The 139,674-nt window shown below is 52.8% G+C and overlaps 3 protein-coding genes and 2 long non-coding RNA genes across 16 annotated transcripts; 3 read left to right on the top strand and 2 right to left on the bottom strand.

Annotated features, from left to right (window-relative positions):
* Nucleotides 1-3,816: 3,816 nt before the first annotated feature.
* On the top strand, nt 3,817-10,460 carry IL1RN (interleukin 1 receptor antagonist). 4 transcript variants are annotated; one of them, XM_032653456.1, is made up of 5 exons: nt 3,817-3,912; nt 4,052-4,103; nt 6,561-6,649; nt 7,779-7,891; nt 9,107-10,460. In XM_032653456.1, exons 2-5 carry the CDS (start codon nt 4,090-4,092, stop codon nt 9,320-9,322), a joined length of 432 nt encoding a protein of 143 aa, XP_032509347.1. In that variant the 5' UTR covers nt 3,817-3,912; nt 4,052-4,089; the 3' UTR covers nt 9,323-10,460. The 4 variants fall into 4 exon arrangements, with proteins under 4 accessions (XP_032509347.1, XP_032509346.1, XP_032509345.1 ...); XM_032653455.1 differs by lacking the exon at nt 3,817-3,912 and having other exon boundaries at nt 3,919-4,103; XM_032653454.1 differs by lacking the exons at nt 3,817-3,912; nt 4,052-4,103 and adding an exon at nt 4,552-5,087.
* Nucleotides 10,461-25,342: 14,882 nt separating this feature from the next.
* On the top strand, nt 25,343-62,521 carry PSD4 (pleckstrin and Sec7 domain containing 4). Of its 3 annotated transcripts, none has more exons than XM_032652583.1 (17): nt 25,343-25,494; nt 45,854-46,939; nt 48,059-48,184; nt 48,484-48,562; nt 49,052-49,433; nt 53,265-53,441; nt 53,878-53,958; nt 54,094-54,206; nt 54,416-54,474; nt 54,632-54,721; nt 55,761-55,804; nt 56,140-56,300; nt 57,326-57,396; nt 57,488-57,651; nt 58,176-58,320; nt 58,609-58,752; nt 60,271-60,528. In XM_032652583.1, the coding sequence occupies exons 2-17, from the start codon at nt 45,968-45,970 to the stop codon at nt 60,526-60,528; spliced, it is 3,066 nt and encodes a 1,021-aa protein (XP_032508474.1). In that variant the 5' UTR covers nt 25,343-25,494; nt 45,854-45,967. The 3 variants fall into 3 exon arrangements, with proteins under 3 accessions (XP_032508474.1, XP_032508476.1, XP_032508475.1); XM_032652584.1 differs by lacking the exon at nt 25,343-25,494 and adding an exon at nt 38,094-38,313 and having other exon boundaries at nt 60,271-62,521; XM_032652585.1 differs by lacking the exons at nt 25,343-25,494; nt 58,176-58,320; nt 58,609-58,752; nt 60,271-60,528 and adding exons at nt 38,089-38,313; nt 57,978-58,152.
* LOC116764207 lies at nt 62,056-64,983 on the bottom strand. Its single transcript, XR_004352755.1, has 2 exons — nt 63,109-64,983; nt 62,056-62,788 (listed from the first exon to the last, which is right to left on the bottom strand). It is a non-coding gene; the product is annotated as an uncharacterized LOC116764207 (long non-coding RNA).
* A 4,347-nt stretch (nt 64,984-69,330) lies between these two features.
* On the bottom strand, nt 69,331-130,647 carry PAX8 (paired box 8). 7 transcript variants are annotated; one of them, XR_004352699.1, is made up of 12 exons: nt 130,537-130,647; nt 130,094-130,201; nt 99,986-100,151; nt 97,359-97,556; nt 95,701-95,789; nt 95,294-95,419; nt 94,881-95,056; nt 90,525-94,130; nt 89,863-90,069; nt 82,939-83,040; nt 76,205-76,291; nt 69,331-74,749 (listed from the first exon to the last, which is right to left on the bottom strand). XR_004352699.1 is itself a non-coding variant. In XM_032652193.1 (12 exons), the coding sequence occupies exons 1-12, from the start codon at nt 130,631-130,633 to the stop codon at nt 74,673-74,675; spliced, it is 1,557 nt and encodes a 518-aa protein (XP_032508084.1). In that variant the 5' UTR covers nt 130,634-130,647; the 3' UTR covers nt 69,331-74,672. The 7 variants fall into 7 exon arrangements, 6 of the variants coding, with proteins under 6 accessions (XP_032508084.1, XP_032508086.1, XP_032508085.1 ...); XM_032652193.1 differs by having other exon boundaries at nt 90,525-90,645; nt 97,359-97,559; XM_032652195.1 differs by having other exon boundaries at nt 89,863-89,990; nt 90,525-90,645; nt 97,359-97,559.
* LOC116763968 lies at nt 90,021-90,971 on the top strand. The gene is made up of 3 exons (XR_004352700.1): nt 90,021-90,146; nt 90,461-90,537; nt 90,832-90,971. It is a non-coding gene; the product is annotated as an uncharacterized LOC116763968 (long non-coding RNA).
* Nucleotides 130,648-139,674: the final 9,027 nt, after the last annotated feature.

Here is a 139,674-nt window from a genome sequence, read left to right as displayed (position 1 = left end):
TCTTTTAGATAAATTCCCTGCTCCTTGAAGTGGAACTAAAGGCCCCTCCTTCCCTGGTTCCTGCTCAACTTGTCAATCACGTCTTTGGGCAGACTCATGGGACTCGGGGGCGGGGGAAGATGCAGTTTATATTTTATCTCCCACTGAGTAGGAAGCCCCCCCCCCCACACCGACAACCCTGGTTTGGGCTGGGACCCTGGAGCGTGAAAAGTGAATGGAAATGAAGAAGTGAACAGAAATGGACTCTGGTGCATGAGAAGTGAACAGAAATGGATTTCCCGAAGCCCAGTTCTGACTCATCTCAAGCCCTGTTTGGGTGAAGTCACCTGGGGCTGCCGTGCTCCTGGCCCTCAGTGCCCAGAGAAAGCACAAGTGAATTGTCTCTGGGTACATACAACATCATCCAGGGCCTCAGATCATCCCTACAGTTTTTGCTACACAGTGTCCAGCAGTTAATAACAAGTAATCAGGCATACGCAAGACAACGTGTGTACCAGAGAAAACCAGACAGTCGAAGGAGACCCAGTGGGGATTCAAATAATGGAGTCAACAGGGGCAGCCTTTGTAAGAACCCTGAATGAATAATAGGATCAAGGGTGTAAAGGACAAGATTGCAACTTTTGGCAGAGAACTAGAAACTCTACAAAAAAGGAAGCAAATGGAAATCCTAGAACTGAAAGATGCCATTAACTGAAATTGAGAATGAACTCGCATGTATTGAACACTTCCTATGTGGGCAGAGTGCACTGAACACTTTACTGGCATCAACAATGAAGGTTCACCCACATGGTCTCCCTGGAGCCTGCCTCGTGTCACTCCTAGGACCCGGACTTAGCCTGGCTGTCCTGTTTCCCTTCAAGTGGGCCTTAGTCATTTCTGCTGTCACCGGTGTCTAGCAGGGCAGGGCTTGGCACGTAGCAGGTACCAGTATAGCTGTGATGCCTGGTGCCTGGGGAAAACACAGGGTGCTGATTGGGAAGCAGAGTTCACTCCATGGCATGGTCATTAAGCTTAATTCGGGAAGCAGAGTGACGAGTGAGTACTAGAAGGGAGAATACGTTTAGTGAGAGATGTCCCGTGGGTGGGCAGACATCTCAGGGACGCCGACTGATTTGTTGCAACAGAGCCAATAGTGGAATTGTGGCCAGATGCGTGAGGAAAGGGAGGAGATTCTCCTCCCCACTTACTTCCTCCCCTGCCCACTCCCGTTTCCCCCCCACCCCGCCACAGGAGTGAATCCCTCCCCTCTGGAGTCAAGCAGTCTTGTTGGGCATGTTGACGGGGATCAGGGCATTGTGACTGTCCCCTCCCACTCTACCTGGGGTGATGAATCAGACATCATACCTCCCTATTGTTTAAGTAGTTCCTACGTGCCAAGGACAGGGCTAAATACATCATGTACAAAATGTTTCCATCCTCAAAGCAACCCGTGACAAGTCTTCTTTCTATTATTAGCCCCATCTAATGGATAACGAAACTGAGACTTGGAGAGTTCTGGCATGTTGTCTGGGTGGCCCAGCTCGTAACTGACACAGGAGAATGCAGTCCGAAGTCGGCCTGGCCCCAGGGACTCCCGCCCCCATGTCCAGAAAGACTTGTCAGGCCACAGAAGGAAAAAGATACAGATCTAGGAGATGGGGTTGTGGGGGCGGGGGGAACCCAGGGCCTCTGCTCTCAGGGAGAAACCTGTCTCTTAGAATTTGGGCTGGGAACGGAGGAACATTTACCCAGGCACTGCAGTGTGGGCAGGACCTTGACCCCTTGGTCTCACCGTGGCAAGTCACTGCTTTTCTTCAGTATGTAAGGATCATTTTTTTTTTTTTTTTTTTGCCGTGCCGCATGGCATACGGGATCTTAGTTTCCTGACCAGGGATCGAACCCGTGCCCCCTGGAGTGGAAGCACAGAGCCCTAACCACTGGACTGACAAGGAATTCCCTTTAAGGACAATTTTTGAGTGATGTTGATTTAACAGTCGAGGAGTACTTCATAAGTAGCCTAAGAAAGACAAGTTGGAGAGAACTTATCCTGGGAGGTGGCAAGCTGCCTTGTTCCCTTACAGCAGGTGCGACGACCAAGGTATGCACCCGATGATTCATAAGTGTTCCAGAAATTATAAACCCCAATTCAGCAAATACTGGAAGTGACAAATAACCAAGCAGGTTCATACACATCACCTCCTTTAGCCAGCCCCCCCAAAACAAACAAAAACAATCAACCCCCCAACACAGCCCTCAAAGGTAGACATTATTTCTTACATGTGTTTCAAAGGCGAGTAGGAGCCCTCAAGGTCGCACAGCTCGTGAGAACAGAGCAGGAGATGTGCCTACGTGCCGTTTTGTCCTACTCAGGGAGGTGACAATTTTTGCAGAAATGTTTCACTGGCTCTGGAAGAGGAGCTCATTAACGATCTGAGAAATTCATTCGCAAACTTCCTCTTTAAAAAAAATTTTTATCGAGGTATAATTGACATATTACATTACGTGAGTTTCAGATGTACAACATAGCTATACAATTATATTTTTTGCTTGTGATGAGAACTTTTAAGATCCACTCTCTTAGTAACTTTCAAATATGCAGTGTACCCTACCTCTCTGACAGATTTTACCCTCATTTGGACACAGCCTCTGATTGGTTGGTTGAAAAAAAAGTCAGACTCCTCAAGATCTGCTGCTGTAATAGGAGACCCCTGGGTGGGAGTCAGGAGACCTGGATTTCTGGCTACACCTTTGCCATGGAAGAGCTGTGTGACCTTGGGCAGGTGCCCTCCCCTCTCTGGGTCTCCCTCAGAAAGAGCGCTGGGGTGAGGTAGAATGACGCTGAGTGCCCATCCAGTCCTCAAAGGCTACAGTCTGCGCTTCTGCACTAGCGTTACATTCTCCTACCATTTAGATCATGTAGGACCCGCTTCACCTCTTTTCTGTCCATTAATAGGAATACACTTTCTTTTTTCCTAACTGTCTAGAATGTAGTAAGAAAGGAAGTGAATGTTTCTTAGTGCCCATTATGAGCCAGAGCTTTTGCCTTCCAACCAACCTTCCTTCCTCCCTTCCTTCCGTCCTTCCGTCCTCGTACCTATGAGAATGACATAATCAACCTCATTCTGAGCGTGAGGAGAGAGAAGCAGAGACCCAGATAAGTGACTTGTTCCAGGTCACACAGGTGGCAAACGGCAAGTGCTAGAGGTAGATTTTTGGATTCATTTCCGTCCCACGCTGAGTTCACCCCATTTTCCCGAGACCATAACTTCAAAGACGTCGATAACAGGAATAGGGTTGGTTTCAAAGTCCCTCTCAGGAAGTTTACTCTAAAGCAGGAGGCAGCAAACTTCAGGCCAAATCCAGCCACCACCTGTTTTTTGTAAATAAAGTTGTATTGGAGCACAATTAAATTAGCTTGTTGGTTTACAGATCGTCCAAGGCTGCTTTTCAGCTACGACAGCCGAGTTCGGTAATAATGACGTACGGCCCCGCAAATTCTAAAATGTTTGCTATTTGGTCCTTAACAGAATGTTTGCCAGTGCCTGGTCCAGAGTCCAGCAAGGCTGTCCCGCCTTCAAAAAACACAAAGTGACCTGAGTCTGTCACGGGTGCTGGGAGCCCTGCCACTCGACTTCTTAGGAAAGGGGGATATTTCTACTCAAACCTGTTTTTGCAAAGTCTCAGGAGACCTGTCGGGCAGATGAAGGGCTTTGGTTTTCAGTGTGCCCTTATTCCCAGGAACTCCGTGAAGGGGAAATAAAAAATCTCAATTTTGGGGAAATTGCACAGAGGAAAAGGGGAGGGAATGGGTTACAACATCCCATTGCGACACTCAGCAGGGCTGAAAGTGACAACAGCAAGGTTTCTCGTTTTGAAAATGTGAGGGCGTTTCCGTTTCTCACAGTGGGACAGAGTGGCCGCAGCCTGGTCTTGGTGAGGGACGATCTTCTTTATAAGCAGCTCCTCTGGGTCTGAAATGGCAGTCTCCCATTGCCTTGTGGTCACAGGATGGAAGTCTGCAGGTGTCACCACGGTTACCTAATCTCTCTCCTCCTTTTCCTGTTCCATTCAGAGACAGCCTGCTACCCCCTGGGAAAGAGACCCTGCGAGATGCAAGCCTTCAGGTAAGGCTGACCCAGAGGAGGTGGGGCTGGACGGGTAGAAAATGGAGAAAGAACAGAGAGCCGTCTGTGTCTGCCAGGTTCCATGAGGTTTGGGCTGGAAAGGGATGCTTATTCAAGTAAGAGGCTGCCACATCCGTGGTCTTCTGGACTTGTATTTCAAAATATCCCAAATGTGCGAAGCTTGGCTGGGGGCCTGGCGGACTCTCCCAGAGACCCCGGCAACTTGGTGACAGACACGTGCCCGGGAGCCATGCCGGGGTTTGGGCCTGGTAGAGCATGCTAGGCAAAGAGGCAGAGAGGGGCGCTGTGGGCAGGGCACAGCCCAGAGTTCCAGACTAACTGTTAACAGTGCCTGTCTGTGTTGATATATCAGAGGGTCCCGCTCCCCCGGGACCTCAGTTTCCCCATCTGTGACATGGGGTTAATGCTAACCCTGCCTGCATTACAGGGTTGATGTGAAGGTCAAATGCACGGATAACAGCGTGACGATGTTCTGTGAGCAGTAAAGTGCCTGGCAACGATTACGATTATTAAAAATCAGGTCAGGGACTTTGTGAGATGTCATCATCCCTGGCTGTAAAAATAGCAGGCTGTGATGCTGATAGAAACAGAACACTGTCCGAGTGCGGCCTCTGGGCCATGATGTCCCAGGACACGTCGGGGTGATCTCACCCTCCAACTCTGAGTTTCTCTCGCCTGAGGCTACAGGCTGGGACTCTGCGTGCCTGTGTGTGTTCCAGAGAAGTCCCTCCCCCAGGGGTCTGCCTCTGTCTCCTCCCATAGGCTGGGAGCTCTAGGAGATGCTCCAGGGATGTTTAATCCCTTCAGATGGGATTCAGCTCATCCAGGAACTAAGAATAATCACAGAAGGTCAAATGCTCACTCGCGCCAGGAATTTTACAGTTTGCCTGACCCCCTCTCATTGGGCTCAGGGGCTCGTCACAGCCACCTGCTGAGGTGGGTGTTGCTAGCCCCCTTTCACAGGTGAGGAGATGAAGCACAGGTCCAAGGTCATGCTGGTGGGCGGCAGGGAGTAGAGGGTCCGCGTCGCGGCTGGGGCTCTGTTTACTGCATCTCACCGCTGCAAGCCCTGCTCTCAGCTGGAGGGGTCCTTCACCAAGAAGAAAAAACTGGAAGCCAGAAACAGGCCATGGGGTGAGCTGGAGGGGAAGCTGACTTGTCCCTGGGGACAGCGGCCCCTGCCAGACCCAGAACAGCCCACTGGCCAATAGAGGACAGGCTCTGGGGACAGACCTCCACGGTCTAAGGCTTGGAGGGAGTTAGCTGCAAGGGGCTCTGACCCTCGAAACTTCTAACCCTGTGCCGTGTGGGCCACTAGTCTTGGATGAATCTTAAAATTTACATTTAAATTCATAAAAAGAGAAGAAAATAAAAAATCCAGACCCTCGGTCGCACTACATTTCAAGAGCTCAATAGCTGCGTGTGGCTGGTGGCTGCCATATTGGATGGTGCGGACATAGAACATTTCTGCACCCACGAAGTTCTGTTGATGGTGTTACCCTAGAGCCTGCTTTGCTGAAGTGGAAGGTGGCTGCCCTGAGAACTTGAGCATAAGGAGCAAGGCAAAGAGAGAGGTAGGAGCTTCCCTGGTGGCGCAGTGGTTGGGAGTCCGCCTGCCGATGCAGGGGACGCAGCTTCGTGCCCCGGTCCGGGAAGATCCCACATGCCGCGGAGTGGCTGGGCCCACGGGCCATGGCCGCTGAGCCTGCGCGTCCGGAGCCTGTGCTCCGCAACGGGAGAGGCCACGACAGTAAGAGGCCCGCGTACCGCAAAAAAAAAAAAAAAAAAAAAAAATAGAGAGGGGTAGAATGCAGGCGCACAGTTCACCAGCTGTGGGGGTTGGCCTCTTTCAGTTTTTTTCATATTCAAAATGTATTTCTTATTTAAAATATTTTTAAGTTGTTACTTCTATTTTATTTTACTTTTTAAATTTTTATTGGCGTATAGTTGGTTTACAATGTTGTGTTAGTTTCAGGTGTACAGCAGAGCGATCAGTTATACATATATCCACTCTTTTTTTTTTTTTTTTTTTTTTTTTTTTTGCGGTACGCGGGCCTCTCACTGTTGTGGCCTCTCCTGTTGCGGAGCACAGGCTCCGGACTCGCAGGCTCAGCGGCCATGGCTCACGGGCCCAGCCGCCCCGCGGCATGGGGGATCTTCCCGGACCGGGGCACGAACCCATGTCCCCTGCATCGGCAGGCGGACCCTCAACCCCTGCATCGGCAGGCGGACCCTCAACCACTGCGCCACCAGGGAAGCCCTGTATCCACTCTTTTAACCAGCGTTGGGCTCAGTCTCCACATCCATGATATGGGTGTGCTAAATTCTACACCCCAGGCAGAAAGTTGGACGCAGATTCCACAAAGTCTGGGGAACACAGGAAGGGGCTGGGCACATAGAAACTGTCCACTACAGCTAGGTTCTTCTGCTTTTCAGAATCTGGGATGTCAACCAGAAGACCTTCTACCTGCGAAATAACCAGCTAGTTGCTGGATACTTGCAAGGACCAAATACTAAATTGGAAGGTGAGTAGTTGCAAGGAAGGCCAATGTGATGTGGGCCCTGGTCACATTGCCTGGAGTCTGCAGCCTTGTGGCCCAACCTTGGGAACTTTAGGTGTGATGTCCTAAATGCTGCTGGCTCTTTGTGGCCGAGTTTGAAGATGGAGAGGCCTGGCCACTGAAGGACACGGACAGGGACAGCCTCAAGAAGGCAGAGATGGGCGGAGTCTAGGTTGGGAGCCACCACCTACAGGCACCGTGGTCCCAGGGCCACACCTGGGGGGAGGTATGGCCCAGGAGGCAAGCTCAGCCCTTTCCTTCCTCTGGTGCCTAGAAAGCCCCCGTGTTCCTGTGTGACCAAACTCTCACTCCCACCCAAAAGTAATACACCATCAACAAGGCTGGGTTATGTCCCTTAATCAAGGACACCACATTTAGTCATGTTCCAGATCCATGTCAAACTGGATGGACTTGAACAAGTTTCACCCACTCTGTTCCTCAGTTTTCCTGTTAGTAAAAGAAGAGCAGTTGGATGATGGGACGTGGGATTCTTTCAGCACCAGCCCTCTAGGATGTTTTCAAGTCCCCATTGGCTGGCTTGGGGTCGTAGGATGGCATTATCCCCATCCCCTTGTTCTCTGTCCCCGTCTCACTCTTAAAGGGTGTGAGACCCACCTTTCCTGTCCTTTTGGTAATTCTCCCAATGAGGACTCTAAACACAGAGAGGCTGAGATGTTCACTCCCTCACGAGGGCATGGAGACCACCGAGGGGAAGAGGCGGGCTCAAAGTCACCCAGGCTTCTGTGGACCAAGCCCCGGCGCCCCACTCATGACCTCGTGTGCTGTTTTCCCTGCCCATGGGCAGCACACCTGTTGACCTAGAGCGCAGGGGTCCTGGGGAAGGGAGGGAAGGATAGAAATCACCTGGAGTAGATTCTAGGTGCCTTGGACCTTGAGGAGTAGCTAGCTAGTGTGCTTGGTTTGATCTTCTGTTTGGATGCAGACCAGGAAGGGGGGCCCTTGCTGTCCTTCTGACCTTGGGGTTTTACTTAAGGGGCTGGAAGAATCCCCAGGGAGAGTCCAGCCTGCTGTGTCTTCGTCATCTGTGCCTCCTCTTCTGTACAACCTGAACTTCCCCTTTGTTCTTCCCCAGAGAAGATAGATGTGGTGCCCATCGAGCCCCATGCTATGTTCCTGGGGATCCATGGGGGGAAGCTGTGCCTGGCCTGTGTCAAGTCTGGTGATGAGATCAAGCTCGGGTTGGAGGTAAGGACCGTCGCAGATTAACGAGCACCTCAAACTCGGTGGCTTAAAACAAGCACAGTGGGTTCTTTCTCATGATTCTGTGGGTTGACTAGGATCAGCTGGGCAGTTCTGTGCCACGTGGTATAGCTGGGGTCCGTCCTCCAGGCTCTCTTCCCACGGGGTCTCTCTGAGTTCAGCTGCCCTCTTGAACTTCCTTATGACATGAGTGCTGGCTTCCAAGAGGGATTACTCCAAAAAGACAAGCCTCAATGTGCAAACGCTTATTAAACTTTTGCTTGTATCATACCACTAATGTCCCATTAACCAAAGCCAGTCAGGTGGCTAAGCCTAGCCTCAACGAGGGAGGGGACTACCAGGGTGTGGACACCAGGAGGCATGGCTCCTTTAGGGACCTCAACCTCTGTATGCTGCTCTCTTGCCCAAGGGTCCCCAACCCACTTGGACTTGCCCTCTTTCGGTAAAGCCAACATTTGGGACCATCCTCTTCCAACCCTTATCTACTCAAACCCATGAGCTGGCATCCCATCCAAGACCCTGTACTCCCGTACAATATTTCTTATTTTTGCGGTGGGGTGGGGGGGTGAAGCATGCCGTGTAGCTTGCAGGATCTCAGTTCCTGGACCTGGGATTGAACCTGAGCCATGGCAGTGAAAGCCTGGAATCCTAACCATTAGGGCACCAGGGAAATCCCCTGTGCAATAGCAATGGGCTATTGGGAAAAGAGGGCTTTGTATCAGGGGATTGTTGGACAAAATCTTAACTCAGATTGTGAGTGGCCGTAACTATGGCACTGTCCCTTCTGTCCGCTAGTGGATAGGCACTTTATTGGAGCGGGGCTGCCTGCTCTGTGTGGCATTGGAGTGACCATGATAATGTGGTAACGTCTCGCATGGACTGCAATACCCTGCCCACCTTGTCCACAGCCCCCTCTCTTGGAGGTGCAGACACAACAGACCACCAGCCTCCCCAGGCCTTGGCCTCTACTGATGCCGCTGATGGTGCCATGTGTTTCCCAAACATATTGGCCGAGGGCTGGAGTGACCAGATTTCCCCAAATCAAGGTGTAACCGTGGGACAGCCTCCTTGTGTCACAAGACCCGGGACACTGGGTGTCCTGCCATGGTCTTTGGGCCGGCATTTCTCCGTGGGCAGTCACGGGGCCAGGTCCTGGGGGCTGGGGTGCAAGGACCTCTCTGCTCTTTCCTTGGCCCCCAGCCGGTAAACATCACTGACCTGAACAGCAGCAAGGAGGAGGACAAGCGCTTCGCCTTCATCCGCTCCGACAGCGGGCCCACCACCAGCTTCGAGTCGGCCGCCTGCCCCGGCTGGTTCCTCTGTACCGCGCTGGAGACCGACCAGCCCGTGGGCCTCACCAATACTCCTCAAGATGCTGTCCAGGTCACCAAGTTCTACTTCCAGCAGGACCAGTAGCGGTGCTGTTCAGCATCCCTTGCCTCCCACTCCCAGCACATCTGTGACTCCAGAGATGCCTCTCCCTCCCCCCCGGGGGCTCGCCATGGTTGCAGTGAGCGCTCAGTGGGGCGGCCTTGGCCGGGGGTGGGGGCGGCCCTCGGAAGGAGGTACAAGAGCCCTGAGAACAGCCTCCTCTACTTACCCAGCCTCCACGAGGCCTCCGCCAGGTCTTTCTAAAGTGCGCGTGGGATCACGGCCCCGATCAAAGCCCTCAGGGTCGCCTGTACCTTTAGGGTAAAGTCCAGGCACCCTGGCCAGCCCCAGCCCCTCCCTCACTTCCCTTCCAGGCCCCAGAGCCCGCAGGCCACTTGCTGACCTCCCCTCAAGGGGCTCCCATCCCGCTCTTTGCAAACTGGTGCTTTTCCAGGGGCAAGAGTTTTAGGCTCTGTGGCAAAATGAAAAACAAGCGTTTCCTGGTTTTTTGTTTTGTTTTTTTTCATTAAGCCAGCTTTGAGAGAGAGTCCTTTATTTGGAGATGATGTTCTTTCTGGAAGGGGGTAGAAGATTAAATATCCCCTTGTTTAGGAAATGATGGTGAAAGGAGGTGATAGCTTTTCCTCTTTGTCTTTCTTGTTTTTGTGATGCCCTGACCTGTAAAAATGAAAAGTTAGTGGACTAGGTTGGTCCCCTAGTGTTTTTCTTTCTGGAACATTCCTATAAGTCTAGACCGCCCCCCCCGGCCCAGGCCCTGAGCGCCCTGTCCACTGCAGACCTCCTGCAGCTGCCTGCAGTGCTGTCCCCTTCCCTGCCCTCCCGTCAGAATCCCCCAGCTCCCAAGACACAGCACAAATGTGGCTTCTCCAGACCTCCCAGGAGGAATGAATCGCTCCTTGACCATTTTAGCACTTCCGACACCCTGAGACTTGTTTGGAAGATGTTGTGCCTCTGTCTGTCTCCCCACCATCCTGTGAGCCCCTGAGAGCAGGGACCTTGACCCCCCCCCCCATGTCTTAGGTCTCTGCAGAGCCAAGCACATGGCCTGGCCCTCAGTAGGTGCCCTCAGTGAACGTGTGTTGTATGTGTTGAGTGGAAAGTTTCCTACTCCCTGTGACCTGAGCTTTGTTTTACAATAAAACCTTGAAAACTTGAAAACTCATCTACTTTGCTGGCTGTGTCCATGGCCTTGCTGGGCTTGGGGCAAAGAGAACTGGAAAACGGGGGCGGGGTGGAGTGTCCAGCGACAGGCCTTTCAAACCCTGGGGCCGGGCCTGGTGTCTCTCCTCTGAGTCCTTTCCTCCTTGGGCCTCGCTCTCCTCGAATAACAGGAGAGCAAATCTCTCTGCCAGGAAGGTGTGCAGAACCATCGTGCACAACAGCCTCCAACTGGAAACAACCCAACCCCCCAGCCCAGAAGAATGAACACGTAAACCGTGTACGTTCATACGTACAAGGTAACGCTCGACAGCAAAGAGAATGGATAAACCACAGTTGGCTGCAGCCACAAGACGGATGAATCTTGCAAACATCTTGTGGGCTTCAAGAATCCCCAAAGCATGCATAGAGCACGATTCCAGTTACATACAGTTTAAAACAGGCAAATGGAACAGTCGTGGGGAGGGATGCAGAGACACAGAGAACAGCAAGGGTGCGCCCTGCCTGAAAGCGGGGCGGTGGCGCGAGGGGCCAGGCAGCATTCTGTTTCTTGGCATGGGCGTGGTTAGGCGATTTTCTGTATGTATGTTATATTCACAGTTTTGAAATGTCTAAAAATAAAAAGCCTTGCCCCCTCCCCCCATCCTGGGATGTGAGGGAAGGGGGCACCTGGGAAATGGTGAAATTAACAGGTGGAATGTTGAATGTGGCCCCATGAGATGGGAATGCAGGACTGTAAGAATGACTGTTTATCAAACACCCCTCGGCTACGGCTAATAGAGTCAGGCCAGCAAGGGGCGCTGTCCCTTCCTGGGATTTTGCCGACTTCTAGGCTGGGTCCCAGGAGTCCTAGAGTCAGGCCCCGCTGGGCCCACAGCCTGCTGTGTGATTTTGGCCAAGTCACCTCCCTTTCCTAAGCCAGGTCCCTCCTTCTCCCAGGAAGAGTGTTGACTTAGATTGGGGTTTTCCAAACAGAGCTCCCTGGATGCCTCTCTGAGGTCCCTGGAAACAAAGCCCATAAAAGGGGAATGGAGAGGCGAGGCTCCCTCCCTAGAACTCAGCTCCCACCCAGCCCCTTGCTTCCCAAACTGGACTTCCCTGCAGGGCTTTATCTGAAGAGATGTCCTTGCTACAAACAAACAAAACTGAGCAGGTTAAAAGGCAACCGACTGGGAATTCCCTGGCAGTCCAGTGGTTAGGACTCCGTGCTCTCACTTCCGAGGGTCCAGGTTCGATCCCTGGTCAGGGGACCAAAATCCCATAAGCCATATGGCACGGCAAAAAAAAAAAAAGGGCAACCGACTGGAGAAAATCTTTAAGATCTCGCCTAGATCCCAGATCCTAAGACGACAATGAGGTCGCCCCACCACTCAGCTTTCTCTTCCTCGTGTGTAAAACGGAAGGAGTCACTTGCTCCACGGGGACAATACACGATGAAGTGAGATGATATGAGTGAAACGCTGTGTGTGATAAGAGTGTGAGTGTGGCTGATATATTTTCAATCTTGGTAAAAGGAGGACGTTCAAGGCAGAAAACCCTTCCAGGCTTCATGGTGACAATTGCAGCTAACGTTTGTGAGGCTCCATGGACATCCTCCCCTCATGACACAGGAGGTGAAGCCCAGGGCTCAGACACCACGCGATTTGGTTAAGCGGCCAACTGTAGGTTAGCAACAGGCGAGGCAGTCACATAGCCGCGCACGTATGTGAGCCCTGGAACTCTGGAGCCGCTTCCTGGCTCTCCTGTTTGCAACTGTGCTCATGGATGAGTTAGTTAAAGTGTTGGAGTCTCAGTTTTCCTACCTCTGATGCAGAAATCAGCCGATGCAAAGGGCTGAGTTATTTAATCTTTGCAACAACTTTCTGTGGTCGGTAGGAATGTTCTGATTACTAGTATTAGTCCTGCAGGAATCAGTGCTCAAAGGAATCTGTTTTAAAGCCCTGCTGCTCAAAAGGTGGTCCGTGGCAGAGCAGCAGCCTCACCTGGGAGTTAAAATGCAGAATCCCAGGCCTCACGCCAGACTTACTGACTTAGGGTCTTCCTCTCAACCAGATCTCCAGGTGATTGGAGGCACCTTAAAGTCAGGGCAGCTCTGCTTCGAAGGGAAGCACTCAAACCATGTACAAGCTCTGGCTTTTTTTTTTTTTTTTTTTTTTGTGGTACGCGGGCCTCTCACTGTTGTGGCCTCTCCTGTTGCGGAGCACAGGCTCCGGACGCGCAGGCTCAGCGGCCATGGCTCATGGGCCCAGCCGCTCCGTGGCATGTGGGATCTTCCTGGACCGGGGCACGAACCCGTGTCCCCTGCATCGGCAGGCGGACTCTCAACCACTGCGCCACCAGGGAAGCCCTAATGGGTTTTTTGGGGGGTTTTTTTGTTATTTTGGGTTTTATTTTGGCATTTTTGTTAAACTGACTCTTGTAATTACAAACCCAAACATCCTTGCTATCCCTCCCAGTAGCTCCCTGATGGTACCAAAAACTCCCCTCTTACCATCTCCTCACTTTGGCTTGAAATGTTCTTTAAGAGAGGAAAAGCTTTAAGCCGCCCTCATGTTGCTAGAACATCAGCTCCACACACGCAGAGCTTTCATCGGTTTTGTTCCATGGTGTATCCCAAGTACCCAGCTTGGAAGATACTGGGTGCTCCATAAATATTTGGTGAATAAATAAATTGGCCACTGACCTCTCAGTAGGGATTAACGTATTTCATTGGTCAGAAAATTTAAGGAGAGAGAGGACTCGGACCGGGGAAGTTTTAAAAGAAACCTAGAGAAAGGGAAAGGCCTCAGAATCTAGGAGGCTTGAGATATTTGGAGGCTGATGGAGGAAAAAGATCTGACCACCAGGTGGCAGCAGCACACACCAACTTTACTGGATGATGTTTTCGGGGAGGTACATCACACACAGCAAGGGTCCGTCCAGAGGCTACACAGTAGCAGGTCCCTGCCTAGAAGGAGAGGAGGGCAAGGGGACTTGGGGGAGGGGAGCTCCTGTGTGTAGGCGATGTCACTCAGTAGCACAGCAGGAATCTGTGGGTCAGAGAGCTCCAAAGGTCAGCAGAGGACATGCGGGGGGCCAGGGTGGGTCTGTTCTGGGAAGGCTCCATGGGCTCCTGCTTGGTTACAATCCCTCTTTTCTTTGACACTCCTCAATCCTGATGTGGGAGAGGTATGGGACAAGAAAGGGAATAATACAGTTTTGGATAGAGAGGTTAATCATAAACTCGGCAGAGGAACTCGGTTTTAGGGGGATTTGGTTTCAGTAGAAGAAGGTTTTCTATTTTCTTAGTCTTGTTAAGACACTTTGAGCTTAATTTGTGGGGGGGCACATAGATTGTGCTATAACTGAAGGTGTTAAAATCGGGGCAAAATCCTTGCAGATCTTGGGCAAACCAAATAATTTTGTCTTTTCTCTTCACATAACGATGAAATCCCTAAGGCATAATGGCAGATCTCAACATGCTTGATATTAAACCCAGCTCTCAGAAAAGTTTGGAGAGATAGTGAAATACCCTATTTCTGTTGGGGTTCTTAGCCTGAGAAAACTTAGAGAGATGTTCAACTTTCAAAAGAAAATTTTGCCTCTGGGTCTACTGCTGTTACCTGGATCTGGGGCGGGGGGGGGGGGGGCGGGTGTTAAAAACGCAGTTTTAAGAAATGTCCACCAGGGGTCAGCATTTTCTGGAAGATAGTTCGATTATTCTCTTGTTTTGGGAAAAATCTTGGGAAGACAAATAACTATTTCAGTTTATGCTCTCAGGGGTGAAGATTTAGTCTTTCAAAGATTCCCTAAGAAAAACCTGGTTTTTCACTCCAGGGAAAGTTTATTCTCATTCACCTGTCAGCTGAGCTGTAGTTTAGTCCTGATTTGGGCTATTTACACATAGGAGTCTGACCCCTGACAAGCACCCAGCAAATGTTGTCTTTTATCCATGTCTATTCTCCAAAGGGTGTGACCTGAGAGATTCTAAGGGTCTTCTTACACCTGCTTGAAAGCCAACATACTGTAGTCCTGTTTCCAGCTAAGGACCGCTTACCTGGATGATTGATTGACATGTGGAATTAACCCCACCCCCCACCCCCACCCGCACCTCCACCCAGGAAATAACACACACCCACCTTGCCGGAACGCAACACAGGAACCCCTGCGGCATGTCTGCAAGGGAGACGTACACTTTTTCATGTTGGAGGGTGGTGGCTGGAGCTCTCCATAACAGATAAACAGAAGAGCCAAGACCCTCATTACCATGAGGACTGGATCCATAGAGTGAACAGCGGTGCCTGCATCCTCTCCCCAGGGAAAGTCCACGCAGGGTCAGATGACTCGGAAAATTTGACTTGAAGTCAGAGTGGAGGAATGATCTTGGTGGCCAGTGAACTCAGACAGCTTCTCTTGTTACTCCACCTCCACTCTGCGGGTCTCCCTGCAAAGGGAGTGGAGTTCTATGTCCTGGAGTCAGGCACCCCCTTCCATGGGCCGTGATGGAGTCACTCTGCCACTTTCTTCTCTCTCCTTGGCAGCATTCCTTATGAGTCATGGATGTTTTCTTTCCTTGTGTCACAGGCCGTGTGGCCGGAACACGAGGACGGGGGAGAGGTAGGCAGGGGCTAGATCCTGCTGGGCTTGGCTAGTGATGGCTAGCATTATAGTCTGTCCTAAGGCAGGAACAGGCTTTGGAAACTCTGAATCCCTTACCCCTCTATCACCTTGTGCCCTAATTCGGAGTGTCCACTCTCTTTCTCTGCACCAACTAGTTTCTACTCAACTTTCAAATCCAGGCTCTTGGGCCACTTTTTCCATGAAGGCATTGAGGACCCTCCATGCCAGCCCACATTAAGCCCAATTTCTTGAAACTTCCACTAGGACCTGTGGTCCAGAACGCTGATTTGCATAATACTGATGAGGTCTTTCCAGGTGGGCATGTTTTAGCTGTCCCCTGAATAACCTAAGGTAGGGACTAAGTGTTTTGCATTTTGCAACCCCCCAGAGCACCTAGCCACTTACCTGAAACTGATTTTAGGTTTCTCCCCTGCCCGGAAGTAAAGCGTTCCTGTGAAACCTTTCATAAGCCTGAATGGCATAAAGTGAAGAAGAAATTAGCTTAGGACACATCTTGCTAACAGATGCACAAAATAAATCGAGATAAAGCACAGATGCTCACAGACACAGTTCAAAGCTATGGTGCCTTGATGCTGAGATGCTGAGTATAGCTCCCAGGGAAGGAGCTCAGGGGTGCTTAGGTGCTACTCCTGCTTCTGGAGTGTGTGCTGCCTCTGTAACGGTTGGCTGCAAAACAAACGCTGATGCTATTTTTGCTTTTCTCCTTTTTTTGTAAAAGCGAAAATCCTCTTCGGATTCCATTGGTGAAAACGGGTACTAAGTAAGTCTTTCGTAAAAGAGAAGCGGTGTAATGCAAACTTTCGAAAAGCGGGGGATACCTGTAAAGCTTATTGCGAATACCTTCTGAAGTATATTAATTTCATGTGCATTTCCCTTTTACTCTTCCCTCTTCATTTTCTTCACTGAGACATCTGCACAAATGGCACCTTATCCGAGAGGTCTTTTTTGACTATCCTGCCTAAAATAGCATTCTTTCACCCAAAGCCACCTGTGACTCTTTCATTCGCTCTCTCTGTGGCCTGTTTATTTTTCTTCCTAGCAATGATTACTTTCTGACATGTTATATATTTGCTTGTTTGCTTATTTGTCTATTCCCCTACTATATCTCAAGCTCCATTAGGGCAAGGACATTTCCCCACATCAGTGCCTGTTTATTAGTTCAACAACCTTCATGGAGCAAGGACTCCGCGTCAGTTCCAGGTGCTGGAGATGACACACAGAGCGCCCCCTAGCGAGCTTAGCCGGGAGTGGAAACCAGTTCAAATACCCACGCGTAATTGGTAGTATTTTCCCATAGTTAATTGGTATTTCCAGTTTTTGTCTTCTTTCTTGTGTGTTGTGGGGTGAATTGGGAAAATAACGGTTCCTTCTCCTGGGGTAGATATGGGGGTCTGCGGGGACAAATTGGGTGTCTCTGTGTCCCTGTTGTGAGAACCACAAAAATCTCGGTAGGGCTATTTAAGCTTCCTGAGGTTTATTTTATTCATTTAAAAAACCAAAATCATTATACTTCTCGGAGTCGTTTGGACGATTAAATAACATATGTGAAAGTACTCTGTATAAAAGCTCTCTATAAAAACCGTTTTAATAATGTTATAACCCAAGTGTCTCCAGATGTCTCCAGCCTGTGGAAGCAAAGCAGATCACACCACCTGCGTGTCGTGGTCCTGATCCAGCTCCCCCTTAAACCCCTCACCATCCTCTGATAGGAAGCCTCTCTCCACCCAGTATTTCTGGATGACCCAATGGGGGAGCCTCACTCATGTCTGTCACAACCTTCATCCCCAATCTCCCTCCACTTCCCTCCTCTCCTTATCCGTCCATGTCTGTGCCAAAGGCAATCTCTCCAGATAAGTCCGGAGTCTCCAGTTCTCCAGGTGTCCAAGAGGGTTCCAAGAAAGGAAAAGAACATCTCTTTTCTCAGCTTTTGTGCCACCAGTGTAGCACTTGTGTCCCCAAATAGCACTCGATGCTGCGCTTAGGTCCCCAGTGGAAAATCTGACCTGTCATCATTCGTTTCAATAATACACACATTCCCAAGAAGAAGCAACATTTTGTAGGCATAGTAAAGTCTGATCCCAGTTTAGAGAAGAAACACAGGAAGCTGTGTGCAGAGATGGGGCCCTTGGTCTCGTGTTCAGAGTGCTGCAATGAACATTGGGGTGCATGTATATATCTTTTCAAATTAGAGTTTTCATCTTTTCTGGACATATGCCCAGGAGTGGGATTGATGGATTATATGGTAGTTCTATTTTTAGTTTTTAATGGGAACACTCCATGCTGTTCCTTCTTTTTTTTTAATGGAGTATAATTGCTTTACAATGTTGTGTTAGTGTCTGCTGTACAACAAAGTGATTCAGCTATATGTATACATATATCCCCTCCCACTTGAGCCTCCCTCCCACGCCCACCCCCATCCCACCCCTCTCGGTCATCACAGAGCACCGAGCTCCCTGTGTATACAGCAGCTTCCCACTGGCTATCTACACATGGTAATGTATATACATCCATGCTGTTCTTGATAGTGGCTGTCCCAATTTACATTCCCACCAACAGTGTAGGAGGGTTCCTTTTTCTCCACGCCCTCTCCAGCATTTGTTATTAGTAGACTTTTTGATGATGGCCATTCTGACCAGTGTGAGGAGATACCTCGTTGTAGTTTTGATTTGCATTTCTCTAATAATTAGCGATGTGAGGATCTTTTCATGTTGGCCATTATTTTAATTGAGTTTTATTTTTTATTAATTGTAGAAGTTGAATATAATCTGAATATGACTCTTTTGTCAGATATATTTTTTGTAAATATTTTCTCCCAACCTGGGGTTTGTCTATTCATTTTCCTAACAGGTTATTTTGACTAACAGGATTAAAAATTTTTTTTGTAAAGTTCTGTTTATCAGGTCTTTTTATCCACTTGTAAGAAATCTTTGCCACCCACAAAGTTGCGAAGGTTTTCTCCTGTTTTCTTCCGGATATTTTGTTTTTTATATTTAGGTCTATAATCTATCTTGAGTTAATTTTTATGTGTGTTGTGAGATAAGGGACAAGATTGTTTTGGATTTTTTTTCTTTTCTAACAGTTTAATTGAGGGAATTCCCTGGTGGTCCAGTGGTTAGGACTCGGTGCTCTCACTGTCGGGGACCTGGGTTCAACCCCTGGTCGGGGAACTAAGATTCCCACAAGCCATGCGGCAAGGCCGAAAAAAAAAAAAGTTTAATTGAGATATCATCATTCATATGTCGTGCAGTTTAAAGTGTACATTCCAGTGGTTTTTAGTATTGTGATGGTCAATTTGATGTGTCAACTAAACTGAGCTAACGGATACTGTAAACCCAGACAGCTGTAAAACATTATTTTGGGGCATGACTGTGAGGGGTTTCTGGAAGAGATTAGCATTTGAATGGGTAGACTGAGTAAAGGAGATGGCCCTCACTATTGCCAGTGGAGATCATCCAATTTACTAAGGGTCTGAATAGAACAAAAAGGCATAGGAAGGACAAGTTTGCTCTCTTTTCTTGAGTTGAGAGATCCATCATCTCCTGCCCTCGGACATGGGCTCCCCTGGTTCTCAGGCCTTTGGACTCAGACTGGGACTTATACCAGTGGGTTCCTGGTCCTCCAGCTTGCAGATGCCAGATCAGGAGAGAATTCCTATAATGAATGAATGAATGAATAAGTAAATAAATAAACCCTCTTTCTATTTCTCTAGAATAGAAATAGTTCGATTTCTCTGGAGAACCCTGGCTAACACAAGTGTTTCTGTAGGGTTATGCAACCGCCACCACAATTTCATCATTTTTATCACCCTAAAAAGAAATCTCATATCTTTTAGCAATCACTCCCCACTTCCCCTTCCCCCCAGTCCTAGGCAACAATTAATCTACTTTCTGTCTCTATAGATTTGCCTATTCCAGACATTTTATATAAATGGAGTCATGCAATATGTGATCTTTTGTGCCCGAGTTCTTTAACTTAGCATAAAGTTTTGAAGTTAATCCATATTGTAGTATCATGGGCCAGTATGGCTGAATAATATTCCATTGTATGAATATATTACTTTTTTTTAAAAAAGGTGAGACATTTATTTTATTAAAAAATTTTTTTTTAGTTATTTATTTGGTCATGCCGGGTCTTAGTTGCAGCTTGAGGGCTCCTTAGTTGTGGCATGCAAACTCTTAGTTGCTGCATGCATGTGGGATCTAGTTCCCTGACCAGGGATCGAACCTGGGGCCCCTGCACTGAGAGCGTGGAGTCTTAACCACTGCACCACCAGTGAAGTCCCATTACATTGTTTTAATTCATTCATCAGTTGATGGACATTTGGGTTGTTTCCAGTTTGGACTATCATGAATAATGCTGCTATGAACATTCAAGTACAAATTTTTATGTGGACGTGTATTTTTATTTCTCTTGGGGATATAGCAGAAAATGGGATTCAGGTCATATGGTACTTCTATGTTTAACCTTGAGGACCTGCTAAACTGTTTTCCAAAGCTGCTAGATCATTTTATAAGCCCACCAGCAACATATGAGGATTCCTATTTCTCTATATCCTCACAAACACTTATTATTATCTTTTATTATATCCAGCCTACTGGACGTGACGTAGTATCTCATTGTCATTTTGATTTGTATTTCTCTGATGGCTAATGATGCCGAGCATCTTTTCATATGTTTATTGGTCATCTGTGTATCTTATTTAGGGAAATGTCTATTCAGATCCTTTGCCCATTTTTTATTGAGGTGAAAGTTTTCTTTATATATTCTAGATACAAGTCCCAAAGTTCATTTTCTTACCATACAGGTTTCTAGGTGTTCCAGAACCATTTGTAGAAAGACTTTCCTTTTTCCAATGAATTACCTTCATACCTTTGCCAAAAGATGCCAATTGACCATACATGTGTGAACCTATATTAGGACACTCTACTTCCATTACATTGATCTGTTTATCTATCTTTATGCCATTTCAGTTTGAAGTATTTCCTAATTTTCCCTGGGATTTCTTCTTTGACCCACGGGTTATTTAGAGGCATATTGCTTGATTTCCAAATTTTGGGGCATTTCCTAGATAAAGTGCTGTTGTTGATTTCTAGTTTAATTTCATTGTGATCAAGAAGACATGATCTATACAATTTCAACCCACTGAAATTTAGAGATTGTTTTATAGTCTGTATAGTTGGTCTTGGTTAATGTTCTATGTGCACTTGAAAAGAATATGTATCCTGCTGCTGATGTAATATTCTATAATGTCGATTTGGTAATGATGAATGATAAAGTTTACATCTTCTGTACCATTATTGACTTTGTCTGTACTTGTTTTATTTATTACTGAGAGAGGTGTTAAAATATTCAACTATGATTGTGAATTTTATATTTCTCTCTTTGGTTCTGTTAATTTCTGCTTGATATATTTGGAAGTTGTGTTGTTAGATTCATACATATTTAGGATTGTTATGTTTTCTTGACGAATTGATCCTTTTATCTTTATAAAATGACACTTTTTATTTCTGGGAATACTCTTTGTATTGAAGTCTGCTCTGTCCAAACTTACTATAACCACACCAAGCTCTCTCAGGCTTAATGTTTAAAAGTACATTTTATCCATTCATTTGCTTTCAACCTGTCTATATCTTAGAGTATATCTTTTATACTTAAAGTGTGTCTTTTCTGAACATAGGGTTGGGTATTTTCTTAGCCATTTTGACAAGTTCTGCCTTTTAACTGAAGTGTTTAATGTAGTTAATGATAACTTTTCAATCTTGTTATTTGTTTTATGTGTCCCCTCTTTTTTTTGTTTATTTTTTCCTTACTTTCCTGACTTCTTTTTTTCAGTAGTTATTTTTATATCCTATACTGATATTACTCTGAATTAACATTATAAAGCTTCACATATAGGAACCTTACAACAATATGGTTTTATTTACCTTCCCTTGTATGCTTTGTGCTTTTCTTGTCATATACCTTACTCTACGTGTGTTATAAATCCCCCAATATTATTGTTTTTTATCTAAATTGTCAGTTGACTTTTAAATCATTTAATACAAGAAAGAAAATTGTCTTTTATATTTACGCATAAATTTATCATTTCCAGTTCTCTTTGTTCTTTTCTGTAGATTCTAATTTTTATCTTATATCATTCCTATCTTCCTGAAGAATTTCTTCACTTTTTTTTTTGTAGTGTGAATCTGCTGGTGGCAAAAACTCTCAGGTTTTATTTAGTTGACAATATCTTTATTTGGCTTTCTATTTAGAACATGTTTTTAACTACTACAAATAGAACTACCATATGACCCAGCAATCCCACTACTGGGCACATACCCTGAGAAAACCATAATTCAAAAAGAGTCATGTACCAAAATGTTCATTGCAGCTCTATTTACAATAGCCAGGAGATGGAAACAACCTAAGTGTCCATCATCGGATGAATGGATAAAGAAGATGTGGCACATATATACAATGGAATATTACTCAGCCATAAAAAGAAACGAAATTGAGCTATTTGTAATGAGGTGGATGGACCTAGAGTCTGTCATACAGAGTGAAGTAAGTCAGAAAGAGAAAGACAAATACCGTATGCTAACACATATATATGGAATTTAAGAAAAAAAAATGTCATGAAGAACCTAGGGGTAAGACAGGAAAAAAGACACAGACCTACTAGAGAATGGACTTGAGGATATGGGGAGGGGGAAGGATAAGCTGTGACAAAGTGAGAGAGTGGCATGGACATATATACACTACCAAACGTAAAATAGATAGCTAGCGGGAAGCAGCCGCATAGCACAGGGAGATCAGCTCGGTGCTTTGTGACCAGCTAGAAGGGTGGGATAGGGAGGGTGGGAGGGAGGGAGATGCAAGAGGGAAGAGATATGGAAACATATGTATATGTATAACTGATTCACTTTGTTATAAAGCAGAAACTAACACACCATTGTAAAGCAATTGTACTCCAATAAAGACGTAAAAAAAAAAAAAAACCATGTTTTTAACTAGATACAGAGCTATAAGTTAATAGATTTTTTTTCTTTCAGCCCTTAAAATCAATGTCCCATTGTCTTTTGGCCTACATTGTTTCTGATGAGGAGTTAGCTGTTAGTCCTCTCATTGGGTCACCGTATGCAATGTGTGTTTTCTCCCCTGGTTCCTTATAAGATTTTTCTCTTTATCTCTGTTAAGTCAGGAACTGTGAAAAAATCCGAGATTTGATTTTACTCTGTTTGTAAGCCAGCAAGTTAGCGCGTCACAGTTTTCATAGACACTGGCAGAAGATAAGAGATAATTTATGACTCATAGCAATAGGAGAGGAACATTGTTGCTTAGGTCTCCCTACCCCAATTCCCACAGGGAGATACGATGAGGTTCAGATGTTGCCTGCACAGACAGTGGGCCATGCTATAGCAGAGGAAGCCCAATGTTGGGAGGCTCTGATCTTATGCAGAAAGTGACAAACTTGCCTATCTCCCCTCTGGCAGGGAAAAATTGAGGTATCTCTTCATTCCAGGTTAATACAGGTAGAGATGTTTCCCTCCCTGGAGGAGATATATTTATATTCTTTTTGGTTGTTTATTTTAAAAGTAATGGGGATCGTATTTCTGCTGAAATTCCCTCTCTCTTCACCCTTTATATCTACCTTTTGCTGTAGGTTCTCTAACATTTTTATCATAATTTTTATTTTTAATTCTTTATTTTTATTATTATCTAATTTTTTTTTTAATTTTTGATTCCAACATCTTATTTGTCTGTACGTGTGATATCGTGATATAATAAGAAATACATATTTGGTCTCTGACACAGAACTCCTAAAACCTCTTGTAATTTCCTGAGTGAGAAGGTGATAGGAGCATCTTTTGTTGTAATACTTGTTTTTTTTGTTTGTTTGTTTGTCTGTTTGTTTTGTACCCAGTTTTTGAAATAGCTCTGCAGCGACAAAGGTGAGAGTTTTTTGTTATTCATAACAGGCAGCTTTCGACACCACCTGAGTTTATGCTAATGAGGTGACTTTTGGAAAGGTCCTACAGATGGGGGCTGGTTGCCAGGGGAACCAGTCATGTGATTAGACGTTTGGAACTTTCAGTCCTACCCCTTGACCTCCAGGGAGTGGAGAAGCCTAGAGACTGAATTCAGTTACCAGTGGTCAATGATTTAATCAATCATATGCCTACGTAATGGAACCTCCATAAAAACCCTAAACAACTGGTTTTGAAGAGTTTCTGGGTTGGTGAATGCGTCCATGTGCCAGGAGGGTGGTGTGGCTGGAGATGGTATAGAAACTCTGCACTCTCTTTTTGTCCTATGTACTCATTGCATTTGGTTGCTCCTGAGTTATATCCTTTATAATAAGCTGGTAACAGTAAGTAATGTGATTCCTGAGTTCTGTGGGCCATTCTAGCAATTAACAAACCTGAGGAGGGGATCCTGGGAGTCCTCAATTTATAGCCAGTGGGTCAGAAGTACAGGTGACAACCTGGGACTTGCAATGGGGGGCAATCTTGTGAGACTGAGGCTTTAACCTGCGGGGTCTGCACTAACTCTGGGTAGTGTCATAATTAAATTGTAGGACACTCTGTTGGTCTGAAGAGTTGGAGAACTGATTAATGTGAGGGGAAAACCCACATATTTGATGTCAGAAGTACTGAGAGTATAGAGGAAAACAGTTTTCCTTTAGTGGGTATATTTTAATTGACTGGATTTTTTTTCCCCCTTTTGACCACAGTTCACATTTTCTGTTCACAATGTCTACTATTTTGTTGTTGTTGTTATTGTATGGTAGACATTGTGAATGATGCATTGTAGATGCCCTGGATTCTTTTATTTTCCTCTGAAGAGTGTCAAATTTTGTTCTAGCAGGAAGTTAAATCATTGGAAATGCACCTTGGTTTTGCGGGGGCTTGGTTTTAGATTTCTCTTGGCTTGTCCCTAATCCTGGGGTAGATCCCTTAATCCTGGAATGCAGTCTTTACTTCTTAAGTGTGGTCATTCTGAGGTGTCAATGGACAGTCCAAAGTGCTTGCCAAGCCCCTCTAAGGTAGCAGGACTTGACTCCAAATTCCCCAGCAGCAGGCAGCTAACTGCTCAAGTCTCTGCTCAGCTATACTTTTCCTTTGGGTCATGTGGATTCTTGCCTCATGCGTGTTCATTCAGGAGTCAGCCACGGATTTGAGGGAAGTTTGCAGGCAGATGTTGGAACTCTCCCCTTTGTGGTTCCCTCCTCTCCAGGATTCTTCCCCTCAGGGAGCGACCCCTCACCTCCCAGCCCCAGTCTAGATCACATCACTGCTTATCTCTCCTGCCAGGCTGCAAACTTTTGGAGTATTTGGTTCAGCTTTCTATCCCATAGTGCTAGTCAGTGTCTGACATACATACAATAGGTGCACAATAAATGTCTGTAGCGTTAACAAGTGAATTACTAATAAGTTGTAGGATCGCTGATCCTACAGGGATGACGGTCTATGTGGCCTTGGTCAGGTTGTTTCCCCTCTCTGTGCCTCAGTTTCCTCATTGTATGGAAAGCCGCCTACCTTGTACGGTGGTTGTGAGGATTAAGTATTAAGACAGGTAGAGAGCTAGTGCCTGACACATCAGTAACACTCGTAAATTAAGTATTAGCCGCTGTTGTTGCTTGAGGACCTTCAGCATCCCATAGAGACGGACTTCTCCACGTTGTCAATCTCTATGGAAGCTGAAATATCACTGGCTATACTGGAAAAATGGAATCAACTTCTATTTTCACATATGGTGTCTTATATAGTTACAGAAATGGAAACCAGAGAGTGGCATCAAGTGGGACATTAAAAAACAAGAGCTTCTTGCCAATATCACTACGTCTGAGGACATGTTTGCTAAAACAAATTGAAGTTTCAAGACACAACTATTTGCCTCCAAGCCACCGATCCCCAAACCAGCTAGCGAAAGTTCACCAGTTGTCTGTAAGTCAACAGTTACAGACAGCTGAAATTCTGAGCTGAAATGATGCAGTTTTTTCTGGCGCCCACGAAAGAACTGGCACAGAATGGGTTTGGAGGGACTCGGATTTTGACCCGGCTCGGGGCGTGCACCCGTCTGGGGCTGGTCTGGGCTTCCGGCTGGTTTCCGAGCTGGAGGAAGACTCCGGACAGAGGGCTCGGGGCGCCGGCGGCCCAACGGGGACAGCGCAGGTCGCGCAGGAGGCGCCCGCCCGCCGCCGTCAGACCAGTCGGACGGCTTCGCCCGCCCCGCCCCGCGCCGCCGGCCCGGCCACCGCCCTCCGTCTCCCCGCCGGAAACCCAGTGCCTCGCGCGAGCCGCGCGCCGGAGCTGGACCGGCCTGGTCCCCCGCGCAGCCGCCGCCCCGCGTTCCCCGCCGTCCCCGGCCCGCGCCTGGGCTCCGGGCCATGGGGCGCCCGGGGCCGGCGGCCGGAGCAGGAGCCCAGCGGGACACTGGTAAGGGCAGGTGGGGCCCACGCGCCGGCCTCGCTGCGGAGAGTGTGCCGCGCACTGGGGACGCCGCCGAGCGAGGGAGCATCTGCGCAGCCGGGGAGAGCGGGAAGAGGCTCCGAGGGGCGAGAGCGAGTGGGGCTGGTGGGGTCCTCAGCGTTCAACCTCATCAGGGGGCGGGGCCACCGACAGCAGGGGGACGCTCCCTGGGAGAGTCAAACTGCCCGGCCTGGGGTGCGGTAGCTCCATAGGCTCATCCAGCCGGGCGGGGTGCACCTGGTTGCAGGAGGAGCCCTTAAAACCGTCCAGCATCAGACCTGGGCGACACCGAGGGCCTAACTCCTTATCACCCGTTGACCTCAGTGGCCCCTAGGCCGGTGACCCGGCGGGGCCCTCCTCCCTGCTCCCTGCTTGCTGGGAGCCTGGCCAGTCTGGCAGGCTGCCCCTGCCAGGAGCGCACTGGGATGGAGGAGAGCCCAGCTCTTCCCCACTCCCTTGGATGCTGGCCGCTCTCCTTGGCCCTTCTCCTTGGCCCTTCTGGGTGTGTCTGGTCAGAAAACACCAGAGGTTCCTAAGAAGGTAAACAGTGTCTGCTCAGGGGACAAACTCACTTTCCCCTCTAGGGTTCTTTCTGGCTCTAGGATTGAGTTTAGCTTCTTTCAGTAAAACAGTGGAGCCAGGGCTGTGAGTTCCTTGCAGGCGTTTTTTTCCCACTTTGCTAAGTGTGCTGACCCAGGCCCTTGTGTCCATGGCCTGCATGTCTAGGTCAGGTGGGCAGCATCAACGTGAAGGCCAGGGCAGCTGGGGGCTCCACCCGCCCCTGACCTCATTAACCCAGTCCTTCCCCTGGCCCAGAGCTGATTGGATGTAATTAGCAACTAATTGGATGTCTCTGAGCCCCTCTACATAAGAAAAGTCAAGGTCAGGTTTAGACAGCAGATAGTACCCAGTGTTCATTTCTTTCTTCCTTTATGTGAGGGTTCTGAAGAAGGGTCATTCATCCATTCATCCATTCATTCAACATATATTTACTGAGTGCCAACCACTCATCAGGTATGAAGGCAGTGGGAATACGGCTGCTCTTGTTTACATGAATTGCGGGAGAGAGAAAATAAGTAAGGAGATGAATCACATTAGTCCAGAGAGGGATTAAATGCTGTAAAACAAAACAAAACAGGATGATGACGGGCATGACCGTGAAACAGATCAGAGAACTCGGCCCTGAGCTAGAAAAGGTAGCAAGCAGGCTTTCTAAATAAGGTAGGAAAATGGTACCATCTTCAGGCCCTCAGATTCTGGGGGCACAGGATAGGATGTCCTCTGTGACCACGAACAGGGACTTATGAGCTACCTACAAGGGATCAGTGTATAAAGGATGAGAGGTGAGTAGCCCCCCTGTGGAGTCCTGAGAGTGTCCTTGTTGGGAGGCTTAAATCTGAGGTGGAGATTTAAGCTTCCCCAGAAAACATATCCTGTTGACTCGATTATTTGTTCATTCATTCAACAAATACTGAGAGCCCGTATGTTAGGCACTATTCTGGGTGTTAAGGATACATCACTGAACAAGACAGTCTTTCCTCCCTAGAGCTTATTTTCTGGTGGAGAGAAATGGACGGTAACAATAACAGCAATTTTAATGTCATGTCAGATAAATGCTGTGAACAAAAGCAAAGCAGCTTAAGGGGTTAGAAGGTGAGGGGACCTCCTGGGTTCAATAGGGTGGTCAGGACAGGCTGTGCTGAGGAGCTGGATGTAGACAAGACACAGGCATGTGACTAGCTGGGAGAAGAACATTCCAGGCAGAGGGAACGGCAAGTGCAAAGGCCCTGAGACATGAAGGAGGCTGGAGCATGCTGGGCATTGCTGAACAGGAAGGAGGCCATGGTGGCTCTGAGAGGTGAGCAGGCATCTCTGAGGCTCTCATTAGAGGAGGCAGGGGCGGGGCTCAGCCTGCTGACCGGAGGCATGCAGGAAAGCAGGTGATGCTCTCAACTGCCGCGGCAGGAAGATTTACATGCTGCCAAGAAAACTCAGGGTCAGGCCTGGAGTTTTACACTAGCAGGGGAACAGGTGATCACCAGAGATGGAGAGCGTGTCTCTTGGCAGGAGAGGTATCACTTGCTTTCCTTATATGCAGCATCCATCCAACAACATGGGCTAAAGTGGGAGGTACACACTAAGTTTTCCAAATCAGTAAAGTCTTGATTTGGGGAGAACAACTGTTGCCTTCTAGGAAAATTCCAATAATCTTCTGTTTTTCAAAAGAACGATCTCATTAGTAGACTTAAAAGGAAAACAGGAGAGGATATCGGGCATGTACGATATGCCAGGTTCTCTTGAGCACTTCGTGTGCAAACACAAATTATTCTCACAGCACGTCTGTGATGTATGGACCACCCCGTTTCACAGATGAGAAAACTGAGGCCCAGTGAGAATAAGAAAGTTGCCCACTTTTACACAGCTAGTAAGTGGAGAATCAGGATTTATAATCAAGTGGTGCAGTTTTAGAGCCAAGTGCTCTGAGAGAGAGAGAGGTTTTGGCTGAAGGGATGTTTGTCTGCAGTAGAAAGGGTCTCCAGGGTGCCTCACAGCAGGGGCTGGTTAGAGAGAAGACAGCAGGACTTATGGGTGCATTCCACTTCTTTTCTGCTTTTTAAGATAATATTTGCATGGGTTAAAAGTTCTTTTAAAAATATTTTGAAAGGTACTACTTGCCTGTGTTAAAAATCTTTTTACAAGTGTTGGTTCAAACAGCCCTTAAGGAACACAGTGAGAAATCTCCTTCCTTCTCCTGTCCTGTGATTCCCTATCTTCTTTAGAGGCAATTGAGAATACTTGCAGACCTATGTTCCATTTGTAAATGAACATATACATATTATACTTTTTCTTTTCTTTCTTTTTTCTTTACACAAATAATAAGAATACGAATACTCAGGTCTGGGACTTCCCTGATGGTCCAGTGGTTAAGACTCCACGCTTCCATGGCAGGGGACGGGGGTTCGATCCCTGGTTGGGGAAGTTCCGCGTGCTGTGCAGGCGGCCAACTCATGTCTGTACCTTGAACCGCGTCCCCCTTCTTTTTTAACTTAATATACAAATTCAGGACATATAGATGTGCTTCATCCTTTTAAAATAAATGTGTAATATCTCACTGAATGGATTTAGCATATTTAGCCATTCCTTTATGGTTTTCTAAATTGTTTTCCCCATTTTCATTTGTTTGTTTGCTGTGATAGACAACTATGCATTAAGGATACTTGTACCTACATCTTTGCTCACTTCTGTGACTGTTTCAGCAGGCGAAGTCCATAAATGTGTAATGACTGATTGAAAGGCTCTGTGTATTTTAGATTTCAGTTGATGCCGGCTTGGTGTTATAAACTGTTCTTGCCAGTTTGGCAAAACCAAAAAAATGGCATCACGTGGTCGTTTTAATAGGTATTTATAGTGAGCGGCGCTGTGAGTCTCCTGTATGTTTTAAGCCCTTTGTCTTTCTGGGGACTGTTCATGTCCTTGGCCTGTGATTTAACTTGGATTTTTGTCTTGTTATTATTGAATTATAAGGGTTCTTATGATGATTTTCTCTTCATCCCTCAACTCCAGTCCCACTGACTGCCCTTCACCATCTTCCCTACCTTTGTACACAGCAGCTATTCTGATATATTTATGATATGTTTATCCTGGGATCTGGACTACTTTAGAGAAATATATGATGTTGATTTATATATGCATGTATTTTAAACTTACGTACGTTGTATTGTGCTACAAATCATGACCTTACTTTTAAACCTGGTGCTGTTTTTTGAGAAGATTTATCTAGCTGCTCCCTGGACACTCGGTTTGTTGCTTCTGACCGCTGCACTGCTTTCCGTGGTTGGAATTATGGAATTATCGTAATGGTTGATTCTTACCGGCTTGGTCTAGAAAGCTTGTTTGGAGAAATGGCATGATGGGGGTGAGCCCTGGAGGCTGAAGAGGATTGGATAGGTAGAAAGGAGGATGGGGAAGGGAACAGAGCTGACCAGGAGCACAGCATGAGGACACGCCAACCTGTGAAATTTCCAGGAACTATTCCGGGGAGCCCCGTAGACTGGGGGTGTGGTTCAGGGTGGGAGTGTGTGGTCCTAGGAGAGGCTGGGGGTCTCAAATGCCCGTGTTTGGTTCTCCCTAAAGGCAATGAGGAGAGGTAGTGGGGTGGGGGTCAGCCAGGAAGGATTTTCAAGGGCAGGAGTGATCTCCCGGAGGAGAATTGGGACAGACTGTGGACGTGCACCTGAGAGGCAGGAGGTCCCTGGGGTTCTCCAGATAGGTGACGAGCAGAGGGGCTGCCGGGGACGGAGAACCAGCAGGACTGGACGCTGGAGGCGTGAAGGGTGCCTGCTAACTTGGGAAATGGGGCACATGCGATGCTGCAGACAGGACCTGGAGTGCAGGGCTGGGCACGGGGTGGGGGGTGCGGGGAGGCATGCTCACGGGCGCGTGGACAGGTGACCGGGCACCTATCGATTCTGAAGTCCTGCTCACCTGGCTAAAGGATTTCCGTTGGCATTTAGGACTCCGGGCTGGGGAGGGTTCATGAACCTTCAGCGAGTGGGTAGGAGATGAACGTGTGGGAGTGGGTGAGGTCACTATGGGAGAGCATTAAGTGCAAAATAGGCCCCACTGGAACAAAGCCCCGGGTTGTGGATGAACAGGCTTGAGAAGTGGATGGACAGGCTGGCCCAGCAAGGAGGCACGGATGCACTTTCGAACTCTGCCCTTTGCTGGCTCCGCAATCTCAGGAAAGCATCCTCTCAGCCTGGGAACCTGGGCAGGGGTGGGGCGGGGGTCCTTGTAAACAAGGACGGCCAACGAGGGGTCCCTGCCTTCCTGGCATCTCTCAGTGTGCCCTTGGAGGATGAGTGGAAGGGCTGAGGCATACAGGAGAGAAGAGGCCTCCGGAAGCACAGGTGTGCGGGCTGTCTCCCTGGGGAGGAGCTTGGGGCCCCAGGGCCGTTCCTGCTGGAAGCTGCCAAGCCAGACTGCCCGCTCTGTCCCTGTGGGCAACTGTTGATAGACATGATCTGTTCCAGCTGGCACAGAGAGGGCACCGGGCAGCCTAGGGCTTTGTTGCTCTGGGCAGGCTTATGTGTGAGCACCCCCAGGGTAACACCAACCTTTTGGGGGTGGGGGGGCCCAGACAAAAGCCCCTCTGAGTCTTGTCTCCCTCCTTCGCGATGTCAGCATATACCTGTTCTCTCTTTTTTTTTATAAAGTTGTTTTTTTTAATTTTTATTTATTTTATTTTTGGCTGTGTTGGGTCTTCGTTGCCGCACGTGGGCTTTCTCTAGTTCCGGTGAGCGGGGGCTACTCTTCCTTGCGGTGCGGGGGCTTCTCATTGCGGTGGCTTCTCTTGTTGCGGAGCACGGGCTCTAGGCGCGCGGGCTTCAGTAGTTGTGGCGCACGGGCTTCGTTGCTCCGCGGCATGTGGGATCTTCCCGGACCAGGGCTTGAACCCGTGTCCCCTGCCTTGGCAGGCGGATTCTTAACCACTGCGCAACCAGGAGAGCCCACCTGTTGTCTTTTTTATGTAACACCAGAGCCTTGCTTTTCCTCTGGTTGTGCAACCTGAATTTCCTGTTGGTCAGTCAATGGCTGATGAAAGCTAATTAGCATAAGAAGGAAGACCCTCGACACGTCTTCCTCCAAAAGAGTAAGTGCTTGAAAGGTTGGATTCAGCCCACCCGTTTACATAGCTTGTCATGATTTTTGACAGAAGAGTTTTCCACCTATACTATTTTATTTCATATTTTTCCTCGAATACACACAATTTGAAAAACACAACATGAAGTAGGCATTATTTACTTTAGCGTGATACTTAGCAACACTATCTGTGAAATCGTGGGGTTTTTTAAAGCATATTCAAATACATGCTTAACTATTAAAAATGTTTATTATGTGTACCATATGCCTACTTAGGCAAACACAGATTTAGACTGGTGGATTCATGGAGGAGATCATCTTCGCTATGTGGGAGACGGGGGAAAAAAACCTTTTCCCCTACCCTCTAAGATTTTGTCACTGGGACCTGCGAATTAAACTGGCAAAAGATTAACAGTAGAAAAAGGTTCATTGGCCTGCACGTGGGAGCCAGTCAGAGAAGTAGCTGGCTTGTTAAAGGGTTAAAGGCTTATATACCTAAATTAGTAGGGGAGAGGGAGCGCAGAGAAAAAGCCTTCTCTGGGAAGAACAAATAGGTTTCTTTTCCAAAGACAAATGGGTTTTTAGAACAAATGAGAAATGACAAAGTAGTGATAATGTTGGTCTCTACAGGTGCGAGTGTTTTTGCATTCTCCTTGTGGGCCATAAATCTCTCCTAGAGAAGGGGTTCGGGGTAGATTTTATTGAGTTCTCCCTTCTGGGGGTAGATCTGCCCTGCAGAAGGAATTTATGGCTGCCTTATTTCTCAGAATTTGCTGCTTTTAGTCAGATAAGGAAAGCTCTGAGAAGGCTTCTTACTGTAACTGTCAAATCTCAAATGTCTTCATCTCAAACTTCATCCCAGCTCTGGGGCTCCGAGTAGGTCCCTACACCAACGTCAGAGAGGTCACCCTGCAGCCAGTTGAGCGGTGGTAGCAGTGAGGGGTCAGAAGCAACAAATACCCATGCAGACCCTCTTAGGCCCGCCCCCGTCTCACTCTGGTCGTCCACCGGCAACCTGGTGGGTAGGGGGTTGGCAAAGAACCTCCCGGTCTTTAAAGTGAGCAGGGAGATTCAATCATTATTTAATTCAACAAATTTAATTTATCTTTGCTGATGACAAACATCATACATATTTATTTGTTTGTTTTTTGCACATACGTATTTATTTTTAAACAGCAGGTACACACCAAAAACACATAAAGAACTTAACATCATGTCTACTGTTACCACACCCAGATAGCTGCTATCAACCAGTGTTTTGGTATTTCATTGCCTAAATGCACACATTTTATTTTTTGCGATACACGGGCCTCTCACTGTTGTGGCCTCTCCCGTTGCGGAGCGCAGGCTCCGGACGCGCAGGCTCAGCGGCCATGGCTCACGGGCCCAGCCGCTCCGCGGCATGTAGGATCTTCCCGGACCGGGGCACGAACCCGCATCCCCTGCATCGGCAGGCGGACTCTCACCCACTGCGCCACCAGGGAAGCCCAATATGCACATTAAAAAAAAAATTGAGACCATACTGAATATACAATCAAGTTTCTTACTTAATATGCGGTGAGAATCTTTCCACTTCATGAAATACTGTTCAAAAACAAGATAGTTAAAGGTTGCTGAGGTTTGCTCGATGGTTCTATCATAATTTATTTATCTGGTTCCTGGTGGATGTTGAGGTTGTGAGCATTTTTGCTTTTATAAGTATCTTAGCGCACATGTATTGCAACAGATGTTTGTAAGCATCTTCTGGGTGCCCAGGGGGCTCAAGGACAGATGTGAGTAACTGTAGAGCCCTACTCTCTGCTTACCTAAGAAGGACAGACCTGTGACAAGTGGCTGCAGGGAAAATGCTAATCTAAAAATACAGGGTGGCTTTGGGAGAGAGCAGCTGGGGCCGGACTTTGGTGCCAAGGAATAAGAAGGCCAGGGAGTGGTGGCCTGGGCACCTGTCCACAGGCTGGGTAGGGACGCCTCGCAAGGTTACTGTACCCACTGCGGGACTGGGCAGCCGAGTCCAAGAGATAGAAGCTGTCACTCACTTTCGTAATAATCACTTCTGGCCCTTGCCCAGGAAAATAAGGGCAGCCTTGGTGCCCGTGTGTGTAGGGCGGTTGGTGATGGTGCTCCCGCTGTCCCGTGATCCCTTTCCTCACTGCCCTGCCTCTGGGACACCTCTCCCTCCCAGTCTAAGACCACAGGTGTTAGGGAGGGGCACCAGTGGCCCCTGCCATGGGCTCAGTCCCTAGAAGCCCTCACCCTGGCCCTCCCTCCCAGCTGCTGGCCAGTGGGACTGTCACCATCTACTCTGACAGAGGAATATTTAGGAAGGCAAGTGTCCTCCTGTCTGTCCTCCCTGAGGGCCCAGGCTTGTGGAGGCCTGAGAGCTAAGAGGGAAAAGGGCATTTTCTGGAGGAAGGAGCAGGTAGCTGCCTTACTCCCAGGCCTCCCTAAAGGACAGCACCTCTACAGTGACAAATTCAGGGACATGGGGGCCCGTCGAGGTGCTTCTGGCCCCGGCTCTCCCTGGGCCTGGTAGCCGGTACCCCCGGAACGATGGTAGTGAGTTCCATCACCGTTGGAGTTTTCATAAGCTCTGCGTTGTAGAAATGAGCTCAGGCCGGGCCATGAGGAGCCCTGCTCCCTTGGAAAGAAATCCCAACTCCTTCGTATCAGCAGCGTGTAAATGGCAACAGGGTATAGCAGACAGTGCATTTGGTTTGGCAGTCCTGGGTTCAAGTCCAGCCTGAGAGGCTGCTCTGACCCTCGGTCTCCTTATCTGTTCTGTGGCCTGGGGATCGTAACACCCCACCCCCACCCCGGACTCTAGGGTTTGGAGACGCTGCTTGTAAAGGGCCTTGTGAGTGTCAGCCCCTAGGGGCCCTCTGTGTAAGGTAGTGAGAAGCCAGGTGCCCATTCCCTTCCTCTGCTGCCTCCCGCCTCTCACCCCTCTGCCTCTCAGGAGGGCAGGCTGTGTGCTGAAAGCCCCAGAGCTCCTCTCCCGGAAGGTGGGCTCCACTCCGCCATCCGCGCTCGGTGTGTGAGATGCCACCTCCCCACCTGTGCTGAGCAGCTTCCGCTGCGGGCAAACAGGAAGTCACTCACCTCAAGGGAGGCAGGAAGGCTGCCTGCCCCCGGGCTGTGGTTGGGTCCGGAGGCTGCGCGTCTGCTGGGCCCTGGGGAGGGGGACAGTGGGCGGGGACCCCCAGAAGTGGGAGGGGGCACCAAAGATCAAAGCTCCCCACCAACAGGGGCTCTGGGCGCCGGAGCTAGTTGCCCTGCGCCTGCCCACACTGAACCACACGCCCTGTGAGCTGGAGGCCCTCCTGGCCTGTGGCCCGCCCCTCCCCCCACCCATCCAGTTTTGCTCCTTGCATCTTGGGAAGGAGGTGAAAGTGCTAGGAGACGGAACAGAGCTGGCGGCTGCGGGAATCTGGGAGTCTCTTCGAGGAGTTTGCTGTAAGCAGGACCACCCCCCCCGGCCACACCCCAAATCCCCCCAAATGCACACACCGGTCACGTATAAGACCCGCTGCCTGGGAGGAGAGCGGAGAGGCCGACGCCGTTTGCCACAGGGCTGCTCGATGTGATTGAGGGTCAGAAGACGAGCAGCTTTGACTCATGCCTTCATCAGGAGGTTTGGGGGCAGTTATGAGCCAGGCCCTTTGCTGCACAACCCGGGTAGCGATAGAGGCGAGTGGACCAGTCCTCGCCCTTGAGAAGTTTACAGTCAGGGGAAGGGAGGAGACTCATAAGTACACGGAGGAAGCCGATCGCTGGTGCCCGGCCTGACCGGCAGCGTCTCAGCCCCAGGGAGCCCAGCCTGCCAAGGGTCCCTGGGATGGGCTCAGGGCTGGGAGTGGAGGGGGAAGACCCTTGTCCTCGGCTCCTAATCAGTCCTCACCTCATGGTCGCCTGGCTTCTGCCCGCATCGTGCCCCCAGCCCCCACCCCCAGCTTGTCTGTAACTTCCGTGTGGCCTCGTTCGATGGTCACTTCATTCCTCATCTTGCTCTGCTTTCCAGTAGCGTTTGACACAGCCGACCACTTCCTCCTTCTGAAGTTATCTTTCTCCTCTCTTGTCTTTCTTTGGTGACGACACACCCTCACGCTGTTTCTCTTACCTCCCGGACAGCCCCTGCTGTTCTCCTCTGCGGGCTTTTCCTGGGGAGGCTCCGCCAGCCCCTAGCGTGGACCACCTTCCTGCTGGTCACATAGGAGCTCCTTTCTTCAGCCCAGCCCCTCCTGTCAACTCCAGGTACCAGCTACTCCTGCTTGAGTATCTCACAGATATCTCAAACCTAATATTTATCTGATTTTGAAATTATATCTTTCTATTTTAACCTTCCAATATATTATTGTTACTGCTTTATACAGTTTTAATGTTTACTGCATCTTTACCACTCTTTGCTCATAATTTCTTCTTACATCTCAGACCCTCCATCTGGGAGAATTTTCTTTCCTCCTAAAGTGTATCCTGTAGAACTTTCTTTAGTTTGAGATCGCACTTTCTTAGATTTTGTGTATCAGAAAATGTCTTTGTCTCATCCTTGTTCTTAAAATATATTTTCATTATATATGAAATCCTGGGGTGGCAGTTATGTTTCTATCACCGCATTGAATATTTTATCCCACTGTCTTGTGGAGCCTCATCTCGCCATATCTTTCCCATTTCAGCAAATATCATTACTACCCATCCAAGTTGCTCAAGCCGGAGATCTAGAAGCTGACCTGGACTTCTCTCTCATCACGTACGGGGCAGATTCTACCAAGCATCCCCGATATAGATCCCACATCCTCTGTCTCACCTTCTCTGCCGTTTCTGCTGCCCTCCAAACCACTGTCCCACCTCCCCTGGACTGTCACAGAGCCCCTGCCTGGTCTCCCCGCTCTCACTGCGCCCTCCACTGTCTGTTCTCCATGTAGCAGCAGGTGATCTTAAAAATAAATACGCCTGTCACTCCCCTGCTTAGCCCTGGGGACCCCACGGGATCTGGCCCCATCCTCTTCGGCCACCCTCCCCTAGGCCAGCTGCACTGGCCACGCTGGCTGGCTTTCTGTTCCCTTCACTCCTGGAGACCTTTCCGGTCTCGGGTAAGAAATGAGACATGCAGTTTGATCTGCCGAAAATGCCCACCCTACCCTCTTTACGTGCTGGCTCCTCTTTACGGCGATAAGGTGCCCCCGGTCTCCCCTCGCAGTGAGCTTCCCCACTGCTCACTTTCCTTTCTCCCCGTCCCATCCCCCCGCCAGCATTTATCACAGTTTATAATCACACACTGATTACTTCGTCGCTTGTTTATTTTCTGTCTGTCACTTGATTGGAAGCTCCTGAGGACAGAGGTCCTGTGCTTTATTCCTGACGGTCAGCAGCTTCTCGCATTGGGATGGCATGGGGCGGGCGCTGACTGAGCCGTCACCACGTGCCGGACACCCTGTGAGGCTGGAGGCCTGAGGGAGGGTTTGCGTTTGGGCCGAGGCGACTTTAGGTTTCTGGTTTACCTGGCTGGGCAAAGTGTTGTAAAATCCTCCACACAGAAGGAGGAACAGCTTGGGGAAGGTTACGAGCCCGGTTTGTGTTGCGCTGACCTGGAGATAAACCTGCCGCTAACGTTTGCGAGCCCCAGAAAAGGGAACGGTGGAGCCCCCACCCCAAGACGTGTTCGGATGCGTCAGTGTTATAACACCGCACCTGACGAGCTGTTTTACAAAGTGTGTCCTCTTTTCCTGCCTGTCACTTTGATGATGACCTGGAGGTCCAGCTCTGAATGAGGATTCGCAGCCCCTGCTGAATGTGGCAGCAGAGGCCACCCCGAGCCTTTAGCTCCTTCCCTTTCTTTCCCCTGCCCTGGCTTGGTGCCGCACGTGCACGGAGGGCGTCGACCCGCCCCCGGGCCCAGGCCCTCTCCACCCCCTCGCTGCCTCTCCCCCTCGCCCCAGGTCTAGGGCCACACAGAGCAGTGATGTCCCCGGGGAGGGGCAGGAGTAGAGGTTCCACGGGTCCAGGAAGCAGAGAATCTCAGACTTCTGGCTGCCCAGAGAAAGGCCTGGTAGGCACGTCCCTGTGGACTCCTTGCCGTGTGCGTGTGCGTGTGTGTGTGTTGGGGGGTGCAGCTGAAGCAAGGCTCGAGCTGGAGCCACGCCCTGTGGGCTGTGGGCCAGGCCGGCCTGGGTCTGAGGCCCTTGGATTATGGGCCTTGCAAGTCGAGGAATCTTCTGGGCGGTTGGATTTATGGGGACTAGAGTTCAGGGAGTGGGCCGGGGTCTTTGGACCCTCAGCAGGGAAGTTGATGGTCACTGAGACTGGAGAATAGATTGTGCGGAGGGAGGAGAGAACGGTCCGATGAGCGTGGTTCCCCCAGCCTCGGACTCAGGCTCCTGGACCCCTGTGGCCTGTGGCCTGCAGACATACGTTGGGAATTCAGCCGTGGGAGATGGATGACAGTCGGTCCATGCGGTCAGATGCTCTGAGTTCTAACCACAGCTTCGTGATTTCCCAGCTGTGCCACCGTGGGCAGTGGCTTAACCTCTCTGAGCCTGCCTCCGGATCCATGTAATGGATATAGTAACAGTTCATAATGTAAGTGAGAGGGGGGACTCAGGGGCTATTGGGGAACCCTTTGTCACTGTAGGACAGTTACACCAGGTGCCATTATTACCTCCCCAAGACAGCCGTACCCAGATTGAGGGAAAAAGAAAAGTTACCAGCCCCAGGGCCCTCCCGAGTCCCACCGAGTGCCCTGCCAGGACCCGAGAGCTGGGCAGAGAGGAGAACCTGGTGACAGAACGTCGAGGGGGAGGGATGGGGTGTGTTCACAGTCCGGGGCGCTGCGCCTTCCTCTTTCTTTCCCCGGGCCCCTGATTCGGGGCTGCGTGGAGGGTGGGGGACCCCCGGAAGCCGGGGCAGGGGGCTGGGGCCAGAGGCGCCAGGCCTGGGAGCGGGTGCTCTTGTCTCGGGGCAGGAAGTGTGAGATGCAGTGCAGCTAGGGAGCCCCGGAGGCCTTGGGGCAGCAGGGGGGTGAGTGTGGTGAGGGGAACGGAAGTCGGAAGCTGCAGCCGCCACGTTCCCCATTCACAGGCCGGACGGACGGGGCAGCAGGACCGCTCCCGGGGAGCCGGGCCCACGCACCCCTTCCCGGGTCCTCTGGAGGTGAGCAGGGTGGGCCTGCTTCGGGTGGGGGGCTCGGAGGGCGCCGGGGGGCGGGGATGTGGAGAGTCACGTGTGGGCCCTGGCGGTGGCCGCCGGGGCAGGTGGGCAGGAAGAAGGGCTCCGTAGGCCCCTGCTTGTGCACCTGCTGTGCGCCCAACCTTGGGCTGCAGCCCCATCCTTCCCCTTGCTCCTCTCCGTCCACCGGCCCCTCCCGATCTGGCCCTTTCTGGGATTCCTGCTCTGGCTCCCACGTACCCCAGCCTTCCCGGAGCCCCTGGGGGTCTGCAGTCGTGAAGTGGCCAAGGACCCTCCCTCCTAAAGCTCCTGTGAGCCTCCCCAGGTCCCTGGTGGCTGCTGTGACTGGTACCCAGCAGGGGCTTATGTGGCCAGAGGCCCCAAGTGAGCCTTGACCCCTCGACCCTGGAGAGAAGGAAGCCATTCGGGCTGGGGCTTTGGAGGGGGGGCAGCTTTGGGTGCGGTCACCGTAGGAGCTCAGACTCGGGGCTCCCAGCCCCGTGTGGCCTTCAGGCTCCCGCAGGGAGGACAGGTGGAGGGGAGGGGCCCAGCTTGCTGGTTTGCCCGGGCAGTGCTGGTTTAGGCCCGTCGACCTGTTGGGCAACAGGGACCAGCTCACTCTCAAAGGCTTCCCTGTTTGGGACACCGTCAGGCCTTCAAGTTGTAGTTGTTCATCTCAGCCGCTGCCCCTCATTCTAGGGCCTGAGATCCTGTGGGTGGAGTCAGTCCTGTGCTAAAACGCTGGCAAGGGTGACCTGTCATCAGCTGATAATAAGTACCCCAGAGGACTGAGGGGCCTTAGCCAGGAGGCCTGTCTCCCAGGGCTTTAGGGCATCACAGGGCTCCCTCCTCTACAGATAAGGAACCAGCCTAGGGATTAGAATCCAGGCTCTAGGCTCTTTGTAGTGGGAGGGGGAGATCCAAGAAGGGGTGAGGGAGGCCCAGCCTGGCCCTGAGCCTTTGCTGTCCTTCACAGGCAGTAGCTTCTCTGGAGACCCTTTGGCCCTCTCCGCCCACCCTTCCGCCCATCCTCTCTGTCCCTACCCCGTCCTCTCTGCCCTCTCCATTCTCTGTCTCTGCCTGAGTCTCAGCTGACCCCACCTCAGGGTTCTCACCACCAACTCGTGTGTGTGTGTGTGTGTGTGTGTGTGTGTGTGTGTGTGTGTGTTTCTCTCTGCACATTTGCATGAAGACTCCTTCCTTGTGGGCAGGATGTGGGATGGCCCCTAGTCAAGTACCTTGGGTGCTCTGGCCCCAGGTTCAGGCAGGGGCGTCTGTCCTGCACCTTGAAACTGGAGACGCTCGGGGAGCTGTCCTCAGGGACAGCACCCTTAACCTGGCTTCCGCCCAGGGCTGCTGAGGGACAGGACAGGTCACCTCCTAAATCCCTGGATGGGCCAGGAGCCTTTGCTTTTTGCGTAGGAAGGAAACATTTCCAGGGCAAAAGGAAGCAGTTTTCTGAGTTGGAAGCTTAAAGGGAGAGAGAGAGAGATGCACACTCCGGATAGGACATCCTGGGCCGACTCCTGGGGGACTGAGGGAGCCCACTGGGCTGAGTCCGTGCTGTCAGGGAGGACAGGGAATCCGTGTTTGTTTGGCTGCAAGCCAAGTTAATCTGAGCATGACGTAGTGTTTCTGAGCACCTCCCAAGGGCTGGGCCCAGCATTAGCCCTCAGACCCCCTCCCATTGTATAGCAAACCTCTCAAGTAGCTTTATCCATCTTATTTCCTTCTTTCACAGGCAAGGAACCAGGTGAAGCTTTGGACCAGAGTCACATGGCTCGTCCATTGTAGCTAGGATTTGAGTCTAGTCTGTGAGCCTCCAGGTGTAGGGTGAGGGGGGGCCGAATGCAGGACATTCATGCTGTCATCTTTCGCACTCAGGCAGGCTCTCCCCCGGCCTCCCATGGCCTTCAGCACCTCAGGGCACAGGCTCTGTGCCCAAGCGGGGGGTGGAAAGCAAACCCACTCTCAAAACGATGATCCAGGTGCCATCTGGGCTTCTTCCTGCCCTAAGATCAAAAAGACATTGGTCTTGGTCTTCCCTGGTGGCGCAGTGGTTGGGAGTCCGCCTGCCGATGCGGGGGACACGGGTTCGTGCCCCGGTCCGGGAAGATCCCACATGCCGCGGAGCGGCTGGGCCCGTGAGCCATGGCCGCTGAGCCTGCGCGTCCGGAGCCTGCGCTCCGCAACGGGAGAGGCCGCAACAGTGAGAGGCCCTCGCAAAAAACAAACAAACAAACAAAAAGACCTTGCCTTGAAGCCCAGGGTGGGTGTCGGGTGGTGGTGGGAGGGACTTATGTCCCCCTGGTCCCCCAGCCGTGGATTTCTGTGTCCTTTACCTCCCATCAGCTAATGCAGGCTCAGCCCCTGCAGAGGTTACTCCGCTCAAGACAGGAGCCCTGGGGGCTGCCTAGTGCAGCATTGGCTCTCTCCGCCCCGCCCCATCCTCAGCTTCCTCCCTAATACTTCCTCTCACTGGCTTCTGGACTCAGAGCATGTTTTTGGATTCCAAAGAGCCATCACACTTCTTCCAGAGCTTTTCCTTAAAAGTTTTCTCTTCCTGAGCCATCACGATGCTTAGAAAAATGAAGGGCTACTCATTTCAGAGATAACAAAGCCTACCTAAGAAGCCTGTGGCAGACACTTTCTCCCTCCTTTGTTCGGGTTAAGATGGCTGAGGGATTTCAAAACCCATATCACTAAGCATCAAGGGTGAAAAAAAGGTAAACCAAGAAAATGCTAGACACATGAGAACTAGGCTCTGCTCCCCAGTTCCTCTGTGTGTGTGTGTGTGTGTGTGTGTGTGTGTGTGTGTGTGTGTGTGTGTGAGAGAGAGAGAGAGAGAGAGAGAGAGAGAGAGAGAGAGAGAGAGAGGGAAACTTCTTAAACTCGCATTTCTAGTGGAGAGCACAGGACAAGGTGGTTGAACCGGTCCTGATGTCTCCTTCTCTCTGTCCAGCTACTGCCTCAGAGCCAGAACCCAGATGAGCATTTTGGCTGCTGGGTTGGCCTGGCAGAGCCACCTCTGGAAAAGCTCTGCCCTAAGGGTTCTGGGCTTCCTGGAAGGAAGGTGTGATTGGCTCATGGCCAGACTGGCCCTCAGGGGGAAGTCTTCATGTCATAATGAGGCTAAATCTCTTTCTCCAAGCCTCAGTCTCCCCAGTCCTGTAGTAAGGTTGTTGAGGAGGGGGCTTTCTGCGGATCCATCCACCCATCCACCTACCCATCTATTCATCCACCCCCTCCATCCATCTATCCATCCAACTATCCCTCCATCCCTCCTTCCACGTTTCCATCCATCCCTCCTTCCATGCTTCCATCCATCCATCCACCCACCTACCCACCCACCCACCCATCCACCCATCCATCCATCCATCCATCCATCCATCCATCCATCCCTCCATCCATCCATCCCTCCTTCCATCCCTCCATCCATCCATCCATCCCTCCATCCCTCCATCCCTCCATCCCGCCTTCCCTCCTTCCCTCCTTCCACCCATCCACCCATCCATCCATCCATCCATCCCTCCATCCCTCCATCCCTCCTTCCCTCCTTCCCTCCTTCCACCCTTCCATCCATCCATCCATCCATCCATCCACCCATCCATCCCTCCATCTCTCCATCTTTCCTCTTATTTTCACAAACATTTCTGGAGTGCCACCTCTGAGTCAGGCAGGCCCTGCCCTGAACAGTGGGGGAAACAGGTGAATTAAAGTGACTCCACATCAGAAGAAATTCATGCTTCATTCAATCCATGAATTCCCAAAAGAATTGATTTATGGGTGGGAAGAGAGAGTGCTGCTTAAGGGAGCTACAGACCTGGGTTCAGATCCCAGCGTCTCCACCCACCAGCTGAGCTACCTGGGCACATTTCTGAAGCTCTCTGAACCTTGTTTCCTTACTAGTAGGAAGGCGATGTCACCACGTGTCTCACTCGTGGAACTGAGCTCACAAGACTGAGTCTGGGGCTGCAAAGCGTGAGCTGGATGAGTGGCACACCGCAGGGGCGGGGCGCCCTTGACATAGGTTGGGCACTCTTGACATAGGGTTGGGTTGTCAGGTACAAGACAGAACGCAGAGCTGAATTTGAATTTCAGATAAATAATGAGTCCGTTTTCAGTATAAATACGTCCCCAGGATTGAGCATCCTCTATTGTTTACTTGCTAAATGTGACAACTCTACTGAGAGGCGATGTGCACCTGTCTGCCTGCCTGGACCCAGGACACCCGCCACCAGCCTCTGTAACCCCAGGTGTCTCATGGGTGGTCCTGAGCTTCTCAAGTCAACACTAACCCTCAACTTTCTAACCACTGGAACTAGAGGCTAACGATATACCACCAGAACTTTGACGTTGGAGTGGGTATAACACAATTGGTCACTAAAACGATTGTCGGTCACCATTTTCACAGCGAGACAGCAGTAGCAAGAAGCACAAAGAACCTCCTTCTTGGTGGTTACATTTTGGGAATGGAAGGCAAGCTAGAACCACGTGGGTTAACACACTAGGGATTACACTGTGGAGTAAATGCTCTGAAATAAGAGAGAGAGGGATGGCGTGCAGACATACCTCTTTCCCCACCACGTGCTGGATCTGTCTGTCCCTGCTTCCCCCCCCAGGTCCCCACCTCACCTCCCTTGGGTCCTTCAGTTCCCCTCAGGCCCCAGACATCTGTTGTCTTCTCCTTTGGTCTCTGGAAAGCTGCTACAGCTTCTCTGATTTTTCTTTCCCTTTGAATCCATGGAGGAAGACCCCATTTCTTCTGGGAAGGCCAATTCAATCCTCGTTTGTGTCTAGCATGGTCATTAACATTTACCTGTATGGCCGCTTTGTTTCACATACATATTTATTTATAAGGACCTATTGGCAAAGAGGGACGTGTGGGACTCCTGTCTTGTTAAAAATTGCAGGGCACCCTTTCCACCAGCCGCTGCCCACCATTTCCCATTCCCATTATTGGCATTTGAGCTTTCCTGTCAAGTGATTCACTAATGAGAGGAGGGGAGTTGATGTCATTTGGGTGGAATGCTGTGGTGCTCCTAAGGCGGGCGCACATCGGATAGAATGTGTGGAGGAGGGAGGGCGGGGTGGGGTGTTTCCAGAGGGGAGCCAGCTAGGCACAAATAGACCAGGTCTTGGCAGGGAGGGAGGGTCAAGGGGTCTGGGAAGGGAGGTGGAGATGCCTCGTGTTCAGGTGCCTGTAAAGTAGGTGCTTCCCGGCACCTCTGCCTACCATCTCCTAAATGGAGCTGCCTTCCCAGAGTTTCCTGTACCCTAAGGGCTGGTTGCTTGAGAAGCCTGCGGTGGGGCGGGGGTGGCGGGATGGGTGTCTCACCTCCTTTCTCACACTTCATCATTCTCCAGGCACGCTGGGGAGGGCGGTTGGATCCAGAGGGCTTGCCCGAGTATAGACAATGGGTTCTGGGTGCACTCCCTCCCTCTCTCTCGGTGATAGGACTATAGCAGGGCTCTCCCCTGGGGTGGAGAGAAAGAGCCTCGAACGATGACTGAGGCTGAGCTAAAGGAGTTGGAGACCCATAGGAGGAGCAGAGTTCAAATCTATTGGCTTCAGAGCATCAAATACAAGATTAAAAGTAAGAAACGGCCCCACCTCTTGGGAAGTCCCAGTCTATTGGGGAGGCCAGCTGAGAACTCAGTGGTAGATGGGCCCTTCCTGGGGTCTAAAGCTTCCGAATCCTGAAGCCCCAGTTCAGCAATTACAGTTTCTTGCCGTGCTCACAGTGAAGAATATGAGGATTGGAACAGAGGGAGAAGTAAAAGCCCAGAAAGGGATTCTGGTTTTGAGAGACTTTTTTTTTTAACATCTTTATTGGAGTATAATTGCTTTACAATGGTGTGTTAGTTTCTGCTTTATAACAAAGTGAATCAGCTCTACATATACATATGTTCCCATATCTCTCCCCTCTTGCGTCTCCCTCCCACCCTCCCTATCCCACCCCTCTAGGTGGTCACAGAGCCCCGAGCTGATCTCCCTGTGCTATGTGGCTGCTTCCCACTAACTATCGATTTTATATTTGGTAGTGTATATATGTCCATGCCACTCTCACTTCGTCCCAGCTCACCCTTTGAGCGACTTTTGGGACGATGCTTTCAAGGGGAGTTAGAAACTCGTGCAGGTCCTTTCTCGTTTCTCTCGGGCGCCTCCTGAAAGAGGGAACAGTGCCCGGCCAAGCTTTCTTGGTGACCTTAAACAGAAGGACCCCACCCAGCCTTTGTTTCCCAGCTCTGAGTGTTCCCGTTGATTGAGTGTCTCGTGGTGGGCCATGAAGTAGGTGGGAGTGAGTATCAGGAAGTTACGCATGGTTACAAGTCAGGAGCAGGTGTGTGTGCGTGTGTGTGTGTGTGTTTACGTGTGTGTGTGCTTTTGTTCCCCCCAATATTTCAGAATGGCTTACACGTACACACAGTCCTCAAAATAGAGATATGTGAGTGAGGAAAGTGAGGCAAAGGGAAAATAAAAGCTGTGATATGGTCTGGGGTGCGCTTAATACGGGAAATGCGTGCATAGGGCCTGCGGACTTAACCTACGCTTCCTGAGGGCCAGTACCGAGGGAAAACAGGTCGAGTTATGAGTTTCACAGTGTCCACAAGCCAGTTGTTCTGAAGAAGCGGGGCCACCCCGAAAGCCCTGTAACCTGGGCACCACCTGCAGGGGATGGAGATGCACGCTTCTAGAAAATGCCCCATGAGACTCCTCGGCCGCATCCGATTAGGCCCGGTGCAGAGTGCCAATGTGGCCGAGGCACCGGGCAGCTCTGAGCAGGTGTGGGGCAGCCCCAGCTTCCCGCTCCCCAGAAGGGAGCAGGCTCCTCCCTGTGTGGCAGGGCTGCCCCGTGGGCTGAAACATCCTCCTGAGCCAGGCTGCATGGCTGCAACTGAGACCCGGCCAGTGAGCGTGGTAAGGATGCAGGCCCCCAAAGACAGGAGCCGTGGGAGGTGGAAACAAGACCAGCTGTGGCCCTTCATTCCCGGCTCCCTGCTTCTCCCTCGGGTCTGTCCCATTCCCCTCACCTCTAGTCCAGGTCTGTTTGGCTCCCACGTACATTGGTTTCCCCGTCCTTTTTTTGGTTTGCTGCTACTTTCCTGCTGTTTTTTTTCTTTTATTTTTACTTCCCCTCCCCCCTCGCCCTCCCCCCTTTCCCGCTATTTGGAGACATTTCCACCTTCTGCTCCTGCTACCAGCCATCTTAGCCTTGACATTCTCCAATCCAGGTTCCCCAAAGAAGGGTCTGGCTTGCCCAGTTCATCTCTTTCAGCTCAGCCACTCGGGCCACCCTCAGCCACCAGACGAGTGTCTTTGGGGCAGGTGCGAGCAGTTGCAGTTGTGGGTCAGACGGCGTGTATGGCACACTTCTCAGCCCCGCAGGGCTGCGGAGGGCGGCGGCCCTTGGCCTGGACTATGGATGTGGCAGGCGCTCGAAGCCATGTGTAACTCACTGGACGTGCGCTTCCAGGGGCTGAGAGCCCAGCGCTAACCTGCCTTTGCTTTGGGTACTTCCAGGGTAGATGTGGGGTCCCAGTCACCCCCCTGGCCGGCGATCCCTCTAATCAACACAATGGGCTTGTGAAGGCGGATGCTTCTGGGGACTCCTGTGCAGCCTGTACTCTGTGAAGGATGAGTGACGACGGACTCTGTGAACACCCCAAACCGATGGAATTTCTCGACATCTGTTTGGGAGACCACATGCAGCTCCACCCAGGAGCACACCTGAGGCAGACACGCGGCCTCGCTGGCCCTCTCGGACCCTGCGGGGAGCAGACCTGGGCCTCTGACCCTCCTGATTCCACGAGGCGAGATGTTCATCCCAGGGGCTCCAGCCCAGAGCCCGCGCACCCGGGGAGTGGCTCTTCCCAGGAGGGGGCAGGGCAGAAAGCAGCATCCCCCGGGTCACCCCGGGACAGCCATCCTCTGGGGAGCCCAAGGCAGAGCCAGAGCACGTCCACCCAGGTGGTGTTCTGGGCGGGCATCCTGCAAGCCCAGATGTGCGTCCTGGACCTTCAGGAGGAGCTAGAGAAGACAGAAGGGATCAGAGCTGAGCTGAGATGCTGCCTCCCCACGGCGTCTCCCAACCTCCCCGCTTTCCCCTCCAGCCTGGTGGGACCCCGGGACTCAGGCCTCCACCCCAGCCCACCCGTGGACGTGCACGGGGCCTCGGGGGAAGATAGCAACGGGCCTGAAGGGGAGAACCGGAAGCTGGCATGGCCGAGGGAGGGCGCGCCAGACTCGTCCCCGGAGTGGGGTCCCGAGGAGGAGAGCATATTCTTTGACAACCCCCTCTTCCTGGAGAGCCCGTCCTCGGCCCCCAGTGTGTCTGAAGCGCGCTTTACTTGGGGGTTCTCAGATCCCTGCGCAGATGTGAGGACTGGGCCCCAGAGCCCGCAGACCCTGGAGCCCTCATCCCCAGGAAGCAGTGTGCCATGGGAGCTGGGCAGGGAGCCGGATCTGGGGGACAGCGCAGTGGATCCCAGCGGGCACACCACACCGCCATTCCCTGTGTCCACCTGCAGGCTGCACTCCTCCTCCTGGGCTGTGATGGGCACCACCGAGGGGGCTCCCGCAGCACCTCCCGGCCAGGAGGAGAGCGAGGTGAGCAGAGCCCTGGGAACCAACCCCAGGCTGTGCATGGGGACACGGAAGGAAGGGCCTTCCTCTGTGGTCACCAGGCCCAGAACTCTCTTCCCAGGTGCTGGGGCCTTTGGGGATCCTGGAGCAATAGCGCAGAAAGGCAGGCCCAGTGTGGCCTTCAGCATCAGAGGGAATTTTACGGGCGCCATCCTGTCAACTGAACCTGATGGCAATTAACGTTAAGGCACAGATGTCTCCCATCTCGCCAGCTCCAAGGGGCTGCATGTGGACACATTTGGAGAACAAACAGCTCCTCCGGTTGCCGCGTGTTCCAGGCTAACCTCGGGCTTTACCCGTCCCACCTTGAAGACATTCCCGACTGTAACAGGGCAGCGGTCAGCCTGCTGGGGTGACCTCTGCCCCTGGTGGGGAGATGTCTGCTTTAAGAGTCCTCTCTTTTGGGGAGAGATTTCAGCGTTTTGTTACTTTTAGCTCACGTGAGTCAGTGCATCCAGTGTCACCCGATCAGGACCACGTGACGATGGCAGAGGTCTTGATATCAACTGGCACAAGTTGTAGGGACAAGTTATGTGAGCACATTTTTCCCAGGGAGGCCTCTGCTTAAGAGATAAGGAAACTCAACATGGCAGAGCAGGGCTGTAACTTTCTAATCTCTGTGGTCCCAGAGAGCAACGGGGAAGAGCTCATAACCAGAGCAGCTCTCGGCTGACCCCAAGATCAGAGGAGCTGCTGACACTGCCCAGGCCCCTCCACCCACAGGCTGGGGTCCCTGTGCAGGGCAGCTGTGCCTGTGTCCTGTGATGTGCATTCTGGGGCCTGGTTGCTCTAGGGCCCCTGGAGTCCTCAGAGGGAGGCCTGGGAGCCCTGTCCTGGGAGCCGGCCGTTTGCGCTCATCTGGGATGGCAGGGCCCAGCCCAGTGCCTGAGGGCTGTCCCCCTCTCTACAGCACAGCCCCTCCTTGGACAGATGCTGCATGAGACAGGGCCATCTGAGCAGACAGAGCAGAGAAGACTAGAAGTCAGTGAGCATGGATGAGGCCCCAAGGCTGGAAGGGTGTCGGGAAGGCCCTGGGAGCAGTTTCCCTTGGGCAAACCTCTCTCTTCTCCTTTGCTTCCCTAGACCCCTCTGGGAGACAGTCTTGCCCCTGCCCCGGCTGCAGCGTCCTGTGTGGACAAAGCATGGACCTGGGAAACAGAACGTGTGGGATCTGATGCCAGCCCTGCCACGTATCCTGTGCAACCTTGGGCAAGTCACTTCCCCTCTCTTGGCCTCAACTTTTCCATCTGTAAAGAAGGAACATGAAGCCAGTGATTTCCAGGGCCCAGCACCAGCACCCCTAGGATGTGGGTCCCATCTGGGGTGCCACTTCTGAACTGAGGCCCAGACCAGGGTGTGAGGTCTGGGTGGGAGGACAGCAGGGACGGGGGAGGGCTCTGTATACTCACGGTCCCTCTTCCCTCCCTCTCCTCCCCCATGCCTTCACTGCCCCCTTCACCTCTCAGTGCCTCCGGGGCTCACAGATGCGTCTGTGTCTCTCTCAACAGGCTCTGCCAAGTCACGAGGGCTGGCAGACCAAGGAGGTTCCTTCCTGGCCCCAGGGGCCTCTTCGCTCCCAGGACAGAGGTGAGATCCAATATGGGGTCTGGGAAATTGGGTGGTTGGAGGCTTTGGAATCTGGAGTGGGGACAGAGGGCCTTCCCCAGGGGTGTCATTAAGGAGTCCCCTTGTTTTGTGTTGGAGCCAGACAGACTTGGGCTTAAATCCTGCTTCTGCCTCTGGCTCCATCAGTACGATGGGTTTTAAAATACTCATCTCACAGAGTAAATGAAGAAATGGTCAAAAGTCCCAGCCGTTTGGATGGCTGGGTCTCAGTGGTTTAGCAAGCCCTGAAACCCCGGTTGCCTTGGGGCTGACGTTCTGGGAGTCGTCTGCCCGCTGTCCCTACGTGTGGTGTGTCACTGCCCGACAGGGGACAGAATGTGCCGCTCCAGGGAGGAGCCCTGGGACGGGGGAGCTGCTGGGGGTGGCAGCCCAGGCTGTTCCCTGGCTCTGCCCCTTGGCCCTCAGCCTACCCCTTGTCCGGTGCCAGCTTCGCTCTACACTCTTCCTCAGGTGACAGGCATGTAGAGTGTGCCCAGGAGTCTGCTCCCTGCACCGTGTCCCCCGGCCCCCGGGGGAGCCCAGCCTCTTCGTCGGAGCCGAGCAGCCCTGAGTCTGAGGCCAGAGGCCCCAGCCCCCGGCCCAGCCCCCTGTCCTCCCAGGAAGGCAGCCCGCAGCTCTGGAGCCACCACCCGGGCAGCGTTCTTCCCACGTGGATGCTAGATACTTCAAGCCCTTCATTCCTGGAGACGGATGGGGCAGAGCCGACTTCCCTGGAGAAGGAGAAGGCAGGAGAGGCCCCAAGCCCAGGGAAGGAAGTAAAGAGTGAAGACCCAGCCGGGACTGCCGAGGCTGGAGCCAGGCAGCCCGACGTTCTCTTGACCTCTACAGAAGGGTGAGTGTCGTTCTAACCACCCTCTGCCTCCTAATGATACAGGCATTTAAGAATACCCGGTATAATTCTCTTCCCATGTAGGTCCTTACAAAATACTGAGTATAGCTCCCTATGCTATACAGTAGGTCCTTGCTGGGTATCTATTTTATATATCGTAGCGTGTATCTGTTAATCCCAGCCTCCTAATTTATCCCTCCCCCCGCCTGTCCCCTTTGGTAACCATAGATTTGTTTTCTATGTCTGTGGGTCTATTTCTGTTTTGTAAATAAGTCCATTTGTATCCTTTTTTTTTTTTAAGATTCCACATATAAGTGATAGCATATGATATTTGTCTTTCTCTGTCTGGCTTACTTCACTTAGTACGATAATCTCTAGGTCCATCCGTATTGCTGTACATGGCATTATTTCATTCTTTTTTTATGGCTGAGTAATATTCCAGTGTGTGTGGGTGTGTGTGTGTGTGTGTGTGTGTGTGTGTGTGTGTGTATACACATACATACCACATCTTCTTTATCTACTCACGTGTTGATGGACATTTACGTTGTTTTCATGTCTTGGCTATTGTAAATAGTCCTGCTGTGAACATTGGGGCACATGTATCTTTTCAAATTATAGTTTTCTCTGGGTCTATGCCCAGGAGTGGTATTGCTGGATCATATGGTAACTCTAGTTTTTTAAGGACCCTCCATACTGTTCCCCATAGTGGCTGCACCAATTCACATTCCCACTACAGTGTGTAGGAGGGCTCCTTTTTCTCCACACCCTCTCCAGCATTTACTATATGCACACTTTTGGTTGATGGTCATTCTGACTGGAGTCAGGTGACGTGAGAAAAGCACATTGGGACTTAACATACTAATATCTGTTAAGCCAGGATTATATGACTGGAGGGTCTGGTAGCACAAGAAACCAAAGAGCAGACAGTCAAACACGTGGGGCAGGACTTGAATGTATCGAGGCAGAGCCAGGGAGACGTGTCCACGGCTGGACACCAGGAGAGGACCAGGGGTGTGTGCAGCGAACCTGACCTGACCAAGGCCATGTGCCCAGAAAAATGGGAGCCATGCTAGGCAGGTCTGGGGAGAGGGAATGTCAGAGCTTGTGATGTGGGGATTACATGCCGCTTTGAATTTGAGGATGTGTCTGGGAGGCCCAGGGCGCCGACTCGGATCTCAGGGGAAGCTGGAGCAGCAAGGAGAGGTTTGATTGGGACCAAAGGAATGGTGGATCTTGGGGTCCATAGCAGGACTAAGTAACCCTAGAACTGTGACCAGGGGTAGGAATAGTCCAACTGGAAACCATCCTAGACGTCCACCTGCCCCAAGGATGCTGCATGAAGGCTGTCAGCCCCTAGGATCTCTACATGGGGAAGGGGTTTCGTTGGCCAAATAGGGGTCATATGAAAGAGACCAGGGGAAACTAGTGATGGTTCAGGTCGTGGACCTAGTGTTGGACTAACTGGAAGATTAACTCCACTCCCACCTCGAAGTCATTGGGTGATGGTGAACCCCAGGCAGTGCCAGAAACCAAAGAAACCAAAGAAGACTCTTCTGCAGCTGGAAAGCTACACTGTCCCTGAAGAAGTTCCAGCTAATCAGAAGAGTCTCTAGGTGTCTAAAAAGAGAGGCTTCACGATACCCAAAATTAAAGTTAATTCAACCCCAAATAAAAGTAAATCCACCGAAAATGAGACCCATACTTTCATAGTAAATAATGAAAAAAGGTTTAATTGATGCTTTTCTTGGTAAATGGCACTAAATATTACATAAGTAAATTTATTTAATCTTATATTTAAACTATAGGATATTAATTCTCCTGGCCTAATTTGGTGGCCCAATGAGATGTCTTTCATTCATCCTTAACTTTCACAGTGAGGTCATAAGGGTCTATTTAATTTATCATTTTATTTTATTGTTTTATTGTTGGCCGCACTGAGGTGGCATGCGGAACTTCCCCAACCAGGGATCGAACCTATGCTACCTGCAGTGGAAGTGTGGAGTCTTAACCACTGGACCACCAGGGAAGTCCTATTTTATTTTATTTTTTTATATCAGCTTTATTAAGATATAATTCACACACTATACAATCCATCCATTTAAAGTATACAATTCCATACCAATTTATATTTGCCCTGTGGGGTTTTTTTCCTCAAAGTGCCTTCCCATCTAGGTATTATTTTAGTAACAACACTCCCTGACTAGGTCATTTTTTTTTTTTTTTTTTAGATGTTGGGGGTAGGAGTTTATTAATTTATTTCTTTCTTTTTGCTGTGTTGGGTCTTCGTTTCTGTGCGAGGGCTTTCTCCAGCTGTGGCAAGTGGGGGCCACTCTTCATCATGGCGCGCGGGCCTCTCACTATCGCGGCCTCTCTTGTTGCGGAGCACGGGCTCCAGACGCGCAGGCTCAGTAGTTGTGGCGCACTGGCTTAGTTGCTCCGCGGCATGTGGGATCCTCCCAGACCAGGGCTCGAACCTGTGTCCCCTGCATTAGCAGGCAGATTCTCAACCACTGCGCCACCAGGGAAGCCCTGACTAGGTCATTTTTGTAAAAGTATTTGAGGGCTTCGTCAGCTGGTAATCTAAGTAGCTCTCTTTAGATGTGACAAGCGTGTCATTGTTGTTATTTTCTCCTCTTCGGTTGTTCACTGGGCTCACTCTTCCCGTTCCTCACTTGTCAGTGGCTTCCCAGGTGATCCCTGGAATCTTCCAGCACCACTTTCACGGCCTTCACAAAATCCTTTCTGGCAAGATTTGTAATTTCACTTTTCAGTTGGTTTCCGTTATGTTTGCCCTGCCTTGTTGGATGTGGATGAGCCTCAGGAAGCAGTGAGAAGTTACCAGCAAAGACGCTGACCCAGTTGGGGGCAGAGACGTACATTTGTGTCAAGACGTACATCTTATAAGTGGGCAGTCTGTCGGTGAACATTTTCATACCGTGATAAGTTTTCTTATCTGTATGACTCCCTAACTGCAGTAACCTGGATGATGACTAGTCCACTAATGAGGAAACCCCAATACCTGGTTGCAATGTTGCAGGGAAAACGCAAGAGTCAGGTAGAGATGGGGCTGGGTGACTTCTGGGATTCTGAGTGTTCTCCAAGTCTACCGTGAGGCTTACTGGGGCCTGTGCAGCCTCTGCAGGGCACCATCCAAAGCCCCTGCTGGAAGGCCCCCTCCTGTACCACAGGGCTGCCGTTACAGGAAGGCAGGGGATGGAAACCACCTGTGGCAACCCCAGCTGTCACCGTCCCTTAAAGGTGGTCTCGCCTTCCGTTCTTGCTTCATCCTTGCACCTTCTTTGGCTCCAGATCTAGGGGTGGAGGCTGGAGGCTGGAGCTGGGGGAGGGGAAGGGCGGCAAGGAGGCATGATGGGGCGGACGGGACAGGTGAGGGACACAAGTGGCTGCTGACCTCTGGGGAGGTATTCCCACCCCTCCTTGGGATGGACTAAACACCACTGGGGTCTTCAAAGGGCTGCACCTGCCACCTGAGGTGAACTCGGCTCAGGACGTCCCTGTGGTTTACCTTAGGAAGTGCTGGTACCGAGCTCCGCTCCAGCCCTTGCTAGCTTCGTGTGAATACTGGCCTCTCTGGGCCCTCCGGGCGCCCAGGTCAGGCCAGGCAGCCTGTGACCCTGCCTCTTCCCTGGGGGAGGCCCTGGTCCGGCTCTTCCCCGGCCACACGAGGCCCTGGAGCTCCAGCTCCTGCCCTGAGCTCTGGGCGTGGACTCCTGAGCACACCTGCCCCTATGACTGACCTCAAGGATGCTTGACCCCGAGCCCCTCTGTGTCCATCCCAAGTGGGAGTCTGAGGTCACTGATGGACTTTCGCAGGCTTCCTGAGAGCCCCGTGCCCCACGCGCAGCCCCCAGAGGAAGGCCAAAGGCTGCCAGCTGGAGGCAAGGTGGAGAATGGCGTCAGGACCGACAAGGTGGCCTGGAACTTGGCCTCCCGCCTCTATCGCCTGGAGGGCTTCCGGAAGTCCGAAGTGGCCGCTTACCTGCAGAAGAAGTAAGGGGCTTTGAACCTGAGCAAGGCCGAGGTCGAGTCAGGAAGGGAAGCAGCCAGTGGGCTCCCTGCCCGCCCGTGTCCCCCCAGCCCGGCCGCTGACCTCTCAAGCCTTCATTCCTGTCCCGTCCACTGAACCCCTCACCCCTTTGCCCCCCAGACCCTTGCCATGCCTGCCTCTTCCTCTTAGTCACATTCGTGTCGCCCTCGACCCCTGCTTAGAGCCGCCGGACCCGGCGACCTGCCTCCCCCACCCCAAACCCATGTCCCTCCCACTCAGCGTCAGAGGGGTGCCGGTGCCCTCTTGGGAACTAGGGTCCAGCCTGGCTGTGCCTTTCCCTTGATTTCACGCCCCCCAGCCCCCATCAGGCCCCAGGATATGTGCAGGCCCCCAGTCCAGAACCCCAAAGCAGGCTTCATCCCCACTTTCCCTCCACAGCAACGACTTCAGCAGGACGGTGGCTGAGAAGTACCTGTCCTTCTTCCAGTTTGGAGGCCAGAGCCTGGACCGTGCGCTCCGGTAACAGCTGGGGGCCTTCTCTGGGGAGGAGGGAGGGATGGTGGAGGGCAGTGGCACCACCGGCAGGGCTGGAATCTGATTGGCCCTGAGCTCTGGGGCTGCTGGGCTCTGCCTGGACTCTGGCCCTCCTTCCAGGGGCTTCCTCCACGCCCTGGTGCTCAGTGGCGAGAGCCAGGAACGCGAGCGGATCCTCTACCAGTTCTCCAAGCGCTTCTATCACTGCAACCCTGGGCTCTTCTCCTCAGTAGGTAGGGAGACGCCGGCCCTTTGGGGGGACCGGGCAGAAGGATGGCAGGGAAGTGTCCCCAGTCTGCTTGGGGGTTCACTGGGTGGTGGCTGGTGGGAGTGTGTTTGGGGGGCTCTGGGGGCCCAGAAGCATTTGGGGGTCACCCTGCCCAGGGTGGGCAGAGGAAATGCAGGAGTCCCGGTTCCAACGAGCTTTCTCTCTGGGGGGCAGACTGCGTGCACACCTTGACCTGTGCCGTCATGCTGCTTAACACGGACCTGCACGGACAGGTGAGAGCCTGGGGTTCCTGGCAAAGGGGAGCCGACGCCTGGGGTGGGGTCAGGGAGGGCCCTGGGGACCTGGGGAAGGTTCGGAGTAGCCGGCCGGGGGTCTCTCTGTTGGGGTCGGGCATGTGTGCCAGCGACGCCCCTGTCCACGTGGCCACAGAACATCGGGAAGAGCATGAGCTGCCAGGAATTCATCACCAACTTGAACGGCCTGCGGGACGGCGGGAACTTCCCCAAGGAGCTGCTCAAGGTACGGCACGGGGGCCGCTCGGGGGCCCGGAGCCTTAGCTCTCTGTCCCAAGGGCAACGTGAGCTCACGCCTGGCTTTGCCGAAACATCCTGGAGAGGACAGGCCTTCCTTGCTGAAGGGAACGGAAAGTGTGGGTCCCGGGCCAGCCGTATCGGCGTCACCTTGGAACTTATTAGCTTGTGTGAATTCACAGGCCCCACCCGTCCCGCCCCCGCCCCCGGACCTACTGAATCAGAATCTCAGGCTGGGCCCCTACAATGTTCTGTCATGCTTCTGGGTGATCCTCAGGCCTGAGAAGGCCTGGGGTTTTGGTTCTCAGGGCAGAGCTTCAAGTAGTAAAAGTCTAGAGCTAGGATTCGGGGGCCAGAGGTTCCAGGCTTTGGATTCAGTTCACTCCTTGGCCAAGGCAAGTTCCTCCGGGGCGAGTGACCACGTTACAGGGTTGTTATCACAACCTGCCTAGGCCAGGGCCTGGCCCACAGTCTGCCTTCCTAAGCAGTTAGAGCATTTATTCTCGTCTAGTCGGTGAACATTAATCGAACACTTACTAGGTACCCGGCGCCCCACTGGGCGTGGCCAGGGCTACGGAAGCCAGCCAGCCACGCTGACGTGGGGACCCTCGGTCTTATCGTTTCAAAGTCACGGCACCTCGTTTATTCATTCACTCGCCGCACACTGACTGCCCCGGTCGTCAGCTGCTCCTGTTGTGTCAGATCCCTCTGGGCGGGATGGTATGTGGGTGACTCGTTTCCCCTTCAAGGGAACTGGCTCAGGCCTCGCTGAGCTCAAGCAAGGACGAGGATCGCTTTGATCGTCCTCGTGTCTCCAGCTCCCCGCACAGTGCTCGGCACGTGCCCCGTACGTTGCTGCATGTGTGCGTGGATGCGCAGATGCATGGGCTGCTTCCTGCTCGTGGCAGAAGGGCAGCTGCGTCGGGGTGGAGGCAGCAGGCTGCAGCATGCCTGTCCTACCTCTGCCGGACAGAATGTGCACCCCACGGCCCGAGGCTCCCGGGCCCACCTGTATGTTTCTGTTCCAGGCCCTCTACTGGTCTATCCGAAGCGAGAAGCTCGAGTGGGCCGTGTAAGTGAGACTCACCTTGCCTCCCCTCCCTCCACCCACCCACCCGAGTTGGAGAACTTGGGCCCCTGGACAGGGCTCCCCTCTATGTGGGTGGAGCCAGAGGCAGGGCAGTGGGCCAGGGAACACCTGAGGAGCCAGAGGTGGCGAGGGTATGGGGATGGTAGGGAGTGATGGGTTGCCTTTGGAGGAGGACTTCTCCGGTGGCGGGGGGTGGGGGGGGCCTGAGGTGTGGCTTCCCAGCAGGAGAGAGAGGATGGGGGTCCTGAGGTGGTGGTGGGCACCTCCTGATGGCCTCCGGCCAGTCAGCATCCCCAGCCTGATTCTCTGATGTCCAGGGATGAAGAAGACGCAGCCAGGCCCGAGAAGGCCCAGCCGTCTCCCCTGGCTGGCAAGATGAACAACCCCTTCCTCCAGCTGGTCCAGGACCCCACGGCGCCCACCTACAAGCAGGGCATCCTGGCTCGGAAGATGCATCAGGATGCGGACGGCAAGAAGAGTGAGTGTCTGCCTGCTGCCACGCGGGGGCATCTGTCTGCCCATGAACGGGCTGTATGTGCAAGTGCTGTGCTCAGGGACACCGTACAGAGAGACGGCACGGGCGGAGGACAGGCAGCCCATGCTCCTTCCACAGTGCTGACCGTGAACCGGGGTCTGTGTCATGTGCTGGGGGTGGGGGAGGGGTGCAGAGACAAGATAGACCTAGGGACCCCCCACCCCCGAACCCCTGTGCTATGGTGGGAATTAGACAAGCACACCAGTGTCTGGTATGAAAGGAAGAAAGAGCTGCGTGGTGTAGGGAGGCCTCCATCGAGTATGGCGTGCGCAGGAGGGCAAGCTTTCTGGTTTTGTTATGGGGTGGAACGTGGGGGACAGGATAGTTAAGGCTTCTGGTCTCTGAGCTGAACCTTGGAGGAAAAGAGGGTCTGATTCTTTGTAGTTGGGCAGAGGGATCCCCACCGAGAAGAGAGCACGGGGCGTGTGAAAGAGGATGGCGTGAGGTGCATTGGGCCTCATCCTGCAGACTGTTGACGGCTCTGGAGCCGGGCAGCCACGTGACCAGAGCAGGAATGGGATCCCAGATGGGCTGGGGTACGGTGACCCGCCAGGGAACTGGCACTTGGCTGTGAGAAGCCACGTGAGCAAGGGCAGGAAGTGCCCGTGAGGAGGCCGGCCTTCTGCCCTAGCATCTGAGCCCCTGGGCCTCTCTGGATGGGACCAGAATGATGTGTGAGAAGAGCTGTGCTTGTGGGCGGGGCGGGGGCGTGTGATGGTCTGTACGAGCGTCGGCTTTTGTGGTTGTTTGTAAATAGTTCTGTTTTGGTGTCTGCGAGTGATTGCCCACGTGTGAGACACGGTACTGCCCGTTTGTGTGATCGGTTGTGTTTTGTTGTGCTCGGGCCTGTCGCTCTACACCCTGGGGAGGGACTGGAGTTGGTGGAGGGGAAGCGGGGGGACAGTGTGTGTCTGAGGGTCCAGAGGGGCGGCCACCACACCCACCTTTGTGTTCTGCTCCTGGGGCAGCGTCGTGGGGCAAGCGCGGCTGGAAGATGCTCCACACGGTCTTGCGAGGGATGGTCCTCTACTTCCTGAAGGTAGGAAGGGAGTCTGCACCCGCGATGGGCAGCACGGGAGGATGAGCAACTGATGCAGACCTCTTTTCTGAGCCCGTGTGCCCTGTGGCAGGGAGAGGACCACGGCCTTGAGGGGGAGAGCTTGCTGGGGCAGATGGTGGACGAACCGGTAGGGGTGCACCACTCGCTGGCCACTCCCGCCACCCACTACACCAAGAAGCCGCACGTCTTCCAGCTGCGCACGGCCGACTGGCGCCTCTACCTCTTCCAGGCACCGTGAGTTTCGGGGGGGAACAGACAAGCGGCAAGGCCCCAGCTTTCCTCCCTGACCCCCTCTCATCCTCTCACGGCTACCGGCCCCACCCTGGGGGGGAGGTGCCATCCCGACCAGTCCACCTGAGATGGGCTGCTGGCCGGTGTCCGGCTACAGCTGGAAGCCGGGGCTTCCTGCTTCCGTCCCCTGCCCTCGGCCCACTTCGCCACTGCACCACCTCTTCCCCGAAAGTCCGACCGAGCCTCTCAGTTCCAAACAGAGGATTCCAGGAAGTCACGAACACTCGATCATTTTTTGGCATTTGATATAAACTCTATTGCCTTCCCAGATTTGCCTCTTTGTCTGCTGAGAAAAACCACAAGCGGGGGTCAACCACCTCGGCCAGTGGCAGGACTTCTCTGGCTTTTGTCGGCTCTGAGTCCTGAGCTGCCGGGCTGCTGTGCAAACCACGGGAGGCTGAGGGCGGGGATAGGTGATAGCACCGGCCTCTGTGGTCCTGGGGACAGACGGCCACCTCTCCCTGCAGCACTGCCCAGGAGATGACTTCCTGGATGGCACGCATCAACCTGGCCGCCGCCACGCACTCGGCGCCGCCCTTCCCCGCAGCGGTGGGCTCCCAGCGCAAATTCGTCCGGCCCATCCTGCCCGTGGGCCCCGCCCAGAGCTCCCTGGTACGGCCCGGGGGAGGGGCGGGATGCCGCGCGGGATGGGGGTGCGCCCCGGAGGACTAGGAAGGAGATGAGAGGCTGTGCAGCTGGCCTAGGAAAAGTGGGGGGGGGGGGGGGAGGGGGAGGGGGAGGGATGGGCTGAACACCTAGGCCCGGGATCGAGGTGTACACCTGAGCCCAGGAACGGAGGCGGGGGTAGGGGGTGTGAGGGGGATTCTTGGGCTGCCCACCTGGGCCTGGAACGGAGTGGGAGGGCTCGGAGCAGCTTCCCCCACTGTCTCCCGCTCCCAGGAGGAGCAGCATCGATCCCACGAGAGCTGCCTGGATGCTGCCGCCGACGACCTGCTGGATCTGCAGAGAAACTTACCGGAGCGGCGGGGCCGCAGCCGAGAGCTGGAGGACTACCGCTTGCGGAAGGAGTACCTGGAGTACGAGGTGAGGTGCCCGCGCCTCACCTTCCGCCTGGACCCTCTGCCGCCCTCTCGTGGCCGTGGCTGTCCCTGCAGCCTTGGCTCAGGGCAGGGGGAGGTGCTCCTGTGAGAACTCGGGGTGCTGTGTGCGCTGTCTGCACACGAGTGTGTGCACACGCGTGCGCAAATTGTGTGTGTCCGTGTGCACTCGGGCCGCTTCTCCTCTTGTCCTGGGGGCGCATAGCAGCTGCTTGTCTGGAAACGCTCTTAGGGAATGTTACTTTCATACATGTCTTTGCTCCCAAGAGTATATCTGGCTTTTCCTACACTGAAGGGAAATCTATATCTTAACAGAATTATTTCTCCTAATAGCTACCTAATAATAATAATAGGCAGTATTTCTGAAGCTCGCATTGCATGGATTATCTTATTATCTAACTACTCTGGGGGTAGGGGCGGTAATCCTCATTTTACAGATGAGGAAACTGAGGCACAGAGAGATTAAGCGACTTGTCCAAACCTGATACATTTTCAAGAGACTCCAGTTACATCCGTGCCTCGTGTATGGTCGTAACTAAGGAATGACCTTTATTAGCTCTGTGATCGATGCTGAAATATTTTTTCCCACCCGGCACGCACCCTGCACCCAAATTCAGGAGGAGGGTAGGCGAGGGGCAGTGTGGGAACAGAAGGGGTGAGAGGCCACCCAGGGGCAGAGAGGGGAGAAGGGAGCGTCAGTGTCACCTCCTGGCTGTGCCCACCGGCCCTCGCTCTGCCCTCTCCCTTTCTTTCTGGTTTATCCATTTGGCGCGCTGGCTGCATCCATCGCTGTGAGCACGCCACTTCCCAGAGGCCCCGGCGTGTGGCCGGTAGGACCCAGCTCTGCACGCGGCATTCCAGCCTCTCCCTACCACTTTCTGACCAGCTGGGACCTTTAGCAAGGCCCACCCCTCCCTGGGCCTCACTTCCCTCTTTACGAAGCAGAGCAGTGACTCCCACCCGACCTCCCAGGGCTGGGATGGGGATCCAGCGGGCTGGAGGGTGGGAAGCACTAGGTAAACTGGGAACTGTATCCGAAGGATGCTCGTTACAGGGGCCCAAGGAGTGTTAAACAGATGAGGGTAGTTAGCGTCATACTCTCCAGATGCCAGTTGTTAGAACGCCACGCAGACTCACTTAGGGTTGGGCACAGATGTGCACTGTTTATGTTTGTGCTGCACAGATCTCGGGCCTAGTGGGTTACGGATCTTTTAGTGTCTCAGCGATGTAACGTGCTCCAGAGATGCCAGTCACAGCACTGCACGCTGTTGGCTGTTAGACCAGGGCTGGACTTACGGGTGTAACCATAAAACACCCAGGGAACGGCAGGATCTGCAGATACGGTTGCTCAAGGAGATGCTAGCCTTTGGCCCGGCGCTCCTTCTGCAGGAGTCTTTATCGCCATAGCGTCATTCACATGTGAGCTGTCTGTCCCTCACGATCCCAGCCCCCTCCCGACCTGGAGCCGGGGTGGTGCTAAGGCGGCGGGGCCCGTGTGTTGCAGAAAACCCGTTACGAGACCTACCTGCAGCTGCTGGTGGCCCGTCTGCACTGCCCGTCGGATGACCTGGACCTGTGGGAGGAACAGCTGGGGAAGGAGGCTGCAGGCCCACAGGAGTCCAAGCCCAGCCTGAAGAAGTCCCACTCCAGCCCGTCCCTGCACGTGGATGAGGCCCCCACCACGGCCAAGGTCAAGCGCAACATCTCAGAGCGCAGAACCTACCGGAAGATCATCCCCAAGCGGAACCGCAATCCGCTGTGAATCGGGTGCCCCCTCACCGACTCTGCCCCACGGCCTGGGGTGGATGTGGGATGAAGCCCCGAGGAAGAGCCTTGTCTCAGCGGGCGCATGTGGTGATGAGGCCCTGCCCCTCCCCCGCTGAAGGATAGCCTTGCTCCCCTGTGGTCCCTCGTACACGGGAGTCTCCCCAATACTGCTGCCCCCGCCCCTGGCTGCTCCCGAGGGCGACAGGAGGTCAGGAATTTGGCTCCGCTCCCACAGCTCATCCCATGTCACCCTCCATCCCTTCAGAAGCCACAGCGGACACCTTTCCCAGGCCTGCGGGCAGCTCGGTGCTTATTTGAGAGTCACAGCACTCGGGGACCCCCGACCTCTGGGACAGAGGCCGGGGCAGCAGATCCCTCTGGGCAGACGAGCTAGGGGAGCCGCAGCCCTGAGGGTGGTCTTGTTCTGGGAATCAGGTGGCCTGCTGGGAGAGGTCCTGGGAGACCCCAGCCAGGCCCCGCCCACTGGGCGGACAGCCTTCTGGGTAGGGGCAGGGATGCGGCGAGTTCAGGGGCTCAGTGAGGCTGACCCTGGGGCCCCTGCCTTTGTCTCCTCTCCCACACATCACCCACTCGCAGTGGGCAAACGAGAGAGGCCCTGCCTTGCATGGCCAATTGCTGATCGTCAGAGCGGAGCCGATGGCGGTCAGTGAGGGCCGGAAGGGGTGGCGGCCTCCAGAGCTCGGTGGAGAGCCCTGGAACGAGGGGCCTTTGCCTCCCCAGAGCAGGGAAGGAGTTCTCTCCGGGTTCAGACCCTAGGGAGGCTGAGGGTAAGAGGTGGTGACGCGTCCGCATCCGCTGGGGGCTCTGGAGAGTTGGGGGGGCGGGGGCGGAGGCCTGGCTCCCTTCCCTGAAAGCTACATGCCCGAGGGGCTCCAGGACCCTCCCAGTCCCCTCCCCTGTACCAGCCTGCTCCCAGGGGCCCTTGCCACCCTGCCTGGGAAGTCCCCTTGTGCTCCATCGGGCTGGCTCCCAGCTGGGCTGTTCTCTGGGGGAGGTTCCGGGCACTCGCGGACCCGAGGCTCTGCCTGTGGGAAGGAGGCTGGGCTGCAGGGGCGGCCACCATTGTCTCTGTTCAGCCAAGTGTGCGAGCAGGCGACCCGCCAAGAGGGGCCTCTCCACTGCCCGCCTGCTGGCTGACGCACGGCCCCTCCGGCCTTCCTGCCGGCCCTGTCCTCCCCTTCATGCTTGCAAGCAGCCTGGAACTCCACCAGGTGGGGCTGGCACTTGGGGGCCACGACGGGTGTCTGGCCAGGGCCCAGGGCCGGGCCACACACCCAAAGCGTGCACAATAGATGCCAACAAAGAAGGAGGTGTGTTCGAGTGTAGGGGCAGGGGAGGGTCAGCCAGTTCCGGGCAGCTGGGGCCACCCGCAGGGTGGCAGGCCGCATCCCCCTTGCCGTGTGTGCGTGCATGTCTGTGTGCGTGTGCATGTCTGTGGGCGTGTATGTAGCACCCTGAGCAGGTGCAGGAGTCACATATGTAGGCTGTCACAGCTGGAGGGGACCTCAGAATCATTTAGTTATCCACTCATGTGTTCATTCTTTCATTTCACAAGTAATATTAACTACCTTTTATGGGCCAGTGCTATGGGATTCAGACACGGATTAAGCGCATCCCTGGCCTCCAGGAGATGACTGTCCTGCTCTCTGGTTTCCAGTTGGCAGTGTAGAGACACGCTGGAGACATTCCCATCCTACACCCAGGGATTCAGATACAGTAGATCTGGGTCAGGGACACCAATAGGTACTTTTAAGACTCCCTGGGCAACTCTGATGTGCAGTGGTAGTTAACAGCCACGGTGCAGTCCGGTCGTCTCATTGGATTGAGGCGGGAGCCTAGCGCCAGGTGGACGTGACTTGGCCCAGGAGTGATGCTTACAGGCTGAATGGCCGTGAGTGGGTTATTTGACCTCACTGACCCGTATGCTTATTTCTAAAGCCCGAATAAAAGGCAGAGCTTGGCTTGCAGGTGTGCGTGCGTGTCACATTTCCATGCTTCTTTGCTCTTGTAGAACTGGCATCTCCCTTTCCCCCCGGGCATGTGAGGCCTTCAGAGCCAGGTGACCGTGGCTGCCGGGTCCCCCTCTGGCCAGTGCTGTCCTGGCCCCCGTTGGCCTGGAGGCCTGGGGAAGTGGAGGTGGGTTGTTGGGCTGTGGTTATGACATGTGAGCACCAGGGGGCGGGCTTGCATCTTCCAAGCCTGGGCGGCCCAGTTGTCCAGCCACAGCTGTGCTCCTGGAAAAACAGGAAGTTAGGCCGCCCCCAGGCCTTCCCCCCTGCCCCGCCCTCTCACCAGAACCAGGCCCTTCCACTTCCCCAAACCCATAGTGGCCCAGCCAGGCGTCCCGCCATCTGGGGAGGTCTGATCCAAGCAAAGGGTTGGGACTTTGACATCTTCCTGCGGATGGAGAGGAAGACGTTTCTGGAACCTTATGGGGACAGCCTAGAACTTCCTACAGAACTGTCCCAAGGAACCTACAAAAATGGAAACCAAATGAGCACCGAGTCCCGGTCCTGGGTTTGGAACGGATCAAACCCCACGGGCCTAGACTCACCTAGAGTAGTGTAGTGTCCACCCTACTCTTCTTTCCTACTCAGCACTGGGTTGGTCCATATCTTTGCAGGAGAAGGGGATGGGCACAGGTTCTTGGTGAACAGCTCAGACTCCATAAGGCTGGCTGAAGTTTGCCCTCGGTTCCTCCTTTCCCACCTAGGGAGCTCAGCTAACCAGGAGATACCCCAGATGTAACCTCTTCCCGGTCTCTCAGCATCTCTGCTCCATCTGGCTTTCTGCTGAAGACATTCATTTGTTTGTTGTTTGCCAGGCACCAGGGAGGAGTTGAGATCACTAGGGCCCGAGGCCTCCTCGGTCCTTTCCTCTGGGGGCTCCGAGTCAGATGGAAACAAGTGGGGCGTGTCCTGCTCGGCAGGAGCTGGGCTGGAGGGTTGAGGTGGGATAGAGTGAGAGACACACGGTGGTCAGGGTGGGCCGAAGCTGGATCGTAAAGGACCTGGTGTGCAGCCTAGGAGGGTGGGTTTCGAGCAGAAGAGTGACGGGCTCATGGCTTGGGAGATAGTCTGGGAGTTTGGCTTTAAGAAGATGGAATGACTTGAGTAAGTGAGCCTAGAATAGGGTAGATTATGGCCTGGAGATGTTTTATACTATGCATGCAAATTTTCTGTAAGTCTAAAATAAAAAGGGGGTGGGGGGAAGAGAACGCCCTGGAACCTTGGGACAACCTGGCCATCCACATCTGGCCACATCCCTCTCCCTTCCGCCGACCCCCCAACTTGCTTGCTGCCCATACTTAGGGGGTGTCCTGAATGCCACACTCTGCGTAAGGGCCCCTTCCCACTGCCCCCTCTGCCAACACCTTTGCCTTCAGCTATCCTGCATCTAACTGGCCCCCATCTCTACCTGTTCCCTGCCTTCTGAGGAAGCGATGCTCCGTGCATTCCTGGAACTGACCCTCCCCCTCCCTCGTGCCCACACCCCTCCCCCTCCCCATGTCCTGCCTACCCTGACCTCGCCCTCAGGGGTCCCATCTGGGTTTTCGGCCTATGCTCTACCCCTTCGTTATCTTGCCTCGCAAACAACTTGAAGTATCGCCATCGTGAGGAAAAAGAAGAGCCTGCACTTGACCCGTCTGCTGCCTGTAGCCGAGATCCACGGATGTGTGGTCTTTGCCAGCCCTTTCCCTCCCTCCCCTGGTCCCGTTCACACCTGGCACGTTGGCCTCCAGCCACTGCTCCCCACTTACGACCCTCAGTCATCAAGCTTCCTCACCTCTCAGCGACCTTTGGCCCCACGTGCCCCCTGATCTGTGGAACCCGCACAAGGCCCAGTGTGACCTGGCCAGTTTGTTAACTTCCTGTGCTTCCATTTGCTTCTCTATAAAATGGGGATAATAGCACTACTTACCTCACAGAGTCCTTGTGAAGATTAAGTGAAATTATGCACGTAAACAGCTCGGAACAATGCCTGGCACAGAAGGAAAGCCTGTTAGCTATTAGCACCGGCCTCACTGGCCTTCCTCAGGCACCCTCCCGCCTCTGGACTCCGGTTCACATTCTGCCCTCAAACGTGGGGTCCTGCTCCGAGGCTGGGCCTCTGCACTCAGCTCTCCCTCTGCCTGGACTTTGCAAGTGACAGATGTAAACTCACATGGGCTTTAGCAGAATAGGACATTGTTCAGCTCCAGTAACTGGACAGTCTGTGTCCAGGTCGGGCTCCACACTGAGCCAGGAACCTGTTTCTCTCTTGTTCTTCTCCCAGGCCTAGGAGGACAGGGGCAACCCTCACGGTACCGAGGTGGCCCCAAGAGCTCAAGACTCCCTCTTCTTGGTACAAATCTAGCACGCAGAGAATATCTGCTCGTTGGAAATTTCAAACTCAAGTCCAGGGTAGGGTCTCGTCTTTTTTTTTTTTTTTTTTTGCGGTACGCGGGCCTCTCACCGTCGTGGCCTCTCCCGTTGCGGAGCACAGGCTTCGGACGCGCAGGCTCAGCACCATGGCTCACGGGTCCAGCCGCTCCACGCCACGTGGGATCCTCCCGGACCGGGGCACGAACCCACGTCCCCTGCATCGGCAGGCGGACTCTCAACCACGGTGCCACCAGGGAAGCCCCAGGGTAGGGTCTCTTTGAGCAACGTACATTGGGCCATGTGCCCACCTCTGAGCCAATCACTAGGGGCCTAAGGTAATCAGAGGCCTCCTTCCGAGATGGGGGTGGGGTGTGGAGGCAATGCCACCCAAAGGATGGAGGGGGGAACATCTGCTGAGAAATTCGGAGTGCTAGGACTGGGAAGAGGCAAAATCCCTTGCCGTCCACATGCCACCTCCCCCATGAAGCCTTCCTTGACTCTTTCTCCCCCCGTTATTCCCTATCACATCAAAGCCTAACTTTCTACACCCCTCCCCTGCCCTCCCCTCCTGTCTTTCCTGTCTCTTTGCTCCCAGTAGAACATAAACCTCCCAAGGGCGGGAACAGGGCTGGTTGTTTTCCATCGTATCCCAGGGCCTGACTCCTGGTGTTGAAAAAGGTAGATCTCAAAACTTTATCCTCCCTGGGCTTCCGGTACTCCACGTTCTCCTGGTTCGTCTTCTACTTTCTTGCATGTTCTTTTCTGTCTTTTCTCCGCTTGTAACCTCCCCGCGGCCCAGCCTGAACTCAGCCTTTTCGCAAGGGGGATTCTCAGAGATCTCACCTGGCTGACTACAGGGCTGTCGCTTTAGCTTCTGGGAAGAGCCTCCAAATCTAAGGTTTCAGTCCTGATCTTTGCTCTGAGTTTCAGACCCGTCTGCAGGACGTGGTCCCTCAACCAATCCTCCTGGAAATGGTAACTTTCTGTACAGATGTTACTCATTACACGGGAGAGTGAACTTAGGATCATCTCCCCTAAACCTGTCCCCGGCTGACTCCCCTTTTCTATGAATGATTCTGTGACAGGTCGTCCATTGCTTTGAAAGACAACGTACCAGGATGATGAGGAGATTTGAGCCAGGTGGGCCTCTGCTTCACCTTGGGTGTCAGGTAGAAGCTTCTGATTTTCTGGATCTCTTTGTCCCCATCTGACAGGGTGGGGAGGAAGTACATGCACAGAGAGGCGCTGACTCCCTCACTGAGCGAATGAGGCCTGGTAAGTGACCGTGACAACCCTTTCACCTGGCCGCCAAGAGACTCCAGGCCGATTTGCGGCTCGGGTGCAGCCACGCAGGACCCACTCTTCCACCCGTTCTGATGCTTTATTTCTTATTTGTATGTCACTAATTTATTGCATGCATTTCCTGTGAGCTGTCTCAAATCCTCTCTGGAACAAGGTGGGAATACATTAATATTTAAAATAAAATAAACAAAATGTCAGCTTGTGTGTGTGTCTTAGGCTGGAAATTCCTTAAGGGCAGGGACCGTGTCTGTTTATATAGCACCTGGCACGGTGTCAAATTGAGGCTTAACAAATGAATTTTGATGAAGACGAGAAAGAAGCTGCCGGCACGAAGATACAGAAGTTTGGATCTCACCCTCAGGCCAAACCTCATCCAAACCCCCTTTTCGCAAGGGGTAACCTTCCTCAGGCCCCAGCCAAATCCTCCCCCTGTTCCCACCCATCCAGGCTCCTTTCCGTCACCGCTGCCCATCCAGACTCCCCATAACCAACCCCGTCCTCACCCACACTCCGCTCTCACAGATGCTCCCCTTCTTCCCCAGTCACCCCTCACTCGAGCCTTCACCCCAAAACGCCCGGCCCACCCTTCTACCCATTCACCCCGTGCCCCAGCCCCGCAGGCCCAGGCTGGGCAGGAGCGCATGGTGCTAGGAGATGCCACCGGCTGAGTGTTTCAGGTGCCAAGGCACGCGGAGGGACCTCCAGCCAGGCGGGGACCTGGCAGAGGGAGGGGAGGGGATAAGGTGCTTCGAACCTCCAGATGCAGCAGTTAGAAAGAGGACAGAGGCAATGATCCTTCAAATTGCCACATCTGTATAATCTGCTTTTTATTTTCTGCTTCATGAAGTTTTATTTCCCATTATTTATTCACCTCCCCTTCCTCCCCTCCCCCACCCCCGCTCCTCCTTTAGCAGGCGACATGCTCAGATGGGCCCCGAGCCTTGGCCTGGGTCTCCGCCCACCCCCGCCCGGCTGGCTTCGGGGAGAAGGCACCTGGTCCCTTTCCGATGACGCCCTCTCCTCTTGCCATCGTTGTGTTTCAGCCCCCAAATGCCCCTCCCTCCATCCTCCAAGGAGAGCTTGGTGCAAATGTGCATGGGGGAAGGGGGTCACAGAGGTGAGGCGTGTCCCCAAGGCCCCGGTCCCCGTAACCACCCCGAGCCGGAGCTTATAGCCGGGAAGGACCCAGGAGATGGAGATGTCGACCTCACAGCCAGGTGGTGTCTCCCCGCCACGTGCCATCCACCCGCCTCCTCTCCCGGGCCTCTTCCCGACCCTCTCTACCCAGGACCTTCTTCATCCTCCCTTCCCTCCAGTTCTTGGACCTGTGGTCAGGGTGCAGGGGGTTACTGAGATGGGAAGGAGGGGGACCAGCCAGGACTGCAGGGAAGTGAGCTTTTAGAGGCCCTGAGCATCCCCTCACGCCCCACCCCCACCCCGACCCTGCTCCCACTGTAGCAACAAAGATGCAGCTCAGAGAAAGACCCGGGCCGTCAGGTTCTAGTTAGTCACGGGGTGCGGGGGGCAGGCAGGCCCACAGTGGCTGCAGTGGGGTGAGAGGGTGTTTGGGAAAGGGCGCTTACGTTGTGAGTCTCCTCGACGTCGAGCCTTCTTGCCTAGCGCCCTCCTCAGCCCTCGGTGGGACACAGAAGCTCAGGACGACAGCCCTTTTTCAGGCCCGAGGTTGAGGGTTTGCAGTCGCTGTTCTTAGAGGCTGCTTCTTGGAGGCGCTATGGATGCTCAAGAAAGGCCTGGGAGGGGCGTGAGGGATTTTGCAAATCTTACCTGAAACCGGACAGCACTTTATATCCCCTCTCTTCTGGCTTTTATCCCTTTCCCGTCTTGCCCTATACTGACTTTTATAAAAGTCTCATTTTGTAAATAAAAGCTCTGAAGTTTCTTGTTTTTATTTTGGGTGACGGTGGTGGTGGTATAATCCCGTCCAGTTCATCTTGTTTCCTTCTAGGTGCCTGTCACAGGGTGTGGCACAGAACAGGTGGTTTATGAACTATTTCTGAATGAACAGATGAATCAGTGAATGTGAGAACTAGGCCTTCTCAGGCCCCAAACTGTATTATTAACTGTGGCTAATTCACTTCGCTCAGGTTTCTGATTTCTGTCCCAGCCTGGAATCCTCTGGAAGCCTGGCTTTAGCCCAGCCAGCTGAGGCAGGACCCCAGGGCCCTGGGGTGGGTGGGCCACCAGAAGCCAACCACCCCCCCACCCCACCCCAAACAGAGACCGGATTCCGCATATGGAAATACGGTGTTTGCCTGATGGAAAATTACCAGGGGAATTTGGTAGAAAGAGGGCTTCATACCTGAACCAGTCAGATGAGTCCCGTAATGCCTTTCACCGCCCAGGTGACTACTGAATCACGGTGTGACGGCTGGACATCGTTCTGGCCCGAGCCACGCATTTTACGAAGCTGAGGATTTCCCTGGGGTTGCCAACCGGGGAGGCAGCCAGGGCGGGGACACAGCCCCACACCCAGGCCTGAGCTCTGGAGCAACGCTGTCCCCCAGGGGGGTAAACAGAGCCGTTACGATTGCCATAGCTAACAGCTCCAGTGACACCACAACCTCAGCCCCTAGAACGTCTGGCCAGCAGGTCCTTTCCCTGATCGCCATCATCAGCATAGAGGGCGGCTCTGGGGAGGGCGTGGCTGTACCTCCTACCAGTGAAACCTCAGTCCTCGCCGCGGCCAAGGGGCCTTGCCCCCGCTTCCTTCTTTCTTACCCTCTTCTCTTTCTCTTTCTTCTTCCCTTTGGTGGAGAAGTAAGTTTCCATTCGGACCGAGCTCACCCGTATTGATGAACAACGTCTTTGCCGCAGCAAGGTCCCCTGGGGAGGCGTGTGGGTGGGCTGGGGGATGCTCTCCTGGCCCGGCCCACGGGGGTGCGCTCCTCTCCCCAGGGGGTGTATGGGGGGAACCAACGTTGCCCACAGCCGGGGGCCTCCACTCAGGGCCCCCAGGAGGCACGAGCAGGACGTGAAAACCGGGGCCTGATGGCAGTGGAAGGGCGGGCTGGAGGGGAATGTGAGTTCCCAGGCCCGGGCTGCTAGTGCAGCTAACTAATGCCCTCCTCCCTGTAAAAAGCAAACACATCTAAAACAAACAAAAAGATTTATTTGTAAATGAAAGCGGGTCTCATTCAAGGCTGGCCCCGGGAGTTGGGGCGGCGGGCAGGCAGGGCTGCGTGTGCGATTGTGTGCAGGCACGCACGTGTGGGCTTGGGCTCCCGTTACACGGGGAGGATGCCTTGGCTGGAGAGGAGGGGGAGGGGAAGTGGGGCGTCTCAGAGGAGGGGGGACCCGGAGGCGCGGTGGGGGGAAGGGAGTTGGCTTCACGCTGGTACTAGTTTGATTTATCCCTAATGAGTTCTCAGCACATGGCTGCTCCGGGCTCACTCCGGGGGCCAGCGCGGCCTCCCGTGGGCCCCAGCCCGCCCCCGACTCCAGAACAGACGCCACTCGCTCAGAAAAGAGCCAATTTCCACTCTGCACAGTCTGCTTCGCTCAAGGGGAAATCACATTTCCCTGGGAGAGCCGGACGCAGCGCTTCACTCCCCAGCCTGGCCGGCTGCCACCGGGTACAGATGCAGAGGAGCTGGGCCCTGACCTCCCTTCTCCCCCAAAACAAAGCCCCCCTTCCCCCAGCCCTCGCCCCAAATCTCAGGGCAGCCTCTCAGCAGCTGGGGCTTAGCCTTTGCCGCTCGGCTCAGCGAGAGAAGGAGATAGGGGGACGTCCAGGGGAGGATGTTACCGGGGCGGGGACCGGCCTCGCTGGCTTCCTCCAGCTTTGTCCAGGAAACCAGGCACCGGGTTTGGTTTGAGGGGCTTAGAGATGTGGCGATGGGGTTGCCGGTGGTGTGTGTGGTTGCATGCGCTCGAACAGGGAGCAGTAGGGAATCGGGATCTGCCATCAGGAGATAAGGACCTCCAGCATCCGTGTCCCGAGAGCCCCCAAGAGCCAGAGGAGGAGAATAAAGTAATGAGAAGAGTTAAGAAAGCAAGCGGAAGGGGTGGAAGGAGGGAGAAATGCTTCCAGCCTCTCCTGAGCAGACACGGGGAAACTCTAAGCCCTCCCGACCATTCACTGCAGACACAAAGGTCTCTCAAAGGAATAACTGTTTCGGACTCAGCAGAAGAGGGTCTGCTGAGATTGAAAGAGGCGGGAAAAGGAAAGAGAAAGGTGCGAGGGAAAGAGAGGAGGCGGCCTTTGTGGGCCGGGATGCTTTCATCACAGTCACAGCGGCAGCTGCAGGTAGCAGGCTGGGTCACTCCCTGTCTGCGGGTGTCTCACAAACTGAGGCAGAAACAATCAGACCCCTACCTGCGGTGGAAACGCTTTATGACCCTAAAAGTTGGAGAAGGGGCGGCCTGGGGGGACATTAAGGGTCAAGGAGGCGGCCACATAACTCTGTCCCTCCCTACAAAGTGATGGGAGCCTGAGGTCTCCGCAGAAGCCTGGCCACATCCAGCTACTCAAGGACTTAGATTGGGATGCAGATTTGGCCTTAGATTAGGGGTCAGGCTGTGGCCCCAGCTCCTCTGAATGACCTTGAAAGATCCAGTCATCTCTTGCTCTCAGTTTCCCCAAGGGCAAAACGGGGCCGATGTTAAGAATTGGAGACACAAGTGGATGGGAATGAGTTTTGTAAAAACAGACAGAGACTAAGCCTATGGGGGAAGGGTTATTCTATCTTCTGAGGATGGGGGAGTTCAGGGAGGGCCAGGGAGGGAGCCCCAATTCCCCCTGAAGCTCAGGGCACTGACTCGGGACCCCGAGGTCTCCAGCCCCCTTGTCCTGTGCCCACCCCCAAAGGACGAGCCTTAGGAAGACTCTGGTGGGAAAAGTTGAGAGTATTTGGGGAGGGGGCCAGGAGGATGGTGAGGACAGCGGGAGAGGGGAAACCTTCGCAAGCCCCTCACCTTCTCTGGCCTCCTACTTCCCCATCTGTAGACTGTGGCCATGCTCTCCTCTCACCTGAGGTTGCTGTGAGGGTTGAGTGTGTGTCTGGCACACGACAGGCAGAAGGTACGTGTTTTTTAGTAACAACAAATGCCAAGAATACTGGCGAAGAGACAGGAGGGGCTGGCCTTGGGGCAGGACTCCTAACTGCCCCTGCCTCCCCCTGCCGCAGGCCGTGGGGTAGGGGCCAGAGGGTCACAGCAGCTCCAGTCCACCTTAGAAAGGTGTGTTCTGCCCTACATGGTGGGCCCAGGTAGGGTTCTAGCTGCTCTGTCTCCCAGCAGGAAACGCACCACCATGCAAGGGCTGCCTGGCCCACACAGACCGCTGAGCTCCAGGCACCCTGGGCTCTCCTGGCCAATGCCAGGAGGGCAGGGGCCACTGGAGGAGGAAGGGTAGGATGACAGACCGGGGAGTAGGGCCTGGAAAGCTGAGGAAGACTCTCCACACAGGCAGTGAGAGGGATGGTTCCCGGGGGCAATGGGGATGGGGCATGGGGCGGGCGGTGAGACAGGGCCCTCGCTGCCCTGGGAACACCTCGGGCCCAGGCTTCGTCCCCAGTTCTCCCACCGACACACGCACTGCTCCCATATACCTTCAGAAAACCCAGGGCCTCGACCCTGCTACAGAGTAAACTACCTCTCCGCCACTTCCCACGCAGCTACCCACGGATACTTCCCACGCTCCCCAGCAGGAAAGCCGCTTCCTGTTCATCTGTGCCTCCCAACACCTGTCCTCCCCGCCCTTCCCCTCATACTCTTTCTTCACCACGACCCCGTCATGTACCTCGCCAACTTGTCCCAACACCACCCCTGATGTCAGGGCACCTGAGATCATCTCTCCCCGCAAGCACACAGACGGCTGTATTTTCCAAGCCCCGAAGGGGGACCCGTGGCTTGACTGTGGACGGAGTGTCTGGAGCGCTACTGGCCAGGACCTGCCGCACACTCGCCGACACCTACTCTGAGCAGAGTGTCCCGGGGGGCCCAGCTCACCTCCGGAAGGAAGGGGAGTGCTGAGCCACGGTCAGCCCGCAAAAGCGCAGCCCAGGTCCCTTTGTCATTCAGGGCTTGGAGAGGCTGCCAGCGCACCAGGGTCCCCAGAAAGGATCTGGCTGGGAATAGGAAGGATCGCTCTGCAGGCTCTGGTGGGGCACCATCCACCTCAAGGTGATTCCTGGGTGGGGACTGTCTTAGGGCTCTCAGGAACCCAGATATAATGGGATGCAGTCCTGCCGCCATTGCTCGTGGCTGGAGGAAAACCCTGTTATTGAAAACTGAGCCTCATCTCAGATCCGCTCAGAAGTCATGGGGACTGGTCTTTGCGGGGGGCCCACTCTGTCTACGCCATCCGCAGCGAGCATTCCTCGCCTCTCCTTTGGGAGGACCAGGGAGGTCAGAGGCCTGTCTCTCAGCCGCTGCCCTCCCAGCCTGGGAGCCCCTGGTTGCGGTGCTAGTGGGGGGATGAGGAAGCCCCTCCTCCATCTGACTCAACCTCAGCTGTTATCTGCCTAGCTGTCGGCATTAATCTGGGCATCCTGCCCCCGGCTCCAGCTGGGTCCCTCACGGAGGGGGTCCACGCAGACACCAGGCGGCCGCTGGTGGGCCAGGCACCCTCTTGGGGGCAGACACCTGGCAGTCACCATTGTGACTTGTCCTCTAAAATTTCACAGAAGGGGGTTGTCCTAAGTCCTTAGAGTAGCTCCCTCACCCCCTCCTGGCCTCAGCTTCTTGATCGCACAGTCTTGCCAAATACTTAGGAAACAAACCCCCAAAAATTAAACTCTCGGTGGCAGTCTCAGAACCTCCCTTGGGTCTAGAACCCCCCTGGCATCCCCGATGAGAGCCCTGCGCTGTTGGGTGAAAGTGCTGGACTTAAGGTAAGAGGATTTGGTTGAATCTCCTACTTCCTGCCTTGGGCAAGTTATTTCATTGTTTTCTGAGCCTCAGTTTCTCCATATGTAAAATAGGGCAAATGGCGGCTTAATTTATGTGAGGCCCCATGCAGCAGAGACCAGAACTGTCTTCTCCCTTCCCTCCTCTCACACCTCAGGGACCCTAAGAGCTGTTTATGTGGGCTCCAGTGGAGAGCTGTTCCCGGATCTGCCTCCAACCTTCCCGGCGGGTTCTCTGGCTTCCTGTTATTAAGAACAGCAACTACCTGTGGGGGGGGGGGGGGGGGGGTCTGTGATTGGCCGGGCACCAGGCCACGCGCTTATTTTATGCTCGCATTTACTCAGAGTTGGCGCAATCGAAGCTTGGGATACGTGATTTGCCCGCTGCTGAACATGTCTCTGGGGGCAGAGGGCGAATGCTAAGTCAGGGGCTCTCTCCCTTGGGCATTCGTGGTCCTCTCAATGCCCGGCCCCAAAGTGAGTTCGCTGGCCACTGGGCTCTGAGGTTCTCTGGAGAAAAAAACCCAGTCCTGGGGTGCCTCCTTCCCCAGCCAACCCCAAAGCTGGAGACCAAGAGTAATGGTTTATTGAGTCTTGTGGCAGTGGTGGGTTGTCTTTAAAAAAAAAAAAGAAGCGTCACGGGGAGAAGCCCGACATGGCAGGGAGACAGTTCACTGAGAGGAAGAGGGCAGCTGGACTCAAGCAGAGCCTCATTTACAGTATTTACAGTCAGGCCTGGGGAGCGGAGGGCAGGAATGGTGGGAGCCAGAGAGGAAACCACCATGGCTGGCTTTGGGGGGTTGTCTTAGGGTCTCTCGGGTAGCTGTGGGCTTGGCAGGGCTGTTGGGAGGGGAGGCGGGTCCCCAGCCATTGTGCCTGGCTCCGCCCTGGGCAGGGCTGCACCCCACCCCCAGGAACCCCGGGGGCTTCGGAATGTCTGTCTCAAGCTGCAACAGGCTCACGGACGGAGCTCCTACACGCACCGCATGCAGGTAGAAGGAAGGCGGATGACCACCTTGACCACCGGGCGGAGCTCCTGGTTGGCTGGACCCAGTGTTCAGCCTGTGGGCCAAGAGGGAGAGGAGTGGAAAGCGCCGAGCAAGCTGCCCAGAGAAGGTGGTGCCTCTCCGGGCGGCGGTGCGGGAGAGCCCGCTGTGGCTCGTGGGCTGGACCGAAGCGCTTACAGCCCGCGGCTGCTAGAGCGTGTCGGTGATGGAGCCACAGAGGTGCCTCTGTGTGCCCCTGACCCCGTCGTGGGCCCCATGTGCCATCCCTCTCAAGCCTCTGGCTGTCCCCTCTTCTCTCCCCACTTCTCTTCCAATTTTGTCTCTTTGGAACGGGACGGTTCTGTCCCCCTGGGACTCCTGCCCCTCATTAAGGAGTCCTGGAGGACAGCGCGGCCTTCTCCAACGTCGTCCGGTCTCTCATGGTTCATTAAATCAACCACACAGGGAGGGAGCCGTGATGCTGGATTTGTGGTTATTTTTCATGTAATAAATAAAGATTCCTTTGTGTGACTCTCTGGGGCCCGTCCCAGGCCGAGTCCTTCTGTTGCTCAGTCGCTCCCACTGTCCCCATGGCAACTACAGATGGTCAAAGGCCGCGGCAGTGGTAGGTGGCGCGCTTGGCCTTGTTGCGGAGCTGTAATAATACGGGGAACCTGGACACGTTCGAAAAAAGAACAACACCACCTGCTGGTCAGAAGGGGAAACTGCACCGCAGCGTCTCCCTGCCTCTGCCGACCTTTAAGACAGCACAAGTTAATCATTGATCCCCCAGGCCTATCTGATCATCAAAGATTAACTCCTCTCTGGCCCTATTTCCTCCTTCTCTGGCCTCACCTTTGAGTTTCTGGCCAGAAGGAGAACAGTGGCTTCTTGCCCCTCCCGCCATGACTCCTTTGACCTTCAACGCCCTTGTATCAGGGGGAGGGCAAGAGAGAGCGGTTACATTTGGAACCCTGAAGAACCAAGTTCACGCGGGGAGATCACTGGGGCTTTCCCCAGCCTTGCCCAAAAGGTGCGAGCTCAGAGGATCTTCTTCTTGGGAAGTAGGGGGATTGGATCCTGACTGGTCGAGGGGGATGCACATTTGAGGGCCTGCACCAGGCAGCTCTGCACACCTGCAGGATGGGCAGCCCAGGAAAGTTCCACGGGTAGGGCATGTCTCAATGCCGTCAGCCTTTCCGGCTACATTGAACAGAAGGGTGGCTTGAACTTATCTGGCAAACAGAACCCAGCTCAGCCAGCCTCCTAGTCATTTCTGGAACATCAGGAGGTAACAGGAGGAGAGGAGGCGTCTTGGGAATGGACGGTCCTGCCAGGCCTGCGACGGCGCCCTTGCGGTTGGCCGTACTGCACTGCGGCTTCTGTCCGGTTCAGGTTTGCTCCGAGACCCTTAAGGCCATCCCTCACGGAGACTCCAGTGGGATCCCTCACGTTCCCCATTAAGGGGCCTGGTTTCCTGAAAAGCTTTTCTACCCAGCCCAGGCCCAGGGGGAGACAGGGGCTGAGGAGCAGCTCTACAGCTCACTCTCTGTTCCTCCTGAAGGCTGTCCATATCTCAAGCCAAACAACAGGAATGTGGCGGAACAGAGGATTTCTGTGTAAGGGCTCTGCTGCTGAATCGTGAGTATTTTTGAGTCGCTTAGATGGTTAATGTGGGCAACAGGATGGCACTGTTTGCAATCAGGGTGCTCCCCAGCAGAGGGGCAGCTGGCACTCCTGCAGGGCGCCCCTGTGACAGCGTCTGCAGCTGTGGGACTCCAAGTCCCTGAAGGCAGGCAGTCCCCCTCCAAGACTTTTCTGGAGTCCACCCACCACTGCCCTCCCAAAGCCTGAGCCCTGAATCTTACACAAAACAAAAGATTTAACAGACGTGGCCTCAGGATGGAGAAGAGAGACAGTGATGCACGCAAGTCTCTCTTCCTTCTGCCTCTTCTCCCAGGCAACCCGGTACCCTGCCTTCCCTCTATCTGCTCGGATTACGGAAAACACCTGTCTTCCCGGGCCCTCCATCTAACTGGGGCCTCCCAGGTCTCAGGCAACTTTTGGCTCAGCCTTGCACACCCCTCCCCGCAGAGCAGAGGGCCTGGGAGGCCCCAGAGGCAACTTACTCAGCAAGCTGGAGTTGGGGAAGCGCCAGGCCTCGCTGTAGGAGGAGTAGGGGGTGTGGCCATAGGCGTTGCCAGAGTATTCGCTTCCTGTGGGAAGAGGATGTGAGAGACCCATGAGGTGGAGGCACCAATGGAAGGCTGGGGATGGGGGACCAGGGTCTGCAGGGCAGGCATCGAGCAAGTCCTCCTCCATCAGTCCTTCGGGGGCCCCTCAGTCTGCATCGTGTGGGGCAGTGCCTTTTCCATCAGGGACTGGAGGTACTGCCCCATCAAGATCAGCCCTCACAGGAACCCCAGGACGCAGATGTTAGTATTGTGCCCATTTTCCAGATGAGGAAACAGAGGCTTGGGGATCTGCAGAAGCTCACACACATGGAGGGTTTGGTGGAATTTGGAAGCTGTGCTGTGACCAGGGCCCAGGTTCTAACCACTTCTGCGGCTGCCTGGACCTTCTGTAAAAAGGTCTTTCCCGGAAGGGCCAATGGGAGTGAGAGGGGTTAGGGGTCATGGAAGGACTCAGTAAGGATAAGCTTTGTAGCCTCCCTAAATATGGTTTGTTAGGGAGGGGCGTGTGTTTGGTGGTGGTGGGGTTGCTGAGGGTGAAGGGAAGGAGAGGGGAGGGCATCTGTGTCCTGGGACTGGCTCCATAGAGATGTTTGTCTCATTTCAAATCTGCCACTGCAAGCAAATTCAGTGCACGATTTACACAAAGCAAATCATATCACCTCTTTCTGTGAGTGGATTCTTGGCTTCACCAAAGGAATTACTTACCAAAAAAATTACTTAAGAATTCCTTTAAATAACAAAGCAGACCACCGCAATTACTGCTGGGGCTTGGGACGGGGCGTGAAGTTGGCAAAACACTCTCCCACACAGTAAGCCCCTTCATTCTCATAACCTTCCGACAAAGTGCTCATCAGTAGCGCCAATTTATAGAAGAGGCAATCGGAGTATAGCACGAGTGAGCAGGGGGCCTCAAATCACACAGTTAGGAAATGGCAGAGCAGAAGTTGACCTGAGGGCTCTTAACTTGAAATTCCAGATCATCCATTTATGTACTTAGGAGACAATTTCATCCACAAAGCCAGGTTCCCGCCAACCCTGAGCTCCGGTGAATCCACACCGCCTTCCAGAATCTGATCTGCTGTTGTGAGCCTCGTGCTTTCTGTGGTTCCTTCCTGATCTCCTTCCCAGAGTCTAGAAGAGAGGCTCGAAGCTGCCTGGCTCTGGAGCTGGCCTGTCTGGAGCCAAATCTCCATGCTCCACTTCCTAGCTGTGCAACCTTGGACAAGTCCCTGAACCCCTCTGAGCCTTAGTTTCCTCATCTGTAAAATGGGGCAGAGTATTGTCCCTATCTCGTGGGGTTTTGCTGAGGATTCAATCTGATAACACACGTCAAATGCTTATGAGCGCCATGCTTGGAATATAAGAAGCAGTCAAGAAACGCTAGCTTTTATGATTTTCCCATTAGGTAGGCGCTGAAATAGAGCTTCATACCAGTCATCCAACCAGTGTTAAAGCCTGAGCTGGGGTCAGTAGGGGCTTCTTCCCTGCCAGAGAAGAAGGCAATTGCACACCAGGAATGGAAGCAAGGAGGAAGAGCCGGAAGCAGAGGAAGGTTACTGGGTCCTCGTCCGGGGAGTCAGCATAGGCAGTAGTAACAGGAAGTTCCTTAGGGGCGGGGCCTAAGTCTAACACAGGTCAGGAGCCCAAGAAATACATGTATAAGAAGGGAGGGAGAAGAAAAGCAAAGGGATGAATATAGAAAGACAGGAACTAAGAAATGATCTCATCCAGGGATTTCCCTGGTGGTCCAGTGGTTAAGTCTTCGCCTCCCAATGCAGGGAGTGATGGGTTCGATCCCTGGTCGGGGAGCTAGCATCCCACGTGCCCCGTGGCAGAAAACCCAAAACATAAAACAGAAGCAATATTGTAACAAATTCAATAAAGACTTTAAAAAAGGTCCACATCGAAGAGAATTTTTTTAAATTAAATATAGTAAAAAGGAAAAGAAATGATGTCATCCAGCCATTCATTTCACAAATGAAGAAACTGCTCCCCAGGGAGGGACGTTTGCCCAAGGCCACACGATCCCTTAGGGCCTGCTAGGACCCTATAGACCCCAGTGCTTTCTCTTGCATTCACCACGCAGCCTGTCCCGCTTACTGCCGGGTTCAGCGCACCCTGGAAGAAGCCGGTTCTACATTGGTTGCCCAGCAACGCCCTCGGGCTTTGACCCCACCTCACCCAAAGCCAACCTCAGCGGCTCCAAAGGACAGGAAGAGAGGTGGAAAGTCCAATGTGTTTGCCCTCCCCCTGTGTTACTTCTTCGTGCGTTCACTCACTCGCTTGCTCACTTATTCACTCATCCGACACACACTTACAGAGTACCTATCTGCTTCGGTCACTTAGAAGTTGGAGTAGGGTACGAGACTCAGGAGGTGGTACACGCCCTGGGTGCAGCATCCTCCCACCACCAGATCTGTCAAGCCCCCTGCAGCCAAAGCAGATGAAATGTCCCTGCACCCATGAAAGGTCAACCCATCCTCTTTGCTCTGCATCCTGCCTTACTCCCCTTTCTGAGGATTTGGTCCCTACAGTTTATCCCTTCTCTTTACTCTTCATCAACGTCTCCCTTTCCAATTCATCACTGCCTTAGCCAGCATACATGCTCTGCCATTCTTCTCTTTTAAAAATCCTCTTCTTACCCCACATTCCTCTCCAGCTACCAGCCCTTCTCTGCTCCACGGTCTCTGCCCTCGCCTCCTCATTCCCCTCCAATCAGGCCAACGACGATCTCTTCAGATCTCCGCAACCTCTACCCTGATCACTCCAGTGGTCACTTCCGTGTCCGTCACCCCCCTCAACCTCTTAGCCGACCTTGATTCAGTTCATCACTCCCTCCATGCCTTTGGGTTTCACGAGGCCAGTTCTCCTGGTTGGCCTCCTAACCCGAGGGCCTTTCTGACTCACTGGCCCTGCTCGTTCCTTCTCTGCTATGTCTCTGAATGCTGAAGAATCCCAGGGCTGGGTTTGTGAGCCTCCTGTGATTTTCCATTCACATTCCCTTTCTAGTGATCTTGTGTAATCCCTTGGCATTAAATAACAGCTTTGTACAATGGCTGAAATTTATGCCCTAGTCAGGATCCTTTCCTGACTTCAGACACACACCACGTGCCTGCTGATGTATTAAACCGGTGATCTAGGTGGTGTCTCAATCCTAATATGGTCCAATAGAACGCTTGACTTCCACATGCCAAATACCCTACCTCTTCCTCTTCTAACTTCCCACATATATACTTGTCACCACCATCCATGCTGTTTCCCAAGCCCCAAACCAGGGACCCATCCTCGTTTCCCCTGTCATTGAATCCCTACAGCCAGTTCACTAGTAAGTGCTGTTGGCTCTACCACCAAAATCCATCCTCAGTGTCTCTGTTCTCCTCCTTCCCTGCTACCTCCATGGCCCAAACCACTGTTATGTCCTGTATGAACTACTGCAGTTGTCCTTCAATTGGTCAGTTGGTCTCTGTGCTTCCTCTTTTGACGGTCTGCAATTTGTTTTCCCAGTGGCCTGAGTAGTTTACAAATTCGACCCATCCACAAACAACATCTCCTCATTCTGCAGTGCTTTTGCCACTCACTCACTGTTCTCGGATATTTCACCCTCTTTCTTTGTGTGATCATGCTAAACTAGTTCCTGCCTTGGGGCCTTTGCACTTGCTGTTCTTTTGGGCTGGGGTCGGTCTGCCCCAGTTTATCACTTGGTTGACCATTTTGAACGCCTTCTCAGAGAGGCCTCTCTGGATCACCCGATCTAAAGTAACCTTCTCTCCCTGTGGCTCTGTATTACATCATCCCATTTTATTGTCTTCCAAGGGCTTATCACTATCTGAAATTATCTTGTCTATTCATTCACTGACTTTTTTACTACACTTTTTTCCTCCACTGTTAGGCTGTAAGCTCCATAAATAGAGGGACCTGTCTTGTTCACTGCTATATCCCCAGCATCCCATGCCATAGATCCTCAACCACTATTTGTTAAGTGAAAAGTGGCGAATGGATGGTAGGAGGCAAGGATGGTTGAGAGGGTGGATAATGGATAGATGAAAGAATGGATACGTGAAAAGATGTATGGAAGGATGGATAGAAGGACGGATGGATGAATGGAAAGGTGGACGGATGGATGGATGATGGAAGGATAGAAGAAGGGATGGATGGATAGAAGGATGGGTAGATGGATGGGTGGAAGGAAGGACGAATAGAAGGATGAATGATAGGAGGATGGAAGAATAGATGACAAGATACACGGATGTATGTAAAACTGTGTGTAAAGATGAATGGATGGAAAGATGGAGAGATGGACGGATGGATCCATCTATCGGAGCTCTCAGTACAGCTCCAGAACTGGTTAGAGGGTCATTAACTGTATCGATGAGACAGGAACAACGGCAACAACGATTAGAAGGCACAAGAGAAGATGAGTGGATAAGAGAAATCTGTGCCCTGGTCTGGTTCCTACGTCGCTCTCCTATAACGCATGTCATTATTTCCGGTATGGTGGGAAGCAGCGTGGTGTAGTGCGCTAGGTTTGAAAGAATGCTAGATTTGAAATCAAAAACGACCCAGCCACTTAGTATGGTTATGAACCCGAGCGCACTACTTCGCTTTTCTACGCTTGTTTCCTTATCTACATAAAACTAAGATCATACCAGCTTCCCAGTCTTACGGTGAGGATTAAATGAGAAATAAATGTATACCTATGAATGGCCAGGCACACAGAAAGTGCCTGACAAATGATCTCTTCCTTCCTTCCACAATTGATGGAAGAATGTCATTGGTATGCCTTGCTTTGAGCACTTTGTCTGTACCTAGCACACAGTAGGTGCTCAATGAAGGTTTGATTTTAATGGAAGGAATCTCGCTTCAGTCAACTTGGAGATTGTAACCACTGGTAAGAGATGGACACGAATACTTTTTCTATAAAACAATTCCTTAAGAATTCATTTGCACCATGGAGTTACTGGGAACCAGGGATGCATCTAAATAACATTGTACTTTCTGAAAACTGATTTGCATGTAACTTACTGGGAGCCCATCCACCTTGCCAAGCAAGCCCCCTCTTGGAATTCACTTTGCAGTCCAGGCTGTACTTGTGTTATTTATTTTTTTTCCACAACACCCACTCAGGGTGAGGTCTTTATGGAAACAACCTGGGGGCCTTTGATGAGAGGCCCAAGCCTTCCAGCTACCTCACAGGTCAGACTCTGGGCCCCAGGAACCACCCCTTGCCCTGGGCCTGCCCCCGGGAATGATCCATAATTAAGAGAAAAGCCCTGTGCTTTACATCTCCTCCTCCCCTTCTAAGCAGGCGGCAGGGAAAGGTGGAGAGGTTGGAAGGGGAATGGGGGGAGCCGACTGGAGCCTGGGATTTTGATTGAGAGGCCCCATTATCCACACTCTTAAAAAAATAACCAAATCTTTTCCTTTTTTATCTGGACCAATCTCATTTCACGCTCCAGAAGAGGAAGGGAGGGAGGGAGGGAGTCTGGGGCCAGGAGGGAGAGAGGAGTCAGTATTCTGTATTTTCAACGCTGCATTAAGCACATCGCCACGGTAACCAGGCAGCGACAAGGCCCGCTCAGCGGGTTCCCAGGGAGCGCAGAGCCTCCTTCCCTCCCGCCCTCCTCCTCCCCTCCCTCTGCCCGGGAGAGCCCAGGCCACCTGCCTCGCACAGGGCACCCGAGTGGGTGGCTGGTAAAGAATAACCCCTGCCAGTGGGGGAGGGAAACAGGCCTGGGTGAATGCCTTGAGTCTCTGGAGTCAAAGCCAGAGAGGCTGGTCCAGGGCTGGCAGGAAGGTCACAGATGCCCTGATTGATTCAGAGCCCCTTCCAGAAGCTCCAGGTCCTCAGGCCTCTCTGGGCGGTGCGCATGGCTCTCTTCCACCCTATCCATCCTGGGGTCCTTCCTGTATGTTTCCTAAAAGAGTGAGACTCGCCCAAAGAAACTCTCATTGTCTTTACTTGCCCAAACCTCGATACCCCGGGTCACTGCTGGGTGATGACCACACTGGTGGATAAAGAGACCCCAATGACTGGCAGGGAGGATTCCAGGACAGTCCAAGTGATGATGGAGAAGCACTCCCAGCTCGTCTCACACTTTATAGTACCTTTGGAGCTCTCCGGCCACGGGTCCTGCCCGTGCAGGGTTGAGTGAGTGCGAGGTGTGAAGAAGGTTGTGTTTCAACCATCTTCATCGCCATCATCACCGACACCACGCAAACTCAGATTTTACAGGAAGGGTAAATGGGATTCACCAGAGTGAAATAACTGGGAGACCACGGGTTGCTTGTAGGCTAGGCTTAGGTTTAGCACACAGTGTTCCGATGGCCCCCAGCGGCCTCTCCATCAAGGCTCACTGAATCACTGGAAGAAAGGGCAGAGCTCCGATTTGAACACCAGGCTGTCTCAGCCCCTCCCTTTTCATCATGGTGGGTAATACAGGAGCAACTGGGAAGAAGGGGGCTGAGCTGGAGAGAGTTATGGAGCCAGGACTGCACTGAAGTCTCTTCTCCAGGCATTTATAAGAAGATACACCTCTCGGTCCACGCTTCCTTGCCCTTCGGGAAGCCTATGCGAGGGGCACAGCTCACCTCTCGTCCTCTCTTGCTCGGCCTGGGGCCACCACTTCCTCTTTGCAATGCTTCCCCTCCTGCCCAGCCCCTCCCCTTACCTGCCACCATGCCTGCGATGGCAGAAGAGGCATAGCTGCCCTGTCCACTGGTCGGGATGTGGGGTGGGTATCCAGGCAGCGTGGGGCCCACCATCTCTCGCCCTGCAAAAATACAGCAAAGTGTCATCAGGTGGGCCACTGTGGGCTCCTGTACTTACTGTCTTGCTCCCCTGGGGCTCAGCAAGCCTTCCCTCTGCCATTCCCGCTCTCTCCCGAGTCCTTCTCCAGACCCACTTCCTCCCCCGCCCTCCTCCTCTGAGCCCAGGCTCCTCTCTCCTTGGCTGGCCTTGACCAGGCCACAGGCTCCACCATGCAGGGTGTCCTGGTTACTGCAGTCCTCTATTGTTCCCTGTTCTCCCATGATTTTATTGACACAAATCTTATTCATCCATAAAGATGTCGTGGTATTGGAGGGAGGCTGAGGGCTATGTCTTCTGGGTCTTTGTGGTCCCCCATGGCATCCGCATAGCAGCCAACACAGCTTGACCTAAATAAATACGTTAGAGGCCACTGGACTCAAAGCTCACATCTCCAGCTCCAAGGAGAGCCGGGAACAAGGCCCTATGAAGGGACGGCAAAGGTGTGGCCTGCGGGCCCATCTCTCTCCTCTTTCAAACCTGTGGCAGATATGGCTCATCAATCACTGCACGCTTTTCTGAGCCAGAGGGAGGTTCCTGCCACTGGACCTGGCCTTTCGGGTGGACACAACCTATCAGAGCTGTAAGAGACGTGAAACATGTTGCCTTTTCCTGACCTGGAAAGGAGATGTGGGCTGACAGACAGCGTTTACACATGCCCATCAACCACTGACATCTGTCCATGCCATTCCTGAAAAGAACCATCTCTCTGTTTATCTGTAATTTGTGGGTAATACTCTGGCCTTGGTGACACAGAGGCTGCTCTGCGAAGCCCTGATTTCCCTGGCTTTGCCTCTCCTCGACATCGGGTAGTCAAACCTTCCCATTCTGGAGACCCCACCTGGCCTGCTGAGTTTCTCTCCATCTACACCACGTGCCAACAACCACAGTGCTTCACCCGTGTCCCTTCTTCCGTTGCCCCATGTCCTGCAGGCCCATGAGATTCCACCTCGTCCAAGGACTCTTGGCCAGGTGACAAGGCATCCGGTCCTGCCCAGGTCATGAACACCGTCCCAACATATTTAGGAATAAGTCCATCCCACTCTCAAAATGCCCCAGTTTGAATGATGAAATTATTGGGTCGTCCTAGCTCTTGGTGACGTTTACAAGGTTTCTGAACCTCAGACCTATCGACACTTGGGAAGAGATAATTCTCTGTGAGGGACTGTCTTGCTCATTGTAGGATGTTGGGTCTACCCACTAGACGCCAGGAGCAGTTCCCACTCAGTGTGACAACCCAAAATGTCTCCAGATGTTGTCATATGTCCCCGGGGGGCAAAATCACCTCTGAATGAGAACCTGTGTGTTAGATGATCACCATTACCAGAATGCTTTTACCTTTTCCACACTGGGGGCTACCTTCTCTCCTAGGACTTACATAGGCTCGCTGTGAGCCTCTGTCAACTAGCTTACCAAGTCCACCCCCTCCATGGCACTGTTTGTCCAACTTTCCTCCCATCCATCCCCCAGAGGTCCTCCATATGTCGGGACCTTCAGGGGGTGCCTAGTAACAATGGGAGGGAAGGTACCTCGCATGGAACCCTGTAAGTTGTCAATACAGCAGTAACTCCCTCCTTACCTCTATTTCTAGAGGTTCCCTGAAGACAGTTCATTCATTTGACAAATACTGATTGAGTAACTCTGATACCCTAGGCACTTTTCACAGCACTTGGGGATACAGCAGGAAGCAAGAATGCTAGATTAGCAAGGCTAGGCGCTAAGTCATGGTGGGGATAGACTGGGATGGGCATTGGAGCCAAGCCCAAGTCTGGGGGGGTCAACAAACAAGACCAGGCCTACTGGACTTCTGCCCTTCCTCTGAAGGGAAGGGTCTAGGAACCAGAGGACTTTGGTCCCCATTCTGCTTCTATAACTAATTTTCCAAGTGCCCTAGACCAGCCACCTACGTACCCCAAGCCTCAGTTTCTTCACATGCAAAATGGGATAAAAAATAAGAGTAGCCTTACACACCTTATTACTATTACCAGAATGTTACCAGCATAACTCAGAGCTAAGGTGTCATGCCACAGGTGAACACTGATTCATGCAATGGACACATTCTACAAATGGTTACATGTCAAAGGAAACCTTATAGAATAAATCCTATTGGAAAGGAGCCATCGGTTCATCATTTAAAACTGTGTGAATGTTTTGGTAAAAATGAACAACACCCCCTAATTTCCTAATTTGTTTGAGTATAATGTCCAGCAGTGGTCGGTGCTGGACCAAACAGAAAGGAACCCACTGGAATTCGACAGATGGGTTCAGTTCACTTGACACAGGCCTGAACAAAGGAGGGCTTGGCCAAACAGGTGAGGAAAGGGAAATGTCAGTATATTTAGAAGGAGAGGGAGAAGTAGGCAGAAGATATGCTAAGGGAAAATCTGATCCTTCTTCGAAAAAGACTGCAATACGATCGGCTCTCAGACTCAGCCCCTTGGACCCTTGGATGAAGCCCCTGGTCAGGTACCGGAGCCCATGAGAGGCAAGGAGTGACATGAAGCCTGTGTGGGCAGGATGAGGACACATGGTGTAAGTGACATGAGTAGGAGAGTGATGGAATAGGGTGGTGGCTAATTCGGGCCTGATACCTTTTCCCTTTCCTCTTCCCTCCCTCCTTCCGAGAGAGAGACAGACAGACAGACAGACATCTAGGTCCAGATTGTGGCTGAGGAACAAAGTACTTAATTTTCCTGACCCGCATCTTCCCGTCTGTCTCATGAGGAGCTAGGCTAGATGACAGATTATAAACTGGGCTCACCTTAATTAATATTTGACTGATTGGTAGGGGGCTTCCTGGTGCCTTGTGTTGAGAAGGATTCTGAGGCTGCATCTGTGTCTGCCGTGATTGGGGTTGGTGGTATATCTTGGCTCTCAGGCCACCTATTGGCTAGGGCTGGCCTAGGTGCTCTACAGAGCTCCTTCCGGCCCTGGAGCCCTGTGGTCCCACATTCCCCTTCGTTCTACTCTTACCCTGTCCCTTTCCATCACCTGGTCCTGCTGCTTCTTGAGCTCTGCAGCTCAGTGGGCAGAGCACCAGGGTGCAAGCTCCCCTTAACCCACAGTTTAATTTAGTCACAGCTGCCCCCATGAGTCCCGTCCCACGAGAACTAGCTCCCAAACTGCTCTTCGGGAAACTGAATTCACCGGCCTCACTCCCCTGTATTCTGAGATTTTTAATCTTCGTCTCCCCTTAGTCACCTAACTTTCTCCCAGTGGGACGGAGGTTTCTGAATGAGATGTTGGAGCAAACTCCTGAAGGCTTCCTCCCCCGAAGCTTGGCCCCCTTGAAAAGCCTGCTGAGACAGTCTTCAGGACGGCCTTCACCCGGACTCCGTACCATCAACTTTCCCACCAGTCTCGCAAGACTCTGCTTCAATTCCTTAAATATGTTGTTTTCTCCCAAAGCCAAGAACTTTGCAACCTTCTTAGAAATGAAACCGCAGAAGCCATAAGGTGGAGGCACCCTTTCACGGCCTATTTTATGGACTAAATTGATTTTTAAGGCTCTTCACCACAAGTTTATGTTTGGTTTGTAATTCCATCTCCTCTGTACTCAAATATACTTCCAATACAGTCCTATGTTTAAGAAGCTGACACAGACACAGGTCGACGTTGACTGGCTGGGAAATGGGGTTTTAGAAGAGAACGCTAGCACCTCAGAAATACTGGTAAATGTTCTAAATATCGGTAGAGGCCAGGATCAGAGCCAGGACTCGCAGGAATTCTGAGGGTAGAGGTGATTTCAGACCATTTCATCCGCTCCCTTTGATGTCTGCCCTCTCTGTGACCTCTTTTCAACTCCTTATCTTGCCCCGATAGCAAGGAGAATTTATGGCAATCCAGAACTCTCTTTGGCAGGATTAAATATAATTTTGCACAAAAGGATGGAGGCGGGTAACGGGCTCTTTGATGATAAAACCGAAGTCAGGGCTTTCTCGTCAGCTGAGCGGGACTCAGCCCTGGTACAGCCAGGACAAGGACAGCCTCAATACTGCTCTCGGCCAGTGTGCTGGGACCCCATACTGGGGCATCTGACGGGAACTGCGAGTAGAGTTAGGAGAAATCTTCCTGTTCTCCAAACCCTGAGGTTTCTTCTTTCTTGGCTGATTAGGGAGAAGTTGAGACCCAGAAAATACCACCCCAGACATCGCACTAGCAGAGCCGCTGGGCCGGGAGGGGACTTGACCCCGGGGATGCAGGCAAAGACTTGGCGGGAGGTGGCAGGCAAGGCCCATAGGAAGCTACTCAGAGGAGAGAGCTGGGAGGGTTCATGTAGGTGACATTTCATTATGGAATGAAAATGTACCTGGTCCTCCTTCGTCTCCTCTGTCTGCAGCATCATTACCTCGGATTAATTTGGTCTTGACTTCCTTCCCTGTTTTTCAAGCTCATCTCTTCCTCCTTTGAATAGGTTTCCAGCCCCCAGACTCTTGAAATCATTCCCCTCCTTTTTTTTTTTTGACTGCGCTTCATGGCTTGCGGGATCTTAGTTCCCCAACTAGGGATTGAACCCGGGCCCACAGCAGTGAAAGAGCTAAGTCCTAACCACTGGACTTCCAGGGAACTCCCAGATCATTCCCCTCCTAAGCTGCTTTCTCTCTGCCGTCTCCCCCCAGTCCGTTCACCATGGCTCAGCCACGTGGGAAGTATTTAGGTCCAATCTTGACCAGAGGCGGCAGGGGGGGGACGCTTTTTCAGGAGCTCCAGGCCCACACGTGGGCTCAGCGTGGATACTGCCATCCTAGGCCTTGTGCCTGATCCACAGGGCGGGCCTAGCTCTGTGAACTGCGGCCTTAACTTGCCTCCTGCTCTCGGCAACCTCCTGGACCCAGCCCCTCCAAGCCTGGCCACTGCTTGCCCTTCTCAGAGCCCCTGCCTGTGATTGCACGGTGGCTGGGGATGCTTGGAGCCCTAAAAGGGTGGCAGGGAGGGGAGAAAGCGTGGGAGCTTTGGGGCAGGGACTTTGCTCTGAGCTGCTGCAACCACACTTCACACCGCCACCCAGGTCTGTGCTCTGATATATCTGCTTCCCACTGCCCTCTGTCCTTCCCGCTCCTCTCTGGCTGGTCCTGCCAAGCCTCTCCATAGCTCCCACAGTAAGTGAAGATGCTTCACCCACACCCTCATCCCTTACCTGCCTCATCCCAGCCCTCCTGGCCCCGGCGTACCATGCACACAAGGCAGGCAGTCTTGCCCGGTGACTAGGCCGGTCCACCCCACAGTGGATGTGAGTCTCTTCTATTCCCCCCTCCCTCCCTCCCCATCCCATTTTCTCTGGCTGACATCACTTCACTCAGCTCACAGTTTGCTTCTTTAATCACTTTGGTCAAAACAAATGACCCATCTCCGCTGACTTCACCCTCTTTTGAAATTCTGCACTGAGTCAACACTTTCCTCCTTGCTTCAGACCCTTAAACATTGCCTCTCTGCCCACACACTGGGCTTCCTTTATGAATCCTTTGCCTCTGTGCCCACCTCTTCTAAGAGGACCCCCCTCATTAGACGCAGGGATGCACAGAGGAAAAAAAAAAAAATCCTAGGTGCCAGACAGACATAAAACATACAGACAGTTACAAGAAAGGGTCAGTGAACTTGAATAAGAGGACCGTGCGGTCCCTCTGGGCGGGCAGAGGTCTGGTTCTTTTGCTGCAGTGGTTTTCAAGACCAAGGGCTTTCCGCGGGCAGAGCCCCTACTTCAGACAGAGCAGCTCTTCGTTTGTCTGGTTTGGATACCTGGTTTCTGTCAAAGGTTTCATTTCAAGAGAGTGCTGTGAGATCCAGCAAGTTTGAAAACCACTGGCCCAAAAGGGGCTGGCCCACTCCTGGCTTCCCCCATGGGTCCTGGTTCAATGCCTTGGACCCACATCTGAAACTGTCTCATCTCTGTGGCAGCCCTTCAGATATCTGAAGACTGTTATGGGTCTCTGCCCCCCATCCCTACCCCTCACTCCACCTCAGGCCTTCTCCCTGCCCAAGCCAAACACCTCTGACTTTTTCAGCCACTGCTCAGACCCTGGCTAGACGGGCTGATGTCCTTCTGCCAGGGAGACCCAGCTCTGCTGGGGTCTGACCCACATGCTGCCTGCAGGCGGAGCCCTCACCATGGTCCTATTCAGGGGCCTCGGCCAGGCCCTTCTCTCTGGGCCTGTCGCCCATCAGTGTAAGGAGAGATTTGCTCTAAATGCCCCTAAGATGCTTCCAGCTTTAAATGTTTTGAGTTGGATGAGGTTCCTGATGGGAGGTCCCTGCTCCCCATCTCTCTTGGATTGGTGAGTCACTCCGCTTGAGTGTCCTCCAAGGGTGACACTCTTAAGCAGGGCACAAGGAGAGTTCCACTATGGAGACCCAACTGGGGCTTACCCTCTGTCTTTAGAAATTTGATCCAGAATTTGGCTCCCAAAGCCAATGCCTTTCTCCCTCCAAAGTTTTCATTTTTCCTTCTTTTGTACTTTTTACCCAGACCAAGTGTTCAGGGCTTTACGGAGCCTGGCTCCTGGCCTTAGGGTCCCTGCTCTTCCATGGGGCCATGGGTGGAGGTTCTGGAAATCTGCCGGGCACCCCCAGAGTGCCTGCCACCCCGACGGCCTGACTCTGCAGGCTCGGAGGGGGCACATCTTGGCACCTCCAAAAGTTGCTGGAGGAATCAGGAAGTGGGGTGATGGTGGAGAGGACTGGGGGCCAGAGAGGGGGTTGGACCCACAGCAGGGGACCGGCGTCCGGCCCTGAGGACCCCCCCCTCCCTCCCCCCACGATGGCTGCACAGCCCGGGACCTCCCTGTCGTACCTGAGAGGAGGGCCTGGCCCGTGAACTGCCCGTACACGGAGGCAGCATGGGGAAAGGCATTGAAGGGCGGGACCGAGGCACCTGCTGGGACCCCGGAGCCGACTTGCTGCAGATCCAAAAAGGCGGAGCTAGATAAAGAGGAAGGGGTGGAGCTAGAACTGGACACCTCGGGGGTTTCCTGCTTTATGGCGAAGGGTGAATGAGGATCTGCCGGAGGGAGGGAGACAACAAGGAGAGAGGGGTGTGAGATGATGGGTGGGAACATGCACAAACCAAGCCATGAGGTGCGGGATGGGTGCGGCGGCGCGGGGCCGGTGGGCGGGCTCCTCCCTGAGGCTGGGAGTGGAGGGGGGAAGTGGGCGGGGCTACGCGGTGCCCCTCAGGCCGCGGGAGGAGGGGAGGGGCAGCTCTACCTCCCTGCTGTGCCTCTGTGAATGTAGACGCGGCTGCGTGTGCCCCGCGCTGGGGGGCAGGCGGAGGACCCGGGCCGAGGATAGAAGGCGAGACCCTCTGGACCCACCTGGAGGCCCAGCCAGCATAGCCCCCCTCTCCTCTCCAGGCCCGGGGCCGTAACACCTTCCTTCTCTCCATCCACCAGCTCTGCCCTCCAGCCCATCCTGGCAGCTGGGGCCACATGGCCCAGGAGATTCCGGGCATCGTACCTGCCACCACGGGGTAGGTCTGATGAGTCGAGAGGTTGCGCCCCAAGGGTGTATTGGAAGGGGTCAGGGTGGCCTTCCCGTCGTCCAGGGCGCTGTTGAGCAACGGCAGCGGGTAGAGGCCCTGGTGAGCAAAAAGCAGTCAGTGCACAGAGGCCGTGGGTCGCAGGCTCACCTAGAAACCCCGCAGCCCAGTCTCCCCAGGAAACACTCCCTTCCTCTGTCCCCTCTTCCCGCTCAATCTCGACTCCACCTAGCTGGCTAATTGGCCCTTATTCTCTGACTCACAGCCCTTCTGTTTTTCTCCCAGTCCCAGGCTCAGGACCTTCCCTTCTGCAGCCCCGGAATTCAATGTCATCTGGTGGTGCACAGGCCAGGCACAGAACAGAGCAGCTCCTTCCAAGGACCACGCCCTGCCTGGACGCTGGGCTCCTTCCTGGTCTCCTCACCCCGTCTGGGCCCACAGAGAACAGGATGCAGGGCTGGGGCAGTTGGCACGTGAGACCGTTCAGGTTGCTTTGCTCCATTCATTGTTATTCTTCTCCAGATCCTCCAAAAATGCAGGCACAGAGAGGTCAAGAAACTTACCGCACTGTCATAGGGGGCAGAGCCAGGATTTAAACCCCAGGGGTCTGGCTCCAGGGCCCACGCTCTCAACCACTGCTCTGCAGTAGATAACACCATGACCACTTCTTACACTTGCCAAGAGCGGACAATAGATTTTGCCTGTGTTATCCTGATCCGTTGCCCCCAGCAGCCCTGTGACATGGGTGAGCAATATTCCGTCTGTTTTATATGCCGAGAGGCTGAAGCCCAGAGAGGTCAACGTCCCGGGTGCGTAAGAGACAGAGACTAAATCGAGGACAGCAGTTCCTGACCCAGGCATTTTCTCCTTCAATAAAATGACACACCCGGTACCCCAGCAGAATAGTGGATTTCCGTCCCCCCGCCCCATATCCAAGCAAATATAAATGTTCACATTCAGCTTGAAGATTATAGGGGTTAATTTTTTTTTTTAATTCTTTATCAGGTACCTGGGGATTTTCTTAGTTCTGACCTCATTTTAGATTTCACTCGGCCTCCCCTAACACGAGCAGGCCATCTCCTAAGGTGGCCTCCAAGAAGAACTTGTTCAATTAAAAGCAAGAGTACATCACCCCTCACCATGACTCCCTCCCACCAGGGCAAGAGACAGCACACACCTGCTCCCCGTACGTGGATCACGCACGTCACAAATGCAGTATGTGAACTAGTGTGCAGAACTGAAATCAAGGCTTGCTCCGTGGTTACATAACGGCTCCTCTAAAGGCAATCGCTTTCAATGATTCCCATCGCGCTGGGCTCTCCGAGGAGCCGTAGCGGTTTCTGGTTGTGTGCCAGGCACTTCTGGAAGCTGCAGTAAATTCTGGAGGCCACAAGGGCACCATCATCATGTAGCAGCAATTACTGACTAAATGGCGCTCTGGTTCCATGCCTTGCGAGGGGGCTTCCTGCTTTCTAGGCAGGATGGAGTTGCTTAGAGCCCGGCTTAATGAAATTGAACAAGGTGCCTAATTTCTCGAGAATGTAAGAAAAGTTTAAAATGCTTTATGGGTATGTTGATTTGATACCAAATGCTTTCTCAAAATCCTATAACTTTCTAAAATTTAGGCAATTCAGTGAAAGACAAACCAGCCTATATAGTCAGACATTTCGGTGACGTTGCACTGAATGGCTCAAACATCCCCAGGATGACTGGGTTTCTTACTGGGATTGAACTTGAACTGGGGTGCAGAGGGCACAGTGCTTTAGGACTTGGGCGAGTCTGAGCCCTGGATCTGCAAGGACCAGCCAAGTAGCTTTAGTCTCCTTGACCTCTCAGAGGCTTGGCTTTCTCACCTGTATAACAGAGATGATAGAATCTGCTTCACAAGGCTGATGTAAGGATTCGATGAGATTTTATATACCTACATTAAATGCTTAGCCCAGAATGCTTGGTAACACAAATGCTCAATAAATAGCTATTTCAGAGTTACGTGAAGAGTCATAAGCTCCCCAATTCTTGAGTCTCTGTCTTCGTAATATTCACATTCTGTTGATAAATCTGCTTCTTGCACTTGTAAAATAGAGGAACAAGGGCCGTGCGGACACCTAACTACACCGGGTGGTAAATAGCAACCGGAAATGAGGCCACACGACGTTTCTGTTGAATGCTTTGCCCCTTGTTGACTTTACAGAAGAGATGGCCATGTCTTCGCCCCATCCTGAGGTCAGGTGTGAGGACCTGTGCTTCTCTCCTGGCTCCCTAGGCCGGAGGGCCTTCCTGTGCCCAGTGAGGATACACGGAGTCTTCCTTCAGCAGTGCTGACGGCACCAAGGGCGGGAAAGGTAAGGAGCCCCCGGCACAGGCTAGGTTCTCCCTGCCGCTCACCACCGAGCAGGGGAATGAATGAGGGAGTAGATGACTGGCTGAGGGAGGGAATGAATCAATTATGGACATGGCTAAGCCTCTGTCTCCTTATCTGTACGGTGAGGGGTTGGAGCAGTTCCACGGTTTTCAGGCTCTCTTTTTCCAGTCTTCAAATAAGAACTCACATAGGACCATCGTATTTAAAGCAGGTGAAGTGAACGGATCTGAATGAAACCAGGGCCGGCAGGTCTGAGCTCCACAACCATTCGCTTCCCCAAGCCCTCTCTACCTTCTCCGGCCCTGGGTCATCTCCACACAAATGGAGAGACTGGACTGGGTGGGCCCTGCGGTCCCTCTGGCTCAAGACTCTCCATCGCATGACTCCCCATGTACGTATGCCAGCTTGGTGCTGGGTCTCGGGGCTCCTTGTAATCAAGCAGGGCCCCTTGTGGGGCCCAGGAACAGAGCCAGGAAATGGCTCTGCGGCCCAGCGGGTCTCAGCAGCAGGGTTTCTCTACTCTACCAGGACGCGGGTTTGTGCAGGCTCCGTCTCACACAGCGGGTTCCCGCAGGCCCGCCGCTGCGGCCCCGTTCGGCTCCCCCACTCCCGCCCGCCCTGCCCCGAGAGCCAGGTGCTGCCTTGCGGCTGAGCGCCCGGGCCCTCTCCCCAGGTCTGCTGACGGCCAGCCTTCTCTGCAGCCCTCCTGGTTGCTACCTCCCGGGCTGATAAAATCGCTGACGCAGAATGCCTGCCCAGCTGCGTTGCTGGCATCGGCCCAGCAGCCCAGACGGTCACTGGCAATGGCTCAGCTGACTATTGGTATTGTCACCATTGGCCTACTCAGATCTTAAAGATGTACGGGCACGCCTCACTCCTAGATCCGATGACGGCGTGTGCGGAGAGGGGTGAGCAGACACCGGCCTAGAGAATCCTCAGCCGGTTGACCAGGTGGGGTGAGGTAGGGAGACACTGCAACTGCAGTGTTGATAAAAGATCATGAACCGAGAGGCCAGCAGGCCTGGAAGTTCGCACAGAGGTGTGGAGTCTTTGTTGGGCTCTGCGGGAGACCTCGGACATCTCTGCCAGCTTTTCGCAGAAGCCAACCCACGATAAGCCATTTCACCTGCCCTGAGCACCGGAAATAAAACTTCCCTTGTAGCTTGTAGTTTATCGCGCTGGATTTCTCAAGGCATTCACTCAATCTGCCTTTATTGAGCATCTGTTATAAGAGGGGTGCAATGTTAGGTGCTGGAGACAAAAAAAGATGTTTTGAGATGCTGCCCTGTCCTTAAGAAATCTGCTGTGTCTTTACATCTCTGTCCGCTAGGCAGTTACACTACCCCGTGAGTCCTGGGGAGCAGCCACCCGGACGTGCAGAAGCAGGGGTGCGGGCGAGATGAAGCGTGTCTGAGGAGCGAGGAAGGATTCGTGGACCAGGTGATGCTTGAGCTGAGTCATAATGGCCGAGTGGTATTTTTCCAGGCAGAGAAGTGGGAGGAAAGGCATTCTGCGAGGAGGGCACACCGTGTGCTGGGGTAGGGGGGTGTGAACAAGGCTCACGGGGTGGGCAGGCGTGAGTGGCCCGAGGCGGGGCTGGCGCTGCTGGTCGAGGTCACGCTGTAGAGGCCGGAGCTGCGGCTTTATTGCGTGGGACCTGACCCCGCCGTCTAGGGAAGTCACCGTGGCAGGGGCATGGCGTGGTTGGCTGCATTGCCCTAAGCTCAGAGGCTGTGGGTGAGGGAAGGCAACAGAGCCGGGAGGATGATGAGGAAGAAGCTAGCGTCTGGTGAAACAAAGCCTGGGACGGCCTTGGAGCTGCAGGAAGCACACCCCCTGAGCCCATCAAGCAACTCCTAGCTGCTTCCAGGGCTGCAGGCTGATTAGGGAGCTTTCAGAGCCCGTGCCTCCACCCTCCCCCCACCCACTCCCCCGCTGTCTGCTAACCTCCCACGCCCGGCTGGCCCCTCACCTGCTCGCCTTTGGTGTGGCTGGGGGAGACATAGGCCTCTGGGTACTGCTGCCGATCAAAAGGGCACTCAAGCGGCTCAAGGTGGTGCTGGCTGAAGGCATCCGTGCGAAGGTGCTTGCGGGGCCCACTGCCGCTGCTCTGGGAGTCAAGGCTCAGCCGACAGCTGTCCTGGTCACCTGGCGGGTGTCCCCAGGCAGGGAGAAAGCTTTCAGGGGCCCGTCCACCCATCCCCCAGGCCCGAGCTGGGGAGCAGACTTGCTTCAGGGGAGGGAAAGGACCAGGCTCCCGGGCCTCAGGGTGGCTTAGAGACAGGCCCGAAAGCCCTGGGCCGCAGGGGGTTTGTGTCCCATCAAAGCCTCAGCAAACTGCCCTCCTGCGCCCCCAGCCTGCCCTCTGGTTCCCACAACACTCACTGTCGTCCAGTTTCCTCTTGCTGTCGCCGCCAGGCTGCGCGATCCCCAGGAGCCCGGTGATGGAGTAGGTTGAACCCAGAGAATCGGACTGGGGAGACTCTGGGGGCGTCACGGCTGAGCTGGGGACTGCAGTGGGGCGAGACGGAGGGTCAGGACGTGAAACTGACACCCCCCAGAGCCCCTGCTGCCACCGTGGAGGGGTCAGCGGCACCGCTGGTGCCAGGGTTCTTGCCTGAGTTGGTTCCACCCCTGAATATTTCAGAGCAAGACTGTGTCCCGACGGAAGGGCTCAGTCTACACACCTGGTGTGTCTGTGTGGATGTGTTTGTATGTGACTCTGGGTGTGTACACAGATGGATGTGTGTGTGCAAGGGGCTGGGTGTGCCTGTGGGACCCTCGGTACTCACTCAGCGTGTGTCCTGGGCTCAGGGACTTGGTGGCCACGCAGCCGTCCATAGGAAGGTTGAATGGTTGCTGCACTTTGGTCCGGATGATTCTGTAAGGAAGACAAGAAAGGCCCTTAGCAGAGAAGGAAACAGGGCTCCTGGATGCCCCAGATCCAGTTGCCTTTTTGAGATCCCACTTGGGTATCTAAAGGCACCTCAGGGCTTCCCTGGTGGCACAATGGTTGAGAGTCCGCCTGCCGATGCAGGGGACGCGGGTCTGTGCCCCGGTCCGGGAAGATCCCACGTGCCGCGGAGCGGCTGGGCCCGTGGGCCATGGCCGCTGAGCCTGCGCATCCGGAGCCTGTGCTCCGCAATGGGAGAGGCCACAACAGTGAGAGGCCCGCGTACAGAAAAAAAAAAAAAAAAGGCACCTCAAGCTCAGCCTGTCCACACTCAAACCCAAGACCTTACTCCTCACGCCTGGTCCTTCGCACTGTTCCCATTTCACGATTAGTCCCCCTGGTCATTCAAGGCATAAATGCACGTGGGGCTCAGCATCTGCCTCCCTCCCTCCTCCATCGAGCCCGTCATCAGGTTCTGTGTGTTTGACCTTGTAAATCTCCAGCATCCATCCCTCTCTGCGTCCCTCACTGCCAGCACCAAACTCTCCCTCCAGGGTCACTCGCTGGCCCACCCCTCTCTGCTCTTGACCCTTTCTAATCTTTTCTTTCTACTGCAGCCAGAGTGGACTTTCTGAAATGCAAGTCAGCCTCGGGCTTAACATCTGCCAAGGTTCTTCCCATTGCTTCTGGGTCAGAGGCAAGGATACGCAGCACGGTCACCAGCCTCTGACCTGCAGCCTTTTCTTCACATCTCCACCTCAGCCGACTTCATGCTCCCCTTCCCTCCACCTACTGGCTTTCTTTCAGCTTCTTGTATGAGATCCTATTCGCCACAGGGCCTTTGCACGTGCTGTCTCAGAGCTCCTTTCACCATTCCCCCCCCCCCCAGCCTTTCACCTAGTTAACTCTTATTAGTTATTTCTTACTCCAGGCATCTTTTCAGAACCTCCCTAAACAAAGTCACCCTCTGCCAGCTCAACACCCTCACATTTCTCTCCTTAGCCAAACTTAGAGCTGCTTTTCTTACAGCTGTTTGCATGGGCACTTGATTAGGACTCGATTAGTGTGTTTTCCCACTGGACTGTAAGCACCACATGGGCAAGGATTGTGTGTCCCCAGGGCTTACACGTGAGTGACTTATGTGTGAATGAATGATTGATTGAGGTGGTGAAGGATTGATGACTAATGAGTGTGTGTTTGGATGAGGGCCCAGTTAGGGGGTCCTGTGCCTCGCCAAAGAAAGGATCAATGCAAGAGGAAGTTTCTTTTATTGAATGAAAGCGCATGTGGTGTGTGGGGAAGGAGACTGCAGTGGGTACAGTCTGGGTTGGGGACGGGGTGAGAGGGCGGTGCGGTGAGGAGAGGGGTGAGGGTGGGGATGCCCCATGGCAGTGAGGAAGCTGGAGGGGGTGGTGCCTGGCCTGGACCCGGGGCACTTCTGGCCTGACTCTTCAGCATGCGGCCCCTTCCCAGGCTCCGTTCCACTCAAGCCAGGTCTCCGTCACGATTCCCCCAAAGCCCGGGTTCCCCGGCCCCTGGCTGCAGTGTCCCTCTCACCTGTTGATGGAGCTGACACTGGGCACAGTGTCGTTGTCACAGACGCCCTCGGCCAGGAGCCGGTCTCGGATCTCCCAGGCAAACATGGTCGGGTTCTGCCGTTTGTAGTCCCCGATCTTCTCCACCACCTTGGGGGTGGCCACCTTGGGCTTCGAGCCCCCTATCACTCCAGGCCGGATGCTGCCAGTCTCGTAGTACCTACTCCAATAGAGAACCCCAAAGAAGTACCCAGTAAGCAGGTGGGGTCTTCGGGCAGGAACTGAGCCAGAGGCTTCTGGGGAGGGGCCGGGGGGTTGAATCGTGCCCCCAGGGCCGGCCTCCGACAAGATGTTCCCGGCACTGCCTGTTTCCCTTGCATGGGTAGGTTTCTGCCGCTGCCAAACCAGAACTCTCTTCAATAGACCTCGCCCAGGGATACCTGGCTTCTCTCTTTCCCGTCGTCCCTCTGGCCAGTCTCCTGCGTCTGAGCACCTGCGAGAGCCACCTTACGGGGCACAGAACACCTCCCTTCTTAGAAAGGGCACTTTGACGAATGTGCTCTGCGGGTACATACAGGTTCCCAGCGGCGGTTTGCTCTGTCCAGCTGTTCTTGGCTGAAGCAGGACTTACTGTTCTCCTTGGCCATCCTGGTTTTACCCCTCCCTCCCCAGGAAGCCAGCGGGGGTCATTGGGCCCTCTGCCCTGTCATGCTGGTTTCACCTTTGTTCTCCATAAAACCCCTCCACCCCTCCACCCCACCCCATACCCCCAGCCACTGGTTTCCCACCAGGTTACACAGTTCAAGTTGAAGCTGCTGCTCATGGACTCTGGAACCCCAGTCTGGCCTGGAGCCCTGGCCACGTCCAGCTCCCTGAAGCTGAGCCTATTCTCCCAGGGTCTCCACTCCCCTTCCCCGCATCCCTCAGCAGGATAGCCTGCCTCCCCTCCTTGGGGAAACTCTGGTCTCTTCTGCCATGAAATAAAATCTGTCTCTTTAACACTCCCTTTATGGGCTTCCCTGGGGGTGCAGTGGTTGAGAATCTCCCTGCTTTTGCAGGGGACACGTGTTCGAGCCCTGGTCTGGGAGGATCCCACATGCCGCGGAGCAAATGGGCCCGTGAGCCACAACTACTGAGCCTGCGCGCCTGGAGCCTGTGCTCCGCAACAAGAGAGGCTGCGATAGTGAGAGGCCCGCGCACCGCGATGAAGAGTGGCCCCCGCTCGCCCCCACTAGAGAAAGCCCTCGCACAGAAACGAAGACGCAACACAGCAAAAATAAATTAATTAATAAACTCCTACCCCCAACATCTTCTTTAAAAACAAAACAAAACAAAAAACTCCCTTTATGTGTCACCACCCTCCTGCACTCATCCCCTTCGAGGGATACTGCAGCCCATCCTGGGAACGCATCTCCTGACCCCAGCCTGGGACCACGCTCTTCCCTGACAACTTCGGCCAGGAAAGCAGGGCTTTCCACGTTCAATTACAGATCAGGCTTTGGTCTTTTTGAACCAGAACTCCTCCTGAATCCACTTACAGGTTGGGTAAGGGAGACGGGTACACCGCGCTGACATGAAGCTCCGAATCCCCCACGTGTGGGCACTTCCCACCCGAAGTGGCCCTCCAGACTGGACTACGCGGCTGCGTCGGTCCAGAGCTTCGCTGCTTCCGGTCCCTCCTGAACCTTTGGATTAGCAGTTCTTTTTTTTTTTTTTTTTGCGGTACGCGGGCCTCTCACTGTTGTGGCCTCTCCCGTTGCGGAGCACAGGCTCCGGACGCGCAGGCTCAGCGGCCGTGGCGCACGGGCCCAGCCACTCCGCGGCATGCAGGATCTTCCCGGACCGGGGCACGAACCCGTGTCCCCTGCATCGGCAGGCGGACTCTCAACCACTGAGCCACCAGGGAAGCCCAGGGTTAGCAGTTCTTAAGTCTGGTTGCAGGAAATTAGAATCACTCGAGGAGAGCTTAACACTATACTGAAACTTGGACTCATTCCCCGAAAGTTCTGCCTTAACTGGGGTGGGCTGGGGCTTAGACATCAATTTCTTTTTCAGATTAAGATTCCCCAGGTGACTCTACCGTGCGGCCAGGGCTGTGAACTGCTGCTCTAGAGTTAGTGTCCGTGTCACCTGGTCATCTCATAAAAATCACAGCGTCCGGGCCTGGCTCCCAGAGAGGCTGCTGTAGGCCTGGCCTGGGGCTTAGGGATCTGCATTTCCTCAAGCAACCCCGGTGCTTCTGTGGCAGGTACTCTGGGAGTTACGGTTTGAGAAACACACAAACTCAGGCGTCCCTCAAGCTGGGGTTAGACCTCGGGAGTCAACTCTGATCGTGTGTCCCCCTCCCCAGTGGCTCCCTTCCCTTGGTCTCAGCAGGGGGAGGGCCTTTGGGGAAGATTCTTCTGCTTTAGGAACGAAGAAGTCTATAGAAAATGGGACATGGGGCAAAGGAGACCACGGGGGAGGGAGAAATGAAAGGAAGGAGAAATGGACAAATGAGGAAGGAAGGGCAGGAAACCACAGAAGGCAGCAGATGGGGGAAGCCCAGAAGCACCATCACATCCTGTTCAGGTCCTGTTGAGGGGCCCAAGCAGGACACCCCACGAGTCCCTGAAAGGGAGGGTGGTGAGGGGTGAATTTCGTGCTTACCTGCCGAGGATCTTGCTGACACAGCCATGGCTGACTCGGAGCTGGCGGGAGATGTCGCAGGGCCTCACGCCCTGGTGGGCCAGGTCCACGATGCGCTGGCGTACCACTTCGGGCAGGGGTCTGCCGTTCACAAAGGCCCCTCCCAGCTGGTTCAGCCCTCCGTGGCCTGAAACACAGTAGTCCGGGGGACAGTTGTCAGGGCCACCGGGCAGAGAATCGGCCTGCGTGTGGACATTGGATGTTGAGAGCCCCTGAACTTGAACTCCCACCGTTGGGCACCCCCTCTGGTGTTCCCGCTGCACCCCGTCCTGCTTCCCACCTCTGAGGAGGGCTAGGTCAGGTTGGCGGGGTGAGGGGCACGTATGATGCCACAGAGGGGGGGACATCCCACTTTGGGGACCTTTTGGGGGGTCTCCTCTCAGACCCTCAGCACCTCACTCCAAATAACAACCCCAACACCTCCCTCCCTCCCTCTAGAACGTATCTAAAGAGTTGAGGATTCAGGCTTTTCCTACTCTGATACTGAGCTGTGTGACCTTGGGGAAAATCCCCCTGTCCTCTCTGTGTCTCTGTTCCTCATCTATAAAATGAGGGCGTAGGATGAAATCAGTGGTATTTCAGTTTCTCATTCTCGTTGAGAAACACAGACACAAAACTTAAATAAAAGGAGAGCTTCTCTGGTTGAGCATGGACAGAGCGGGCCCTGTCCGTGGGTTCCCGGCCTGAATGGCCCGAGCTCTGCTAGGGGCACTGAAAGGGCAACGGCAGAGACCTCACTGGCCCACGTTCCAGGGCTTCCAGGGCTTCCAGGACTGACATGTCGGGCTGTGGGCAGTGGTGCAGAACGTGGACACGCTGTGATGTGCACCTTTCTCGTTAGCTGCCTTCCTGACTCGGCCTCTACCCTCTGGCCCCAGCCTGTGTTTCATTCTCAGCCCATCCACCTATTCAACACATATTTATTGAGCGCGTACTACATGCCAAACGCTGCACCAGGCCCTGCAGGTGTCGAGGTGAATAATGCAGATGTGATCCCTGCTCTGGGCTCATAGGGTTCAAGTGAGGATCTAGACCGGCCGATGACCATACCACATGGTCACCGCTGGGACCGGGGACATGCAGGGGGTTATGGGAACCCCTGGAGGGGACCAAGCTCAGGCTCAGGGGACCATAGATGGGTTTCTGAAGAAGTCTAAGTGGAGACTGAAGATAAAGAGACGTCAGACTACAGAAGGACATGAGGAGGAAAACTGTTCCAGGCAGTGGGAACAGCATGTGCAAAGGCTTAGAGGCAAGAAGGTGTCTGTTCGATTTATCAACATACTTAACTCTCTAAAATCCCTAGATACAGGTTGGGCTAACTTCAGGCCTGAGATCTTCCTTTTGCCAATGAGGAGACTGGGGCTTAGAGATTTTCAGTGACAATTGATGTGACTCAGCTTATATGAGGGAGAGCCAGGATCTAACCAGGGATTAAGGCTCCCATCAGAGCTGCTGGGTGAGCCCCACTCTATGGCCAGAACTGACCCAGGAAGCTTGGCACCAGCTGTGCAGTTCCACACTGGAGGTGCCACTGCCCGGGAGCCGAGGGCATCTTTTCACACCAGGGGCATGATTTGGTGATCTGGGATGGCAGAGCCCCTGGGGTGGGAGTCAGGGGGAGCGGGCAGGGCAGGAGGAAGAGCCAATGCCAGGCTTTCTGCGTCAGCCCGTTAAGGGCTATTTACGGCCGAGGGTGGGATGTACCTCTGCTAGGCACCCCGTGCCCATTATGGCCCACTGACGTAGCACGTTCAAAACTGCCCCTGCAATGTCTCCTCAGGGGCCCAAGCTGTTTTCAGCAGAGCAGTGAATATCTGTTTTTTTGTTGCTTTTTAAAAAAAGAGTCTATAAGCGCCTCTGGCCTGGGCACTAAGTCCAGAGGAAAAGCCCGCTGGCCAAACACCCAGCAGGAGGGACACAATGATCCATCTCCCTGGTGGAGACAGTTGGGTGACCTTGGGCACTGCTTCCACCTGTCCCGTTCTAGGCAGCTTGTCCCAGCAAGTGTGCTTCCACCAGGGCTGGGAACACATCCCAGATGGTCAGCGGAGGGGGCTGCGTCCACTCCTGAGACCGCTCCTCTGGCTTCTCACTGGCCACAGGCTGTCGGTGGAAAATAGCTCAGCCACTTGACACTCCATCCGTGCTGCTTTTCGGCTCTTTTGGGTCCAGACACTGAACACAAGGGGGCGCCAGACAGCCACCCAAACAGACAAGGCCTCCCAGCTTTGTCCCCATTTTCCAGAATTTAGGCTCCCACGTGATCCACGGAGCTTAGATGTTGTGCTAGGTTCTCTACATCTAGAAACGAGGGCTCCTACAGGTGGAGTTCTTCACCCCTAGAAAGGTAATAGGTTTAAAGAACCAAACGCCATTTCTTGGTGGCATGAACTGGGAATTGTGCCTAAAAACAAATCTACCCTGTTTCTCCATTGAAGCGCGCGGGCCATTGTCCTAAATCTTCCTGAAGGGCTGATCAGGATCCTTAGAAACCCAAACTCTCAGGAACCCTCCTGAAAGGTTATTTACTAGATCAACCAGGGAAAGATGTATTCATAGCTCTGGCTCCTAAACTGTGAAGTCTCTGGTGCTTTATCTTATTTTATTGGCTTCTAAGTTCTTTGTGTTGCTGTGCAAAGGGCGTTGGGTCAGACTCCTGTGTCGACTCTGCCTGTTCTAATTTTTTTTTTTCACTAGTTTCTTTTATTCTGTAAAGTTGCTTAAATTCTTCTAAAAACTTCTTTAAATCCCCTTTTGAGGCGTAATTTCTTTTTTTCGCCAAGGCTGCTGCTGCTTCTTCTTAATTTGTTTATCCCTCCACACATATATTTTTTTATCATGTAGTCTTTTTTTTTTTTTTTTTTTTTTTTTACGGTAGGTCCTTGTTAGTTATCTATTTTAAATATAGCAATGTGAACATGACCATCCCAAACTCCCAATCTATCCCTCCCCGCCACCCTTCCATCCCGGTAACTATAAGTTCGTTCTCTAAGTCTGTGAGTCTATTTCTGTTTTGTAAATAAGTTGATTTGTATCATTTTTTTAAGATTCCACATATAAGCGATATCATATGATATATGTCTTTCTCTCCATATATTTGTAATACAATTTTTTAAGGGTTACACTCCATTTACTTCCCGTTTTAATTTTATCATTTGAGAGATTTGGGGTTGTTTTCAACCGTAGTGTTTTCATCCACTGAATGGGAGCTAAATAACACTATTTGCAGTGTCTGCTGCTGACCTAGGCCAACGGCTGGTAAAGAAAATTTCAGAGAATAACTAACTACATGTACACCTCCACCTGAGCCCCATCTTCTTAGAATAATAATTCTTATTGTTTGTATATTACGGTTTTCATCTCTTTTGATCTCAACACAGATATACCAAGTACCTACCATGAATCAAAGCACTGAGGATGTCACCTTGAACAAGACGAGAAACGTGGCCCTCGAGGAACTTACAGTCTTTGGAAGGATGCAGTCAGATAAATTGGAAATCACCATGTTAAGGGAGAAGTTTCTTGAAAGAGATACGTCAGATGCTAGGGGAGCCCGTAAGCGGTCTGAGGGAAGCTGAAGGGTGGAATGGCCATGAGGTAACCAGGGGAAGAAGCTTCCACAGGAAAAAAACCTACACACAAGACTTTCGTGCTCTCAAGAAATGGAAAGACATTTACTGTGGCTGTCAGAGAATCAGGGTGGGGGATTTGGAAAGAGCCTGCTGGCTGCAGAGGGAGACGGGACCTCTGGTTTGAAGTATGGAGCTCAGTCCCCATCACGGAAGGGCTTTTGTCCCTTCTGTGTCCAGTGCGGGGGAGTAGACACCTTTGGGCGAGTCACCATCAAATGCCCAGAGGTGGGTGCATCCTTCCTTCCTGACCCAGGGAGGGCCTGGCCGCCCACAATGCTGACCACCTATCCGTGTGGACAGGGTGGGCTCTGAGGCCGGAAGCCAGGAATGAGTGGGAAGCGGGGAAAGGTGTGACCCGGGAAGAGGTTTGACACTTTCTGAACAAAGGCCCTTTGTTCAGGCCCTTTGTATGGTCTGGAGGGTGGAGGAGAAAGACGAGCCGGCCCGGCCGGACCCAAGTGGGTTCTGAGTGTGAAGTCCGCACACGAGGGGATGCCAACTTGCCTGGGGACAGCGAGCGCTGAGCCTACAGCGAGGGAGTCTGCAAAGCTCTGGCTGAAGCCTGCTGTCCAGAAATGTATACTTTGAAAAAGTGACCATCTGGGGAGGTCTTAGGCCTTCCTCTGGTTATTCTTCACTCCTTACAGGGCTCTGAGGAGTAGGCAGAGTAGGAGAACAAGAGAGAGGTCATTGCCCCAAACTCTTGTTACGTGTATGGATACCCAGACCCTTGAGATGTAGGATAATTTCCCTGTGCCCCATAATCCTTTTTTTAATTCTAATTTTATTTTTCTTGGCTGCACCACGTGCACGGCATGCGGGATCTTAGTTCTCCGACCAGGGATTGAACCCGTACCCCCTGCAGTGACAGTGCAGAGTTCTAACCATTGGACCACCAGGGAAGTGCCTGTGGCCCATAACCCTTTGCCCAAGTCTCAGTCACAGCACTGGCTGCACTGAACAGCACCTTGATCTGTTTAGATTCCTTTATGAGTTCTCAAGGGCAGGGGCCCCATCTTTGTCTACCTAGAATGTTGCAGTAAATACACGTGGCAGGAAAATGCTTTACAAATGTGAGGGGCTATTGTGATGGTTGGTGAGTGGATTCTCCACCGCGGGACCCTCGAGTCCCATCGTTGGATACTTTCCCCTTTCACCTTCTGTCTGATTCCTCACATCACTGCCCAGTCCGAAAGTGACAATGGTTCGATGTGTTGTGCTGTGAAAGTTTCCACTTAACTACCTGGGGATTTTTGTTTCAGCCCCAAAGAGTGTCAAGGTGAGCGTCCGAGCCTTGGCAGGACTATAGTGGGGGGATTCAGCAGCTGCTTTGGGATGTCCTGTAAATCTCGCCACCATGCCTACCCTCGCTCCCCAAGGAATGGCGGTGCCAGCACTACCCAGTCTCTGACCATCTCAGTTCAGGGATGCTGTCTCCCCGGCATGCTCACCTGCGGGCCTGTGACCTCCCGCTGTAACCTCACAGCAGCCCCCGTTGCCTTGGAATAAAGGCCAGGGCCTCTGCCTCAAAACACTCCTAAAGAAAATGCTCCAGGACCATGGAAACCCAGTGTTCCAACCTCTTGTCCCACCTTCCGCCCCAAGCCTACACTCCGGGTCCCGCCAGCATCTATGAGGTGATAGGTTACCTGGGCCCATTAGGCCCTGGGATTAGGACGGAGGGGCGGCATCGTGCCTCTGGCTTTGCCCTCAACTTGCTGCATGACCTTGGTCTCTGCGCCTTGCACGTCTCCCAAGGGTAACCGGAGAAGAGAGACAGTCGGTTGGTAAAGCTTCTGCTTGCGATTCTCGTCCCTTTCTCACTGATTCCTCATCCTTCCACCTGTTCTGGAACCCTACTCCATACACCATCCTCCCACGTCTTTTATATGAGTTACGTCTCCCTTTTGACCAGGTCCATCCTCTGGACCTACAAACACAATTAAATCTACTTATGCTGCCTCCCCAGCCCCTGCTTACAAAACGAAACAAAACCAAACCTCCCCTTGACTATGAAACTTTTCCTTCCTATTGTTTTCAACCAAATTTCTCAATAAGTAGTCATACTTGACTGTTCCCATTTCCTTCCTTTCCTCCCTTGCTGTTCAGGGGTCACCTCACGGCATGCCTCATGTTTAGCAGGTGCTCAGATGCTAGGAACTGGGTGGACGGCAGGTGGTGGAGGGTGCTAAGTTCTCCCTCTTAAAGAGGCTTCCATACAAGGCTCGGTCCTTGGTCCCGGTTCCTCGTGTTTCTCTTCCGTCATTTGTTCTGTGATATCTATTTTTTTCCCAGGCTTCTCTCAGATCCCAGTGCTGTGCTCACTCTACACCATCATCCATGGTGATCCCACCTACTCTCATTGTTTCACTTACCACCCCTGTACTGATGGCATCGTGGGCATCTAGGTATCTCCAGCCCAGATCTTTCCTCCGTTTTTTTTTTTTTTTTTTTTTGGGGTACGCGGGCCTCTCACTGTTGTGGCCTCTCCCGTTGCGGAGGACAGGCTCCGGACGCGCAGGCTCAGCGGCCATGGCTCACGGGCCCAGCCGCTCCGCGGCATGTGGCATCCTCCCGGGCCGGGGCACGAACCCGTGTCCCCTGCATCGGCAGGCGGACTCTCAACCGCTGCGCCACCAGGGAAGCCCTTTCCTCCGTTTTTATATTCAACTTCCTATCGGAAACCTCCAGGTGATAGAGGCACCTCCTCTAGGGTTGTCTTGGTTGGTCATGACACCAGCTGCCACGCAAGCATAAAGCCTGCCCTTCAGCTCCATCACATGCCACCTTCCACCACACTCCCTGCTCCACTGCCTCACGGGCCCTGTTCATGACCTTGGAGCTATTGGTGCACCCTCCTGCTCTGGGGCCTTTGCACATGCTGTTCCCTCTGCCTGGCTTCTCTATCTCTGAAACCCTAATATCTGGTATAATGCTTGACGCACAGTAGGTACCCACGAAACGCTTGTTAATTACTGGAAGGAAGGAAGGAAGGAGGAAAGGGAGGGAAGAGAGGGAGGCGGGGAGGAAAGAAAGCAGGTCCAAAGCGAGCTGAGTGAAGCCCACACATTCTTTGCCCTCAGTAGAATTCTGTCTCTTTCAAAGACATAAACTCTTAGACATGAGTTGTTTAAAAAAAAAAAAGGAGTCCAGACACCATGGCACAGGAAAAGAGAGGTTTGCCTTCCTTCTGCAGGAGCCATGAGATGAATGCAGGGGCCTTCCTGTTGGCTTTTACATCCAACCTTCAAGGTCAACATTAAATGTGTGACACTTGCCGGGCTCACACCTTTGCAGGGGGCGTTACAGCCCACACACTGCCTTGTTGATCAGGCAGGAGAACTCTGAGATAGGTGCTACTGTCCCCAGTTTACACTGATGAGAAAAGTGTCACCAACTTGAGTCTTCGGATTCTAAGTTGGGAAGCCTTTTCCTTCTAACCCTGGCTGTGGAGGGTTATGGAGAACGATAAGGAACTTTTAGCTCCGGTGGCGAGATTTCAGCACGCACCAAGGGCAAGAATCACGAGAGACAGCTCCAGCTAGGGAGGACCTAAGTTTAGCAGCAAGAGCTATCCCACTGGGGAACTCGGACATCCCAGACTCAGAGGCCCACTTGACAAATTTCTGACTCAGGGCTGCAGGGTGATGCAACCCCTTGATGTCTGTCAGGGTCCTAGCAGTAAAAAGATTTGCTACCCCAGATCCCACTGCCACAGAGCTCAGCAGTGTGTTCTGGGTTCAAGGCCAAGTACACGACCAAGCCAGTCTTGGGACCCTGTTTCTTCAGACCTTTAAGTCGAGCATCAGTCAGGGACTAGTCAGAAAACACAAACCTGTTTCTAGGTATTTCAACAGAGAGGCTTTAATGGAGGGACTTGCTTTTCTAGGCGTTGGAGGCTGTAAGAGTGCAGAGGATGGTAACCCTGAGACAGTAACTGTGGAAGAAGCCACCATTCGTAGGACTGGGGAAGAAAAGGAAGAGGCTGGAGTCATCAGAACTTTGACATTTGGAGGAGGGGCCCAGGGAGCTGGGGCTTGGACCTCCGAGGTGATGGCACCTCCTAGTATATCTGCTGCTGGTATATCTGAGGGGCGCAGGAGGCTGGTTCTGGGACTGCTGGTCTCTGGATCACCTGCTGCTGACGCAATGTTGACAAGAACCACGTGCAACAAGAGGAAGGCCCTGTACCATCCTCCAGCCTTCCACCCCCTGTCACATGGCCCACTCGTCAGTCCCTCATAGAAGCCCAAACTGTTAAGCAGCTTGCAAATCTGTCCTCTCACCCTGATGAGTGGCTGAGGTTCATCTATTCATTTATTTTCATGCACTGAATCTGTGTACGTAAAGCTTAGCAGAGTAGGCTCAGGAGACAGACTGCTGACATTCCAACGCCTGTTCCACCTCTGAATTTGGCATGGACTTCACCTCTCTCCGCCTCTCCTCCTAGGTGTGTTGTGTGATCTGTGTAACACAATGCCCATATAGCACTCAGACCAACATTCTCCATTACCACCTGACCATCACTGCTCCCCTGCCAGGCATGGCTCCAGGCTCCGGGGATACCTAGGGATCAAGACAGGTGGGTCTCTGCCCTCTTGGATGTCATAGTTTTCTGGGAACGGTTTCAATGTAATGAGCTTACTTTCTCAGCAAGTGACAGAGCTCTCCCACCCCATCTACCCTATCTTCCTGCCTGGATCATTTTCTACTCTTCCTCTTCCAAAATCCTTGGTGATGAGCAAAGGGCAAGGTTCTGGAATGCCCTGAGGGGCAGGAAGTAATCCCTGTTCCTCTCTCCCCTCCTGGGTTCCCTGCTAGGCGCTTATTCATTGATTCCCGGGCTTGTTCTTATAGATTTGTTCTCCCGGCCTGTTGGCCACTGTCCCTCTTGTGGGGCCTCCATGCACTTTAATTCAGCCCAAGAGGCCCCCAGGTTGTGAGACCATGAGGACCAGCTTCCAGCCTCCTACACTCTGAAGTTCTGGCAGGTCTGAGGGTCCCCCAGAGCCCCCAGAATAATAGGTAAGAAGTCTGGCTTCTTTGCATATGCTCTTGCCTTAGATCAGCCCAGAGGGTAGGAGGGTTCAGCCCTATTTTTTCATGTCCAACAGGTAGAGAGGGCTGGCAGGGACAGAGGGAAGGAGACAGAGGGGGGATAAGGAGGGTTCCCCTGGATTAGTCTCTAGGTGGGAAAGAACCAAACTTGGCTGATATTTTTCCAAGATTGGACTTAAAAAAAAGAGGAAAGAGGGGAAGGAGGAAGGGAGGAAGGGCTACTTTCTGTATTCACCCCCCTTCTCCCAGGAGTCAACGTTTCCGAACAAGACTGACAGCCAGCATGGTGGGAGGGGCTCACCCTGGAGCCAGGCTGAGCTCTCTAAGTGCGTCTTCTCATTCAGTTCTCCTAACAGCACATTAGCCCCATTTTACAGATGGAGAGATGAGAGTAGAGACTGTCTGTAATTTTGCCCAAGGCTGCACTGGGGCAGAATTGAGACTCAAGCTGAGGGCTCCCGGATATCCCAGCACTGCCCCTGGCAACGTGTGGTTATTCCGGATGGACAGTCAGACCCTTCTCTGAGGGTGAATGTGTCTTCACATCACCTACCAAGCATGGGTGTGTTGCAAAGCCCACTTCAGAGGCCCCTCTGGGTTTTCATTTGGTTGGGGCTGAATTTTTCCTTTTTTATGATTTTCTTTAGCCAGAGAATGAATGGAATTACATTATATTTCTCCCCCCTTCCACGTTGGTTTATCCTCCTCCATTCTCTCGATTTCCACCCATCCACACTCCCTTTCTGCGCAGTCTTTGCTGCTCGGGTGTTTCCTCCTCTGTCCTCAGTCTCCTCCCGTTGCCTTGCTAGCTTTTTTTTCCACCCCTTGCTGATGGCCCCTGCTCTTCTCAGCCCCTTCCCCAGTCCCCTCCACTCCTGTCCAAGACAGCAGACCCCTCCCCTGCACCTCTGACCCACCCACTCACCCTGAGTTTTCCCTCCTCTCTACCTTCTCCCCGCGCCCCCCCTCCCCCACTCCTTTGGCTGATCGCCCCTCCCTGCATCCCTGCATCATCCTTATCGTCGCCTGCATGACTGCTCTGGTTCTTTATCCCATCTTCCCCTCAAAGGCGTTCGCAGCTCGGCTGTTATTCTTGTATTAGCACTGAACCTATTAAAGCTAATTTGTTTGCCCTAATCTCCATTTATTTTTCCCTAGTTGATATTAGATTTCCCTCTCTATTACTCCGGCATGATTTTCTCTTTGTCTTCCTAACGGGCACCCCCCCACACCTCCTCTCTTCTTCTATTAATCTGGTTGGGTTTACTGTGCAGTTTCAAGGCCTTTCTCCACCTCCCTCAGCCCTTAGATTAACTCTGTCACTTCCCTCCCAGGAAGGGACCCAGGGAGTGGATTTCCAGGGTTGGAGCTGCTGTAAATGTCCGTGGATCTCCAAGCTCCCTCAGAAAAGTACTTGATGAGAGGCCCTGGCTTGTCCTGAAAGTCTGGAAGGTTCGGAAATGAGGGGGCTGAAGAGCTGGCGGCAAGTGGGACGAAATGTGCTGTGTTCTGAGCCCTGAGGGGTCACCCAGCCCAAGGCTTCCCAGGCTGGGCTACCCTTTGGGGCTGTCGCAAGGATTTCTGGAGGGCCCTGCAAGCTTCTCATATCCCATAGATTGTACCAGGACGCCAAACAACATCGGGCCACTTTCTCCCTGTGACTAATATTGGGCACCATCTCTCCTCCATCCCTGTTTCCCAGACTGGAGACATACTCCCTCCTCTTCCTGAAGAGGCGAAGGCTTCTCTCTGCGGATGTGGCTTTGGGGCAGCTAAAACGCATCCCGCGTCCTGGCCACCATGTTTCCCAGGACAGAAGCCTCTCAGGACCACCTCTCAGGACCCTGCACTATCCGCTACCTGCTTCTCCACTGACCCCCCTGGTTCACAGCACTCCATCTGAGTGTCGTTATTGGCCTTTCTTGGGGCCAGTGCTCTGCCTGTCCCCTGGACGCCTAGCTCCTCGAGGGCAGGTGCAGTGTCCTATCTGACTGTATAAGCTTGCATCGCGGACAGGAGAGCGGTGCTTCCTGGGGCATTCAGAAACTTTCCACCTCTGGTCACTTCAACCATAATCTCTTGGCATGGTGTCTGTTTTTTTAAAAAATTTCCTCTGGTGATTGCCCAGAGTTTCTGTCCTCTCATTAGATGGTCAATAAACACTTATCGAAAGCATGAATTGACTGATTAAATGCGAACTTCCAGTCAAAGGCTGCAAATGGAACTTGCCAGTGCTTTCTGGAGGTGTCCTAGAGGTCATTCTTGACTCCTTCCCTCCCACTGAGCCTCTTAGATGCCTCCAGACTCCTGGCATCACGCACCCGGGGCTGCAGTGGGAAGGGCCAGGGCCTCTGCATCTGGGGGAGAGTAGGCACGAGGCAGGTGTGTCAGCATCCACTGAACCTGCCCTTGGAATCCCAGCATCTTCACAGATCACTGTGCTGTACCTTCAACTCCCCCTGGGGTCAGAGGCCTGTGGATATTAATGCTGGGTTTTTTTAATGATTCTATATTAAAGCAATTTTCAGTTCATTAGATTTCAATTCAAGGAGCTCCCACTCTACGTCTAATAATATTCCAGGCTACATGTATGTGGGGAGATGGTTTCTGACTAGAAGACAGCGTGCTTGCCCTTGAGAAACTTACAGGTTAATCACCCCTGACGCCTTATAGAGCCTTAAAGCATTCAAATCCATTCAGGAGCGCTACCTCCTTCAACTCTTTTCACAACCCCACGGGGCGTGTGTGCACTTCTGTGTGTATGAGTGTGTGTGTGTGTGTGTCTGTTCCTGTCCTTGTGTGTGTGTGTGTGTGTCTGTTCCTGTCCCTGTGTGTGTGTCTGTGTGTGTCTGTACCTATCCCTGTGCGTGTGTGTCTGTTCCTGTCCCTGCGTGTGTGTGTGTCTGTTCCTGTCCCTGTGTGTGTATGTGTCTGTTCCTGTCCCTGTGTGTGTGTGTGTGTCTGTTCCTATCCCTGTGGTTGTGTGTTTGTACCTATCCGTGTGTGTGTGTGTGTCTGTTCCTGTCCCTGTGTGTGTATGTGTGTGTGTGTGTCCGTTCCTAACCCTGTGTGTGTATGTGTCTGTTCCTGTCCCTCTGTGTGTGTGTTCCTGTCCCTGCGTGTGTGTGTGTCTGTTTCTGTCCCTGTGTGTGTGTGTGTGTGTGTGTGTCTGTTCCTATACCTGCGTGTGTGTGTGTCTGTTCCTGTCCTTGTGTGTGTGTGTGTGTGTGTGTGTCTGTCCCTGCGTGTGTGTGTGTCTGTTCCTGTCCCTGTGTGTGTGTGTGTGTGTGTGTGTGTGTGTGTGGTGGGTATGGAGCCCTCAGGCCTGGTGCGGGGGCAGGAGAGGGGCCTGGCCACCCTGTGGAGCCAAACAGGTAGGAACAAATGAAGAACAACTGCCCTTGTGAGCCTGACACACTGAGCAAAATCTGTGACAAAACTTCACATCTGTGGCTTCCACACCTGTCGACAGCTGGTTCCCCAGAACTGGGCACCGTAGCAAAGCGCATTATACACTGTAAAAGCCACTCAGGGCTGCCTGAGAAACAGGAAGGCCCAGGGGAGCAGGATCAGCCTGCAGGCTGTGGTTTTGGGGAGGAAACGGGGCACGGGAGGCTGAGAGCTAGGAGACCTGGGTCCTGGCCGCTCTGGGACCCTCCTGTCTGTGCCTCAGCTTCCTCATCCGGCTTGAAGGGCACAGATCATCTCTACTGTCCCTTTAGTCCTAATATCCACACCTGCGGGACTGCCCTCAGGTCTGGGAATAGAGGCCAGGAACTACCAGAAGGGGTGCAGATAGAGCTCTGTGGGGGGACTTTGGGCAACTTTTCCATGGAGGAAACTCCCAGGGGGTGGCCCTGAGGCCACCTGTAGAAAGACGAGAGACGTGGCACACAATGGGCCCTCGGGCTGTGCGTGACCTGCATGACAGTGGAGAGATATGCTCTGATGACGGACGATTGAGGGGACGTGTACGTGTGCAAGGCTGCGGGGCATGTCTGAGAGGGTCCCTAGCCAGGAAGGGGAAGCCACCTGCCTGATGCCACAGACTCACTTCATGGCAGAGCCAGGGCAGAGCTCACATTTTCTGACCCAAGTTCCCATTCATTCCACATCCCAGGGGGGCCCTTTGGGACCTCAGTGCCATCTCAACTGGGGCCATCTTGGCCACAGTGAAGGAAAACAGTGGTGGGGATTGGATAGAATGTGCTCCTCGTCCAGGCGCACCCCGGAAGAGCCCTGATCCTCTTATCAGTTTGCTTGTCATTTGATTTTCTTCTGTGGTGAACCCAGTCTTGGAGCTCTTTTCTGGGGGTTCTGGGTCTGGGAAGCAGAGTCCCTTCCTCTGTGGAAGCATGGGGCTGTGAGAAACAAGAAAGGCTCTCGAGAACACGTGCCGCTTCTCCTCTCTCTGTCGGTCCCAAACCAGGGCTTCTACAGCTGAGCTAGACCCACCACCTGCAACACTCAGATTGTTATGCATTGAATTGAGTCCCCCCAAAACTCACACGTGGAAGTCCTAAGCCCCTGTGCTTCGGAATGTGACCTTATATGGAAGTAGGGTCTTTGCAGATGATCGAGTTAAGATGGGGTCATCAGCGTGGGCCCTAATTCAATGTGGCTGTGAACTTTTAAGAGGGGGAATTTGGACACAGAGAGAGACACACAGAGAGGGAGAATGCTACATGAAGACTGGAGTTATGCTGTCACAAGCCAGGGAACACCAACGACGGCCAGCATATCACCAGACGCTAGGGGAGCACAGAACAGATTCCCCCTCTCAGCCCTCAGAAGGAACCGACCCTGCCAACACCTTGTTCTCAGACCTCCAGCCTCCAGAACCCTGTGACAATACAGGTCTGTTGTGTGGCCCCCTATTTTGTGGTACTTTGTTACGGCAGCCCCAGCAAACGCATGCACAGATTAACGAAGTTCTAGCTCAGAGCTGAGCACAGGAGGCTTGGGGAAGCCCCCTTGGGCTCCTCTCCTGGATGTCTGGCCACCCCTCCAAGTGACTGTCCAGTATAAGGCAGCCTCTGTCACAGGCAAAGAGCAATCGCTTTCTAACATCTGACCCTCTCTAGGTGCACCTGCCTCCCTTGACACCGCCATCCTCCCACAGAGCCGCCATCCTGCTCCATTTCCGATCTTTCCGTCAAGCGGCAAATTCTTCTTTAATGCAAGAGCATCAACACATCACGTGGCAAAACTTCCTGTAGGCGTCCATCACTCTTGCCCAGCCAGGCCATGTTTCCCCCAAGTCCACCAGGACTTCCAGGCTTCTCCTCCTTTCACGAACTTTCTGGATCCAGTCTAAAAGTTGGTTATGAACTCACCCAACATTTGCAGTGCCCTTTCAAAGTGCTGTCAGGTAAGTGATTCTGAAATTCAATTCAGCAAATATCAATTGGGCCTTGGCTGTACCGGGGATGGATCTCCACAATCATTCTATGGCAGTGGGGAGGGCCTGGCACTTTGAACCATCTTGTAGGTGAAGACACCATCTTGGAAGGTTAATGGCTTGTGCACAGCCAGTTATGAGCAGACCCGAGACTGCACCTGAGTCCGACCCACTCCTGTTTACTGCCAGATGGGAAATCTCTGGGTGGAGGGGGTGCTGGGCAGGGAGAAGGGCTGTCTCTTCAGAAGGCTGGCATGAGAGACTCCACGTGGGATTGACCTGTGGTTGGGACTCAAGGTGGGCTGACTCCAGATCTGTGGTTCCCCGACGCTGATCTACAGCAGAATCACAGGGAGCCTGTGAAGGATGCAGATTCCAGGACCCCACATTGGTTAACAGAGCTCCAGGAGCTTCTGATGCTAGAGACCACACTTGAGAAATATTTGTATAAAGCTAATTTTCAAAAAGGTTCTTTCATTTAGCAAATATTTATTAAGCATCTAGCATGTATCTACTGTGTGCCAGATATTGTTTGGGGAATTTTATCCCCAATCTACAGAAGTTTTTAACTATTGGTCCTCACAGATGGTCAACCTAAATCTGGTCAACCACCCTGCCAAGCTGATACCCAGTGTCCACCGGGAAGGCCCACTGCCAGGGGAGTCTTGCTCAGGCCTGCCAGTGTTTGCCACCCCCAGTGGTCACGTCTGCCCAGCCTTGCTACCCTGTATTGGAGCCCAGGCCAGCAAGATGCCCCAGGACCAGGGAGGCGTCCTGGTGGGGCAGGCTGGGCCTCGATGGCTGCCTCGGTTTCCCTAAATGGCTTCTATCCTTCTTTCCTCAGTCCCTTAATGACCACTTATTATAAAGAAAATAAGAGTAGTTACAGCAATATCATGGGAAAAGATCAAGTGTACTTCTTGTTGGGAAAACTTCATTTACAAAATTCAAGTGTACAAGTTAGGTTAACTAGTAAGACAGTGAAACATGTTATTGGAGAATTATGTGAAAACTACCATCATGGAGATTTATGGAGCCCTCACTAGGTCATTAAAAGTGAGGTTATCAGAGAGCGTCTGGTTAAGGAAGTAGAACCTGAACAGGGCTTTGTCAAGGGGGTGGGGATGGAGATGATGTTCCAGGCAGCTGCCACTGAAGGGACAAAGGCACAGAGGTGGCGATGTACATGCTGTGTTTTGGAAACAAGACTACTTAGCTGGAACATGGGTTTGCATACGGAAATAGTGGGAAATAGGGTCAGGAGGGTGGGATCGAAAACTCCTCGGGTTGTACACCAGCGGTTTGCCCACAAATGCCTGTTAATGATTGGATTAAGAGGAAGGGCAAGCAGGACTCTAAGATTATTTCGGAAAATCACCAGGCTCAGATTCTCTGGAACAGGGCGGGGAAAGGTGGGAAATCGGAACGTTTTGATAATGTAAATCATCTAGCAATCACAGATTATTGCCAAGTTGTTCCACTCAATAAAAGCACCACAGAGCCCAAAGAGGACAGAGTCAGTGGGTACACAGCTCTAGCAAGAGAACTAAAAGGAATACGGAAGTCAGCGACAAGGGAAGTGTGAAGGCGAGCTGGGTGGGGGAGGCGGTTTCCACGCACAGTGAGCAAACAGCCCCGCCACATGCACACTGAGTGCGCTTGACCCAGGCTTCCTGATGGCAGGCTTAGGGGGGACCTCTTCATCTGGCCTCTCTGGTCCAAGTCCCCCACAGTGTGTCTGAACCCCAACTGTCTTCCCATTGCTGTCCCCTCGGCCCATTGCTGTCCCCCGTGTTTCCAGGACCCTGGGCCCTGGAACCTGCCCACACTCCTAGGATGTCACGTCTCTGCCCCTGCTGGTTCCTCCTGAGTCCCCTGCTGGATTCCTGCCCCTGTCTCAGGGTAGGCTCCCCTACCCCACCCCATTCACAGTCCAGCTCGTCTCCCTCTCCCACTAGCTCAGCATTTTGTGTCTCTCTGGACTGAAGCCTTTCCTTTCTCTCCCCACTTGTGGCTAAAAGTCCAATCTGCTTTCCTCTCTCTCTAGAATGTCAGCATGAAAGCAGAAGCATGGTCTCTTGAGCCCTGTAACTCCAAAGCCTAACTCCATGCCTGCCATACCGAACGGCTCGGTGGATGTTTACTTACTGAACTGAATCTTAGGGGAATGATGCCCTTTGAGACAACTTGGAGTTAGAAACTCCAGGCTTCTGTGGCCAGGGGATGCATGACTGGGGAGAGCACGTCATAAGAACTGGAAGTAACTGAGCATGGTTGAGGGGGTGCGTTGAGAGACGTGCACTGGGCACTGCCAGGCTGGTGCAGGTGTGCCAGGGAGTTAGAGCCAGAGACCAAAGGGACACCCGGTGCTTCCTTAGGAGCTGGAGTAAAACCTGAGGTGATGCAGGCACAGCGTCCAGATGGAGCACCCATTTGGGAGAGAAAGAGGCCAGGAGGAGAGGAGACAGGTTCATCATTGGACAGTAGAAGGCAGGGAATAGTAGCATCTCTGGATAGTGGACCAAGTGGTTTGCTCATCTGAGTTGGAGAAAGATAAATCGTGATCTCTATGGCTGGTGTTATGGGCCGAATGTTTGTATCCCCCAAATTCATACGTTGAAGTCTTAACCCTTACTGCGATAGTATTTGGAGGTAGGACCTTTGAGAGTTGATTAAGGTTAGAGGAGGTCATGAGGGTGGGACGCTCATGATGGGATTAGTGCCCTTATAAGAAGAGGAAGAGACACCAGAGCTCTCTTTCTCTCCAGGCTCATGCACTGAGGAAAGCCCACATGAGGGCACAGTGAGAAGGCAGCTGTCTGCAAGCCAGGGAGAGAGCCCTCATCAGAACCTGACCATGCTGGCACCCTCACTTTGGACTTCTAGCCTCCAGAGCTTGAGAAATGAATGCCTGTATTTTAAGCCAACCAGTCTGTGGCATTTTGTCATAACAGCCTGAGCTGAATAAGACATGTGACTGGGCTGGAAATGTCAGAGGCGACAGGATCTTCAGAGAAAATCTCAGGCAGGGGTGTTATGGCTCGAGGTGTGTACGAAGGAAGCTGAGAATGAGACAAAGGGGCAACTTCTCAGAGTGTGATGGGCGAGTGGATGCAGGCCCAGTGAAGCTGAGTGTCAGGAGACCCGGATCCAGTAGCCCACCTTTTCTGTGTATGTCTTTACAACCCACAAAGCAACTGGGTTCCTTAAATGACTGACACTCACGTGCTATATTGGACCACGTGCCTGGGAAGAAGGGGGTTTGTTGGGAAAGTAAAGATGAGAGGAGGGGGCACAGGGATGTGGCTCCTTTCTTTGGATGGTGGCAACATAAATTCTCCATGATGGAAGTGCTCCGGATGCCTTCTGACGCAAGCATGGGGACCTCATCATTTCACAGAATTGGGGCAACACAGCCACTATGTGGACATCAGGCAATTCCAGCCTCACATACAGTCCAGCTGTTCCCAGGGAACAGGGCATCTGGAGGGTCCCACAAAGTGTTCTGCCAAGAACACCACAAAACAGTAAGCTCAATATAGGGAAAATCAGAATGTGCTGCTAAATCCGATCTTAGGTCCTAAGGAAAACGTGAGGTAGTGGCCATCATATAGGGAGAAAAAATACACCTTTAGCTCAAAAGTATTTTCCCCACAAATGTACATTTTCCTGCCACCATTACTCTGTTTCACTATGTCAATGAGTGGGCACCTCTGCCCGCTAGGCAGGAAAACATTGTTTGAGAATCACTGATTTATGCACGTTATACAAGTATTTGTTGATCAAATGCACAAAGTATTCCTGATGCACCCCGTTGTGTGTAACGATCCGTTCCCGCAGTGCTGCAACAAGCATGGCATTGTGTGTCCACAAGACTGCGGTTCCTGCTCACGTTTCCCCCGTGGGTTTAGTGCACGGGCATGCATGTTCCTAAAGACGCTGGGCAGGGCTCCCGGGGATTCGGAGCGAGGACCTTCCTGTGGTCTGAGCAGGGGACCCCACTGGTGACAGCCCTCAGCCACCTGCCTTCCGTGTTGCAATCCTCGGTGGACCAATAGGCCAGATTCTAGAACAGGCAGGTCCTGCTGCTGTTGTCTGCCCTCTTGGTAACTCTGTCCCCATCTGGGAAGAGTCACCATAAAGCCCAGAGCCCAAGCGTTGCCAGTGGCTCCCACACTGGCCAGACAGGTAACCTGTCCCTGGGTCTCATTTGAAAACAAGGTCTCTGCTGGGCCCCATGGCTACCGACGTCCAATAACTTAAGTGGGGGGCCTGCAGGGGTCATGGCTGGACAGGGAGTTTCTCTGCCCAGACCTCAAACCATAGGTTTCAAGAACAGGAGGTCACAAGTCAGTGACCCCATGCTAGACCGACTACAGTTGATTCCCAAGACAGAGCAGGTGCCCCGGACCTCTGGGACCTTGCTTTCCCTACTAGGTCCAGTGTCGTGGACTCAGTCCGGGATCATCAGCTGCTCCTATAGTTTCACGGCTGTGTCTCTCGGGGTGTCTGAGAGTATGGATTTCTTTGGCCACCTTTTTTATCACCCCCAGGCCAAGGACAGTGTTCCGTGCACACGCGTGTGTTTATGTGTGTGAGAGGGTGAGTCTTGTATGCACATGTGCATGTGTGTGTGACTACACGTCACCCACGTGTGTATGAATGTGGGCGTAACTGGGTAGGTGGGTGCGTGTATCACAGAACGCAGACCTGGGTGAGGACAGCCAGGCATCCGGGGTACAAAATTTAAGGAGGCGCCTACTTTTAGGGCCTATCCTGCCCCTTAATGAGCCCGAGAGTGCGGGGCTCCTTAAATTTTGCACTCTGGGTGGCTTTGTTCCGCACCCTTGACCCAGCCTTGGTTGTGTGTATGTGTGAACGTGTGAGAGTGTATCTCTGTACGTTGGTGTGTATGGAAGCGTGTGTTGTGTATGTATGTGCATACGTTTGAGTGTGTATGAGTGTATATGTGTGTGAACTTGTGTCTGTGTGTCTGGGCAGTTCTTACTGGGCTTTGCCATTTCCGTCAGCAGCTGTAGGGGCCCCTTCTCATCCGCCTGGGTCAGCCTTCCCTCTACCCCGTGCCACCCACTGAAAGGCAGCACCCTGTCTCAGAGAGCCCTGGTTATACTCATGGGGTCTGGGGCAAGGCACAGCTCTCCCGGTCTCAGTTTCCTTGTTGGTAAAATGTGGTGTCAGGGCCTCACCTTTTCTGGCCTTGAACAACGCCGGGTCTAGGTAGACTACTTGGTGTAATGAAACCTGTAAGGCCCTTGTGACACGTGAGACTCAAGTCTAGAAGGTGAGAGGCACAGAGATGAACATTCCTACACAAAGTAGGCTGCAAAACATGCCATAAAAATAAAGTGCTAGGGCTTCCCTGGTGGCGCAGTGGTTGAGAGTCCGCCTGCCGATGCAGGGGACACGGGTTCGTGCCCCGGTCCGGGAGGATCCCACATGCCGCGGAGCGGCTGGGCCCGTGAGCCATGGCCGCTGAGCCTGCGTGTCCGGAGACTGTGCTCCGCAACAGGAGAGGCCACGACAGTGAGAGGCCCGCGTACCACAAAATAAATAAATAAATAAAGTGCTAGGGACCTTGGGGAGGAGGAAAGGAATCCAGGAAGGCTTTAGGGGGAGGTGGCATTGAGCAGGGCGGGCTGAGGATAGCTGGGCTGTCTGCATCACAGGCATGAGGTCCGTTGGGCCTCCCAGCAGCTCGCTGAGCCAGGGACCACGGGTCCACTTCACCAGCAAGGGAAACAGCTCCTGAGGTCACACAGGTGCATGTGGCTGAATGGGAATTCAAAACCACATGTGTTGGACCCTCAAGGCCCCACCTCTTCAGCCACCTCCATCCAGGGGGGGAAAGAGGCTCCCGGGCCTCAAGATGGGCAACATCTACACAGGGCAGACTGATGAACACACACAAAACAGTCTGCAAACCATAGAAGGCTGTGTGCAATGCTGTGTGCAATCACGTGTACACGGCGGGACAGCGAGTGACTTCCAGGGAGGCGGGGACAGAGAGCCGTGTGGGCGGGGGCACGACGCGCTCCTGCCCGGGCTCTCCTGGAGAGGAGGATGCCTTCCAGCCAACCTGACCCAGCCAGGCTCCGAGGAAAGCAACTGTGGCAAAGCAGTCAGGGCAGCGACTGTGTGGCTGCAAGCAAGACCGCGAAGAGGGGGACACTCACGAGAGGGTGAATTCTGAGGCCCCAGGGCAGGCCGGTCTCGGTTGGGGGTACCTGTCCAACCGGCTCTGAGGCCAGCAGGAGACAAGGGGCTTGTAGGGCTCTGGATCTCTGGGGCATTTTCATATCACCAGAGAGCACGGGGACTGGAAGGACACAGGCCTTGTCACACTGTCTAAAGGGAGACGTCTTATATAAAGTCTGCAAATCTCTGGAGACACAGGGATTAAGCATTGGATGGGTCCAGCAAGGGTTCTGACTTGGCCCAGGTGGGCACATCACCACGGCACTTACACCTACAATTCTGCAACGTTTTGCCAGCCATTTGGAGCCCCGGTGTAGACCATCGTGGAGTTGGCTGATCCAACACGGCCTCACCTGCTGTCTTTCTGGAACAGTGAGTGATACACAGTGATATCCAGAACACAGTGATAAATGACCTTCGGTGCTCCCACCACCTGGGTTTTTAGTTTGCAGTCCTCATCCTGCCACTGAATTGTTTTGTCTGATTATCTCCCCTCTCGGCACTGTGGGTCTGCTGCCTCTGAAAGGGAATCACAAGACTTCAGCTCCCTGCCCTGAGAAGGTGCCTCTCACCCCTGTCATTTACCTGGAATAACCTGGCAGTGGATGCCACCATCACTGGTGTGATGCCCTGCACACAGCACGTGGCATCCATGAGGGTTTGTGAAATTGAATGAAACCGCTCACCCTCAGATTCCAGCTTGACTTCACCTCCTCTCCTGCCCCAGCCTCCTCCCTCCCAGCCTCTTCCTCCAACTGGAAGTCACAGCCAGGCGCCCGAGGACGTGTCAGGAGATCACCCCATTCCTGCCACCTCCATTTCGACAGTCATCAAGAACAGTCTCAGGTTTGAGGGAAAGAGCAAAACAGAGCTGGAGTCAGGGATTTGACGCTCAGCTAATGCCAGGCTTTTAAATGTCAACCAGGGTTTGCTATCGCACCAAAGCTGGATTATTATTATACAAAGTTGGAAAATAAATATGGGACGGGAGGTAGGGGTGGGGCTGGAAGGAAGTAGAGAGAAGAAGACAGAAGATTTGTGGATTTTTATTGTTTTTAAATAGACATATGGTTCTGTGTCAATTAAGAACCAGTACACAAGGCACACCTCCCTGTGGTCCTGTCTCAGCTACACACATAGCATAGATGCATGCCCATTCCAGCTCATCTTTCCTAAGACCCATTCTACCAAAACCCTAGAATGTTCTGGATTGCAACCTAAAGTCCACGGGCAGCCCATTCTATCATGAACCTACTGTTTCCCCTGTGATTGGGTTTTCTGGTAAAATGAAATAAGGAATCCTTTTCCAGACTGGGCTGGCGTCGCAGGTGATCATAGCCCCAGGGCTCTGAGTCAGCACTTGCCATGAATTCTTTCACTGAATCCGACACCCCTAGGTTGTAGGTCTATTATTTTATCCAGGTGGAATATTAAAAGGTCTGTCCTAAATCTTAACTGGAGCAAAATTTTGACACTGGTTTTCAAGTTCCTAATGGAGAGTTTCAGAGGAAATACTGAGACCATGTAATGTTTGGACATCTGTGCTGGAGAATTTTGGGAGACCCTCCTCCCTGGGGACCCCTGTACTGGAGCAGGGAAAAATTCTCGAGTAGCTGCTATGTGCCAGGGGAGGACACTGGTTTCACTTTCAGTGTTGCCTAGAAACCCTGCAATATCCCCGTGTTTTATACAGAGGAAACTCAAGCCCAGAGAGACAACCGACTCGCCTACGTCACACAGGGAGAAAGCAGCGAGGTGTGGTTCACAGGTAAACCCTCTGAGGCGGAGCCCCTCCTGCCGCCTGCAGAGATGGAGAGGCGGCCGCAGGGCCTGGCTTCACAGTGACCTCAAAAGTCTCTCGCCCTCGTGATGCCTCACAGGCCGCCCCTGAGTTGATCAGAGGAATAATAGTTCTCCCAGAGAAGCTGAGGAATCCAACGCCAACACATGCAGTGGGCAAACACGCAGTTCACACGATGACGGTAGATTAAGCTGTTTCTCTTAAGTGCGTCACCCAACCAGCTCCCGACTCCTCTGCTGTGCTGGTCTGAAAGCAACAATACGTGGCAGTGGGCTAATTAGCACTAATGACTCAGGTCACTCCAAGGCCACTTAGGGAAACAAGTGCAGAAGAGATCACGGATGAGCACTGGGGCTGAGGACAGGAGAAGAAAGAACAGTTTAAAAAGAAGGAAGGGAAAAAGTGGTCTTTCTCTCTCCATCTCTTTCTCTGCTTAAATCAGAGATGGGTTTGCATCCACGAAATGCAACCAGCCAGGAGCTGGGGGGCTACTGTCCACAGCCTAAAGGGGCAACAGGAAAATTTACCCCCTTTCCAGGTACCGGTACAAGTGGAACCTCAGCCGAGGCGCCAAAGGAGCAGACGACTTGACTTTGAACCCCTGAGTGAGAGGGACCCCCAGGAAGCAGCAGAGGGAATGAACCTAATCTTGGGGAAATGAGATCCAGCACCTCAAGTGCTCCCCACTTGCTGCCTGTGGATGGGGCACCTGGCGACAGCCCCTGACTTCACGGGCGGGTCTTCCCAGTAATGCTGGAGCTGTTTCCATCACACCCACTAACTCCAAAGTCTCTGAAATGCACCCAGTCAGGGAGGCCCAATGTGGTTTGGAGATACAAAGGGGGTATAGTATACCTGCTGGCCTACAATTTATTGAGGTGCCTGTGGGTAACTGCTTTTTTTTTTGGTGCAGGTGGAAACACAGCAGCCTGGGGGGATGTGTTGAAAGAAAGCTCCCTCTCTCTGCCTTTTCCAGTGGCAGACCATCTCCTTCCACCTCACAGGACCTCCAGGAGGGACACCAGATAGGGACCACTGCTCCCATTTTGCAGATGGGAAGACTGAGACAGCCTGTTTTAATTGAGCTGGAGCCATAGGGACACTGATGCAGAAACCAAGCTGACAGACTGAAGGTCCTGCCTGTTGCTATCGGTAGGAGTCCTTGAACCTCCTCACCAAGGATGCTGGCCCGAGTTCCCAATGGAGCTGCAAGCGTGAACCCATCTAGTGCTACAGGGAGTTTTGATGAGCTGGACTTTGGGAAGGGGGGCAGTGGAAAGGCAGCTGGAGTCAGATCAGCCCCACTGAGCATCAGTTCTCTTCTCTGCTGTAAAAACGTCCATAACAAACCTGCCTGGTAGACTCCTGAGAATTAAATGAGACAATGGATGTGCCCTCTCCCAGCAGAATCCCACACCTGTAATAGCCCTTGGAGATAATAATCAGAGCTTCCACTGACCGAGGGCTCACTAAGTGCCAGGGTGTGCCCGGCACTTTGTGTATCGGGTCTCTGTCTTTGGAAATGAATGTGGCATGGGCAGAGCTGGAGCGGCTGTGGGCTGCCTGTGCAGAGCCTTGGCAATCCTTGCCATTTTATATGGCATTCAGGACTATGGGAGGATCCTCAGGAATTAACACAGAAACAGGACCCATATATCCCTGGGGGACTCCTGAACTTCCCTCCCTTCATCTTGGACATGCCTCAGCAAGGAGACACTGGGTTCTACCCAGGCCCTTTGTTCTTCCTGGGGAAGGAGCCCCAGTCAAGGTAAAGCCCAGACTCAGTGACATGAATTGTGGGTTTAAAATAGAAACGTTCCCATGAAGATTTTTCTGATCCATAGTCCAGGTAAGAGACATTTGCTCATCTGGGCCACCTGGCCAAGGGAGAGGTCAGGAGGGGTTTTCAGAAACCCGAACAGGCTTGTCAGCCCTAACTCTGGACCTCAGGACATAATTACAAATGGTCAAAGATCTACTTAAAAGTGCCACGACCGCAGATACATAAGGAAGGGTGGATACCCCTGCCCACTCTACCCTGACCCAGAAACTCTATCCCAGGGTCACTGACTGTGGACTGGAGAAACTGGAATTGGCCTGGGAGGGTGAAGTTTTCAGGAACCAGGAGACCCTTGGACTGTATTTCTCTGTCCTCCTTCCCCCAAAGAGAAACACCTAGCACCTCTGTTGGAAGCAGGCATTGTACACACTTCCTAAGCAGACTGTCTTTTAGCCCCGGCTCCAAAAGAACCTGGGCTAAGGTGCTCCAGAAAGAATCACTCCCCCAAAAAGCTTTGACTGTGGGGTTGCATTCTCTTCTTTTCAGAGAGTGCATTATACCCCCAAGTTCTATCTCTGAAGGGAGTGCGGGCTCCTGGGGGCTGGTAACTCCGTCTTTCCCCAAGTCTCAACAAAAACAAAAGCAAACTGCAATCTGAAATGGGGGCACTTTCCCCTGCCCTCTCCTTTTAAGATCATCTTTTTTTCTTTTCTTCTTAAACGAAATTGTGTCTTTTATCTTTTTGGCTTTTTGTGTACTCAGAACCTCGGAGCTCAAAGCTTTCTCAACGCAACTGAGAAGTCGGCACCTCTTGGATTGATAAATAGAGCAGCTTTAAAATGCTTAGAACTGAAGACAGACCAACTGTGGCGAGAGAAAGTAAACACATCCCCGCACCAGTCAACCCTAGCAAGCTCCTCGCTGAGATTACAAACTGCAGTTCCTGCCTGAGCTGGCAAGGATGCTGGAGCAAGCTGGGGTGGGGAGGGGCAGAGCCACAAAGCAGCTTCCTCTGCCTCAGTCAGTTGTGTCCCAGAGGAGACGGGTCACCTGGGAGCCTACTCAGGACCCGGTTTGGATGTTCCTAAGCATAGCCGACTCCGCCAACGGGTTTCACGCCTGGAAACGTCCCAAGAGAAGAGGGAACCAGCTTCCTTCTTTTGATCTAAAGGGGGTTCCTCTCCCTTACCCCCGCACTCCCCGTGTGCAGGTGAAATTCGCCAGTGAGAGAATTGGGATTTTTCACGAGATAGACTGTGATCACTACATAATTCGATATGAATATTTGAGGTACTTTTCCCATGAAAAAATCCATACACTAAACACTCCCCCCCCAAACACACACACAAATTGTTTTTACGAGAACCAATTAATAAATGCTAATTCATCCAGGCATATCTCCACTAAATTACTGTTTCATTTAATTGTGGGGGAATTTTCCATTACTAAACTCTCCCTTGCTGGGTTTTCTTTTTCGCATTATTTATATATTTTTTTCAGTTTCACGAATAGTGAGGTTGGTATGCGATATTATCTGCTGTTTGTACGTCTTAAATTTCTTTTTCATTTAAAATGTTTCCTCATTCTTGCAGCTCCACGTAATCTGGGAGAAACATCATTAAAAGCAGACAAGATTTAATCCATAAATGATGGAAACAGGCACTGGCTGAAGAAACGGGCACAGGAGAGCGTCTTGTCTGACGGTGCCCCTCTGATGTCAGGCGTGCATGGGTGTGCGGCAGCGTGTGTCTCCACTTTGGGTTAATGTGGAAATGTTTTCCTATGTCAGTGAGTCACAAGTCAATCCACGAAAAGACTTGTGGGTACACAACTAGGAATGAAGATCACAGGGGCTTGAACAATAAAAATAAACAACACTTGAATCTCTTTTTAAACCGCCGGCAGACAATGTGTATTTTCTTGCTTCCTTTTCACGGACACCAAATCCAAACTTTGACATCTAGACACCCAAAATCCAGACCAGCTGGTCCCCAAAGATCCTGCCTCTTTTATGCATAGAAAATTGGGGGGTTCCAGTGATGGTTAGGGGTGGCTTAGGGACTGTGGTTGAGATCGCATTCAAAAGGACACGTTTTGAGGTAGAAATTTGATTTCCTTATAATGAATGGCAAAGTTTCCATGCACCTGGCTACCGTCGTTTCTGAAATAAGTTCTCTCACTTTTCTCTCTCCAGCCACCTTCTTCCCCGCTCTCCTCCCCTCCCCCACTGCCTCCTTTCAGTGTCTTTCTTTTTCTCTTTAGTCTTCCCCTTCTTTTTCTTTCACGGTAACACATTCTGGAGGATGTGAATGTTTAAACTGTTTACTCCGAGGTTTGAGGTTTAGGTATGAAAAGGCATGCCACTGTCAGTAAAGTTTCACCTTTATACCCAACGCTATCAATAATTACAGAGCAAGGATGATTGTTAGTAAATCTCTCTTACAGTTAGCTCTTACAAAAAGTGATGGTATTTATTCTGAGTGTACTGAGTTCTACTGATCTTACTATTCACAAAAATTAATTACAAAGCTGAGTAACCTCCAAGATGAAGTTAGCGTATAAAGGGATCATGAGTATGTCCCCGGGAAAATGCATACCCATAAAACATGTACCACATTAAAATTCAAGATTTGAGGTCATAAATAGAAAGTTTTGACATGTTATTATAATAGTAGATGCTTTCCTTTGAACCAAAATATCTCTTAATAATTAAAATTCCGAGATTGATTTTTGTGTTGTTTTTCTTCACTTCCTTTGTCCTCTTCAGCAAAATTAGGTAGAGTCCTTTCGGGTATAGACTGATAAAATTAATTAACTTTCCTTCCACCCCCAAAATGTCCCAAATAAATGCTTCCAATAAACATCAAAAAGTGTCAATTAGAAATAATTACTTCTTATCAATCAGTAGGGCAATTAAAGTGACAAAGCTTGAAAAGATACTTATCTTAAAACTAATTCACAAGGTAGCTAAATTATCTCCTAATTAACTTGTATTGAGGAGGGTGGGAGGACGGACCATCTTGAAACAAAGATGAATTGAGGAACCCCAATACCTCTTTATGGTCCTCAAGCTCCTCAAGACTGTTTTTCATCCTGAGACCTTATTTTCAACCCAGGCAAGAAACCTGGGCAGAAAATAGATCTCTGGCTCCCTTTGCCCCTTTTTAAAACCAAGAGGAGGGAACAGGGGTTTTACATCTGTGATTTAAGGAAGTTAGAGATAGGCTCCTCCTTGATCTAAAGCCTCCTTTGACTTCTTGAATAACCTATTTTCAGGAGCTGAGGGAGCGGGCTTCTCGGAAGTTATTGCGCGTAACTTTTAATGACAACCTGCTTGCTTTTTACTAAACTCTCTTCTTCATGGATACAGTATTGTTTACATTTTAGTATTTAGGTGGCTTTTCTTGTGCATCTTTGACTCTTTAAAAAAACGTTCTTGTTTTAGAGGATCTTTGTCCCCTGATGCTACAAAATTCCCAGTAGAATTTACAGACCATTTATATTGCTGACCACCGGCAGGTCAGAATCATTCACTCTTCGCTCTCCAAATCCCTTCAGAAAAAAAAAAAAAAAATATATATATATATATATATATATATATATATATATATATATATATATAGCTTTAAAGAGCTCTCTGCGAAGTGAGGTCAGCTGAGAGCGAGCCGAAGAGGGTGAGCCACAGCGGCCTGGGGGGCAGGGGCCGCGCAAAACTTTTCTCGGACGTCTCGGATTTTTGGAAACGGTGCGCATGGCCTCGCTCCCGCGAAAAAAGACCCGCGGCCGCCTTCGCCCCGGATGCTGCTCCAGGGGAAGCTTCAAGGGGCGCTCTCCAGGCAAGGGCCAGGCAAAGCCGAACTCAGAAATGGAAGTGCCTGGAGAAAAGAGGGAAGTCTCTAAGACCTACAAGAGAAATGGGCTTATAAAAACAAGAGGGCTCAGCTTATGAATTTAGCTCTAAATATAGGCAATGGCGTCAACTGATTAGAAAGACAGAGGGTCTCTCCCTCAGGTTTGCCTAGAGAGGATTTAGAAAAGAAACAGGGGACAGTCTTGAACATTTTGAGCTATGTTTTAGGCAATTTTCTTCTGTTTCATTAGCATTAAATTAAAGGAGAAAGTCTCATCCTCCCTCTGCCTCAGATTTTTTTTTTTTTAATTTGTTTTGGGGAGAGGATAGAAGAAGCCCCTCTGGCTCCTCTAGACAGAAAATTACCTCTGTCCCAGGCCCTGCCAGCGGTGGACGGCTCCCTCCCCAAACCCAAGGGCGAATTGCCTCAGAGCTAATGGAAGAACTGTGTCTCCTCATCTGGGTCTGTTGCTGATTAAAAATAAAGTAAAAATAATTGTGTCCTTTCTTCTTTCCTTCTTTATTTCCTTTTATTCTAACGAGTGCTTCTGTAATGAAAATAGGTAGCGAAAACAAAATCAAGCCAACCCAAGGAACCGTGACATCGTCTTATTTCTCGAGCAGCGACATAGAGGAAAGGGTCTGGTCCAGCAGGGTAAATTCGAGGTCCGGGAGCACCCACTCCTATCACCGCCAGAAAGGTCAGGGGAAGGCCGGGGGTTGGTTGGGGCTTGGGGGTGAGAAAGGAACCCAGAGCCCAGCGAAGCGGCGGGACCCAGCCTGGCGCGGGTTCTGGCACCTGGCGCCGCGCGCTCGGCCTCGGAGACCGTCCTGATGATGCCGAGGCGAGTGGATTGACGTCTCTCGTTATACCCCCGTATGGCTAAAGACTAAGGGACTAAAACCTGGTCCTGGCCTCAAAATGTGATCAAGGAGCTTGAGTGGCGCCCGGGCGCGGGTGGGGGCGGAGTAAGGGGTGCCAGGCGCTCCCCTCGGTGCCCTGGCTCGTCTACCCCGCCGCTCCCGGGGAAGGGCTGTGAGGTCTCCATTCCGCGCCCCTGGAGGCCCGGCGCCCGCAGAGGGCGGCCAGTACGGCGGTGGCCCCTAGGGACACCGGGGTGGGGAGGGAGCGTGCTGCTGACTCCGTCTCCGGTGGTAGAGCGAACCCGAAGGAGAAACCTACCGGCGCCCCGGGCGGGGGGGGGGGGGCGGCCTGCGCCTCTGCCCGTGGAGCCTCGGCCCCCAGACCCGAAGCAGCGCGGGCGCAGCTCGGACCCGCGGCGCTCTGGGCTAAATTGAGATCTCAGCCGCGCGCCGCGCCCGATCCGACCCTGCTTATTATAACAAATGTCCCGTTTGCCGAGTGGGACTTCATATTCGCCGAGAATTCATCTGAAATATTGATTTCCTCTCACTCCACCGGCCCAAATCGATAGCGCTGCGCCCTGGCCCCATAAATCGCCTTCCCCGCGGCCGGCCCAGCTCCATCCATCACCGCGGGCCAGGCCGCGCCTCTGCCCGCTGTCCACACTTGCTGAGCGCCTGGCCGGCCGTGCCCACCGCGCCGCCCGGCCCCGACCCTGCGGCTGTTTCCTGGCACAGACCACCCCGGCCTGGGCCAGGAGGTGGGAGAGAGCGGGAGTCGCGGCCAGGGACACCCTGAGCGCTTTTGAAGGGCCTGGGCCCGGGCGCCGGTGGGGAGGGGAGTTCGGCCCGTGGGGGGCTTAGTCCTCGCAGGCCGGACGCCCCGAGCGCGGGTTCCCGCCTGCCCGGTGCTGGGCAAGGAGGAGTCCGAGAGCCCCCCAGTGCGCTCTCGGCTCCCAGGCCCCGGACCGCGGGCTCCTTTCCGTTTGTCTGGAGAGGTGCGCTCGGCTCACGGTCCCGCCCGGGAGCCACGGGCAAGAGCTGGGCGCACCCGGGGACGAGGGCTGAGAGGTCGGGGGCAGGGGAGTTGCAAGTCCTGCACGGCCGCGGCGCAAGGCCTGAGAGCGTGCAGGATGCCCACTCTCATGGGCCAGGCAAGACCCGGCTGGGGCGCGAAGGACACCCCTCTGACCCCACGGAGAGGTCCTCGCCGCTCCGGGTGGTCCGCAGAAACCCAGGCCTGCTGCGGAGGGCAGCTCCGCAGGGCCGCGAGGGATCTCAGGGCCCGAGAGCGGCGAGACGGCAGCCGCGGAAAGCCAGGACGGAGGCGTCCGCAGCTGCGCCCCCCACGCACGGGGTCCAGCGAGCCGCGAGCCTACGCTCCCCAGTCCCACCGACCCGAGCGTACGCACGGACGCACGGCGACGCGAAGGCTCGGGGGTCCCGGCCACTCCGCGTCCTTACCCGATCTGATGGAGTTGTGAGGCATCGCCGGGGAGTCACTCGCAGCCCGCCGAGGGCTCAGGGCTTCCTCACGCAGGTCCCCGCTGCGCCCACCGCCACGCCGCTGCCCTGCACAGACCCAGGGGCAGGGGCATGAGACTCCCTGCCCAATGCCTTAGACCTCCTCCCCAGGCCCTACCCCTGAGGCTCTCATCGCGAGGCAGGAGTCTCAGGATTTTTAGGTGAAGTGCGGCCAACCTCAGCCCGGCCTAACACATGCGCCCGGCCGGAGGATCCGGCGTTGGCATCCTCTGAGCAGCCCCAAACTCCGGCCTGGTGCCCTCTACCTCTGCCAGCCCAGCCTTAGCCAGTTTAACTTCAGAGAAAAAAGGCTACCGGCCTTCCTGGGACCCTCTCCCTTCTCCAATCACCCCTTTCTCCCAGTCAACCCCTGGGAGGCGTACCTGGCCGGCCGGCAGGCCACAGGCCTTCACTGCCCGGGTCCGCCCGCGAGGGTGCCCTGGGCCCCGCGTCTCTCCTCTTTCCGAAGTTTGTTCCCATCCACCCGGCATCGCCGACCGGTTTTATCCCGCCAGGGCCCGGAGAGATGGGTCTGGAGAGGCTCGCAGGCCGCGGATTGGCTGGCTGGGTGCAGGGGGGTGCAGGAAGGGGAGGATTTTGCAAGGGGGACATGGCTGAGTGGACTCAGGAGTTAGAAACATTCGCTGGAGCTTCTGTTTCCAGTGGAGAGAGGAGAGGGAGGCAGCTGGGCCCTAACTCAGCAGGCCTGGAAAGATTTGAGGAGTGGGCGATGGAGGCCTCAGGGCCTGAGGATGAGGGTCTCTGGGTCCCCCCGGGGTCAGTGACACCAGAAGTGAGAGACACGCCACCTCTGTGCACCCTGCGTCCCCTCCTCTCACCCCTAGTCTGCTCAGGGGATCACCTTTTCTTTTGTGGGAGGGAACTTTTTATATGCCTGGTTTTATATGCCTGGTTCTTAAGGTAGATGCCTGTTCTCAGGGCGGGAGGCAAGATGGTGTAACCTTCTCACCACTGGTGTGGACCTCTTCCAGGGCAAAATCCTGAACAGCCCCTGAACCCATTCCTTCGGCACCAGCCAGGATCCACGCCTCACATTGTTAAGTTAATGAAAATGGTCACCTAACCCATTCCACGGGAACACCTTTCTCCTTCTAAACACACAGCCGCCAGCCTCCTTCCTTGCTTCCTGAGGATTTTGAACTTGGGAGGAGAGTCCAGAGGACGGGCCACGAGGGCCTAGATTTCAGCTCAACGTGGAAGGGTATTAGAAAGGGACGGGTTGAGCCGAACCCTGCCTTGTCTGCAGGAATCAGCAGCCTTGGGGCCGTGTGGGTCTGGGTGTGGATAAGAAAGGCTCCCTTGGGGTGGGAATGAGAAGCCCTTAGAGGGGGTGGAAGCTGCCCCCCTCCTTCCTCACAGGTCTTCTCTTCTGTCGGGGGAAGCGGGTACAGGGAAGATTGTGTGGGCGAGCAAATGTCCTGCAGTGCCAGCAGGCCGGCGGGGCAAGGCCTGGGTGTTCCCCAGTCTCAGGCTGTGCTCTGGACTCAGGGTTATATCTGAGAGAACTGTGATCCTCCTGGCCTGGCTGGGGGGACAGCTCTGGGGTACAGAGGCTTAGAGCCGCCGGTGTGAGAGGGAAGGGATGGGGCCGAGGCACCTGGGCTGACTCAGAGGGATGTGTGCGTGGGTGTGTGATGCACACAATTTTTCTTAATTAAAAAAAAAAATCTCTCTTTCAGGTTAATCCACTTCCTCCTCCCACCCAGCCTTGCTTGTTTCTCGATTTAGCAGAAATTAATGATTCTGTGAAAAGCAAAAGACTATGTATGTTCCAAAATGGATCCTCTACCCCATACGTGGCTCTAAACAAAAAACAATTCGCGCTTTATTGTTTTAAATGCGTCTCAAAACTTATTTAAAATCGCTCTGTGGTTTCAAAATGTCCAGATATTCCACTTCTCTGGTCAGACCTCCTCCCAGCCGCATCCCAGAGAGAGAGGGAAGAAAGGTGCTGGGATGAAAGTGGGCCTTGGTGTAGGTCCCACGGACCCCACAGGCCAGTTTGCTTCTCCAGTGCCTGCCCTGTTGTCTGTAGGGGAGCGGTGGAGTGCGGAGGCCACGCAGAGACTGTCCACCCAGGCTCCCCTCGCACGGCGGAGGCAACGCTCCAAGGGTGAGCCTGACAAGCCCTCATCCGAACAGTTCTGCAAACTTCAGAGCGTCTGCCCAAGCTGAGGGGCTGACAGGTACCCATAACCTTGAAAACTTCTGCATCGTTCTTGCCAATGCTTTCCTCCTGTCCAACAAAACAAGGTCCCCTCCTCCCTCCCCCCCCCCCCCCCCCCCCCCCCCCCCCCCGTTTAGCAAAACTTCTCAAAGGACAAAAACAGCAAGTTATCAAAACAGTCAGGTCCCAATTGTGAGTTCATTTTTAAAAAATTCTTTTTAATATGGAAACTTAATATGCAAAGAACACATCCACACACCTTGAGAGCACCCCTTCCCCAGACTGCAGGTGACAGCTGGTGGCCAGTAGGAGGCTCCACAGAGAAGTTCTTCCAAAGCCAACAAGCCAACAAGCAGTAAGAACACAGGAGCTCCACTGCCTCTTGGTCTGGTCCTGCTTTTTAATTACAGTGGGATTGGAATAGGACCTAATTGTTTTCAAGTAAGACCAAGAGAACGGTTATTAACCAGTATCCCAACCCTTTGCAAATGTAGAGGTTGAAATGATACATATATAATTATATATATATATAAAATTTTAAAATATGCCTTTTATCACTGTTTTTTTGCAAACAAGAAAAATTCATGATCCTTTTAGTTAAGCGTAAACATCTCAAGCCTTCCTTTGATGTAATTAAACTTTCCAAATAAATTTACCATCCTGGCTATGACACTCAGAGCAATGGGAAATTGAGGACATGCTTTTAAAAACGAAAACACCTTCTTCTGCCTTCTTCTCAGATTTGATGTCCGTAAGCCTTTCACGCTGAGACTATCACCTGGCAACCTGTGATTTAAAGCCAGTTATGATTTTTTAAACTCAGTGTTTTTCCAAGAATATTTAATTCGTTGCCAGTATGAAAATAAATCGAGAAGAGAGAGTAACTCAGGTTTCCTTTAACAATTGGACAGATCTGGCCACAGATCTAAGTGTTTCTTCGTAGAAATGAATTATCTTGCAGTTCAACATTCAAAGAGTTTAATATATATCCCAGGTAGCTGTCTAACCGCAGTGAGTATTCTGTGATTTTTAAATTCTAAGTTGATCCACTGAAGCTTCAACAGATGGTCTTTCTTTCCACGGTTCAGCTGAAATCCACCAAACTGGTGGTAGGGTTCGTTAGGGTTGAGACTGAGGACGTTCCCTAGATGTGGGATTTTGGGTGCTAAAATACCGAACTGTCCCAGGGAAACCAGTATGAGTTGGTCCTGTTAGCCGATAGAGCTGGGAAGGAAGGGGTTTGGGGTCTTTTAATAAACAGCTCAGAGTTTACACTGTCCCTGGGCTGGGTGTTCAACTGTGCAGGTGGAATCCTGCCTCCTTCTGGATAAGGCCCTTGACCCTCTGCTTGGTCAGCGGCCTCTCTTTCCCCCTCACCTCCCTGTATCCCAGGAGAGGGAACCCAGGACCTCTTCCTCCCCTTTGATATAAAGTCTCAGAAATTTCTCTCTGCCAACTGCCCAGAGGCCAGCCCTGGGGGAGATCCCTGCCCCCAACAGCCTTGGGGGAGATCCCTGCCCCCTGCTTACCTGCCATGTCACCTTCCCCTACATGGTAAACAATCCCGGGACTAAAGTGCATCCTTTGGGGAGGAAACAGCAGCTCTCTACTCTGAGTTAGAAGGCAAGCGTTTCAGCCCTGGCTGTGTGAAATGGGATGATTCCCTTTCTCTGAGCCTCAGTTTCCTCCTCTGTAGGATGTGGGTGTGAGTGAGGAGTGGGGAGGGTGAGACCCACCTCATAGCCTTGTTGTGACGGTGAATAGAATTATGATGGTAAAAGCCCTTTGGAAACTGCAGCTCTGTACAAAAGTTAATTATTATTAGACAACAAAGGCAGGGCGATACTTCCAAGAAGGGTAGAGGTGACACTCCTCTAAAATTTTGTTGTAGATGTTGGTTCCTTTAATCCTTTCCCAGCAGCACCGTGAGTTCTTTAAACAGCTGTGTGACTGCTGGGTGATGGACAGGTGAGCCGTTGAGCAGGAAAGGGCCAGTGAGCCTGTGCTTGTGCGTTGGGTGCAGGTGGGTGTGGGAGCTTCTGTGGGACGGGGGTGTCTGTGAGGGGAGCGATGAATAGTCCCTGGCCCAGAAAGAGGGAAGCAGAACCAATGGCAGAGGGGGAGGGCCAGCTCCTGGGCAGAGCTTCAGACCCTGCGATTTCACCATTTGCCGAAGGCAGAAGCGCTCAGGGCACCACCCTCTCCCCCGACAGACCTGTCCAATTGTGCCCCAGCCACACGGGATTTCTACCAAGTCCCACACCTCAGGAAATGGCCGACAGCCTGCCCTGAGGCCTCCTGGCGGCTGTGTCAGAGAATCAATCATTAATTACCCTGCGCTCCTCCCCCCACCCCCAGGCTTTCAAAACACAGAAATAGAAATACAGGTCCTGGCAGGTGAAAGAAAGTGGAAAGCAGTTTGGAAAAAGCCACCCGTGGCATCTGTCCAGTTGCTTTTGGGGTTGGAGATGTGTCCTGGGCACAGGTCTCTGGAGATCTTTGCCCACCCCAAAGCCCCTGGTGGCTGCCACCTGGGCTGCCGTTGGGGACCTGGTATTTTCGGGGTGGAGTAAGAAAGAACCCCACTGGGGAAGCAGAGAGAAAGGTAACAGAAGGAGAGGAAAGGAGCAATGTATAGAGGGGATCACACAGGTCAATTGTTTTTCTTTTTCAATAGTTTTTTTTAAAGTTACAAATAATGACCTAGGCCTCTTGGCAACCCATCTCGCAGATGAGAAGACTGAGCCCCAGGAAAAATACGTACCAGATCTGAGGTTACCCAGCTGGTAGGTGGCTGACTCGATGTCCAAATAAGCACTAGAGACCCAGGCCTGGCCTTAATGCTGGAAATTCTGCTCACCCCAGCCTAGTTCCCTCACTCCCCAGCACCTACCCCACATCCCATCAGGAAGGGAGGTTCTGGATCCCAGGGAGTGGCCAGGGTGAGGTCGGACTCCCATGGCCAGAAAACTTTCCTGCCCCAAGAGAAAAGAGCAGCTCACCAGGCAGGAACGCCTTCCCCTTGGCCGGGCCCCTGAGTCCAGCCCAGAGCAGCGGGGGTCAGGACACAAGAATCCTCTCAGACCAACGCGCCAAGGCACTGGAGTGGGTTGCCATCCTGACAGCTGTTCTTGGGGAGACGCCAAGGAAAAAACCCAGGTCCTGGGCTTTGCATCAGACTCAGGGTTGGCTTTGTTCTCTGTGGCCTTGGAAGGCCAGAGGTTCCTGCTGTTGGCACAAGTCACAGAACAGAGCCTGGCAGTGTCCAGGGCCCTGATGAAAGCACCGGAGACCCTGGTGGTAGGGTGGGGGGAGAGGGGAGAAGCGGAGGGATAGAGAAGGGTTGGGAGCTCTAACCTGCCTCTTGCCCCCAACCTTCACTGCCTGCCCCCTGGAAGGCTTCCCGCATTCTGAGCTGAGTAATCCTGGGCGACTTGCCATGCTTTAGGCCTTGGCTGGCTTCAAAACTCTCCTCCCATTTAGACCTCTTTCATTCTCCCGCAGACCCTACAGCCCCTGCCTTCCCTGCATGTGGAGGAGCAGGGCTTTGGCCCCCTGTTTTTGTCTCCATGCTCCAGTGTCGTAGCGGTGTGGCCACCCTTGGTCCCCATAAGAGGGTAGACACACCATCAGGTTGAGAGAACTCTAAGCACGGTGTCTCCTTCTAAGAACAACAGCTACCTCGACTATTATTAACTAAGTATTACTAAATGCCAGGAACTGTTGAGTGCCTTCCGTATAACCCCATTTATTCTCCATAACACCCAGTGAAATTGAGTTTTGAAGCAACATGGGCATAGGGGCTGCTCTGGGTCACCCTGTCGCTGGGCAGTAGAGCTAGAATGGGAACTTGGACTCATCTAAGACCTGTGCCATCATTCGCTCCACTCCCCCATGGGCTGATTACAGGCACGACAGCTATAATAGCTCCAAGAAAGCTATTGGAACAAACTAGGGAACAAACTAGATAAAGTGTCTTGTTTGTCAGTTTTGGGGGCCACCAGTGGCTTATTGGGAAGCTTGACATCTAGTAATGAGATTTATCCTTCCGAGGCCCACGGACAGGCCAGGTAAATGAAAGAATGAAAAAAAAAGAACAAGGTGGGAGTCACAGTGACTGTATTCTCACTCACTTAGAGCACAGACACAGAACACATTTGAAGCAAGAATGAGTTCATCATCCACCTATACATTTTCCTTTTTTTTTCTGTTTTTTTTCAGCTGTATTGAGGTATAATTGACAAATAAGATTGTAAGATGTTTAAGGTGTGCTTTGTGGTAATTTGATATATGCACACATTGTGAAAGGATTCCCACCATCTAGTTAATTAACACACACATCATCTCATTTATTTGTTTGTTTATTTTGGTGAGAATGTTTAAGTTCTACTCTCTTAGTGAATTTCAATTATATAATACAGTATTATCAACTATAGTCACCATGTTTTACATTAGATCCTCAGGAACTTATCTACAAGACAGAAATTGAGTTACAGATGTAGGAAATAAACTTATGGTTACTGGGGGCTGAGGTGTAAAAGGGGGGGAGGGATAAACTGGAAGATGGGGATTGACATATACACACTACTATATATAAAATAGATAACTAGTAAGGACCTACTGTAGAGCACAGGGAACCCTACTCAATACTCTGTAACGGCCTATATGGGAAAAGGATCTTTAAAAGGTGGATATATGTATATGTATAACACATTCACTTTGATTACACCTGAAACTAACACAACATTGTAAATCAACTACATCACAATTAAAAAAAAAGACCTATACCTTTTCTGAAACTTCTTTCCATTTTTAGGTACCTCATCTTTACATAAGGTAGCATTTCCTTTTCTTTGTCCTAAACTCCTCATTTTAAACCTCAGGGCGTGCTCTGTGGGTCTGATAATTTCTGTTCGCTTCATCCACGTTCCTGATCTCTTTACAGACAGTCATCCTGTTGTTCTGAGACTTCAGTTTTCCAAGTAGAATCACTTCCCTCAAGCTCACTCCGGAGGATAGAGCCCAGAGTCCTGGGGAAGGATCCTTTGCCCCTTGAATCCTGGCACCTACCCCTCCACAATGCAGAGAAAGGGTAGGGGTCACCATTCTCCGTGGGGCTGGGAATCTGACGCTCAAAGCTGGAATCCTGGCACTGTCCTGCACGGGCTGTGTGAACTTGTGCCGAGTATACACCTTCTCTGAGCAGAAGTTTCTGAGTCCGAGAAGTGAGACTAATAATGGTATTTCTCTTCTATTATGTTGTGATGTGTAGGTCAGACAGAGCGCTTGGAGCACAATGAATGATCAGAAATGGTTAGTGACTGGAAATAAAACTAGTCACAGGGATTCCCTGGCAGTTCAGTGGTTAAGACTCTGCGCTTCCACTGCAGGGGGCGCAGATTCCATCCCTGGTCTTAGAACTAAGATTCCTCATGCTGAGTGGTACAGCCAAAAACCAAAAAGCTAGTCACAATACAGGTGATAGAGAGTGTTGCTCATGGACCTTGAGGTGGTGCCACTGTCACCATACTCAGGACCCCAGGAGACACAGAGAGATTCCAAAGGACAGTGGGGCGAGGGCACTGGGGAGAAGAATTGAACTTGACGGTTCCTGGGACAATCAGAGCACAGGGTCCCCAGGCACTTGTGAGCTGCTTCATCCCTTTCCACCCCGATCTGTGGGTGCGCACTTACCTCAGGGTCCCTGAGACTGCCCACATGGACCAGACAAGCTCTGCTCCCTGAAGGGGCTGCCGAGTTATTTAGCCTGAGAACTCTCCTCCCAGACACTGTTCCCTTGGCTCCGAGGGTGGCGACCAGAACGTAAGACATCATTCCTGGAGGGGCAGGCACGGGCCTCAGCTTCCCAGTGGGGGAAGCTAACTGCCACTTTTCTGATTCATTGAGAAGCCAGAATCTTCTCTAGTTTTCTTTGTTTTTATTTATTTTACTTTTAGCTTATACACATAATAAATGATAAATAAACAATACTGATAAATGTCTCCCTTCTTGCAACCCTTAGCCCGAGGTAACCCTGTTATCTATTCAATATTTGTTCTTCCAGACCTTTTCTATTCATACCTTATGTCTGTAACTATAGAAATAATGACCTCTGTTTTGGGGGAGTGTGTGTTTTAAGATACGTAGTAGCATCCCGGAAGTAAGTTGTGCTCTGCAAGTTGCTTTTATCCACTCAGCAATGTCTGGAACATCTTTGCATTTCAAGACATGTAGCTCTACCTTGTCCTTTAGAACTTCTCCATCAGAGCCCTAAATGTGAACGGGATAGAGTCCAAGCAACTATCCTCCTTTAGATGGGTATTTCTCTCTCAGCTGTTTTGTTATATCAAAACTGTTCTGCGATGAACTCTTTGTGCACATACGTGGATGTTTTCCTGGAGAAATTGAAAATGAGAAATGGGATTGTGGGAGCACTGGGTGGGCACCTTTAAAATAGGGATGAACTAATTGGCTTCCCTCAAGCCTAGTCTGGCTTCTCTTTTCATGACTCTTTTTTTTTTTTTTTTTGCGGTACGCGGGCCTCTCACTGCTGTGGCCTCTCCCGTTGCGGAGCACAGGCTCTGGACGCGCAGGCTCAGCGGCCATGGCTCACGGGCCCAACTGCTCCGCGGCATGTGGGATCTTCCCGGACCGGGGCACGAACCCGCGTCCCCTGCATCGGCAGGCGGACTCTCAACCACTGCGCCACCAGGGAAGCCCCATGACTCTTGAATGTCCCTTTCAAGAGGGAAGGTAGGCAGGATGGGCAGAGTAAGAAAGTGCCTGTGAGGTTTCCTCATCCAGGGGCGGTGACCACAGTGTACAGAAGCTCCGGGTGGGCTTCCTGACTGGGGAATGTTTTCATCCCGAGAGCATTCTGGACTGCCTCAGACTAATAAGGGAATAAAGAGAGGGTGGTTTTTAGCCCCCTGGGATCCCAAGGCCACCTTCACAGGTCAAATTGGGTGACTGAGTTTCGTGTGATAGTCTCTCCTTCAAGATTCACGAGAGAGCTGGACTCCCATGCTTGGGACTCGCCCTCTCCATTCCGGAGCCTGAGGAGTTGTGAGAGACCTGAGTTTATGATACAGTCCTGCTCTGAGCTGTGTGACGTAGGGAAAGTCACTCACCCACTCTGATTCTCAGGTTCTCATACGTAGTAAAAAATGCATATAATATTCACATCCTATCAGCAGGGTTGTATGAAAGTGATTTGTAAACTGTTAAGAAATATGAGGGATGATGAATTTGAAGCGATTATGATGCTGACTATAACACGTGGATGACTTCACCAGGAGAGCCCTTTCTCTTTCTCTCCTGCTCTCTTTCCCTC

Source organism: Phocoena sinus, chromosome 13, assembly GCF_008692025.1.
Source record: "Phocoena sinus isolate mPhoSin1 chromosome 13, mPhoSin1.pri, whole genome shotgun sequence".
NCBI lineage: Eukaryota > Metazoa > Chordata > Mammalia > Artiodactyla > Phocoenidae > Phocoena > Phocoena sinus.
Note: the sequence above shows the minus strand (reverse complement) of the source record. Positions and strands in the feature narration are given on the sequence as shown.

Coding starts and splice junctions, on each gene's coding strand:
- PAX8 (XM_032652193.1), bottom strand. CDS start 130,633: ATGGGAACAAACTTCGGAAAGAGGAGAGACGCGGGGCCCAGGGCACCC. Junction 100,152..130,093: donor TCACAACTCCATCAGATCGG/GTAAGGACGCGG, acceptor ACTGTGTTTCAG/GCCACGGAGGGCTGAACCAG. Junction 95,057..95,293: donor CAAGAGGAAACTGGACGACA/GTGAGTGTTGTG, acceptor GACACCCGCCAG/GTGACCAGGACAGCTGTCGG.
- PSD4 (XM_032652584.1), top strand. CDS start 45,968: ATGAGTGACGACGGACTCTGTGAACACCCCAAACCGATGGAATTTCTC. Junction 54,207..54,415: donor TGGGCTCTTCTCCTCAGTAG/GTAGGGAGACGC, acceptor TCTGGGGGGCAG/ACTGCGTGCACACCTTGACC. Junction 58,321..58,608: donor GCCCCGCCCAGAGCTCCCTG/GTACGGCCCGGG, acceptor TCCCGCTCCCAG/GAGGAGCAGCATCGATCCCA.
- IL1RN (XM_032653454.1), top strand. CDS start 4,915: ATGTTTAATCCCTTCAGATGGGATTCAGCTCATCCAGGAACTAAGAAT. Junction 5,088..6,560: donor TTGCTAGCCCCCTTTCACAG/GTGAGGAGATGA, acceptor TCTGCTTTTCAG/AATCTGGGATGTCAACCAGA. Junction 7,892..9,106: donor AGATCAAGCTCGGGTTGGAG/GTAAGGACCGTC, acceptor CTTGGCCCCCAG/CCGGTAAACATCACTGACCT.